The sequence below is a fragment of the Sorex fumeus genome, unplaced genomic scaffold, assembly GCF_029834395.1.
Source record: "Sorex fumeus unplaced genomic scaffold, SorFum_2.1 ptg000047l, whole genome shotgun sequence".
NCBI classification, from domain to species: domain Eukaryota; kingdom Metazoa; phylum Chordata; class Mammalia; order Eulipotyphla; family Soricidae; genus Sorex; species Sorex fumeus.
Genome location: NW_026606104.1, coordinates 9,865,649 through 10,009,827, shown reverse-complemented (window position 1 = coordinate 10,009,827; position 144,179 = coordinate 9,865,649). Strand labels below are relative to the sequence as shown.

Below are 144,179 nucleotides of genomic sequence, written 5' to 3'. Positions count from 1 at the left end.
TGGGAGTGTCCAGTCATTCCCCACCCCTGGGAAATAATGGTTATAAAACAGCTTCAGCTCCATATTCAACTCTCATACTATCCCACTATTTGGAAGTCATGATAATATCTATATATTCTGGCAAGGCTCAAATCTGACCATGCATTTCAGAATCTGGAAAAAAAGGTTGTGTCTTTGGCTATGAGAGTAACTTTGATTAAAATTTCTGGTTATGATTTCTTTACTATCCTGCAACATCCCCTAAAGATCCCGATTAGACTGTTCCAGGATGCCTCAGTTGTCAATACATCCCCTGCCCAAGGAGAACCACCATTTCACTGCATCAAATAGTTTGGTGGTAATATCGTTAAGTGGAATGAGAGGAGCTTGAACATCAGCCCCATGTAAAAGCCCCTTAACAACTGGCTTCTCCCATGCTGGAGGCTTACAACTCTAGATATCAATGTTTTTCTTTGAGAACTGAGCTGGAAGTCTGACTAGAAAAGCCAAAGAAAACCTATTTGAGAATTCAGAATGTCTTGTCATTCATGACTTATTTTATCCTTTTTCCCCCTATGCCTGTGAATGAAAAAGTGAGGTTATTTAGGCAAGTAATCAGAAAGTCCTCTCTGTATCTTATTCTTCACTGGGAAGACTGTAATCTTGGTGGGGTTTAAAGTTTGCTTTCTTAGGCTGGAGAGACAGTACAGCAAGTAGGTTGCTTGCCATGTACAAAGTCAACCGAGTTTCCATCATTGGCACCACATATGTTCCCCAGAGCTCTGCCATGAACATTTCTGAACGCAGAGTCAGGAGTAATACCCAAACACCACCTATATGGTCTAAGACCAAAAATTAAGTTTGCTTTCCTCCTCTGGCTTCTTCCTTCTCCATATCAGCTGCTCTTGTCAACTTGTGATGATGTCATGTAAGACACACACACACACAACCATGAAGGATATAATTCAATAATCCATAGTAATGCCTACTGTGACTCGCAGCAAATAAGGAAACTGAGTCACATTACAACTTTCAATGTGTGGTACAAGAAAATGGTATAATAACCTATAGATGTATTCATTAATCAAGATTGTTATTATTTACATGAAATAACTAGTCAAGACTGAAAACCAACTCCAACCAGCCAATCAAATCCAAAACAAAAACATTTTATTAGTTATAAAGACATAAATTCTCTCCCAGGGATAAAACTGACAAAAAAAATTATCTATTTTATGTAGGTGTATTTCTATGACTTAGGTTTTAATATTAATGGATTGTTCTTATGCACCTTGGTAAAACTCAATCACATTTCACCTCAAAAAGCACCTAACACCTACTTACAGAGTGGAGGCTGAGACTGGTCATTGAGATTTTGTTTTGCCAGGGTCATTCAGCAGTGTGTGATTGGTAAGCGCAATATGAATGGCACTGTAGCAGTACAGAGAATTACTTCCTAAGTATCCATTTGCTAAGGTTAAGCTTTAAGCCAGTTGCAAATAGCTGCCTTTTCAAGATATAGAACAGGAATTCTAAGTAAATTTGAAAGCAACTAGGGTATCCAGCCATCACTCAAGATGTATTTTATGGGTAGAACCCATGCCATTTGGGTGGATTCTGGCAGTAAGGTAGTAAATGCCATTTTTTTTTAAATCATCTTTTACAGAGAGTAAAGATAGATTTTGATGAAAATACATGTCCCTAGGTTATAAAGATATGAAAATAAAAGATATCTGGAAATTTGGAAATAAATGTGGGGCATGCATAGTATATTTGTGAAATAGTGCTCTGCTCACAAAAACAAGCAAAGGGAGACAACCTGGAACTGCACCAATAGTGTTTCTCACGAGTGATTAGGCTTCTCAATGTGCACACACTAAAATCCAGTACAGGCTGTCTTTGCAGGGGCAACTCTCAAGGGAGCGGATGAGTTTCCCTCCTGGCTCATAGCAGCTGAAGACCTCCAGAATTCAAACACTGCCATGCTCAGGGCTGCTCTCCACAGGCTCGGATGAGACTCACCCATGAGTGCATCTGCAGAAAAACCCAGGTATGAGGGATTCATGACCGAAATCTCCCAGCTCACTCCGAGCGGAAATGGGCCCTTCTCCTCCAAAATTCTCCTAGCACCATATGATCTCAACAATGTATAGTAATTCTAAATTTTAGAATTTTCCGGAGCGTGCAGCTGAACCTCTCATACGCTATACCACGGAGTAGCACAAACAAGGGCTTAAAGGCTCCAGGATGAAATAATCTTTACACACTTTCCTCTAAGGAAATTTTATTAGACCACTTTTAGCGGATTATTCACAACAAACAACACAACATTATTTTGGTTCTGCTTTGGGGGGCATGGTTTGGGATTTGGGGTGGAAACATTCAGAATATGATGGTGGGAAGGTGTAATGGTGGTGGGATTGGTGACTGAATATTAAATGTAATGAATTATTATGACAAACTTTGTTATAATAATAATGAATTATTTTGACAAAATTTTATGAGGTAAAATTTTAAAATAATCCAAGATAAAAACATGCCTCCAAATTTTGTTCCTATTGCACACATTTTGTGTCAACCCTTAACTTCTCTTTATAGGCATCAGAGCATATAAGGGACCATAAAACTACCACAAAGAGTGTACCGGGGGATGTGTTCTACTAAAGAACACATCTTCAGGGGGCTGGAGCGATAGCATAGCCCCCTGATAGCACAGAGGGTTGGGCGTTTGCCTTGCATGTGGGCAAACCAGGTTTGATTCCCAGCATCCCATACGGTCCCCCAAGCACTGCCAGGAGAATTCCTGAGTGCATGAGCCAGGAGTAACCCCTGTGCAATGCCAGGTGTGACCCAAAAAAACAAACGAACAAAAAAACCACATCTTCAGGACTTAAAAGTAACAATTCTCAGAGAAGTCAAGCATCCAAACATCTAGAACATCTGTGACAAAGTGTGGAAAGTTACATTTGATAAGAACAATGTTGGTTGCTACTGAGTGGCAGCACTATTTGGACATATGACAGGGGACGCTGGGTGTGCCAGAGCATCAGGGAGAGGACTATGTATACCCATTTTACATTCTGCACCTGCAGTAATATCACTCCAGTGCTTGCACTCTGTTTTGACAAGGGCATTTACATTCTAGAAATTGGCAAATACTTTAGTCAGGTCCCTGGGCATACCTCTTGATATGCCTGGGATACCAGTTAGGGAATCTGCCGCAGCACAACACTGTGCAGTAGGTCAAAACTTCCTGAATATGTCATTCTGACTTAAGATGAATTTGTGATTCCACAAGTACAAGAGGATACTGGTTATAATATGCTGTCTGAAGTCAAAGCAGCTACTAATATTTTCCATAATACCTAAGAACATAAATGGTTCAATCTCAGCCTCCTTTACACCCTTAATTCTCCAGGATCCAAGCTCTAAGAAAACTTGGTGCTGGTCTAATGCCTCAGGGTTCTCAGACTCAGACAGTTTAAATCTTTTGGAAGTCAAGGGCTGTATTATGACAAAAGAGTTTTTTGATTAAAATATTCCACTGATGCCAAATGTTTGTTTGAAAAGTCTCCAAAGGCTGCTACAAACACTATGCAGATCACAGATGCCAAAGAAAATTAGACTCAATTCAAAACTGTGTCAACTGACAAAGCTAAAAATGAAGACTTCTCTTCTACCCTCCAGTTATCATCTTCAGAATTTAATTAGCTAAATGCTATGATTATATTGATCTGTACATGATTCTCATTTTTAATGAATGTTTTCATCTTCTACCTTAAGGTACTTGCTATTGGCCCCAATGTTCTCCAGTAGAGACTTTGCAATTTGTTTTATTCATCACATTTCAACAGTGCTCCTCGTATCACAGACAGTAAACATTTTGGGTAATAACAATGACTTGTTTGTGTTGTTGGGGGTCAAACTCTGGGTCCCACATGTGTTGTACTCAAGAACAACTGTTCCAGTCCAGCACTGCTTTGTTCTGTTTTGTTTTGAGTCATACCCAGTAGCGCTCAGGGACTGTTCTTGCTGGGATTCAGGGGACCCAAGATGTTGCTGGGGAATCAATCCTAGATTAACAATATAAAGGCTAGCACCATCCTACTCACTGTATTATCTATCTCTCTGGCCCAGCAATGAATTTTTAAGACTTTCAGAGTAACTCAGTAACTCACTTCAGTTAAAAAAGAAAAAAAAAAAACCTTCTTCCTTCATTCTTTGCCCAAATCCTTCACAGTGAAACAGGGAGCTAGAGAACAGCTGGTTACCATCTTCTATGGCCCTGAATCTTATCTGGCTTACATTTGAGACAGAAGCTAAGAACCAAGAGTTCAGTTGGCCAATTAGGTCTTATTCCTTTAAAATGTTACAACAGCCATTACCCAGTCTACTGCCTTAAAGATTTTAAATTAGTCAAGGGATTAAGTTCTGACACTGTTGTTGCAGTGTCAGGAGCACTGCCAGTTTGTACTCAGGGGAACGCTGTGGGGGGGTCCATTCCAGGGGCAACCCATGTGTAGCCAACATCGCTAAGCTAGGATTGTTTTTCTCTTCTGTCCCTTGGATTCATTTCAGTGGTTTACCAGGCTTAGAAGTCCAAGTGATTAGTCATTTGAAAATGTCCACATCACCAGGCTCTTCAGCTTACCATCTTCCACAATGAGACAGACTCCACCATCATCTGGCTGCCTGAGAAGCTGGACTGATTCTTGACCCAGAGAAGTTTTTTTTTAAGGTACTTTTTTCCCAATCAAGTCCAGCAGAACCTTTCGATTTCTTACCCATTGTCCCACACTCCATCTAGTCTCTAACAGTGTGCATAAAACCAGCATTGATGCTTATTCTTTCCTCACTTAGAACCTCATTTTCATTTGTATGTAGACAACTTCGCTTGTCTGTTTTGTTCTAAAGGATACAGCTAAACGCAGCTCAGCTGTTGAAAAAGGCTTCCTCTAATTTAAATCCAACCAGAAGGTCACGACTTTGTGAAGAAAAAAATGTTGCCTTGTGTGCATGTGTGTGTGCACGTGCTTGTGTGTGCATCTGTGCGTGGGCATGAGTGCATGCCTATAGGCAACTCAAGGGGACTTCATATATACAAAGCAAATGGACAACTACTGAACTATATTCCTGGACTATTTTTAATTTTTGACCCCAATTTCTATACCTTTTAAAGAAAATCTACCTAGCATTTATCTTTTGTCAAAAAAGACATCACTGGCCAAAGTCTTGGGAGTTAACTAAAGATCTGTATAATTTGGGGTGCTTTTTAAACAATAAGAGAGTTATAATAAAGTCCTCATCCCTCCCAACAACCAATTAAAAATCCGTAGCTGTCTGAGGAATGCCACAGGTCGAACATATTTCAGTTAGGTAAATCATATTGTTCCTTCTATGAAATAGTCCCAAAGCACTGTTTAGAATACTAGAAGCCCAGTAGACTATCTCAGAAACTGAAAATACTGGATATAACACTTTATTCTGGGCTATGCCTGAAACCCTAACTTAAATCTTAGAGTAACTTGTCATGAATAGTGCTCTTTTGCTACACTATCCAAGAATTTTTAACAGGAAACTAATTTTTGGATCTATTCAAACTGGCCCCAGTAACTTGTGTTTAGAGCATTGCATCTCAAAGCAGATGATATAAGGAGGCAGAAGTGTGCTTTCTGGTTGGGTGCAAAGTGATGACTTTTTGATTCTAAAAATGGGGGTGAAAGACCAAATAAGTTTGGGAACTAAGTTGTCAATTGTTCGTCATATTACCTAGTCACAAATGGTTTAGCTCCTTTTAACTTTTTTTTCATTATACAAAGAATGCTTTTTAAAAAGCATTTCTAATTGTTATGTCTCACTTTACATTATAATTTGTACCATGACCAATTTTTTAATATTTCAATTTATAATACTTATTTGAAATTGTGGTGTAGACAAAGAAGGTAAGATCAGTCAACATTTATCACTCTACCTGGAAGACTGCTGTTTAAATAGTTCGCACAACACAGTTCTGAGAATATAAAATCAGGCTTCTTTAATGCCTTTGTTAGGAGAATAGGGTGTGCTCATGTTTAAGCAAATTTGGGGCATCCCACTGGGTTATGTATCATTCAGGGAAATATGCTCCCTGAAGTCAGTGGCCAGATGGTGGACGCAGAGGCCTTTTGCTAGAATACATCTCTATAGAAGATGACGTGGCGCTGGACTTGGTGACCAGGCTCACACTGAATGCAACTTAGTCACGGTCTTTAAATCACATTAAGATTCTCTTTTATTTATGGCTGTACTTGTGATTTGGGCTGGCTTTATGTTTAATTGTCAGCCTCCATGTGGCGAGATGATGTGCTAGTCTGCCTTTTATTTTTGCCAAAATGAATTCTGCAACCCTGAGGTATGTAGAGGTACTGGGGGGCCAAGGGGGAGGGAACTGTTACTTTGATTATAATCATAACTTAATTAAAAGGATAATCTACTCTAAGTGCTATTGTTTAGTATGCTTGATAGTATTTAGTCATTTTATTAGTGGTGACAGTTTTAATTACAGAATTTTAGAGGTTGTAGAACAGGAGAAAATAGTTATAGGGAAAGTAAAAACAGTATGAATCTGGGTTTTGTGTTTAGCTAAAATAAAGAATAACCTGGATCTAAAACATCAGGTAATTAAAAGGTATCTTTGCATTATTTTATTTATGGGCCACATTTTTTGGCCCAATTTTTGGGTGCTGGGGCCACATCTAGCTCTGCTCAGGGACCAAACGGAGGTTGGTAGAGTGCAAGGCAAAGGTCCTTAACCCCTGCACTATCTCTATGGCCCCAGTAGCTTAGTTCTCTCCACTATTTCCAACTTCGTCCTTCCAATGACCACCTTTAGGCCTCAAAAGTGTCTTCATTGACATTGTCATCATTGTCAATATCATTTCACCATCAACCAATTAAGTTATTTATTTTCTTTAGACCAAAAGCATATTTCAGGCATTCCACAGTGTCACTGGAGTTTGCTTTCAACATTAGATTGTTTTAGAAAAAAATCTCTCAGTGATCTCATCAACAACCTGATTTGCCCAGTAAAAAAATAAGTCAGTAACAGATCCTTCCTGCAAAATCTGCCAATGAGAATAAGGTTCATGGTTAAAAAACATGATATTTTATGCTATAAAAATTTTAACTGATCCTGCGGATTTACTAATTTGAAATGTCTAAACTTTGTACTTTTTCTTACAGGCTCTACTGTTTTGTTTTTTAAATCTATATCCACAGATTCCAAAGTATTAAGTATAGAAAGGGCAATTCTATCTCACATAATGATCTATCTCACGGTGATTCAATAAAACAGTTTAAAAAAAGGCAATTCTGAAATAAATTTCTTCCTAATTTGATTCACTACAAAAATTAAAACAACAACAAAGTAATCAGGGAAAAGTCTTTCCTATAGCTCCTTCCTGTTTGATGTTCCCCAGTTCCTGTTTGGCCTACCAGGAGCATCGAAAAAAACAGGATGGGGGGAGAGGGGGTCATCTACTAAACACTGCACCAGCTGTTTGTGAGTACTGCAATGAGCGTTGCTACAAGGGTGCAGGGTGCAGAGTTGAACATCTCAACAAAGGGAATGGAGTAGGGGAAAGAAGAATGGCAAGAGCCCCTTACTAATAAGAATAGCCTCTGGTATCAGAGATCTAGATCTGAATTTTAGTTTCACTATTTACTACCTACAAGTTGGGAAATTGTTTTTTTTGTTCATTTTCCTGGGGGGAGGGGGGACACAATGACACATTCTACTTCACTAGATTGCTAAGAGAATGAAAATAATATTTATCACCCAGACTTCACATCACGCTGGAACTAGGGGCTTGTTAATGAACAAAATTTCTCTAAAAAGCCAAAACAAACCAAGCATACTAAAACCTTCTCTCCCCTCTCTACAGATCAAGGGACTTCTTCCTGACTGAATATAAACATTATTCCAGTGGCTTCCCTGGGCAGGGCTAAGATAGTGGAAAAGAAGCAGTTCTATGAGCTCTTCTGTGACATCAGCAGGAAGAATGCCTACAAGTGAACAAGGCACCTCACAGGGGTCTTGATAAGAAAATTCACTGTTGGGCCCCAAGTGCCAATGGGTGTAAGGTCCCCCAGAAACAAGAGTAAAAGAAAAGGCAGACTGGTATTCTACACACCTTGAGATGAATGGAACTGAGCCAAAGGACAGCCTCCCAGGATCCTTGACTCTGTTTATTATTTACCTTTTAGAACAAAAGGTAAAAACATGCTAGAAAAGATAGGGCTGAGGAGATGGCTTAAAGGACTGCAGTGCATGCTTTGCACATGGGAACCCTGGTTTGATCCTTGTGTAGTCCCAGAAGTAGGAGCGATGCCTGACCAACACAGGGTGGGTCTTAAGATCAAAATACAACAAAAAAAACTTGAACGGAGACAGCCAGATGAGATAAAAGAAATGCAGACACCAATCAATCACGTATAACTAAGTACACGTATAAAAAGGATGATGGTGACCTCTCAAGATAACTGGAAATAGGGATTTAAAAAGCTAATCTAAAGCCAAGAAGTGAGAGCTGGATGATGGCTTAGTAGCTTAAGTGTGTGGCTGTGAATTTAAACTCTGGCATTGCCACAGGCACTGAGCCTGATTCTGGCAGCTCTGTTGCAATCCTGGCACCACGGTAAAGTCACTGGTCACATTTCAAGAAGGTGTTTGTCAGGACCACAGCTAAAAGGACCACGATCAAGAGTGCAAAAACATTGCATCTAAAGGGGTGCAAACATGATATGCAGTATCTCCTCTCCTCCCCCTCATCCCAGTTACCTTATCTACAGAGAGAAGGGAAGGGGAAATTATAACCATTTTTTTTTTCTAAAAAAGAGAAGGTAGTAAAATTGTTCTAAATATCTCACTGCAGTCAGGAGTTGTCCTACCACCTCTTCTGCTCCCAAGGCTCAGCAGTCTTTGTGCTGTAGGCCAATGACAAAGGCCTATCATCATTTTATACTATTTCCTCTTTTCGTTTTTCTACATACCACAGATAAGTAAGAACTGAATTATTTCACTCTACATGATGCACTCCAGTTCCATTCAAGAAGCAATGAACACTATAAGGTCTTCTTTTCTCACAGCTGCATAATATGTTACCTCATTTTACTCTCATTACGTGTGTATAATGAGAGTAAACATACACACACTTTACCTATTCATCTCTGCTGTTTGAATAAAAGTGAAAGTGTTAAGCAACACATCATGGTCAGGGAGAAGTTTAAGAAATAGTCACACTTAAAAGCTGCTTTGCTTTAAAAAGGTCTATTTTAATATTAATGTTAATAAAACTCATAAGACAAACTCAACAGAGAATAAAAAATTAATTCCTAAAACTGATAGCAACAAACTTTCCCATTCCCTTTGCTTTTTAAAGGGAAGGCCACCCTTCAAGGGGCAAGGAGGTGAGATCTGCTGGCAGGGCAGCAGTCCAGTGGTTGGGCCCAGTGAAGCAGCACACTACTCGAGCCAATGTTGCTGAAGGTCACTATCCCTAAAGGCTGGGAGCCACCATGGCCATACTTGGCAGTATGGGGAAAGGGGGAGCATAAAGTGCTAGTACCTAACTTCCAGCCTTTCATCCCTTCTTGAAGTTATTGCTGAGCAGTCTTAACCAAGTCTTTTAAGCTGATGATGTCAAAAACAAAAAATAAGCACTTCCAGCACTGTTCTACTTAATGGGGACCAGACGAGACAATTCAAAAGGCTAGAGCACATGCACTGCATGTGAGTGCCCTTGGTTCACTTCCATGAGCAGCACCAGCCTCCACCAGTACCACACAGAGAGCAACCTTGCTGGCTGAAGTCCCAAAGATGAAACCAATCAACCAAAACAAATAGAAAAATCCCAAAATTATATTATCAGGAATAAGAAAAAACTTATTCTAGCTACCATCTCTGATACTCCATAAGGTACTAAGTATTTTTGATAATGTAAACTAACACAAGTAAAAGCACAGAGAAAAACATGGTAAATTAAAGGTGCCTATCATACTATGGAGAGAATTGACAAAAAAAATTTGGGGGGGTCACACCCGGTTCTGCCCTCAGGAACTACTCCTGGTGGTACTTGGGGAACCATATGGGATGCTAGGGATTGAACCAGGTTGGCTGCATGCAAGGCAAATGCCCTACCCGCTGTGCTATAGCTCCAGCCTGACTGAAAAATTTTGGGGAATTCTATTGCCAACATAAAACACCCACAAAAGCAAAAACAAAATTTCAGTCAATTATACTTTTTCAGAATGTAAAAAAGTATAATTCTTTATACAAAAACTGCAACATTATCTTTAAGACAAAAGATGAAGATAAATTAAAAACAGACCTTTAAAGATATTTCCCAAAGACTCATTTTCTCTCTTTAAAAATTCAGCACCTTTCTAAGCAAAATCTCGTAATGTTCAAATGAGATCTGGTAAACCAGATTCAAAAAATATAAATGGAAAACAAAAATTTTCAAGAAGAGTCAAAATCTATTTTAAAAAGGATTACATTTGACAGTGGTCCAACAGAGATTCCAGGACCACATACAGTACACCCTGAGCACCACCAGGAATGATCACTGAGCAGAAAGTCAGAAGTAAGCCCTGAGCACAGCCAGATGTGGCACAAACCCACCTAATTCCTTTTTCTTTTTAAAAGGAGAATAAGAAATTTAAATTAGCTTCAAAAGACTATTAATCATTCAGTGTATATAAATACCATATACCAGCATTCTTCACCAAAAAGAAAAGAACAAAACACAAAATTTGGGCTATGAGAAATGTATTGTGGAACTTTTATTTTGATACAATAAACTAGATAATCTGGAAAAATTCTTACTGGGATCAATTTACAAAGCTGACTTAATAAAAACAGCTAATTTATGGAGTCAACTTGTAGGATGATACAACAAAAGGGGATCACCTAAAAATGAACTTTTTACTGAGGCCGTATCCGAGGAAAGAAGAGCTAAGAAACCAAATTGCACTTTCAATGGCCTCTTATCAACAGGAAAAAAAAAACTATATTCAGAGAGTAAAGGGGAGTCAGTGTAAAATTAATCTTCCTATGGCCTGACTCTTTTTTTTAATGCTTTTTGGGTCACACCTGGAAATGCACAGCAGTTACTCCTGGCTCTGCACTCAGGAATTACTCCTGGCGGTGCTCAAGGGACCAAATGGGATGCTGGGACTCGAACCCGGGTTGGCTGTGTGCAAGGCAAACACCCTACCCACTGTGCTATGGCTCCAGCCCCCTAATGGCCTTACTCTTAAAGTCTGAGTTCAAGTCACCTAGCGTTGGTCAAGAAAATGCAAATCATGAACCTGGATAAAGGTACTCTAAACTATAGAAACCTAGCAGAAGAAAATGAAAATCCCAAAGGAGAAAATAAAATCCTAGCACTCAAAACATAATTCTAAAATAGTTTTCCTTCCCCCTACTTTTTTGGGGAGGGCAGGGGGCAGGAAGTTGCTATTGGGCCACATCCAGCAATGCTCAGGGCTGACTCCTGGTTCTGTACTCAGGGATCACTTCTGGTGATGTCAGGGGACCATGTGGGATATCAGGAATTGACCCAAGGTCAAGTACATGCAAGGCAATCACCCTACCTGATATACCATCACTCTGTCCCACTAAAAAAGTTTCTAACCATAATAGTGTTCAGGATATCAGTAAACGCAGGCACACAAGAAACAAGACACCATGAGCAAAAAACCAAAGATAATTATTTGGGGTTGGAGAGAGCACAGTGAGTAGGGCGCCATGCCTGGATGTCCTAGCTGCAGTTGAGAACAGATACCCTAGAAATGAGCCCCACCCATCAGGCCTGGCTGGGAAAAGCCATGTTGGAGTTGGTATTGGCAAATGTAATCCCTTAGTAATTATGAAGATCGGCTTACTGAACAGCTGTTATTGGGTACACATGTGATGATCAACTCTCGCCAGTCACTGCCCAGTCTGTAATTCCAGATCTGCTGCCAGACACCAGCAGCTATGGACCCTGGGCCAGAACCCACACCAGCCAGACCTTTGTGCAGTAACAGCTACAGGGTGCTAGCAACCACAAATCCCCAGCTGTCATACAGGCTGACAGATCTCAGAGCCACAGGCACCATCTCCATCTTACAAACAAGAGCCAGGGACCACTGCTTACATTAGCTCATACTCAGATCACTGCTCTGAATACTCACGGAACTCCAGATGCAATAAAAATCAAACAAACAAACTTTGCTGCTTCCATTGAGAAAGAACAGTTCAGGTAGTTCTTCTAACATACCAGAAGGAAGACAACAAGCAACAATACTCTAAATGTGCACTGAATTGATCAAAAACGAGTAGAAGAAACAATTAATAGGCATAAAGATTGACTGATGGAAAAACTCACCCAAACAGAAATTAAAGTGCTGAAGAGTATAGGAGCTGAGCTGCCATAGAAAATTTAGCAGCAAGACATAACAACAAAGTGGAAGAAGCCAAAACCCAAACCAGTATACTCAAGCACAAGGTACATGACACCATCAATAAAGAATAGGTAAAAGAGGGACTGGAACGATAGCACAGCGGGTAGGGTGTGCACGTGGTGTTGCCTTGCACGTGGCCGACACAGGTTCGATTCCCAGCAACCCATATGGTTCCCTGAGCACCACCAGGGGTGATTCCTGAGTTGAGAGCCAGGAATAACCCCTGAGCATCGCTGGGTGTGACCCCCAAAAAAGTCAAAAAAAAAAAAAAGAATAGGTAAAAGAAATGAGTTATTAAAAAATTAAATGTTAAAAAGAGAACTTAAGGGACGACATCAAGAGGAACAATTTTCATGTCATAGAAATCCCTGGGAGGAAAAGCTAATTTGGGGTAAGAAATGGAAGAGAGAATGATAGTGTGTGTACATATATAAAATATAAATATATGTACACACACATATATACATATCTATGGATATATATGGTCTTTCATTCACAAAAACCTAAATACACATTCTTCTCCAATGCATATGGGAATATTCCACAAAACAAACCACATGCTGAGATACAAAACATACCTCCATAAAGTCAAGAGCATAGAAATCATATAAACTATCTACTCTACTAAGATCATTATTCACAGAAAACAGAAATTAATCACAAACAGAAAATGAGAAAAAATGCAAAAACCTGAAAGTTAAATAGCTTGTTACTGAAGAGGAAGTCAAAGAGAAAAGATTCATGGAAACAAATGAGAATGAGGCCACTACCTACCAGAACTTGTGGGATACAGCAAAAGCAGTGTTAAGAGGAAAAGTCCATTGCTATGCAAGCATTAATCAGCAAGAAAGAAAAGGCCCATATGAGAAGGGGGGCGTTTCGCTCCGCCCTTCACGCCCTACCGAGGCCACCAGTTGCCCCCCACGAGCGGCTCTCCAGCACGGCCACGACTCCAGAACACAGAAACCAATTTCTTAACTATCTGACTTTCAGTAGAAATACTTCCAGGGTCAATAAGTAAAATAGCAGAAATCCAAAACCAACATTTAATTCTTGAACCCAGCTGGAGAAAGCAAATCACTTCACAATGCTTTTTCAGCATGTCTGATTTGGGGGGGGGGGGGGTAAACTCTAAATAATAGTGGTGAATCTTTTATTGAAACAATCTAATCAAAGCGGATAGAGTGTTAACTAGAATTCATCTGCCTCACAGGGACGGGGAGGGGTGGGGGGTGGGGTTTTATTGGGGTTCTTCATGGGAAAAAATAAGTATTGGTAAAGGGAAATGTGTTTGATATTTGCATGACTGAGACATAAACCTGAAAGCTTTGTAACCTTTCCCACAGTGATTCAATAAATAAATAAAAAAAAAACATGAAAAAAAAAAAAAAGGCCCATATGAGTTACTTAACTGCACAACTTAAGAAACTGGAAAATGGCCTAAAAAAAAAAAAAAAAAAAAACAGCCCAAAGCAGGTAGGAGGAAGGAAATAAAAATTTCAAGAGATCAATGAAACCAAGAGTTGGTACTTTAAAAAAAAAATCAACAAGATCAATAAACGAGAGAGAGAGAGAGAGAGAAAGAGAGAGAGAGAGAGAATCCTGACATCCTGATGCATCAGAAATGAAAGAGAGGACATCACAACAGACAGCACAGAAATTTCAAGATCATCAGAAATATCAGAGATTACTTTGAAATCTTTATGCCACGAAACAAGAGAACCTAGAAGAAATGAATAAATTCCTGGACTGCTATAACCTTCCAAGGCTGAATAACCTTCCAAGGCTGAACCAAAAGATTGAATACCTGAACAGACCTGTCACTATTGAAGAAATTGAAACGATAATTAAAAGTCTTACCAAAATCAAAAGCTCAGTTCCAGTGGAAGCAAAGATTAACTGGTAAATTCTTTCAAACCTTTAAAGAGAACCTACTGCCAATCCTCTTCAGGCTCTTCCAGGACAGTTTCTATGAAGCAAATATCACCCTGATACCAAAAGCAGACAGAGACCACACACACACAGAATTATAGGCCAATATCCTTGAATACTGATACTAAAGATCCTCAACAAAATACTAGCAAGTAGAACCCAACAATTCATCAAAAAGATAACACACCATGGCCAAATAGAATTCATCCCAGGAATACAAGAATCAACATAATACACTCGATCAACAAAAGGAAAAATAAACACTATATGATCATATCAATAGACATAAGAAAGCATTTGATAAGATCCAGGATCAATTCACAATTTAAAAAAAAAGGAACAACTTTTCCATTCTCAATAGAATAGGAACTGAAGGAAGTTTCCTCAATGTAATCAAAGCAATTTATCACAAGCTCACAGAAAACATAATGCCCAAGGGTAGGGAAAATAAAAGCCTTCCCTTTAAGATCGGGCACAAGACAAAAAGTTGACTACTCTTGACACTACTTCTGTTGTGACAACTTGTGTTCAATATAGTACTGGAAGTACTTGCCAGAGCAAAAGGTCTCACTATTTACAGGCCAGGATCCAAAGATTATCACAACAAGCTCCCGGGAGAGCACAAGGCAGAGTCTCCTACCCTGTGTCTGACTATCCTCGCCAGGGCCCAACAGCTGAAGACTTCCAGGCCCCAACCAAGGCCTTACTGGAGCCACTCTCCACACACTTGGATAAGCCTCAGACATAACCGAACTGACAGAGGAACCCAGGTGTGTGGGACCCGGAACTGAGATCTCTAAGCCTGCACGGTTTGGGACTGGACCTGTCAGTAGCTAAACAGTTACACCCTCCAACTGCCGTGTAACCCCAACAAAGGCCAGGATCCAAAGATTATCACAACAAGCTCCCGGGAGCGTGCGGCCGCATTTGCGGCCGCGCGACTATTTATTTAATAATTTTCAGGATACCTTAAATATCCTTAAATATCCAACCCACACGGCAGAGCCTGGCAAGCTATCCGTGATCTATGCCAAATAGACCAAATTGATATGCCAAATCCAGTAATAAATGGATCTCATTTCCCTAACCCTGATTATGCAGAGTCGAGAAGGATATGGAAGGAGAAGCTGATAAAACACCAAGGCAGACATGGGCTGCCAAAACGCAGAAAAACAAAAATGATTGTCTGTACTTTTAATGCTCGTACGCTGGCATCTGCTGCATCCATTGAAGACCTTATGGTACAAGCACGAAAGATCAAGTACGACATCATTGGTCTGACCGAAACGAGAAGACATCAATCCCATCATGCTGTTTTCGACACTGGAGAAGAACTGTTCCTTGGAACATGTGATAAAAGAGGCGTCGGTGGTGTCGGTATCCTTGTCAACACAAACTTAGTCACGAGCATTGATTCATTTGAATGCCTAACAACCCGAATCGGACGATTACACTTGAATAAATGTGGCTCACTACCGGCAGTTTCTATCTTTGTTGTCTACGCACCAACATCCAGTTATGGTGAAAAAGAAACTGAGAAATTCTACATGGAGCTGGAGAAATTCTATAAAGAAGATCACACCTTCTACAAGATCATTGTCGGTGATTTTAATGCCAAGATAGGACCAAGAAGATCAGTCGATGAACTCCACATCGGAACCCATGGCCTGGAATGGAACGAACAAGGTGACAGACTGTCTGAGTTCATCATGTCAACCAAAATCTTCCATGGTAATTCACAATTCCAAAAGGCTGAATCTAACCGTTGGACATGGGAGTCTCCCGATGGACGGTTCCACAATGAAATAGACCACATCATATTCAATCGGCGGTTTTGCCTAACCGATGTTGCTGTTGTCCCAAAATTCCAAACGGGATCAGACCACCGTCTTCTTCGTGCAAAATTCTACCTCACAGAACGAGGAGAAAAGAATGCAAGGTTTAAGAAGAAGACTCCCAGAACAACCACCAACTGGGAACTCTTTGGCTCTGTTGCAGCAACATGGGAAGATGCCGTCATTGACAACATTGATGAGGAATACGATCGAATGATTCAGCACCTCCATGATTGTGCAAGGAATGCCAAGAGAGAGATAACCACAAAAAACCGTCTTTCTTCGAACACTCTTGAACTTATTCGCCAACGTGGCGTGGCACGTGCCTCAGGCAACCACAAGCAAACGTCCAAACTGGCAAAACAGTGCAGAAAAGCCATCAAGGATGACCTCAAAAACAGGAGAGCAGCAGTACTGGTAGATGCAGCAGAAGCTGGGAAAAACATTCGTAATGCCCGCCTGTCCTTCACCAACTACAAAACCAAGATGACTGCCCTCCGACATCATGATGGATCTATCACATCTTCCAGAAGGGCAATGGAGAAGATTATTCATGAATTCTACTCAGATCTCTTTAATAGCCACATCCACTTGCCCACATACCACATACCACATGATGGATATGTCGTTCCCAATGTTCTTCCTTCCGAAATCCAACATGCCATCTCATCGGTAAAGAAACAAAAAGCACCTGGCCCAGACAAGATCAGACCTGAACACCTGAAGAACTTACCATCAGTACTCATCAATACATTAGCTCGACTCTTCACACGCTACCTGTCTGAATGCAAGGTTCCATCCCAATGGAAAACCAGCAAGACTGTACTACTATACAAGAAAGGAGACATCCACGACATTGGCAACTATCGCCCAATCTGCCTATTGTCTGTCATCTACAAACTATTCACTCGAGTCATCCTGAATAGGATTAGCAGAACACTAGATGAAGGACAACCATGTGAACAAGCTGGATTCCGAAAAGGATTCAGTACCATCGACCATATCCACACAATAACCAAGCTCATTGAGGTATCTCGGGAGTTCAAGATGCCGCTCTGTCTAACGTTCATTGATTTAAAGAAGGCCTTTGATTCTGTTGAGACGGAAGCGGTCATGGAAGCCCTAGCCAATCAGGGCGTACAAACTCAATACATCAGGATCCTTCGTGAGCTCTATTGCGGATTCACTACCAAGATCTCACCATTCTACAAAGAAGTAATCATCCATATCAAGAGAGGGGTTCGGCAGGGTGATACATTTCACCAAAACTCTTCAGTGCCACCCTCGAGAACATCATGCGACGACTAGAATGGGAAAACATGGGAGTGAAGATAGATGGTCGGCAACTACACCACCTCCGCTTTGCTGATGACATCGTTCTAATAACACCAAACATCAGCCAAGCGGCACAAATGTTTGCGGACTTTGACCGTGAGTGTGGAAAGGTCGGACTACAGCTGAATCTTACGAAGACAATGTTTATGAGAAACAGCCTTGTTCCTGACGCTCCATTCGCTCTCAACGGAACCACCATCTCCGAATGCAACAGTTATATATACTTAGGTCGAGAAATCAACATGATGAATGACCTGGCACCTGAGTTACGCAGGAGGAAGAGAGCGGCTTGGAATGCCTTCAAGAGCATTGAAGAAATAACTAAAAGGACAAAGAACCTCCAACTACGAGCACATCTCTTTGATTCCACTATTCTTCCTGCATTAACATATGCCTCAGAGACCTGGACCCTACGAAAACAGGATGAGAACACTATTCGGGTCTCTCAAAGAGGAATCGAAAGAACTATGCTTGGAATATCACGATTCACTCAAATGAGAGATAGAATCCGGAGTTCTGATCTTCGTCAACGCTCAAGAATCAGAGACGTTGTCTCATTTGCCAAGACATCAAAAATCAGATGGGCTGGACATGTAATGAGGTTTACAGACAACCGCTGGACTAGAGCCATTACTGATTGGATTCCACGAGACATCAAAAGATCACGTGGACGCCCACCTATAAGATGGTCAGACTTCTTCGTCAAGACCCTAAATGATCGGTTTGAGGCTCTACATGTTCCTAAAACGAACAGATACCATTGGGCTACGCTAGCACGCAACCGGGATGAATGGAGACGTTACTGGCACCCGCTCGAATAAATCGATGAATAACGGGGATTAAGTGATTAAGTGAGTGATGTTACTATATTTAGAAAATCCCCCAAAATATGAAAGCTCCTAGAAACAGATGTCAAGTGTCAGGCTGCAAAATTAATATACAAAATTCCATGGCTTTCCTATATACAAATAATAAAAGAACAGAGATAAGTAAAAAAGCAACTCCATTCACAGTTTTGCCTCAGAAAAATCAAGAACCTTGGAATCGGCGTAACTGAAGGCTGAAAGAAAGATATATACAAAGAAAGTCACACAATATTACTTCAAGAAATAAAAGAGGACACAAAGAAATGGAAACATTTCTAGTCCCCTATCATGGACTAGGAGGATTAATATCATCAAAATGGTTAATACTACCCAAAGTACACTGTACAAATTCAATGCAGCCCCTATCAGAATACCCATTTTTTTAAAGACACACTCCTGAAATTCATCTGGAACAATAACTCAACTGCCTACCCCCAAATAGCTAAAGCAATCCTTGGGAAAAAGAAGATGGGAGTTATCACTTTCCCTACTTCAAACTGTACTACAAAGCAGTGGTAATTAAAATAGTATGGTATTAGAATAAAGACAGACCCTCAGGTCAATGAAATAGACTTGAATATCCTAACACAAATCCATAGGTATAGGATCAGCTGATCTTCAAAAAAAGGAGCAAAAAAAATGAAGTGGAGCAAGAAAAGCCTCTTCGACAAGTGATGCTGGGAAAACTGGCCAACTCCATGCAAAAAATTATCTCAGACCTCTAACGCCATGCACAAAAATTAAAGTGGATTAAAGACCTTGATATCAGAACCTAATACAAGGTACAAAGAGATTGTAAATGTAGGCAGAACTCTCCATGGCACTGAAGCTAAAGGTATCTTCAAGGATGAAACACCACTGACCAAGCAAGTGGAAGCACAGATAAACAAATGGCACTGCATTAAACCCAAGCTTCTGTACTTCAAAGGAAAGATGACCAAAATACAAAGAATCCACAGAAAAAAAATTACTTACCCAATACTCATCTGATAATGGGTTTGTAGTCAAGATATATAAGGTCACTGTCACTGTCACTGTCCTCCCGTTGTTCATCGATTTGCTCAAGCAGGCCCAGTAACATCTCTATTGGAGACTTTGTTGTTACTGTGTTCGGCGTATTGAATACGGCACGGTTAACTTGCCAGGCTTTGCCATGCAGGCGAGATACTCTCAGTAGCTTGCCGGGCTCTCTGAGAGGGGTGGAGGAATTGAACCCAGCTCTGCTGGGCTGACTGTGCGCAAGGCAAACACCCTACAGCTGTGCTATCGTTCCAGCCTTGTAAAATAAATCAGGGACAAAAAAGTAAATGAGTTTGAAATTCCAAATAAGATAACAAGAAAGGTCTTGATAAAGTAAGTAAAGTAAAGTAAGTAAAGGCCCTCCCGTTGATCATCGATTTGCTCGAGCGGGCCCAGTAATGTCTCCATTGGAGACTTTGTTGTTACTGTGTTTGGCATATCGAATATGTCACAGGGAGCTTGCCAGGCTCTGCCGTGCGGGCGAGATACTCTCGGTAGCTTGCCGGGCTCTCTGAGAGGGGTGGAGGAATCGAACTCGGGTCGGCCATGTTGGCTGCGTGCAAGGCAAACACCCTACTGCTATGCTATCGCTCCAGCCCTCAAGATATATAAGGTACTGATGGAACTTACAAGAAAAAAAAAATACAACCCTATCACAAAATGGGGAGAAGAGATGAACAGAAACTTCCTCAAAGAGGAAATGCAATGTTCAAAAGGCACATGAAAGATGCTCCACATCATTAATTATCAGGGAGATGCAAATCATAACAATAATGAGATATCATCTCATGCCACAGAGAGTGGCATGCACCCAAAAGAAAAACCAGGTGGTGTGAATTCAGGGGATTTTCACTCACTGCTGTTGAAAATGCTGACTGGTCCAGCCTTTCTGGAAAACAATATGGACATTCCTCAAAAAACTAGAAATTGAAGGACTCTCACTCACTGCTGTTGAGAATGCTGACTGGTCCAATCTTTCTGGAAAACAATATGGACATTCCTCAAAAAACTAGAAATTGAGCTTCCATATGATGATAATGCTTTTGGGAACATATCTTAGTGGACCAAATACACAACACAGAAAAGCCATCTGCACTCCTATGTTCACGGTGGCACTATTCACAATAGCCAGAATCTGAAAGCAACCCAAGTGCCCTAGAACAGAAGAGTGGATAAAGAAACTCTGGTTCATCTACACAATGGAATACTAAGCAGCTATTAGCAAAAATGAAGTCATGAAATATGCTTAAACAGGGATGGACATGGAGATTATTATGCTGAGTAAAATCAGATGGAGAGGAAGACAATGATTGCATTAATTTGTGGGATTTAAAAAAAATAATGACATAATATGTGAATAATACCCAAAGACCTAGAAACAAGGACCAGGAAGACTGGTCCATGGTAGGATGCTTGCTATAAGAGGGAGAGACAGTGCAGTTTGGACAGAGAAGGAACCGTTATAACAACGACAGGTGGGTATGATCATTCTGGATAAAACCTGAGTGCTGAAAGGAGATAAAGCAATATGTATTAATACCCTTCCAGTAATAATATTACAACCAAAGTCCCTAAAAGGGAAATAAGAGAAAGAGAAGAAAAGTATCTGCCATAGAGTAGGGGGGTAGGGTGAGGGGACAACTGCAGACACTGGTGACAGGAAATATGCACTGGTGAAGGGATGGGTGTTGGAACATTGGATGACTGAAAATCATCAACAAATTTTGTAACTGTGAATCTCGCAGTGATTCAATAAAGAAAAAAGAGAGAAAAGAAAACGATATCAGTGAAATCATGAAATCAGGAGGTGATTTTTTTAAATAATAAATAAAACTCATAAACCCTTATCCAAACTTATAAGAAAAAAAAACTTATAAACTGAAACAGAGATAAAGGAAAACAATTACAACAAATAGCTAAAAAAAAATACCGAGGACCATAAGAAGTTATTATAAACAACTTTTGTACGAAACTGGAGAACCTAGAAGAAATACGTCAATTTTCAGCATCTATCTGAAACTAAATCAGGAGGAAGCAGAAAATTTGAACAGAACTCCAAGAAGGAAATTTAAAAAGCAATGAAAAATCTACCCAAAACAAAGTCCAGGTTCAGACAAGTTTACTAGTGAATTCTGCTAAACCTTCAAAGGTTTATTATCTACCAAGATATAAAAGTAACAGGAAATATCCTTCCTAAGATTTCTATGAGACCAAAATTACCCTAGTACCAAAAGAGTACAAAAAAGGAAAACGACAGACCAATATCCCAGATAAACATAAATGTAAAGATTTTCAACAAAACAGTAGAAAAATGAATTCAACCATATTATCAAAAGGATTATACACAATAGTCAAGTGGGACTTATTCTAGGGATACAAGGATATGCAATATATGTAAATCAATTAATTTGATAGCAAAATGTTACTTTTCACTATCACTGTATCACTGTCATGCCACTGATCATTGATTTACTCAAGCGGATGCCAGTAACGTCTCTATTCGTCCCAGCCTGAGATTTTAGCAGCCTCTCCTTACTCATCTTTAACAACAACTGGAAGCTCTTTGAGGGTCAGGGGAATGAGGCCTATTATAGTTAATGGTTTTTGATACCAAAATGTCACTTTTCACTATCACTGTATCACTGTCATCCCGTTGTTCATTGATTTACTCCAGCGGATGCCAGTAACATCTCTATTCATCCCAGTCTGAGATTTTAGCAGCCTTTCCTTACTCATCTTTAACAACAACTGGAGGCTCTTTCAGGGTCAGGGGAATGAGACCTGTTATAGTTAATGGTTTTGGCATATCGAATACGCCACAGGGAGCTTGCCAGGCTCTGCCCGTGCAGGCGGGATACTCTCAGTAGCTTGCCGGGCTCTCCGAGGGGTGGGGTGTGTGTGTGTGTGTGTGTGTGTGTGTGTGTGAATGTATTATAAATTTCTCTCTATGATTTGTTTGTCCATCAAACATGGTGTGGTAATTATGGAAAATGGGTAGAAAATGTCTTATGATGTGTCCAGAAAATGGCCTGGAGCGTGGCGGTGGTTGGGTAGTGGAAGTCGGCTGCCGAAGTTGGGTCTCTTGGGGTGGAAAGAGCTCTCACCCGCCCCACTCTGGGGCACCCCGAGTGAAAACAGCCTGGCACGGAGTCCTTTTCAGTAGTTTTTTAAAATCTTGTTTTAATAAATTAACACTTTCATTGAGTTTAAGAAAAAAAAAATCTATGTAAGTTTAAAAAAAAAAGCTCTAATCTCTTTAGCAAGGAGAATTGAAAACTCACACAATAATAGTAAATCTGGTCATATTTTTAAATGAAAAGATGCTGTATAAAAAAAATTCTGAGTTTTTCTAGTGATGCCAAAAATTTATCATTAAGTTTCTTAATTGACAAAAACTTCTTAAAGAATTTCTGAATTTTTAAACTCAAAATATATTAAGAAAAATGTTCTTTAATTCCCTTGAGGAATCCTTTTAGTTTACTCTCATTTCAATCATTATATTTAAATGATTTAATTTTTAACATCAAGAATAATTGGTTTAAATATACTTTAACAAAAAATTTAATCCAAGTTTGCTTATTAAGCTTATAGTCAAACCACCTATTATATTCTTCATTGCTGCCTTAGTAATAAAATTATGGAATTATGAAAGAGCTAAAAAAGGCTCTAACGATTGCAAGATTTCCATAGACAATCTTAAATAAAACTCAGACCTTTATACTCTTAGTATTTCTTCACAATAATGTATTTGTATTATGCATAAATGACATTTGTTTAGTAAACAACAACTAGTATACAAAAATATGTTTTAGTATCATTATAACAGATTCAATCAGCCCCTTTAAGAAATGAAAATAACTTAAAAATACTTTTCCCTTATCCAAAAGTACCCGAGGAATCAGGAGACCACGGACTGGGATGGAGTGTGTGTGTGTATACACATATATGTATACTTAAGAAGTTGAGTTTATATACATATATATATACATATGTACACACATATTACATATCTAAATATGCTTACATATATGTAAATGTACATGTAAAAATTACACTTAAGTTCACATCTAAGACTGATGTGGATTTGCAAGTCTGATTAATCATAAAAGAGAAACTGTCTTTCTCACAAAAATTAATGTTGTTTCTGAAAAAAAAAAAAAACTACATCTTGTGAGTAAAGTATAGACAATTTAGATTAAATTAAAATACAACCTCAAGTGCTATTTGTACTGGTGATAAAAACAAGAAATATTTCACAATATAGTCATTAAGTTTTTCTTTGTCTTTTTTTATTTAGAGATTTTTCTGGTAAGGAGATATACCATAGGAAAGCGATTTCACTGGCAGTGAGGTATGTATATACTCTACCAAAATACTCCTTATTTTAACCGTTTTTAACTTTATTTACATAAGAAGAAAAGTATCAATGCATATCCTTGTTTCAACTATAGTATTAGTCATATACTACATGAAATAAAACAAAATGGTGCTTGCATACAAAAACCGTTATTTGTAAAGGTATCTGATTTCAGATTAAAACAACTAATTTGCTTCTGGAAAGAGTTTAAAAGAAGAACCACAATTTATCATGACCAAGACATTTGCACCATATTTTCCATTCCTCACAGCACATTTATTTCAGTAATTCCATTATGTCGGTTCTTAGCATGAGCATAGTGTTACACGATTTTCGTACATATAATCACATCCAAAACAAGTTCTAAAATTTAAATTGTAAACATTCTCATCATATGTAGAAATATTTCAATTGGTGTATTAAGTTTTGCTAACAGATCAATTTGGAAGAGAATATAAATGAGAAAGTCTATTCTAAATTGTGTAGTGAGCATTGTTTATTAATTACATTTCTACAATGTTAAATAAAGAGTAAACCTGTCCTGTAAGCATGTCAATTTTTAAGTAAAACATTAAAAAGAAACAAATCTGTTAACAAAAGGATGTTTTGCAATAAAGAACATTAGATTTTTAAAATCTATTATGATACAAAAATGTAAAGGGTAAATAGCATCTTTGTTGACAAAGTAGGAGGTAGCATGGATGCACCACTTTATTGTCTGAGAAATGCAACTGGAGTAAAGAATATTTCCTTACCACAAATAATTTCCAGGACTATGTACATATTTCTTTTAGAAATACTTGTTTAAGCAAATCTTCCTCCATGTTTTAGTATAAAAAAAAAATTCCATGTGATTAAAAAAAAAAAACACTTACACATCTAGATAGAATTGTACTCTGCCCTATTTGAGTGAACAGTCTCAAACTATGAAGTACATGATATTTAATGCCCTAAGTTGAGTAAATTTAGTTAGCGGTTCCTGGTATTATACAAAACACTAAATACATACAAACAAAATATAATATCTTTCAATACAAGTCTTGTGGGGAACAAACAGAACCTTGATTCTGGTAACACTGCAGAAAACATAATTTTCCAGTAAGTCTGTCTTTAAATATTCATGTCCAACAGTTTATTGATGACTGCTTACATGGCTTACATGTACTGTTCTTTTACTGAATGAATAGTCAACTGATAAACCTAGTAAATCTTAAAAACACATCTTTTATCCTATAGAAAATATAGACTACTTACTGTTTGAAGTGTTCAATTTGCTCTGATGTCATTCTAATTCACTTTTCCCCATTTTCCTGCTTTACTATTTATAAATGGATAATTTAATGTGGCATAAAAAAAAAACAAAGAATTTCAAATTTACATCCAATTCAAATTTGTTATTTAAAAGGTATCTTTGTTCTATGAAGCCGCTTCTGCCATAAGTAGAGAAAATGAAGTTTCTGTAATGGAGGCAGGCTTTTTAAGTAGTGACGTAACTTCCACCATGCCAGCTCCTGTCCGTGGAAGATTAGCGTTTACAATGTGTCGTTGTAAGTGCTTAATCCAGTCTTCCTGAACAGACAATGGTCCACGAAAGACTAGGCCACAAAACCTACAGAAGAAGTTGATAATAGTTCTCTTAACATAAGCAATTCCCTTTATTTAAAAATAATTCACGTAAAATCCATAAGTATAAAGAACTTCACCACGTATTGGAGATACTACAGTCAAGTTTCTAAATGAAGGTAAAATGATTTAACACAATAGCAATAGTTGTATTTATAGAGGTAAAAACATTATTTAAAAGATGATTAATACCTACATGTCTTAATACCATTTAATGTATGATTCTTAAAGAGCTCTGATTCAGAATTCTTTCAAACTCTCAAGAGAGTACAGAATGAAGTACAGTATGAAAGAGCTTATTTAGTTTAGAATTATAGGTAAAAAAATTGTTCCCAATAATCAGAAACTCAAGATAAAATAAATTAAACCAAAGAAACCAAATTAATAGAACACAACAATATAAATTACAAATCACATTATCAGAGAGGCTCTTAACTAAGGCAGAAACTTGGATTCATTAGTCACTGAATTACAAGTTTGGCTTATCTCCCCAAAGGTTCATTTAAAACATAATTGCTGAGAATTCATTTTCTGCCACAAATAAAAAATGCCCCCCAAAATATCAAATGTCTTAAGACAAAATCAGAAGCTAAGTTATGGCAATACTGACATATACCTGCATCTGAGAATGTAGACCTCGTCAGCACCATGAGGTAATGTCAACATTTTCTTCTTACTTCCAGATCTGGACCTTGACTTCTTTTGCTTACAATCTAAGGCTTAAAAAGAAGGAAAAGACTTGACATTTCTTATATATTCTAAAACATACATGCATACATGTTTCTATGGAGATCAGAGGTCTTCTAATTCAAGCTAGAAAATGTCTGCATTTGTATTTCCTGAAACATGCATTAACTTGCAGTAGTTTCCTCTAGTTGCAGTTATATTATATGCACATATTTTTCCTATATTGCTTCTAATGAATTAGATCTGAAATAATATACCCAATTTGAAATTAATAAACTGGCTAATTATTTTTTCTTATGGTCTAAATTTTTAATAAGGTTGTCATTCTTCAAAAAAACTATAATGTTTTAAGATCAATCAGTATACATTTGATTAAGTATACATTTCATTAAGGTCTTAAATGCTTTAAAAACTTTGCTAGAGTATGAATAGCATCACGGTTGTAATAAGATCAATGAACAATCAATTTTATAGCAAATCACTCTGAATTCTCAAATAATAAATTGCCCTTAAAATGATCACTGGTCTTATGTTTGAAAAGGCAAAAAGACAACTTTCATTTTTGATAAATCTATATTACATAAAAAATTATGTTTTATTTTACTAAAAGTAAATGTTAATTCAGACTATCTCATATAAGTTTACAAATGGACCAAAATTTAATGCAAATTATTTTTTAGGTTTACATTTTCTTCTACGGCAATTTTACAAATGTTATTTAAGGGGGGGGAATATTTAATATTAAAATGAATTGAAAGTTTACTGTTAATTGTTCTTAATAATTATTACCTGGCTTCTCCTTTAGTCACTTATTTCAAAAAATCCGATTAGGAAAATAATTTTTATAAGCAGGAATAAATAGGACATAACTTTTTCATGGTCCTTATTAAATATAACTATACCATTCCTTTGAATGAAGAAATGACAGTATTTAGGATGCTGCTGGTGAGTTAGCAGAAAGAGAACGTAAGAGTTTATCTGTAGTGATCTAAGGGAGGGGGGATTCAAATATCAAAACAAGAGTCAAAACAAGAGTCACCCAAATGGCTTTTCTTCTGTTAACAACCTGCCATGTGGAATCATCTGGGAAAATTCTAGGAAAGAGAGAATAGGAACTGGCTGCTCAATGACTCTCTGAATTGAGTTGTTCAAAGTCGAGATTCCAAAAGAAAAGATGCTACTTTTACAAAACCAAATATAGCTCCTTACGATTAGTCAAATGACAATGCTAATAGAAATGTCATACCAAAAATTAAAAATCATGAGAAGCCTAAATTTCATTCAAGCTATGATTTCACCTTCCTGGCACCTGCCTCTCCATGAGTCAAGCCCACAATCTTTCTCTTCTTAGCCTCAGAAGAAGAATAAGTAAAGAACCACTAGAAATCAAGTTGTAAATTAAAGAATGGCAAATTCCAGGCTAAGCAACCTAAATCTGGCAAAGTCTTAACAGTTTATCAGTCAAGAGTCTGTCATATACTAGGAAAATAATAAATGTGTCTAAAGTAAAAATTAAATGGAAAACTCAGTTATTAAACCTTAAACATTTATACAACATATGCATTTGTTTTTTAATTGTAATATTGTAGAACACCTCTGTACCACCTGTTTAAATGAGATTTGTTACTAGCAGTCACACTTAAATTCTTAACTATCCTATGTATGTCACTGACTTAGCTTAAGCGCAGAATTCGATTCTTCAAAAATATTAGGAAGAGCAAGGACTGTCATGCACCTAGTTTTTCCTCATTGCTTATGACACTTAAATTTAAGTTTTAAAGTCATTCATATACTAGAAGTAAAGAATTTGAGAACAAAGAATGAAATGCTACACCTCACTCTCCATCTTTAGGGTAAAAAGGACATAACACTCCCTGTCTTCATTCAGAACAAGCATTTGTATACGTGATTACAGGCAGATTATTTTTGTTTTGGGGCCACATACAGTTGTGCTGTGGGGTGTGGGTGCCCTGGGTGTTATTCCTGGCAAGCTCAGGGGATGTGCAGTGCCAGGATTAGATCCAGAACTCCCCAGTTCCCTCAATGACCCCTGCCCTCTAGATAGCATGCACTCTTGTCCTTTGAGCTATCCATCTCCCGGGATCCTCAAGTCAAGACTTAGAAGTGGCGGTTGGGGCGGTGCTTGGTGGTGCTAGGGATGAAGGACAGTACCAGGTAGACTTTTATTTGATAAGACTGTTTGCGTCAAGATTGTTTGCTCTCAAAACTGCCACACTCTACTGATATATCCTTTAATATACAAATACTACAGAATACACGTAAAATACACAATCCTTTGAAACTTAACTCCCAGAATGTCAACGTTATAGAAAGCAAATTGGGAAAGAGCTGCACCCAAAGATGGGGAAATATGCGAAAAGATCAGTTTAAGCACTTCAGTTACATTTAAGATGCTGTAATGCTTAAAAAAAAACAAAACATTTTTACTTTAAGACAAAGGACATTGATTTTTAACAGAGAAAAAAGAATGACTTTTGACATTAAATTCTATAAACTAAAACTCAGGCAGTTTTGTAAATAAGATCATTACAATTTAAGAGAAAATGCCACACCTTTTGTAGTTACATAAAGGAATTATAATCCTAGAAAGTAGGCTATCCCTAACAGCACATGACTAAGAACTCATAGTACAAAGTATTTTCAGTACGTTTAGAGAATCACATCACAGGAATTTTTTAGAAACTTGTCTATAAGGAAAGACTATTAGAAATCTAATATGTCAGATCACTGTATCCAAATATCTCAGTACTATTGCTCCATCATCATTTATAGAAGTAAAACATGAATAATTGTACACAAATAGTTTTTTTTAATTACCAGCATCCAACCTTCATTTTCACCTTATTCATTAGAAATGTATCTTTTAAAAGTAACACAACATGTATGCCAAGAGGACATCTACACTAAAAAAGATGACTTACAGTATTTCACTACATGAAAAGATAAAGTGTAAAACATATCTATTATATAAATGATCCTATTTTATAGTTCGTTTAATCGAGAGGGAAAAGTAGCTTTATTACTACCATGCTATTCCAGTAGGAATTAAGAAAAATATCCAAAACAAACATCACTTACACATTCAGTTTCAGTATTATGGGGCTCATGAATATTTGAGAAACCAATAATCAAAGGTGTCCAAGGCTGCCACCCAGTTACAAATTTAACTCCAGCTGTATTACTCAGTTAAAAATTCTGGACATCCAGGGGCGCACATCAAACTACAACACAGATAAGTCAGTAGTAGCATACTAGATTGGATGAGATGTAACACAGAAGGCAACCAAAATCAATTAACAAAACATAAACACAGAAGGCTTAACTTTAACAGTATCATAGTAAGCTCTTGCTCAGGAACTTAATGACTCCATGGTTAGATACAACGATTTTCACTAACTTTCTTCTCAGGAAACATTCTGTTAGCAAATTTGTGATAACAAGCAATATAAAATAAATTATTCAGGGTCTGCTATATGGGGATAGGTTTAAGGGGTGGTTAGACCACCTGGAGAACATGATGGAGGGAAGGTATAATGGTAGTGGTATTGGTGCTGGAATACTGAATGCTGGTAACAAGTCATCATGAACAACTTTGTAAACCCTAGTGTTTTATAAAGTGTAAGGGGAAAACTTACCTACTGCATGTAAACTCCAAAATATACTGACACAGAATTGCTTTAAAAGCATTAATGACAGGTGAGACATGATTACCACAATGAGATCCATATAAAATTTAATGTAGTAAGACTTTAAACTTCAGAATTGAATATCCATATACATAAATGAGAATAGGCATTTTATTATATTAAACTGTTTTCAATTTTCTTATTTATATAGGTCAAAAATCATATAGTAATCACTAATTGACTCCCACAAATTTGTTTTCTAATCATTCTATTTGCCAGTTCTTAAAGTTTTGTTGGAATAAGCAATATAAAATAAATTTGTTATGTGCTGAAGGAGGCGGTTGGAATTGGGAGGGAAACAGGATATTGGTGGAGGGAAAGTAAGACTTGGTGGTGTTGGAATACTAAATGCGTAAAACAACTGTATAATCAACAAATTTGTAAGTCAAGGTGTTTTTAATAAAAAATTAACTGAAAAATAATAAAAGGTGTAATAGTTTTTCAAAGGCATAAGCTGCTAAACTGGAATTTTAAGCAGTCTTTACGGTAGTGCATCTGCCTTGCGCATGACCAACCCAGGTTCAATTTCCAGTATCCCATATGGTTCCCAGAACCACCAGGAGTAATTCCTGAGTGCAGTCAGAAGTAAACCTTTTTTTTTTCTTCTTGGGGTCATACCCAGCGATACACAGGGGTATCAAATATTTTTAAATTTTTCATATTTTGGATTTGGGTTACCACAGATGGTGCTTAGGCTTACACCTGGCTCTGGCTCAAGGGATCACTCCTGGCAGGTCGGCCATATGCAAGACAATGGCCCTACTCACTGTACTCTCTCTAGTCCCATCACCAAAATGTTTTCATTTAACAATAAAATATCCTCTTCTCCAAGTATTTTAAAGCTCAATAATTTCAGGGGCTGGAGCGATAGCACAGTGGGTAGGGCATTTGCCTTGCATGCAGTCAACATGGGCAACCCGAGTTCGATTCCTCTGCCCCTCTTGGAGAGCCGGCAAGCTACTGAGAGTATCTCGCCCAAACGGCAAAGCCTGGCAAGCTACCCGTGACGTATTCAATATGCCAAACTCAGTAACAAGTGTCACAATGGAGACGTTACTGGTGCCCGCTCGAGCAAATCGATGAACAACGGGAGGACAGTGACAGTGACAATTTCATCTGCTTCAATACTTAACTGGCTGTTGATATAATTTCTTGAATAAAGTAAAACTCAACTGCCAGGTTACATATCCAAAATAAGAGCCTTGGTATACAGATCTACTAAAGAAATGGAAAAAAACATCCTGTCTAGTTGATCTGTATGAGCTGGGCATAAAAGTGGCCATAATCTCATCATTCAAGTTAGAAAAAAAATAACAAGTAAGCAGCAACTCCAATACTTAAAAGCTGGTGGTGCAGGTAGTCATGGTGATGAGACAGAAGAGAATGTTCATGATCCAAGGAGTATCCAAATATTAGATGGATTTTAAAAACTAATCCTGGTTCTAGAGAGAGAATACTGTGGGTAAGTCACTTGCCTTTCCATGCAGCTGTCTCGGGTTAGATCCCTGGCATCCCACACAGTCTCCTAAGCACCACCAGGGGTGAACCCTAAGCACATAGTTGGAATAATCCCCGGATATCACTGGATGTAAACCCAAACCAAAAACACAAGTAAGTAAAAAGAATAAAAGACTTAATCCTAGAAGTCAGAGAGTACAGGGTGGAAGTCTGTATTTTGCATACATCCAATTCCAGTTTGATCCCTGGCACCATTACCGGGAGTAGCACTGGAAGCCTCCTGAATACTCTCATCTCTGGCAGCAGCACCGCACACTCAGGTCCTCAAGAGAAGCACACAGCTTATGGATCTGAATTGCCAGGGGTGGTGCTGGAGCAATAGTACAGCGGGTAGGGCATTTGCCTTGCACGTGGTGGACCTGGGTTCGAGTCCCAGCATCCCATATGGTCCCCTGAGCACTGCCAGGAGTAATTCCTGAGTGAAGAGCCAGAAGTAACCCATGTGCGTCACCAGATGTGACCCCCCCAAAAAAAACTGGAAAAAAAAAATTGCCAGGGATTTGGATGCCCTGAGCACCACTTGGTAAGGCACCATCCTACCCCCATCCCGCCAACCCCACCTCAATTTTCACTGCTGCCATTAATCCTTAAAAGGTTCAGAAGGCTGATGCATGTAGGACAACATATTAGCATTTTCTTCTTAGGCGCAACTGAAAAAAACAGGGCTTTTTTTCCCTGGAGGGCTGTGAGGAAATGGGATGGTGAGCATTGGAACATGTTAACTTGTATGAAATAAGGATGGGGGGGGATAGGAGGAACTATTTGTTTAAAAAAGTGTACTCTTCTACGCACAAAGCACCTACAAAACAGACTTCCTAAATGTGCAGTTATATAAGGTACCATCACTGTATCATTGTCATCCTGTTATTCATAGATTTACTTGAGTAGGCACCAGCAACGTCTCCATTCATCCCAGCCCTGAGATTTTAGCAGCTACTCCTTACTCGTCTTTCCCAATGATGCCGTACTAGAAGCTCTTTCAGGGTCAAGGGAAAGAGACCCATTATTGTTACTGTTTTTGGCATATTGAATATGTCACAGGTAGCTTGCCAGGCTCCGCCAGACTCTGCCTATGTACTAAAGTACCATACTTAGTTTAATGCTCTGCAAATTTGGAAGTTATTAATATATTTTTAACACAAAGCACTACGTTTTCATTTTACACTCATCTTTGCAAATTGTTCTGGGTCCTGGCACTTTACAACTGTGAGAAAGGCTTCCTTCAATTCTATCTCTTAATCTCTTGGCCCATTACACAATCCAAGACACAAACCAATTATTAAGATAGGTAAGAAGTATTATCCCCCACACCCAATTCAGAGAAATTAGAAAGGATAGTCACCACATCGAACACCAATTCTTCGCTCCTAGCTATATTGCTACAATATGTGCATTTTTGTTTCTTTATTTTGGGGCAAAGGTGGTGCTTAGGGCTGACTCCTGGCTCTAATGCTCAGGGATCATTCCTGCTGGTACTTGGGAGACCAGACAGGATACTGGGAACAAAATCTGGGTCAGCTTCATGCAAGGAAAGTACCAAACTCACTGTGCTATCTTGGAAGCCTCCCAATATATACATTTAAAGGAGTTTGTGTGCTTTATTGTTAATGTGCTCCCCTTCAAATCATTCTTTTGAAAGATACACTCATTAGCAACCTCAGAAGAAGTTTATTTTCACCATGATTTTCTCTTAATATTTTTACCCTGGGTTGGAGCGATAGCACAGGGGTAGGGCATTCACCTTGCGCGCAGCCAGCCCTACTGAGCCAGGTGCAATTCCTCCACCCCTCTTGGAGAGCCCAGCAAGATACTGGAGATATCTCGCCCACACAGCAAAGCCTGGGAAGCTACCCGTGACATATTCAATATGCCAAACACAGTAACAAGTCTAACAATGGAAACGTTACTGGTGCCCATTCGAGCAAATCGATGAACAGGAGGACTGTGTGTGTGTGTGTGTGTGTGTGTGTGTGTGTGTGTTATTTTCACTCTAGTATTAGTAATTTTTTCAGGTTTAGCTTCCATTCTCAATGACTAGAACACAAACACAAAATAATAAAGAAATCATGGCAAAGTTAGATTCTGCATAATTTAAAGTTTTACTAGAAAAAGGATGAAACGGAAAATATTCGCAAAGCAAATTTCCTTTGCCAAAGAATCAGTTTACACCTTAACAAATATTAGCATAGAATAACAAAGCCTAAATTTCCCCTACAAAATAGGAAGTTAGGGACTGGAGTGATAGCATGGCGGGTAGGGCATTTGCCTTGCACGCGGCCAACCCGGGTTCAATTTCCAGCATCCCATATGGTCCCCTGAGCACCGCCAGGAGTAATTCCTGAGTGCATGAGCCAGGAGTAACCCCTGTGCATCTCCGGTGTGACCCAAAAAGCAAATATATATATATATATATATACATATATATATAGCATGGCTACAAACAGCCTTATATGCTTAATTGTTAAGACAAAGAATTTAAGCAAACAAAAGTATTCTTTTCACTTGGGTATACTTTGGAAAGAAAAATTATATTTGTAGAAACCTCTGGTATATTTTAAAGTAAGGATGATGAGTATAAAATGTTATTTTGGGGGGCTGGAGCGATAGCACAGCAGGTAGGGCATTTGCCTTGCACACAGACGACCCAGGTTCAATTCCCAGCATCCCATATGGTGCCCTGAGCACCGCCATGGGTGATTTCTGAGTACAGAGCCAGGAGTAACCCTTGTGCATCGCCGGGTGTGCCCCAAAAAGCCAAAATAAAATAAAATAAAATAAAACGTTATTTTGAGGGGCTGGAGTGCTAGCACAGTGGATAGGGCGTTTCCCTTGCACGCGGCCAACCCGGGTTTGATTCTCAGCATCCCATATGGTACCCTGAGTATTACAAGGAGTAATTCCTGAGTGCAGAGCCAGGATGAACCCCTGTGCATCACCAGATGTGACCCAAAAAGGGAAAAGAAGTTCTTTTGAGCAAACACTTTCAAGATATGAAAGAAAAAGCTAAAGATAATACTTTATCACATTCTTGTAACTATAGAAAGGGAAGTTTTTCCAACTTACTGAAAGATAAAATCTATTGACAGACTACCTATAAGTTGTTTACTGGCCATTAACTTAACAAGATATCAAATCTATTATTTCTCTATGCTATGAAAAATAATTTCATTTTAAGATAAATTTAATTTACATGATAGCACAGCGGAAGGTGCGCATTAATACTATCGCTCAAACTCCAAGATACTCAAGAAAAACTATGAACCCTACCTTTTGTCACTTTTTAGGTAAGTGAAGGACAACAATCTCCAACCAGATAGCCTTCTGCCTTTATTCCCAAAAGGCATGCAAAAAATAATATGTATATTTTATTATTTCTATAAAAAAACATAGCAGATGATCTATAGTTTAGCTTTGCTGTGAACCAGCTTTGTTTTTCTAAGGGTTAACTGTGTTAATCTAGATTATAAAGAACAGCACAGCAAACAATACAACTGAGGCTATAGAAAGATATAAGACCAAAAAAAAGATATGAAATATTTTTAAAAAAATCCTTAGAAAAATCTGGATTACGTTCATTGTTTAAAAAAAATCTAGAGACAAAATTCAATGTTAGTAACAGAACTAACAGAAATGGGACACTATTTACGAGTTTTATGAAAAAAAGTACCATGATAGAAAAAAATTTCAAACAGAATTCCTAAATTTTATAGCCAATAGCCAGAAAAAGCAGGGATCATAAAATACAAATGTTTTATGCTACCAAGGCATAAAACTCTTGGTTCCACTTTTGTAGATTTAAAGGGGAAAAAAGTAGTCCAATAGCCACACTCTGGAAACAACCCAAGTGCCCAACTACATGTGAGTGATAAAGAAATTGTGGTAGATATACACAATGGCATACTAGTTCAGCTAAAAGAAAGAGGAAATCATGCATCTTACTACCACTTGCATGGAACTAGTGGGCATCATGATAAGCAAAATGAGTCAGGAGGGCAAATACAGAGTGATCTCACTCATGTAGAGCATACAGAATCACAGAAAGGAAACTAACGACAGACTGTAGTTTGTTAAGTGAGACTGTCAGCAGAACAGGGCTGCCAAGGGGATGGAGAGACCAGGGACAGTGGTGGAGGAATACCTAGCACTATGGTGGTGGGTGTGGTGCAAACCTAAAATATTGGTATGAGTGTTACTGTAAACCAAAATTCTACAGTAAAAACTATGACTGGAGAAGAAAAAACTGTGGTGATTCAGTAGAATCGCTTTTGCTCTGTTACAGTAGACAGCTAAGTGGTAAGACTGCCATACCAAAGGGTCTTCTAGAAAAGCAACGAAGCCTTCACTCTGCTTACCAGATTATTATAGTAGTAGATACATTCACTGGACTAGTATAAGCACCTTACCTTTTTCCAGTAATAGAATTTAAATCATTGAAGCATCTGACCCTGTTCCCTTACTCTTTAATTTTTAAGTAGACAACTTTGGCGGGGAGGAAGAGAAGGAGATTTGGGGCAATAACCAGCAGTGCTCAGAGTTTATTTCTAGCACTGTCTGTATTAAAGGATCAATCCTAGGTGCATGGGAGACAATAGGCAGAGCTGGGATAGATATGGAATCAGCCATGAGCAAGAAAAGCACCCTACCCACAATATTCTCCAGCCCCATTCACAGCATTTTTGGTATAATTATTCTGCTTCCCTTTGATTCTGTCATTGTTCTAAGTATGGACTATCAAAATGATCACATCTACAATTTCCCAGTTATCACATCATTTCTTTCACTTAAAAGCAGCTTTACTTACTTTTATATTTAAAAACAAAATAAGACCAAAAAACTAGCAACTTTTAAAACTGAGATTCAGTTATTATGGGGGGGAGGGGGATCACACCAGGTGATGCTTAGGGTTTACTCCTGGCTCTGCACAAAGGAATAACTTGGTGCTACTCCAGGGACCATATGAGATGCCGCGGATAGAATCCAGGTTAGCCATGTGCAAGGCAAATACCCTACCCACAGTCCTATCACTCTGGCTCAAGATTCAGTGATTTTCAATACTGTTAATGATGGTTTCCCAAACACATAATTTCAACACCACATCCTATCCAGGTATATCCATCTCTCTCACCCACTGTTCCTCCTTTACAATTCTCCAACTCACCCTCACCATTTGTGTGAATCAAATGGTTTTGCTGCTTAAAAAACAGTTTTTTCTGGGGTGATCTCAGGAAGGGTTGGGCCAAGTTCCCGCCCTACCAAGGCCCAGGTCGCAGCAGCACTCATTCCAACAGCTGATGCCATGCCTCCAGTAGGACTGCCCAGTTAAATACTCTGCATTTTTCTGGAGCATGTGGCCACATTCAAAACATCTCAAAACTTTACAATGTTAGTGTCTGAGTAGACTGTAACTAGAGGTATTCAGGTCTCACCTTGTCTGGGCCAGGTGCTCTTTGTTTCTTTACCGACGACATGGCATGTCTGATTTTGAAAGGGAGAACGTTGGGAACGACATATCCATTCTGCGGAACTTAGTATGTGGGCAAGTGGATGTGGCTACTAAAGAGATCTGAGTAGAAGTCATGAATAATCTCCATTACCCTTCTGGAAGATGTGATAGATCCATCAGGATGTTAGAGGGCAGTAATCTTGGACTTCTAGTTGGTGAAAAACAGGCGGGCGTTATGAATGCTTTTCACAGCTTCTGCTGCTCTTCTCTCTTTGAGGTCTTCTTTGATCACTTCTCTCTGCACTGCTTTGTGAGCTCATTTGCGGTTACGTGAGGCGTGTGCCAAGCCACGTTGGCGAATAAGTTCAAGAGTTTTCGAAGACAGGCATTTCTTTTTGGTTATCTCTCTCTTGGCGTTCCTCACAGTCATGGAGGTTCTGAACCAGTCGATCGTATTCCTCGTCAATGTTGTCAATGATGGCATCTTCCCATGCTGCTGCAACAAGCCAAACAGCTCCCAGTTGGTGGTCATTCTGGGAGTTCTCTTCTTAAACTCTGTATTCATTTCTCCCCGCTCTGTGAAGTAGAATTTTCCATGAAGGAGACGGTGAGACGATCCCGTTTGGTATTGTGGGATAACAGCAACATCAGTCAGGCAAAACCATTGATTGAATATGATGTGGTCTATTTCGTTGTGGAACAGTCCACCAGGAGACTCCCATGTCCAACGTTTAGATTCAGCCTTCTGGAGCTGTGAGTTATCATGGATAGTCTTGGTCGACATGATGAACTCAGAGGAGTCTGTCACCCTTTTCATTCCATTCTAGGCCATGGGTCCCAATGTGGAGTTCTTCGGCTGATCTTCTCGGTCCTACCTTGGCACTAAAATCACCGACAATCATCTTGTAGAAGGTGGGGTCTTCTTTATAGAACTTCTCCAGCTCCATGTAGAACTTCTCAATTTCTGCGTCACCATAATTAGATGTTGGTGCATAGACAATGAAGATAGAAACTGCCAGGAGTGAGCCATATCTATTCAAGTGTAATCGTCTGATTTGGGTTGTTAGGTATTCGAATGAATCAATGCTCATGGCCAAGTTCGTGTTGACAAGGACACTGACACCACCAACACCCCTTTGGTTGCATGTTCCAAGGAACAGTTCTTCTCCAGTGTCGAAAATGGCGTGATGTGATTGATGCCTTCTTGTCTCGGTCAGACCAATGATGTCGTACTTGATCTTTTGCACTTGTACCATCAGGTCCTCGATAGATGCATCAGATGCCAGCTTAGGTGCATTGAAAGTACAGTCAGTCATTTTTGTCCTTCTTTGTTTTGGCAGCCTAGTTCGAACTTGAGATTTTATCAGCCTCTCCTTCCACATCCTTCTCAATGCTGCTGTATTCAGGGGAATAAGACCCATTGTATTTACTGAATTTGGCATATTGAATACACCACAAATAGCTGGCCAGGCTCTGCCGTGTGGGTGTGATATTGTCGGTTGCCTGAAAACACAAATAAACTTTACAGGTGTTCCTATTCCAGCATATGTGCTGGTATGATACTCTCAGTTGCCTGCCTGGTTCTCTGAGAGCGAGAACTAGAGAATAAGATGTCTGGGAGCTTGGTGTTACAGTCTCTGGATCCTGCTCGCTTTGGCAGCACATATACTACCTGGTGCTCAGCATCCGGATCCGGAACTGACCTGGCGCAGGTGTGCAGCAGTGCCCACAGCCTGGGGGAGACGTGCCCCCGCAGACAGCCGGACAGGGCCACAGCCACTCTGTTGAGCCCAACACAGGCATGGGTGTGAATATCCCCCCCAAAAAGAAAGCATAGTACTGCCAAAACAAATTACCGCTGTCACTGTCACTGTCCTCCCATTGTTCATCAATTCGCTCAAGTGAGTCCAGTAACATTGTGAGACTTGTTACTGTCTATGGCATATCGAATATGTCACAGGTAGATTGCCAGACTTTGGCGTGTGGATCAGATACTCTCAGTAGCTTGCCAGGCTCTCTGATAGGGGTGGAGGAATTGAACCTGGGCAAGGCAAATGCCCTACCCACTGTGCTATCGCTCCAAGTTACAGTCCAAAAAAAAAAAAAAAGCAGAAAGCCATCTTACACTATATTGGGCATAGCCTTTAAAAAAGCATTGACTATTTCTAGTAATAGTACGTTTTCAAATACCTGTAAATGAATCTCAGCCCCATTTGAACTCAAGTTCATCCTTTTTGTTCTTTTTAAGAAAAAGGCCCTATTTCTCTTTTAAAGGCAATCAACCTTCAAATTCAGAATCTAGTTAAAACTTATATTTGTCATATTATCATACTTGTACTTAACTCACTAGATTACGATTATGTTTACACAACTGGAGTGCAGGGTCTTATAACCTCAAAGACAGCACACTCTTTATTTTTATTTATTTTTTAATTTATTGAATCACCGTGAGAGTTATAAGCTTTCATGTTTGGGTTATAAACACCCATCCCTCCACCAGTGCACATTCCCCACCACCAATGTCCCCGGTATACCCCCCCTTTCCAAACATCACCCTGCCTCCATGGCAGACAATATTCCCCATACTCTCTCTCTACTTTTGGGCATTATGGTTTGCAATACAGACCCTGAGAGGTTATCATGTTTGATCCTTTATCTACTTTCTGCAGACATCTCCCATCCTGACCGATTCCTCCAGCCATCTTTTTCTTAGTGATCCCTTTTCTATTCCAGTTGCCTTCTCCCCTTTGCTCATGAGGCAGGCTTCCAGCTATGGAGCAATCTATCTGTCCTGTGTAACTACTATCCTTAGGTGTCAGCCTCATGTTATGTTGTTTTATACTCCACAAATAAGGACAGCACAGTCTTTAGTAGAGTACCTAAAACTCTGTTGAAGCAATGACAAATCTGACTTAACTAGTTTGTTTCGTGTCATTTTAAAACATGGTGACAAACTATTTTACATTTTTCTTTCTTTTTGAAGAACTAATATTCGTACAAAAAAGGCAGCAGGAAAAGAGGGTCCAATTGAATTCAAGCTTGAACTCCTCCAACTTCTACAGTCAATATACCATTTACTGGGATACTTACTATTTTGATAGTCCTCTAATTTTAATAGTTTTACATACACACATTGCCTATAATGCAAAGAAAGCATTTGTCCTTTGATGAAAAGGACAGGTTTCATTCTTTTTTTTTTTTTAATGAATCACCATCAGATAGACCATTAGAAAGCTATTCATGATTGTGCTTCAGTCACACAACATTCCAACAACTATCCCTCCCCATCAGTGTACATTTCCCACCACCAATGTCCCCAGTTTCCAAAACTTTCATCCTATGCCCTCCACACCTCCCTCTATGGCAAGGAACTTTCTTCCTTTTCGCTCTCCTTTAGTGCATTATGGTTTGTAAATATATCGTATTTGTTCAGGGCATTCAGTACTTTTATCAGGAAGGCAGAGCTGGAGTAGCTCTTTTAAAATTTTTAACTAGGTGGAAGCTTTGGGGTGTGGATGTGACTGCCAGTGATTCCAAAGGTACAGGGTGGTGGGAGAAGGTAGTCCATCCTGAGCCTGAGAAAGCCTGGAGATAAGCCTGGAGATTTCAGTCACAAAACCCGCATACCCAAATTTTCAGCAGATTCATATCTCAGTGAGATTTGTCCCAAGGTTCCTGGCTGGAGGCATGGCAGTGATTCTGGATTGTGGGAGCAAGCAGCTGCCAGGGCTCTCTTTGGGCAGGAACCAGGAAAACCTGCTCCTCTTCCATCAACCTCACTGTTCAGCCTTGCTCAGGTCTGAGATAAACTGAGGTCGCATCTCATTCTTATATATCTAATAGGCTAGTCAAGAGGAATTAACAAGGCATTCCCTTTAACTAGAATCTAGCTTGCTACTTTTGTGTTTAATCAAAAGATGATTAGAATTTTCTACTTGTACTCTTCAAACTGAATGAATCACTATAAAATTATTTTGAAGATGCAGTATATTACAATATTTTAAAAGACACCACAGAGGCACTCATGAAAGGACAAGTAATTTAATACACTATGGGAAGCTTTCATAATACTAGTTTCCCCCTTTCCATCACAGCAGAAAGTGTTTCAATGGCATTTCCCACAATATACGGATTACTTTTCTAGTGGCTCATATACCACTTAGCACTTTGCACTGTGTTGTATCTTTATTAGCAGTTGTTACTTCCAGCCTCTGTGATCAATTACAACATTAAAGATAGTAATGGGCAAAAGATCCTATTAAGCAATAAGCAAGCTCATATTCCTATCAGAAACAAATGGTACAAAAAATATTTCACCAAAAAAAAATGTAGAGATACTGTATTAGTGGAACTGATAAAAAGATTTACTACTAGTTTTTATAGCTATTTTCTTCTCACTGTGAACATCATTATTTAATAAAGGTGAATCTATTACAGAACAGCAACCATCACACTTTCCTTCCAAAGTATACAAGTATTCTGAAATAATGAAATAAAAGTCCTTTCCCTATCATATTTGTATACATAATAAATTTTCTTTCATTAATTTAAAATTGGGTTGGAGTGCTATTACTATTATTATATTATATTATATTATAATTATATTATAATAGCACAGCGGGTAGGGCGTTTGCCTTGCACGCAGCCAACCCGGGTTCGATTCCCAGCATCCCATATGGTCCTGTGAGCACCGCCAGGAGTAACTCCTGGGTGCAGAGCCAGGTGAAACCCTTGTGCATTGCCGAGTGTGACCTAAAAAGAAAACATATGTGTGTGTGTGTGTGTGTCTGTGTGTGTGTCTGTGTGTGTGTCTCTGTGTGTGTGTATATATATATATATTTAAGAAATATCTATTTTTTTGTTTCCTTGTACTTTTTAACTAGACTCTTGTTTTCTGAGTCGTTATCATAATGTTCTTCGCTTTATACTTTGGGGGGCTGGAGAGATAGCACAGTGGGTAGGGCGTTTGCCTTGCATGCGGCCAACCTGGGTTCGATTCCCAGCATCCCATATGGTCCCCTGAGGATGGCCAGGAGTAACTCCTGAGTGCAGAGCCAGGAGTAACCCCTGTGCATCGCCAGGTGTGACCTAAAAAGCAACAACAACAAAAAAAAACCTTCATCTTACCATTTTCAGTAACTTTCATTTGTATGGGGCTGGAGCGATAGCACAGCGGGTAGGGCATTCACCTTACAAGCGGCCAACATGGCCGACCCGAGTTCGATTCCTCCGCCCCTCTCGGAGAGCCCGGCAAGCTACCGAGAGTATTCGATATGCCAGACACAGTAACAACAAAGTCTCCAATGGAGACGTTACTGGGCCCGCTCGAGCAAATCGACGATCAACGGGAGGGCCTTTACCTTTACCTTTTACCTTCATTTGTATGTGGTAAATAACGTGATTTAAAAAAAAAAAAAGTCTTGATTTTATTTTCAATTCTGCTATAAATGGTGTGAGCTAAAAAAAAAAATTCTTACTGTTGGCAACAGGGGGAGGAGGAACCTTGAGATGCACTTAGTAGTCCTTAGAGATCATACGCAGTGTGTGCTGCCAGGGGTTCCAACTGGGTCACAAGCATCCAAGGCAAGTACCTCGCCCCTTGTATTATCTCTAGCTGCAACTTAAATAAGTTCTTTAAGCCCTTAGTACCTATAAAATACAGAGAATTACAATGTGTAAAACTCATATGGTGGTTGTGAATATTATGTACTATAAATGTTAAGTTATATGGAATAGTTCCTGATATACAGCAAATGTTCAGCAGTGGCTATGATAACAATAAAGATTACTTGCTGTTTCTGTAGTTTCTTGTGTTTGTTTCTAATGTTTGCAATGATCTTTAGAAGTCTGGTGAAAATGGGATTAATATAAAAAGAACTAAAACTTAACACAAGACTAATCAAGTCAAGTCAAATTCATTTTATTCCCCTCTTAATATAAATGGTCAACAGTCATACCTACTTATTTGTGTATTAAGTTAAAGAAAAAAGGAAGGGAGCAGGAGCAGAAGGAAAACACTAGTATGAATACAAGTATTTCTTTTGTGGTGAGAAAAAACTAGATGTAAGTCATAGGAAGACATGAGGAAGAACAAAAATGTTGGGAAAACAACAGCTAGAACAAAGCAGGAGGCAGTGAGCTAATAGAAAAAAAGAGAAATAAAAGACTGGAAAGAGAACTTGAGGCAAAAGAATGCATGTAGTTCCATTCAGGAAAGAGGAAATTTTAAGATATGAGAGAAATGGGATTTGCTAAAGCAGAATAGCTTGAAAGGTTACAAAGGAAAAGAATAGGCATCTTTGTAGGGTATAAGAAGCAATATTACATATAAGTAAGCCAATATAGCAATATGAAGAGGTATCTGCAAGGTTGGGCTAACCAGCCTAAAATAACACAGAAATGTGCATGGTAACATTATTGTGCATAGCTATATTTATAAATCCAAAATATAGATTAGGGACATAAAAAGAAAAATCTATTCAGCTGTTAACAAGGACCATTATTAGATTGAAGGTTTTATCCACATACTAATGAAAACTCACTAATTTGCTTAGTTTTCAAATCAAGCTACATTTTCACTGTTATTTTCCCAGGCAAAGTCTAACAATTTTTCACCTCTTTTTTCTTTCTCTTTATTTTTAAAAGAAAGTGAGGTGACTTACTGGATTCTAGTAACAAATATAAATTAAAAAATCAAAAATACTATTTAAAAATCAATGGGAATAATGAGGACTCAAAAGTTCCATGTTTCTTTTGGGTTATTTTCCCTCAAAATCAAGTCACTAAGAGTCAAATGAAAAACAGTAACTTGCTTGAAACTGTACCTAGTCAGTTTACAAGTTGCTGGAATTTACTGTGTATTCAGATTCAAATGTTGCTTACCAAAGCTATAAATATGATCTGAATTAGCACCAGTCTGGTGAGGAAAAAAAATAAAAAGCGAATCAATCAGACTTGCTGTGTTATCTGTTCAAACATACCTGTACCAGTCAAAAGTCCAGCACTCTTCTTTCGTGCATAAGCGCGTAAGTGGTTGGACAGGCTAACAGCACTTGTAAACGTCGTATTGCAATGCACACATGTTCTAAGCTTCACAGGCATACCTATCGTTCAAAAGAAAACTATAATCCAGTTCTCACTTCAAAAAGTGAAATTTTCTTAGCTAAAAGCGTGAAGAAAAGTACCACAATAAGATGGTTTTAAAAACGTTCAATAAAATAGCGTAACTTAAAGTAGGAAGGAGGGATTAGGTTAACTATTATTAGTTTGTAGTTAGTAATGAGTCAACCCATGCTCATGGAAAGGTGGAAGAGAAGTGTCTTGAACCTCTGAGCTCCACTGGGTTTAACACCTATTATCACTTTCTTGCAGATTTCTGTGTTACGCAGATTGTTTTCTAGACCTAAAATATAATCCTGTGATTTGAATAGCACAGTTCTGTTGAGAAGATTCAAAGCTTACAACATTACCAATAAAAAGAATTAAAAAGTCTAGTTGACAAAGTGGTAATTAAAGTGTTTTACCCACAAAACCGTAAAAAGCTTAATACTAAATTAGGCTTTCTGATGAAGGCTGGGAGAAAAGGTGGTAAAACACACCACTGAACAGCTGTTAGACACAACATTTTATTCAGGGCATTTTATGTTCATTACTCTGAATGCGCAATCAATAATGAAGTTAATGATTTGAAGTTTTTTTGCTAAAATCTTTGTGCTAAATAAATGATCAACAAGCTAACATCTTAGTCATCACAGGAAAGAAAACATGTTGAAACAATTAAGAAACTCCTAACTTCTCAAACTCCCCCAGACATTTCATGTGGTTTCTTCAACATTATTGTGATAGCCAAAGATGCTTTCATCTCGTAAGTGTACTGTACTTAGTAAACATAGTTGACATAGCTTCCTTAAATTTTATCCTTCTGAAAAACTGACTTTAATAAATTCTTTGTACAAAAGAAAGTCCATAAAGAATAAACTTCTACAGACCACTTCAATACAAGATAACCCTTAAATCAAAACTGCATTACAAATGTTTGGAATATTCCAAAGTCGGCCCAAAGTAATCAAAACAACATGAAGGTATTTTTACTATCAACCCAGTGACCAATTATTATTATCTCAGACACATTCAATTCAGGCAAAATTATGATTCAATTCAGGCAAAATTATGACATCAACTAAATTTACCTTCAATATCCCTCACCTCCAAAAAAACTGATCAAGATACTATTAAAACACACACACACACACACACACACATTTTTCTATAGTTATAAACCAGACCATGCAATACCAAGTAAAGTTTTGCTACTTCAGCGGCAGCATCATTTGCCAATACACACAAAATATTCCTTAGAGAACGAAACAACACCAGTGCACAATCACTAAGCTAAAACCTTTCTGGTTCCACTTTGTAACAAAAAGTCTAAAAGTTCAATTATGTTACACTCACAACAGTTCTCCAAAACCACACAATGCCACACTAAAATGAGAAATTGGAAATAGAAGATTTTCTTCAGATTGATCACAACACACAACAGATACCAAATCCATTCTGTTTGAAGAGTCTGCTTTGTTTTATCAAAACAGTAGGGAACTGAACTGAATCTTGAAAACATATCACTTAGGAGGACTAACAGGAACTATGACAGGTTTTTTCTTTTCAGCAATGCTCTCCTTGTCAATAATACCTCCCCATCCACGAACTACACGCCGACTACAGCAAATGGTATTTTAACATATTAGTTGTATGTTTGTTTTCAATTTTTTTCTCACCTTACATCAGACCAAGATATGAGGCAAACAATTCACTGCTGTTGAGCACCAATTGATGATTTACATAGAAATGATAGTATGACCAATCTCTGTTCTGTAAAAAAAGCAGCTAAAAGACTCAGTATTTTCTATAAATACTCCATTAAAGAACTATTATATTGTGTTTAAATGATGGATGATGGTCATAAATGTCCTCTTACCTGAGTGCATAGTCAAGTCCATTTTCTGTGGCTGATACAGCAATGGATTATCTTCATTTAATGGAAGAACACACTTCTGAACAAATCTCTTTCTTGCAGTTTGATTATGGATCTTTTGAGGAGAAATAGCAGAATTCCTTTCTTCTCCCATCCTTTTATTTTTAAGCAGTTCTATCAGTGTAAGAGACTGATTCTTTTTTCCACTAGGAAGTTCTGGTTTTGTTTCATCATATTCATTTAAGAAAGTCAGTCCTTCTTCCTCTGATGCAGACACTGATAAAGCTTCAGTCTTTAGGCCATTATGGTACGCTTCAAGAGGTATAACATTTTGAGATAGAAAGTCATCACTTGATGCAAATTTTTGAGCTACAAATGGTCTGGGAATAATACGACGACTGTTCAATGCCTTTAAGATTTTTTCATATTTTTCTTCATTTTGCATCATCTCATTCAGAACACATATTGGAGATTTGTGGGCATCCCATTTGGTTTTTCCAAGTCTTTTCAGGTGGCCTCTAACATGATTTGATAATCCAATTTTAGTATCAAACCAACCACCACAGAGCTGACAAGTATGTTCAGAAGTAGTTTCAGACTTCTCTATAGCTAAAAAAAATTTTAAAGTAATATCAGAATCTTTTATACTGATCACCTTAAAACTAATTCTGAAATATTAAAGTATGTGATTCTAATGAATACAAAATTCAAACAAATTCTCTGATTTTGAATTAAGATAATTAGCCCAGTTAGTTACATGAAACTTACCTTTTCTAACTCGCTTAACAGGTGTTCCTGTGCCAGTTCTTTTGAAATGTTGCATTTTGTCACTTGTGGCTATTTGTTCTGGTGATACAACATGACGAGCTTCATAGCTTAATCCCGCTCTGTGAAGATGACCCCGAACATGATTTGACAACCCAACACCTGTTTCAAATGTTGCTGGGCAATAAGGACATGATTTCTTCTCAAGAGACAAATCAGTCCAATGAAAAACAGAACCATGCTTTGACAATGAAGTTTCTGCATTTTCTAAATGCTGAGAATCATGTATCTCATGCAAAAAGTTGTTAGCTCCAGCATCTTCATAATATTCAAAATAAAAGCCATCATTTTGATCATAACTAAGGGCTGTATTTTCTCCAGGTTCTTGATCTTCTACTTTGCTTTTAAACAGAGGGAATAAGTTCACATGTTCTTGATTTATATCATTATATGGTTCATCTTCTATGGCCTGTGTAGTGTAGTCACCCAACTCAACATTATCCCAGGAACTTTCATCTTCTGTTTCATAACTATCTTTCTTTTCAGCAGAATTAAGTTTTTGCAAAACAACAACTGTCATTTTATGCAAGAAATCTGGATAGCTATCCAATTCTTCCCCACCAACAGAACTTTCTTCCTTAGATTCTTTAACAACTCTCTTTACAGCTACTCGTCTGTGGTCTTTAAAGTTTTCTGGCCTTTTGACGTCAGAGTTATGAGGGTCTGAAATAAAACTATTATTGGGAGAATTACTAGATGATGAAAACAGATGTAATGAATTTATTGAACTAGCCTCCTCTTTCTTGAAATGCAGAGGATATGATTCACCTGATTTTTTAATCATCCTATAGTTCTCATATTTGTGTCTATAAAAATAGTTGCTATTTGCCTTGGCATTTGATTTTTCTTTTGCTGCTTGATGGAAATACTTTGGTTTTTGGTCAATGCTGCTTTTAGTTGTAACAGTCTTGTGAGAATTGTTTTGATTGCACACATTTACACCTGACTGGGCAATGCTTTTCCGAGCTTTCTGTATTCTGTGTGGTCGCCTATGGAATTTTGAAAAATTGGTTGATTGTGAGGATGATCCAAACGTTCGCTTTACATCTTGTTTTACAGCAGAGTTCTTTGGAAATGTGGATGACTGCTTAATTAACGGTTTAGTGCTATCAACATCTACAGGTTCTACAATGTCAGTTTTTCTTTGATCAAGTCCAAGAGGGCTATCAAATGAGTCAATGCATGATGACGAATGCAAATACTCAATGTGTTTTTTTAAAATACTTCTGGCTGAAGTAGTAAAAGGACACATTTTACATAAGTAGCTACCTGACTTCTTTGATGATCCTATAACAGAGTCTTTCATAAAATTCTTCTTTTGCGTTTTTCTCTGGACTATATCAGAACTGACAATCGGGCATTTTACCACTGCTCCATGGGCAACACCTCGGTGACATTCCAATTCATTTTCTGTTACTGCCATGAAGTTACACTCTTCACAACAGTAGTACCTTTTATCTTTTTCATGGGTTTTAGCATGCTGCACAAATGTTTTAGGGCAGTTGGTTCCAAAAACACACTGAGGGCACTGCAAACGTGCACTTCTTCCTTCGTCCTGAAGCTCTTTCAATTCACGAATTTCCTCCATCAACTTCTGTCTTCTTTCTTGATGAATAATCATATGCTTTAAAAGAGAATTACGATCTCGAAATGTCCGTCCACATTCTCTACAAGCATATGGCCTTGGAACATTAAGATGGCGAAAGTGACTATTCCCATCCAAATGATACATCATATGCCTGTGGAGGTGCTTTTTCTCCCTAAAATTCACATTGCACTTCGTACAGGGGTAGAATGATGGCTCTTCGGTGCTCAAAGTAGCAGGTGACTCAGAATCACTTTCTTCACATTTCTTTTTTAAGGTTTTTGAAAGAAAAGTGCTTGTGTGAACAGGTGAACTGTCTTCCCCACACTTATCTGAGTTATAAATTACTTGTTGAAAAGAATCCACAGATTCTATGTCTTCATCAGTTGCTTCAGGCTTCACTTTTGATAATGCGTATTTCTGTGAGTCCATTGCTTGCACTTCTTCATTCTGTTCCAGAAAGTCAATTTCTAGCATTTTTGATTTATTTGGTATACAATTAGAATCACTAAAACAGTCCTCAGTATAACGAGTTATCTTGCTTACATCCATTTTTCGTTTTCTCTTTTTTTCTAGACCAACTTTAGAGTGAACAGGAGTTTTATCTACAGTGTCTTCATTAGTCATTAAAAACTGAATAAATTCTTTCTGGGGATCCCAGTTTGTATCACTTTCTGGCCTAAATTCTGTACCTGAGGAAATTCCTTTTATTTTACTGACACAATCATCTTTTATCAACAAATCTTCACTATCTTCACGCACCTCTACTTGATTTATTAAAGTGCTATCTGACTTTACACTACTCCCTTCTGAATTTTGAGTATCACAACCAACTGAAGCAGAGGTAGGTAGTTTTTTAATGGAATGAGTTGGATTCTTAGCATGTGCTACATCTGATAACAAAAATACAACTTGATGTTGACTTGCTTGTTGTGGTGTAGACGGCTGAAGATCACCTGCCACTTTCAAGGTTGAACAAGACTCTGTTGTTGGCTGATCCACAGGCTGTACAGTGGTTAATGAAACACTGCCTTTACTCATAGTGGAAGTCTTGGTCAAGGAGTGTGAAACTGGTCCGTTAACAGCAGCTCCTTTAGGCAAAACAAAGTTTTCACTAGAAACAGTAGGAGCACCAGCATGTATAAATAGAGATGACTGGCCTCCACTTAAGGCTTTTTCAGATTTCTCCTTCGATAGTTCCTCAGGCAAAGTGAATGTGTTGATTTTCTGAAATGATGTTTGACAATCTTTTGTTTTATGAACTCCACTTTCTTTGTCTGAGTTAAAATTACTGTCATCCAGGAGTTCTTCTTTAGCACCAGTAATATCGGTGTTTGTCTTCAAATCATCCATATTGTTGGCAAGCCCATTTAACACATGTAGTCTAGAAAATGGAAAAAAAGATTTAGATTTGCATGAAAAAATACTATCAGAAAGTATGGAGAGTTTAAAATTTATACTTTTGTTAGCTTAATTCTATTCTTTATAATAAAATCCCAGTAATTTTCTAAGAATAATAAAATACTTTAAAAACTGGAAAAAAAATGTATCCAAAGTCAACTTTTTCTAGGTGCTAGGCAATACCACAACATTATATACAAAACTGCTAACAGAAGTAATGTAAACACATATATAGAAAGACATTGTAAAAATAAATAGGATACTGACCAAGAAAACAAATTTTTTAAATTTTGAACTGCTACTAAAAAAATAATGACTTAACAAGTTTTATGAAACATAGTCAACATAAAATTGTCAAAAATTTGCAGAAGTAAACTTCTGACAATTGAAAAAACAGTAAACCCAGCAAAAGGAACAAAATCCAGTAAAGTCTTTTTTGAATAAACTTATCTGCTAAAAGCATCAGCCTCCAATTTAATACACTACTACTCTTGTATTAATAAAACGTAGGTCATTATTATTTTTTTATATACCTAGATTTTTAAAAAGATTTTTATTATTATTATTATTATTATTTTGTTCTTTTGGGTCACACCTAACGATGCTCAGGGGTTACTCCTGCCTCATGCACTCAGGAATTACTCCTGGCAGTGCTCGGGGGACCATATGGGATGCTGGGAATCAAATCCAGGTAAGCCGCATGCAAGGCAAACGCCCTACCCGCTGTGCTATTGCTCCAGAACCCATCATTACTTTTTAATTTTAAGATTGCTTTGTGTCAATATGTTTCACATTCTATCAAATTTGTACAATTAAAAAAAAGCTTTACTGGATTTCTTTCATTTCTTAAATTACAAGTAGTTCTAAATATATTCTAAGTGAATGAACTTTTAAGTCACTTAATAACTGGAGTCTCCAAAGTCCTTGGCATTTCCTAAAGGTTATTATCCCATTTGGATTTGAGTCAAGTGTAATGATTTGCTCTAAAACAATCATATTTAACTTTTGGTTTACAGAATTTAAAATCTAAGAAAAAAAATTTTTTAGTGAAGATAGTTTTTACTGAACAAAATGTGTTTGAGAGAAATAAGCAAACAAAGAAACAGAAAAGTGAGACATGTGCTCAAGAGAGAACATAAGTTTGAAGAGCAAGCATTAAGGTTTTTTTTCAAAAAGTGAAATTCTAGAACACAGACTCTGCATGCTGAGAATCAGGTTCAATCCCCAGCACTGCATATTCTGTCCAAGCACTGCCAAGAGCAACTCAAAAGAACTAAGTAGGGAATAGTCCCCAGCACTAAGGGGTATGGTCCAAAATTCAAATTTTAAAAAATTTCCCATACTCATTTTCATAATTCTATTTTTTTGTGAGAAGCAGATTTTAGAAGTAAACATCTAAAAGTCTGTCAGACTATAAGAACTGCCTCTGCTACGATAGTTAATTTTCTTAACATTTTTTTTCCTATCTTGGTTTTAGAGGTGGCTTTATTGTATGTGAATTGTCCATCTCCTTGGAAAAATAGATGGTCCTCGAAAGCTGGGACTGTGACCTAGAGACCTTCATATCTTCAGAACTAGCACGGTGCTTGGCATAGGCACTCAGGCTGTAATTGTTGAATTAAAAACTAAAATGAAAAACGATTAAAATCTCAAGTGCAATAGCAAAAATTTTGAAGGTCAAAGAAAAAAGTATTCTCCCTTTGACATTTGACCATCTGATTCAAGTAATGTAAACTGCATGGAAATGGAGTTTCTTGATTTACTAACAGTAACTTCAATACATTATTGATATACAATTTAAAGAACCTATCTGGTAATCCCAATGCTACCTGTACGGGCATAAAAGTCTACATTTCTTTCCTTTCGTACACAACAACCAAGTACAGTTTATTCTCTTCTAGATTTTACTCTAGTCCTTACTATGTACTAGGCAGTTCTCTAGCATCATGAATATAGTAGTAAACAACACAACTAGATTCCTGCTTTTAGACAAAAATTAATTCTTTTTCTTCAAAATAATTATTTGAATACTAGTACTGTATTTGCTACAACAGTAAATTATAACCCAATATTCATTCATTTAAAAACCAATGATAGCATTAAAATGCTATCTTTTAATGGTACCAATTTTGTACTTTATAATACAACTTACCAATATTTTCTAATTACTTTCTCATTCTACAACTTAGACCAAACGCTTATATAGAAAAGCACTTTCATAACACATGTTCTTTAAAACACTATTACAAATATGATCTTAACTTATACCAATAATCATTTCCGTCCCTCATAGGTCTTAGAATTGCTTTGAAGTTGGCAAACAACCACAGTAATAAAAATAGACTTCCAATAAGATCATATTCAATGATAGCACCCCAAAATGGTGATAATGCAGCACCCAGCAGGAATCTCTCCATCACATACACAGAAGTTAAAAATGGGTAGCAAATAAATATGTGTTAGGAAAGAGTGTGCAAATGTCAATGAAAAGCAAACCTTAATGCTCTATTACCCAATCCTAGTATCTCTCATAAAACTGGGTGAAAAAAGTAAAATGTCCAAATAGGAACAATCTTATAAATCTGACATGGATGAAAAAATTAAAAAGCGTTTTCAGACACTTTCAAGTTCTACTTATTACAATCACAAAGCTAGACAAATATATGCTCAGTCAATCTGAAAGCCTATATTAGCTTTTCTCAACAGGAAGCAACGTTGCTAACGAAGTGGTAAATTCAGTGTTAATGAGTGGCTTCACTGTTACCACCTCAGAGGTAAAACCTTCCATGTTCCTTGTTCCTTCCATCTGTTCTGGTGTTAGAGGTTCAGAGATGGAACAGACGCTTCCCATTTAAAGCAACTTCATTGGTACCCCCTGAACAGCAGGGTGACAAACTATGAGAATATCACGTCGGCTTGGAGACTGCACCCTCATTACCAGAATGACTTTATAAGTGCCTTCCATAAGTTCACATTGTGAAGAAACCAAACTGCTTTACCAAAAACAGAAAAAATATGTATATAACAGATTTATTTATAAAACACATTCAGCAAAAGAGAAACAAGAGATCACATTAAATATTGTTGAAATATAAAATGAGGTATTTAAGAAACAACAATCCTTAACACCTACATAATAAAATATGGTTTACCTGCCCCCAAATGATAATCTCTGCTCAAAAACACATTTTTCTTCAGCACATTAGTATTAAAAATCTGCATATATAAGATATATTTTAAAAAAATCAACTCAGTAACCTTACATGTTAGCAACAATGAAACATTTTTTTAATTTTCAGAACATTTTAATTGAAAAATATTCAAATAGAATTTTTAAAAAATAGTACTTAAAAGACTCACTGGCATTATGCTGAAATATACACTGCAGAACAATGGATATCAAAATCTAACTTAAGTTAAATTTTGACACAAAAAAATTAATTTCCCACATCTGCAAATGATTACATAGTACCCACACCATAAAAAGTAAATTGGTCAGTAAGTAACCATATACTCTCTCAAGATAGTCTTTAGTCAAATACATAGATCTCTATATATGTACAGATATAAAAACATCATCAATACCAGTCTGTATTCATATAACAAAGCAGGGAACATTAAGCTTTAAAAAAGGGAAAACTAATAAACAAACTTTATGTTGTTTGAATCCCCTAAGGTTCAATGAATTGTTACATCAATTTGTATCTTTTAATAAAATGTTTAGACACTATTACTAAGTCCTCCTCCACAAATCATATAACCTTATATTTTCCTTTTAAATGAATTTTAAAATGTTCTTTAAAAATTCACACACTTTATAAAAAGCTGCAAATGGAATTTTAAATCTACATAAAACATTTCAGTTTATGGAAAAATTCTAATGAGTTCTACAGTTATAACTGCCTGTAGTTATATATACTGTGAACATTAAAAAAGAAAAGTACAAAGGTCAGATCTGTCGTCAAGATGACAGATCATCACTTATATGCCTCAAGCTAGACTTATTGTCTCAGAAATTTCAAACATCAGTATTTTTGCAAACTATCAGCACTTGCTATAACACCCTCACTACACTACATCTTGAGGTTACTACAGAAGAAATGAGGTGATAATTGCATATTAACATAATTATTCTGTAATTCCTCTGAGCAAGCTTCCGAGGTCACTCAGTAATTCAGACGAGATACAACCTTCCTGTCATCAAATCTATGCTGTCCACTTTCTGTTCATGAATAAATAATCCTTTCTGATAGTAAATGAGCTTAATTCCATTCTTTTATGTACATTATTAATTGTATTTATTGCAAATAGGTTAATATTTTGTAGGTACTTATTACATGATGCCAACCTTTATCATGTAGTGTAATTTCACATCAGATACATCGTACTCTCATTCCACACAGCTTAAACTATATTCAGCAGTTACAAACTATAATGTTACCACACTGAGCTACAGATAACATTGGCCTGATTTTCACAAAACCATTAATTTAAATTATTCTTGAGAAACATGACAACGTCAGTCATATGAGACTGAGACAAGACAATAAAGTCATTCACAACTGTCACTCTAACTGCAAAACATTTCTTAACTGAAATATTACTCCTAAAATTACAGCAGTATTTAAGTCTAACTACACTATAGATGATGTACAGACATCTCTACCTAAAGGTCATCTACTGTAAAAGGCAATATACTGGTAGTATTCTACTCTGGGTATTACAATATTCTACTCTGGGTATTACAGTGAGAAAAAAAGAAATTACAAAAAATACAGAAGTTATCCACAAATTATCCATGAAACAGCACGCCACAAAATAAAAGAAAGAAAGAGAGAGAGAGAAAGAGAGAAAGAAAGAAAGAAAGAAAGAAAGAAAGAAAGAAAGAAAGAAAGAAAGAAAGAAAGGAAAGAAAGAAAGACAGCAAGCAAGCAAGCAAGCAAGCAAGCAAGCAAGCAGCATGCACAAGAAAAGAACAAGAAAACCTGGGAAACTTTATAACTAAGTTACTTGCTGCATGGAAGATAAAAATTTCATCTTAAGATAAACAAAAAATAGAAATAGGAACGATGAAACATTGCAAAAAGCATTTTACTTAACAGTGAATTAGAGTGGCTGAGCATCTGTGGTAATAAAAACACTGTAGAAGAGAATATGATGCTACTAGAATGATTTCTAAGGGTCTTTCTCATATACACTATAAATTTTTAGATAACATTTCACATTATTTGAAATGAGCTAAAATACAAGAAAAAAATTAACTACTGAACCTTAAAACCGTTCTCTAAATTCAAAATTATCTTCAATTCGTCTTTCGTTAACTTACATTATGCTGATAAACTGATTCCTGAACAATGAAAATATAAGCACTAAATGATCAACACACCAAGTTTAGAGTTATCTGTATCATGGCAACTCTACTATAGTCAAAATTATCTTTCCCTTTAGCTATATAAAAAATAATGGTCCGAGTTTGAACATCTAAAAAACATAAACATATAGAGAAAAAATGTTTTAATAAGATACAATGGACACAGGTTTTTTTCCTAGCATGCAGCAATTCCAGAGCAAATCAATGATCAACATGTGATTTTACCACTTACCACCAAAAGTCATATGAAACTTGAATAGTTGTTGCTGGCATCGGATTACATATGATGCCAGCAACAAAAAAAAAACTACTCAACAAGTTCAATATAACTTGTATTCAACAAGCTCAATATAACAATATATATAATCCTCACGTTACAAATAGATAAGGTACTACTACTACATCATAATCAGCTAGGAACAGAAAGAGGTTTTTTACTGCCACATATACTTAAAACAGAATATAGTAAGGCATATCTCAAGGAACTGCTAAGTAGGTAAATTGAAGTAGGAAATTTCAAAGAGGATGGAAGACAATGAGTTAAGTGTTTCAAGAGCATAACTTTAATAATCTTTCAAGATAATGACAGGCAATAATAACAGAAAAGAATGGATACGATAGAAAGATTATGTCCTAGTAAAGATTTTTATATTAAAAAAAAGGCAAGGCAATAAACTACAGTTATAACCAAAGACAGTTACTGTCATATTCATTATGGAATGACCTGAATGACCCTTGAATTGTGTATGCTTTCCAACATTTACAATAAAAAAATCTGTCTCACATGGTAAATGGCAAATATAGGCATAAAACAAAGATTTATTTTCTATCATAAATATTTTATAAAACATAAACTAATATCATTTACTCAACCTACCTTATTTTTCTAAATTCAGCCCCAAAAAAACTCTACAATCACCTTCCTTTAGTATGGTAAATTTTATTTATTTTCTTGATGGTTTTTGGGCCATACCCAGCAGTATCCAGAGGTTACTCCTGGCTCTGTACTTTGGCATAAGATAAGGAAGATATTCCACACTTATTCTGGAGGTGCACAAAGGACCCATTTGCTGAGGATCAAACCTAGGTCAGCTGCATGCAAGGCACAAGACCTTCCTGCTGTAATACCTTTCCAGCTCTGAGTATGGTAAATTTTAAATATAAGAACTTTTCATTCCTTTAAACCAAATAAGCACTTGTTTATCTCTGATATACTGTCCTTTAAAAACTGAATATAGAATATAGATTTGTGATGACAAATGACAGACTTGTAACGACTTTTCTGATACAGCATTTGAGCTGCCAATGAGGTTTTTACTTATTCAATTTGGGAGCATTCATTATAAATTAAGACATTTATTGTTAATTTAAATAATTACACAGCATTAACAAAATGTTACAGAAAGTCCAGTTTAGAAAATGAATGTATTTATTAATGATCAAATGTATGGTTCTAATCAAAACAATTATGGTTTAAAAGAATTGTTGAGTAAAAGGTATTTATTCTTCTGAAGAATGGCACCATGCTAAAGGTGCAGCAAGAAATGTTAAGATTTAGAGAATTTGCAATTTCTCATTTACCCATTCCATAAAATCAAAATGTTATGAAGACTACATTGCTGTTTTTCATACGTGACAAAAGCTGTGACATTATTTTATACTTCTAATCAAATGGTATCACTGGTCATTATTTTTACAGTACTGCTAGTTAAGGAAAAAGACTACGTAGGACCCATGCATATATAAATTACACAAAAGGCCATACAATGTCTGTGAGGAGAAATATAGATTGTACAGTTCATAGTTTAGAAGAGGCAGAAGTCTTATACAAACACCAAGTCTCACAAAAGAAGATTTTTAGTTAAATTTTACAAGGCACTGCACCAAGAGAATCACTTTAGATTCAGAGGCGCCTTTAAAAAAAAAAACGGTTTCACAATTTTCAGTATGGAACAAGGTTACCCACTTACCTTAAACTTTACTGTTATCAGTAAGGATGAAATCTACTTAAAGGATTGTATAGATTAAATTAGGGCTGTAGCGATAGCACAGTGGTAGGTCATTTGCTTTGCACACAGCCAGCCCGGCCGAGCCGGGTTCAATTCCTCTGCCCCTCTCAGAGAGCCCGGCAAGCTACGAAGAGTATCTTGCCTGCACGGCAAAGCCTGGCAAGCTACTCGTGATGTATTCAATATGCCAAACACAGTAACAAGTTTCAAAATGGAGATGTTATTGGGCTCGCTCAAGCAAACTGATGAACGGGAAGCCAGTGACAGTGACAGATCAAATTACACAGTATACACATATAAAGCATAGACTCCAATATTTTGTAATTACCCAGTATGTCTTAATTCTTTAGAATCCTTGCCATTAAATTGTTTCATCTACAAAATGACTACTCTGAATTTGTGCACAGCCAGTATTTGATAAAGAAAGCCCTTACCAGTAGAAATTTATTCTAGGAGGAGATATTTCAGAACTTACAGTACCCTAGAGTATAATAAACAGGGTAAGCAGGAAGAAGGTAAAGAGTCAGAGGAAAAGGCACAGTGTAAGAATTACCAATAACACTCTTATGGGGATAAAGCAGGGATTCAGTGAAATAATACTCAATAAGCAATAAAGGAAAACATATGCTTAACCCAATGGTCTAAAAAAAAGGGGCCTGAAGTGGCCACTCATGATTTAAGAGTATCAAGAATTATTTTTTTTCCTTTTTTCATGACAATGAAATAGAAGCAAGTGGACTAGAGAGACATTGCAATGCAGATGAAACCACAAATCAGAAAAGTCATGGGGTGTAGGATAACACTCTTTTGTCCTTCCTCAGGTAGCTTAGGTTTGTCAGGTCACACCCATCTAAGAACACTGAACTTGTATTGTAAGCACTGTCCTTTCTGTGTGGACACAGGAAGACAGTTAATATTATGCTTTGTAACTTGGGAGTTGATTGACTCCGAATAATATTTACTCCTGGGCATCTGATTTCTTGACTCAGTTGCCCTTAGTTCCTAGCACCCCAAAAGCAGGGTTCCGACGAGGGACTGAATGGACCCAGGGCAAGCAGTGAGCTACCCTGGCATCGAAATGGGCCAGGCCAAAGAGCCACGATACTCAACTATAAGTTGAGGGCATGATCATGGACAAATGCTGTCATGATCCAAAAGTAAGTAACGACGAGACTAGGACCCTGCTGGAGCTAGGAAGATTAACCTGGCCTGAGGACTGCGAAATGTATAGTGAGATGTTCTCAGGAAGAACCAAACTAAATGTATATCTCTTATTGTGCTCATACAGAATGACATTGCTAGAAATATTAGAAGTAGATTTATTACAACTATTTAAGTAGATTACTAACTGAAGGAAGAACACACCCTTGTTGGGATCCCACCCTTGGGTGGGTGGATCTCCTAGTAATCTGAAGTAATCTCTGTAGATGAGATTTTATCCTTGAGTTAATCTCCTGGAGGAGTGGTCTTACCTCTCTTTGTTGATTCGTCAGTATTCAACCCACCTTTATGTCACCGCCTTATGTGACTGCTATATAAACTAAGACGTAAGCTCGGAAAAGGGGTGAGAAGTGAGAGAGCTCGGGCTCCAGAGATCCAGAGTCAGAGCCAGAAGGAGAGAGGTTCCAAGATTGGGGCCCAGGAGAGAAGGAGGTAGAGAAAGACAGGAGTGAAGAGGATTAGAATAAACTACTATTGATATAGACCGGCCTGGCCCCCGTTTTTTCTTCCGTCTGCCCTTGGCCAACAGCCGTTCCGATCCAGGCCACACACAGTGGCTCAAGAGCACCGAACGCAGGCGGTGAAACAGTGCCGTCCAGTGAGCCCGTGAACATACAACCTTCGGCGTGATAAGATTTGACAATGGGGAAATGTGCTAAAAGAGTAAACCTAATAATATCAAATAATCAAAATCACTAAAATAGGAAGTTTTGTTTGGGTTTATTCTAGGTTTTTGTTGTTGCTTTTGGTTCTTGGTACCTAGCCAGCCTTGTTCAGGGCTTACTCCTGACTCAGCTCAGGGATCTCTCTGCTGGGGCTTGGGGAACATTTCTGGTGCTGAGACTTTAATCCAAATTGGCCAAGAGCAATATACGGTGTATCATTTTGGTCCAAAGTAGGCTTTTTAATTTTAAAAGAAAAAAATACAAACATGTAAATAAAAACATGTAAATCAGAACAGCTTCAAACTTTTCACTGTCAAGACTAAGTCCACGGAGCAATAATCTCAAAGTCTGGAGTTAAAATTATTTCAACTATGCATATCTATACAAAGACAAATATTCAGGGATGAGGGCACAAAGACTATAAGTTTAACATTCATCTGACATCTCAGAAAAAAATATTTTTGAGGGAGTTATATGTGAGGGAATCTGAAAATGGCTAACTTTAATGTGCATAGTAAAATTTTATGATACAACTAAAGGGACCATACAGGGTGTCACAATTGAACCCTGTATGGTCCCTTACAAACTGATAAAATATAAATTTAAATGTTGAGATTATAAAGTCATTAGAATAAAAAGTAAAATATTATTTACATACTCACTGTCTTTACAGCTAGTTTTTAAAATCTTAGGAAAGTTAACAGATGCCATTAAAATTAAAAATTATTAAAAAACTAAAACCCCTAACATATCCTCAGTAAGTGGGCTGGAAGAACTGGGTGGATACAAAGGTTATATGATGAAAGAGTTAACGTTAATGTTTCCAGTATGAAAAAGTTAAAAAGAAGGGGAGATGGAGTTGGTGTTTTGTTTTGTTTTTTAAAGTTGAGGGGGCTGGAGAGACAGTACAGAAGGTAGGGTGCCTGCTTTGCACACTATCGATCCCGGTTCAATTGTGACACCCTGTATGGTCCCTTGAGCACAGCCAAGAGTAATTTCTGAGTGCAGAGCCAGGAGTAGCCCAAGAATTGCTAGGTGTTCCCCTCCCAAAAAACAAGTTGAGACACAAATTCCAGATTCAAGAATTATACCAAAAAGGAATCAAATATAGAAGAACCAGGGGAATACAAGAGATAAAATTGAAAAATATTTCAGAGCTCAAGAACATAATAAGCTTCAAGATGAAGAACTGATGTGGCACTGAAAACTCATAAGAAATTTCAACACTAAGATTAAAGAATTCTGCTCAATTCCAGAAAAATCAACTATAAGACCAAGATGACTGCCCTCCGACGTCCTGATGGATCCATCACATCCTCCAGAACGGCAATGGAGAAGATTATCCATGACTTCTACTCAAATCTCTTCGATAGCCATGTCCACTTGCCGACATACCAAATTCCACAGGATGGGTATGTCGTTCCTAACGTTCTCCCTTCCGAAATCCGACACGCCATTTCGTTGGTAAAGAAGCAAACAGCACCCGGCCCAGACAAGGTCAGACCTGAACACCTGAAGAACCTGCCGTCAGTACTCATCAATACACTGGCTCGGCTCTTCACTCGCTACCTGTCTGAATGCAAGGTTCCGTCCCAATGGAAAACCAGCAGGACCGTACTACTGTTCAAGAAGGGAGACATCCATGACATTGGCAACTATCGCCCGATCTGCCTATTGTCTGTCATCTACAAGCTGTTCACTCGAGTCATCCTGAATAGGATTGGCAGAACACTAGATGAAGGACAACCATGCGAGCAAGCAGGGTTCCGCAAAGGATTCAGCACCATCGACCATATCCACACGGTAACCAAGCTCATTGAGGTTTCTCGGGAGTTCAAGATGCCGCTCTGCTTAACGTTCATTGATTTAAAGAAGGCCTTTGATTCTGTTGAGACGGAAGCGGTCATTGAAGCCCTAGCCAATCAGGACATTCAAGCCCAATACATCAGGATCCTCCGTGAGCTGTATTGCGGATTCACTACCAGGATCTCACCATTCTACAAAGAAGTGATCGTTGATGTCAAGAGAGGGGTGCGGCAGGGTGATACCATTTCACCGAAACTCTTCAGTGCCACCCTCGAGAACATCATGCAACGACTGGAATGGGAAGGAATGGGAGTGAAGATAGATGGTCGGCAACTACACCACCTCCGCTTTGCTGATGACATTGTTTTAATAACACCAAACATCAGCCAAGCGGCACAAATGCTGGCCGACTTTGACCGTGAGTGTGGAAAGGTAGGACTACAGCTGAATCTTACGAAGACAATGTTTATGAGAAACAGCCTTGTTCCTGACGCCCCATTCGCTCTCAATGGAACGACCCTCTCCGAATGCAACAGCTATGTGTACCTAGGTCGAGAGGTCAACATGAGAAATGACCTGGCACCCGAGCTGCGCAGGAGGAAGAGAGCGGCTTGGAACGCCTTCAAGAACGTCGAAGAAATAGCTAAGAGGACGAAGAACCTCCGGCTCCGGGCACATCTCTTTGATTCCACTGTTCTTCCTGCATTAACATATGCCTCAGAGACCTGGGCCCTACGCAAACAAGATGAGAACGCCATTCAGGTCTCCCAAAGAAGAATAGAAAGAGCTATGCTTGGAATAACACGTTTCACTCAAATGAGAGAACGAATCCGGAGTTCTGACATCCGTCGACGATCAAGGATCAGGGACGCTGTCTCATATGCCAAGGTGTCGAAAATCAGATGGGCTGGTCACGTAATGAGATTTAAAGACGACCGTTGGACTAGAGCTGTTACTGATTGGATTCCACGGGATGTCAAGAGACCGCGTGGCCGCCCACCTACCAGATGGTCAGACTTCTTTGTCAAGATCATGAACGATCGGTTTGAGGCCCTCCATGTTCCCGGAGCGAAGAGATGCCATTGGGGTACACTAGCACGCGACAGGGACAAATGGAGACGTTACTGGCGCCCGCTCGAGCAAATCGACGACTAACGGGAAGTTAAGTGATTAAGTGATAAGTGAAGTTAGGAGCCAGAGTAATAGTATAGCAGGTAGAGTGTTTGCCTTGCACAAAGCTGGGTTTGATCCCTGGCACCACATATGGTCCCCTGTACACTACCAGCAATAAGCCCTGAGCACTGGCAGGTATGGCCCCCAAGCCAAAACCAAACAAACAAAAAGCCCAATGCAAATTTTGTATAAAGGAACATAAAACAACTCAATCATTAGTAGCATCATCAAGGTTTTAAGAGAAAATGAGGTTTGTTTGTTTTTTAAGAAAAATAATTTTTAATTACAAAGGCAGAACACATTGGTTAGAATCTCCTTAACCTTTTCCACTCTCTCTCACTTCAGTGACCAATGTAATACACTCTGGTGTACATTCAATCCTCCTTTTACTCACACAAACTATGTGCTTATCTTGTATCTTTCTTTGAAACGTGAGATGTTACACACAATGCTGCAATAAATGTGCTCAGACACAAAAATGTTTCAATAATTTATACTCTTTAAAGTATGTTAGATTAGTATACATTTTATGTTAGATTAGTATACATTTCCATATATACTGCAAAATTGAACAATATGCATTCCCTCCTCCAATGAGTAAGAACAACTGTTTCTTACATCCTTACATTTTTTGCCAGTATGATGATAAAATGTAAAAATACTTTTCAACCCAGAATTCTATACCCAACTAAATTAGCATAGAAGCTTACAAAATACAGGCAATTTATGAGTAAGTAAGAATTTCCAGATTTTATCATCCACAGATTAGTATTGTGGCATAAAGAAATTTCAGGCACAAGGAATACATATGAAAAAAGAAAACATTAAGAATCAATACACATGAATGAGCAATTAAAATACAAACATACAAATAAATCTAATCACTTAGTAACTGTTCTAAAATAATCCCTATAAAATGAAAAATAGTATTTAATAATATAAAAACAAATTGCAAAGATAATTTTTATATGGAAAATTGTAATTGTGGACAAAATTTTTTGTAGACCTTTAAAAAATGTTAGAGCTGAAAGTAACGAGTGAAATATTAATTCCAAATCAATAAAATTTAAAAATGGAAGAAGGGTCCAGGGATAGAGTTCAATGGTAAAGTGCATGCGTTGCATGTTTCAGAACTGGTTTAGTTATAACAGCAACCCCTCCCCACCAAAGAAGATAAGTTAATTGATAAAAAATTAATGCAACAATGGAAACATAGCAAGAAGGAAAAAAAATGAAATCCACACCAGTATTCACAGTAAATGTAAGCTCATCTATTAATTAAATAGCACCTGTACTACTTGTGAGTACACTTTTTAAAATATGCCATATCTTGTTTACAAAGGAATAGTTAGTATAGTGAGTAGGGCATTTGCTTTCCCCTGAGCCCCAGTAGGAGTAATTCCCTGCAGAGCCAGGAATAAGCCCTAAGCATGACTGGATGTGGCCCAGTCCATATTTACTCACACATCATCAGAAAGATCGCAAGGAAAGATTCCTCATCATGGAACGTGGTCAAAATTCAAACAAAAACTCCCAATGACATATTTTTTTTGTATTTTTAACTCTACATTTTTAAAAAAATTTTTAAGGTAGTTCACAATCTATGATTACATTTAATATTGAAACACTAATCCCACCACCATTACACCTTCCCATCACCATATTTGGGATGTTGCCATCCCAAGCCCCAAACTCTGACCCAAAGAAGTGAAATAATATATTTTGTATTGTTTGTTATGAAAAACCACCGGAAATGCTATAAAAAAAAGTATCCATAGAGGAAAGAGTATGAAGATTGTTCTACTTTGGCAGGGGCCATTAAGATCTTCTTTAAGATATCACTAACATGTTGTTAAACGTTTAGCATTGTGAACTTTATATATGTATACATCAAAGTTCACAATGCTAAACCTTTAACAACATACACCAGTTCACAATGCTAAACCTTTAACAACGTATAGCAATCGGTGCTCACAGGTGTGACATCTGGGTTGCCAGAGACAGGGGGAAACAAGCAGAGGATCTGTGCTCCCACTCCCCATGGCAGGGCATTCCCTTTTGTTCTCTCTCTCCTATTGGGTGTGGTGGTTTGCAAAAGAGGCAATGGTTTTTTTATAATTCTTTTCATATGAAAATTGAAACCAGGTAAATCCACAAAGGCAAAAAGTAAAGGATACCGGAAGTTAGTGGAAATAGGTAACAGGAAATGATCACTTAACATACACATGATGCAGAAACAGTTCTGAGAGAGCTGCTAGCTACATAATATTGCAAATACGCTGCTGAATACCACTGACTTAAAAACTTTTAAGACTGTATGTTACATGAATTTCACATAAATTTTTTAAATGGCAATCAGAAATGCTTCCAAGTTCTAAAATATTCAATTTAAATTTAAAATATTCAATTCAGGGACTGGAGCAATAGCACAGCGGGTAGGGCGTTTGCCTTGCACGCAGCCGAACGGGGTTCGATTCCCTGCATCCCATAAGGTCCCCCGAGCACCGCCAGAAGTGATTTCTGAGTGCAAAGCCAGGAGTAACCCCTAAGCATTGCCGGGTGTGACCCAAAAAGAAAAAAAATATATTCAATTCAATATTTCCTTTTCCTTTTCCCTATTAGTAGGAATGTCACAGGAACAGGGAAAAAATATATTGTTTGATTTTAGAGGTTCTGCTGGTGTTTTGAATGATCCAGCTATATTAAGTTGCATATAAAAGTTAACAAGAAGTTTAGACAATGCTACTGGTCTTCCTAAATTTTATTTGATGCTACAGCAGCGTATTTGCAATATTATGTAACCAGCAGCTCTCTCAGAACTGTTTCAGCACCATGTATATGTTAAGTGATCATTTCCTGTTACCTTTTTCCGCTAACTTCAGGTACCCTTTACTATTTGTTTTTGTGGATTTACCTGGTACCAATTTGCATATGAAAAGAATCATAAAAAAAGGGGAATCATATAATATGTAAAAGTACCAGTATCCCTCCCATAATTTCCCCCCAAATTATTGTTATTTATGTTAATATCTAAGAGGGTATTATTGTTCATCAAAACAAAACTATTTGTTCCATGTCAAACGCATCAGGGTTGTGATGTCAACTCTTTCTCAAAATAACAGATTTAATTACTGCAATACTGACAAGATGACTGCGAAAATTTATATGAATGTGCAAAATTTCAAGAAAAACAATAAGGGAGATATGCCTTATTGCATAAAAAGGCTGTAATGCTACGTAATTAAAACTGGTGTGCAAGAGTAAAGTAAGAAGATCTATTTGTGTGTGTTGGAGGCAAGGGGTTTGGATTCAGAAACAGACTGCTTTATATATGGTCTTGACTTAGATCAAAGGTGATTCATATGATACTGTAAAGCAGTAGGATGGAGAGACAATCTTTTCAAGAAGTGATGCTACATAATTTTGTTTGTCCAAATAGAATAAAAAGAAAAGGTGACCTCTATTTTTCATAATATACAGAACCACTTCTAGAAAGTAATTAGATCTAAATAATAATGAACAATTTATAAAATTATACATAGAACAACTGTACTCATGGTGTTTCACTAATAAAAATTTAAAAATAAATGATACAAAGAAATTAATACTAGGTAGAAATAAAAGTAACAAAGCCTTTAGGACAGTGTCTGTCAATCTTAGTATCTCTTGCAGCTAAGCAACTGTTTTATGCATTTAAAAAATACTTATTCAGTCAACTAATCGGTGGCTGAATGAATAGCAAGCAGTGCTCTTACATTAAAAAAAAACAGTAAATTTATGATCTAATTTTGGAAGAATGGAATTCTTCTAAATTTAGTAGTTCTAAGGCATATAGAAGATATGTGCTCATCTTTTCTGCATGTAGCTTTAACATCTCGTTAGTAATCTCTCTTCAGATCAGTCAGAGATTTTTGGAAAGTGAGGAGCTGGTATAACCCTAGGCCCCATTATACACAACTGAATTCTAACTTCTGAGGAACTCTGGGGGGACCCTGTTGTACTTGTTAGTTCCCACTTGGTGATTTTAACGTATAACCAGAAATGAGTTTATTGCTAGTTGTTTTATTATTTGCTTTTAGTGGCGCTATTTTAAGTGGCTCTTCCTTCCATTATATCTCTATCTGTTCAGTATTACACAACAGATTCTTTAATATTCTGTTTAGATGCTGATGAGGGGGAAAAAATCCCAACTAACATTAGGAGAAATGTCATTGAAAGTCCTGCTTTCAATCTATGTCCTTTCACTTAAAATAAGAGTCTTTTTTTTGGGGGGGGGGGGAGTGTTGTTTGTTCGTATGTTTTTGCTTTGGTTTTTGTTTTTTGAACTGCAACCGGCTATGCTCAGTGACTCTTGGAAATGCTCACGGGGGGACCATATGGGATGCCGAGGATGGAACCAGGGTTGACTGTCTGTAAGACAAGTGCACTACTCACTGTACTATCTCTCCAGCCCCTAACAGCACAGTTTTAAATGATTACTTACTGTGTATAAAAAAGAAATCTGTTTCTGTATATTTATTTTGTACAAATATTGGATATGCCAGACACAGTAATGTTATATTTTGTACAAATATTTCATATCCATAGTTTTCAATTAGTCATGTTTTTCAGATACAGGTTTTATGCACAAATAATAATTTTACCTAACTTCTTTTTACAAATTCTTTTTGAACTTTGTTTTGTAAGCCAATTTATTTCCTATTTTGTTTATTCTTCTTTGAATTTGTATGAGATTTCTTTGTATTATGTAAAAATTTATGAAAAATAAAGTTCACCACAGGAGATTATGAAGTAAAAAAAATTTTAAAAAATACTTATACACTCTATGCTTTCTATGAACTGTAAATAAGTAGCAGCACAGCATAAAAAGTATTTCTGTATTACTAAAACCTCTAAAACCAGAAACTGCAAAAGAATAAAGGCCATAAAATACACCTACAGAAGCTGGCATCATATGGTAATACAGCAGACAGGGTGCTTGCCTTGCACAGAGCTGACCTGGATTCAATCCACAAGTGCAAGCAAGGGATTAAGTTCTGAACAATGCCAAGTGCCCTCACCCCAATCCTACAACATATAATCTACAACATATAATTAATCTACAACATAGAATTCAACTTCACACTATCTATAAACTGACTCATCAGTGAGACAGAAAAGAAAGGCCAACAGAAATAGTTTAATACTCTAAATTTATTTTTTGCGAGGGCCTCATAAAACTTAGGCCCTGAAAATCTGGGGCTCATCCCTAGATTATGGAATCTGGGGCTCATAATCTGCGTAGCAATATTCAGCCAATTGTGCCTAACATTTCAGGTTTGAAGTTAGCATACAGCAATGCTAAAGGCTACCAAGGGGCATACTAAGAGCTTCTAAAGCTGGTGGTGCTAGACAATCCATGCAGTGTCAGGGACAAAATGTGGGGCCTTGCACATACTCCTGAACTATTTTCCCAGCCTTTTTATCTTCAATATTTTTAAAGAAGAAAACAAGCAAGCTTCAATTCGCTTTTTCTGTAGTGCTATGGACTGATTCTAAGGTTTCACACATGAAGGCATGTACTTTGCCACTAAGCCACATAAGTGGCCCCAGTAGCAATACAAATTTTTAAAGAAAAGGGAAAAAAATGTTTAGCAAAAAGATGAGACTTCACACTAGAGTACAAACACCCAATAAATTTATGACAAAGTACTTAGTCCCGTATGGAATTTGGGAAACGTGTCATCCAACAGGGTTAAATTAAAGAGGCTAATAAACCAAGTGTCGAAGGGACCACAGAGTAATAAAAATCCTCATGTACAAGTGATGGATTATATATAGCCACTTTGAAGGACAGTTCTTGCATTATCCTCTAATCTGTACAAAACCTAATCTAATGACTCTGTTAATCTCTATGCCTGGTCAACACCCATACAAATAAGAGGCACACAAGTAAATTCATGGCAGCATCACTGAATCCAAACGTCCAACAGTGAAAATTCAGTAATAATGAATGAGCTAAAACTGCACCTGAAGCCATCCATTAGTATCCCAGCCTTAAGTTTAAGCAAACTAAGTAGAGACAAAGTCATAATTTTATAAAATTCTATTTATACAGAAGTAAAAAAGATTTTATTAAAAAAAACTATTCTTTCAAGCTAGGTTAGTGGTTAATTCACATAAGAGAAAGAGAAGAAAGATTGGGGATTGAAACAGATTACTGGCAATATTTCATTTCTTATCAATGGTGGTCACTTGGTATTACTTTGTCATATAAACTAAGCTGCACAGAGCTTCCCGCACTTGTCTGTATTTTATTTCAATTTCAAAAAACATCTGGAACTCTTCTATATGCCGTCTATAACCTAAAATATAGTAATTATCCAAGTACTTCAGTCATTATGGCACTGAGTGTCAATTAGAAGTAAAATTTATGTCTAGAAATGAAAAACAGGTTTTACACTTCAGGATTGTCTAAATAAACTGTTTTTAAAATAGAATGGGGGAGGGGGTGCCACCAGCAGGTCAACCTGTACCCACGCAGCAGCAAATACATTACCAGTTTGATGTACCTCCAGGCTTCCTGATACCCCTAAATTACCACTGTGCCACTGACTAGACCCCAACAACTCAGAAGAAAGTTTTCCAAGAAAAGGTATGTTGGAACCACACCCACAAACCACCTCCAGCTCAGCAAAACAAGCTCACTTATTGGCCTTGCTTCAGAGACCCATAAATCACTGTGAGATCAAAAGCCACAGTTTGCCAGGCTGAACAGTCCAGGGTAAATCAGAGGGGGATGGTTCAGCCCACCACTGCCAGCCCAAACAGAGTGCCTGGTAGCCACTTTCTTCCACAATTCGAATGTATCACCATGCCCCTGGCCAGACTCTGTAACTCAGGACAGCCCAGGACACACCTTACCAAGATATAATCTGCTAAAAATTTAGGTATGCAGGTTTTGTGACTGAAATCTCCAGGCTTTCTTGGCATCAGGATGGGCTACCTCCTGCCACCTCCCTATATTTCTGGAAACCTTAGTAGTCATGTCACACCCCAAAGCTGACATCCAGTTAAAAAAGCTAGTCCAGCCTTAGCTGACTGATAAAAATACTGAACGCTCTGAACAAACCTTTTAGTGCCTTTGCAAACCTTAACACACAAAAGGAAAAAGAGAAAGGAAAGTGCCTGCCATAGACGGAGGCTGAAGCAAGGATGGGGTAGCTGGGGGATTTGGGGAAGGAAATGGGGAAGTTACTGATGGTGGGAAATATATACACAAGTGGAGGGATTTGTGTTGGATCATTGTATGACTGAAACCCAACCATGAACTGCTTTGTAATGGTCTATCTCACGGATATTCAATGAAAAATAAAATAAGATAGAATAGCCAATTTTTTAATACACTACAGTTAAGACAAAATTAGATATTCACACTATGTTTTAGGGCCATATATGACAGTACTCAAGGGCTACTTCTGGCTCAATACTTGGGGAACCAAGAAATGCCAGGGACTGAACCCAGGCCTCATACATGAAATGCATGTGTTTAGTCCATTCAGCTATTTCTCTAGCTTCAAAATTAAATACTTAAAATTCTTTTGTTTTCCTACATGATTCATTCACCTTGATAACCTAAAATTTAAAAATTCAACTTCTTGGCTTTATGTAATAAAATTCAATTTGGAAAATAATCGTAATAAAAGATTGACGATGATACTGTTTGTAGTATAAAATTAATTTTTATGGACAGAGAAAGAGAATGCGCAAAGGCTGAGGACTGGGTTTGATCACTGTCACTGTATCTAGTCCCTGCAGCCTGGTAAAGTGCGACCCCTAAGCAGAATTGTCCCTGAGCACTTAGAGACATGATTCAAAAATAAACCCCCCAAAAAAGTGCATTTTTGTGTGACTTTTAGAAACAAGGGAATTGAGACAAAACCATAAATAATAGGTCAAGAAAAAGTTTTTTTAAAGTATGTTTTCCTCCCTATGAAACTAAACCTTGGTTTGTATTTTTCTATTCCATCTTATTAAAACTCAATTGCTTTATTTATAAAGCAAGAACCAAATATGTATAATACTAAGTTACTTAGTATCAAATAGATCCCCTCTGAATTTAATCACTTATGCAGAACAGCTTACAGTTAATTGTAGACCATCATTCATTTTTAAGCCAAGCAGTGCCACCAAGTGGTAGCAAACTCTTTTTAAGAAATACAACTCTGATGCAACAAAAATGTTATAGAGGAATAATAATACAGGAGTAAGGGAGAAAAAAAAATCAATCTTAGGCCAGATGATAGCTCAACGGGTTATAAGCTTTTGCTTTGTATGCAGGAGGCCTGGATTCAATCCCAGTACTGTGCAAAAGTCCCTTAGAGATGCCAGGAGACCCTGGAGCACAGAGGTCAGACACAGTCCCCAAAGAAAAATCAAACGATTTATATAGTATTATGAAATGCCTTGGTACAAATGTTTTTAAAAAGCAGTGAGATAATACAGGAGTTGAAGTGCTTGTTTTGCAATGCAGCCAATACTGGATCTATCCCCACACAGCATTCTGATCCCCAAAGCACTGCCAAGGGGTCACGCCTTAGCACAAAGCCAGGAATAGACCCTGAGCACTGGTGGGTATGGCTCCCAAGCCCATCCCATTCCCTTAAAAGATTAATCTTTGTTTGTGGGTGGAAGGAGGTATAATTATACTATGATGAAATTATAGGAAAAAAGTTATAGGAAAAAAGGCTTCAAAGGAAAAAAGTTTCTAAAAAAGCAGAAATCTTAAGTACAGAGCTGTTCTGCTGCATGCAAAACCATAATTCTGGATAGAAATTACTACTTCACCTCCCAGGAGGTAAGGGGGCTGGAAGAAGGGTTACTTTGATGGCTAATAATTTTTATCAATTATACCTATGTAATAAAGCCTCAAAAAAACCTTAAACAGCTAGGATTCAAAAGGACTCCAGGTTGGTAACCAGGTTTTGCACCCTTCCACCCTACCTTGCTTTATATATAAAGCGGGTATTTTTCTCCACACAGTAGGGTGTATTTTTGTTTCAGTCATTTCCTTAGCAGTGCAGAAACTTTTTAGGACAGTAAGTTCCATTTGAATGAATGAAAAAATTTTTTCTGTTGAGACTGAAGCCCTAGACAAACAGGACGTTCAAAGTCCTGTTCAAAGTTCATCACGATCCTCCTTGAGCTGTATCACAGATTCACCACCAGGATCTCACCATTCTTTTTTTTTTTTTTTTTTTGGCCTTTTGGGTTACACCTGGCAATGCACAGGGGTTATTCCTGGCTCTACACTCAGGAATTATCCCTGGCGGTGCTCAGGGGACCATATGGGATTCTGGGAATCGAACCCAGGTTGGCCGCATGCAAGGCAAATGCTGTGCTATTGCTCCAGCCCTGAGGATCTCACCATTCTACAAGGAAGTGATCATCGATGTAAAGAACGGGTTTGGGAAGGCGATCCCACTTCACCAAAACTTTTCAGTACCACCCTCGAAAACGCCATGCTATGACTGGAATGGGAAAGAATGGGAGTGAAGATACACAGTCAGCAACTCCACTACCTCCACTTCACTGATGACATCGTTCTAATAGTACCAAACATCGGTCAAGCTGCACAGATGCTGGCCAACTTCGACTGTGAATGTGGAAAGATCAAACTGCAGCTGAATCTCAAGAAGACAATGTTCATGAGAAATGGAACTACTTCCTGACATTCCATTTGATCTCAACAAATAAACATCTCCGAATGCAGCACTTATGTGTACGTAGGTCGAGAACTCAACATGATGACCTGGCAGCTGAGCTGCGCAGGAGGAAGAAGGAAGCATGGACCATCTTCAAGAGAAGTTGTTAAGAGGACAAAGAACCTCCAGCTCCAGGCACATCTTTTAGACACCACTGTTCTTCCTGCACTAACATATGCCTCAGAGACCCTGACCCTATGAAAACAGGATAAGAACGCTATTTGGATCTCCCAAAGAGGAATCAAAAGAGCTATGCTTGGAATATGATGTTTCATTCATGTGAGAGAAGGAATCTGGAGTTCCTACCTCCATCTACGGTCAAGAATCAGGGACACTGTCTCGTTTGCCAAGATGTCGAAAATCAGATGGGCTGAACACGCAATGCGATTTGGAGACGACCACTGGACTAGAGCTGTTACCGACAAATCCACGAGACGTCAAAAAGACGCCTGACCTCCCACCTACAAGACTGCCAGACTTCTTCATCAAAACCCTGAATGAACAGTTTGAGGCTCCTCATGTTCCTGGAGCGAGCAGATGCCATTGGGGTACACTAGCACGCAACAGGGACTAATGGAGACATTACTTGAGACCGCTCAAGCAAATCAATGAGCAACGGGATGACAAGTGATACAAGTTCCATTTTTTTTTCTTAATTAAAAACATCAAAGCACTGAAAATTATTCTAAAGTCAGTATCATCGAGGGTTCTATTTCAAGTTAACATCAGAATTCTGTCTCACACATTGCTATCATGTAGAGTTCATGAGAGAAATTTTTTCCCCTAAGGATATTTTGTGAAGTGAGGTCTAATACTGATCTACACAATGGTCATTGATGAATTTTGATTTAACTTCTGTTTAAGTGTGAGGCATAAGTCCAGGTTTTCTCTGCATTCTTGCCTTCCTTGATCCATTTGCTGTACTTGCTTATACACCTAGCTGTTTTGCCATAAATTAACTGTCCATACATTTGAGGATTTGTATCTTGGCTCTCAAATTCAATTCCACTAGTCTTTTAGTCAGTCATTTTATTCCAGTACAACCACGTGGTTCTGATTACAATGATCCTGTATTATAATTTAAAGTGAAGAAACACAAAGCTTTTTACCCTACTTCTCAGGATTGCTTTGGGCATTCAGAGTCTTATTGTACCATATTTGGGAACAAATATTACATAATGTATTCCTAAAGAAATCCAAGTCCCTAAATTTTGTCACCACACACATTTTGATGAGGAGTGCACTAAATCTGCAGAGAATTGTGTGTAGTATAGTCATTTTAATAATGTAAATTTTCAATTTAATGAAAATGGAATGTTTACATTTTCTGTCTTCTTATTTTTTAAATTATTAAGAATTTCACCTCCCCGGGGCTGGAGCAATAGCACAGCGGATAGGGCATTTGCCTTGCAAGCGGCTGACCTAGGTTGGATTCCCAGCATCCCATATGGTCCCCTGAGCACTGCCAGGAGTGATTCCTGAGTGCAAAGCCAGGAATAACCCCTGAGCATCGCTGGGTGTGACCCAAAAAGCAAAAAAAAAAAAAAAAAAAAACCCGAATTTCGAATTTCACCTGGGCTGGAGCAATAGCACATCAGGTAGGGCATTTGCCTTGCATGCAGCCAACCCAGGTTCTATTCCCAGCATTCCATATGGTCCCCTGAGCACCGCCAGGAGTAATTCCTGAGTGCAGGGCCAGGACCTGTGCATCACCGGGTCTGACCCAAAATGAAAAAAAAAAAAATCAGCTCTGTTGGTTCACAAGTACTCAATAGTAGTAAAATGGAAAGACACAAGAACAAATGGGACTGTTTCAATATTCTCCTCAATCTCACTATCTGTATATTAAAATGTTACAAACTTCTCCTTATTTAATAGCCTGCCACTTAACTGTACAGTTGCACTGTTTACAAAGTTTGCGGCGTGGAGGTCTTTAAGGGTTTTTATTTATGATACCACTTCATCTGTGAGTAGAAATAGTTTGGCTTCTTCTTTTCCACTCCGAACCCTTTTAATTTCTCTCTTGCCTAACTGCTATGCCAGGGACTTTCAATACTATGTTTAATAATAGTAATTAATGAACATTCTTGTCCTGTGCCTGTTCTTAGCAAAAGGCTTTTCAATTTTTTCTCCATTAAGAATGACATTAGTTGTTGGTCTGAGATTGATAAACTACATCAAGTGTTTTCTCCATTTTAAAAAAATCATAAATGGGTGTTGAATTTTGTTGAATACCTTCTCTATATCTATTTATTAAATGTGGTGTATCACAATGACTTGCACGTATTCAATTATCTTGCATCTCTGTGATAAATCCCACTTCATGATGGTATATGCATCTTTTTATAGAATGTTGAATTCAGTTTGCTGTACGATTTTAAGAATTTTGAATCTGTGTTCATCATAAATATTGGCTTGTAATTTTCCTTTTTAATGGCTTGCTTCTGTTATCAGGGTAATATTAACATCAAAGAAATTTTCCAGGGGCTGGAGCGATAGCACAGCGGGTAGGGCATTTGCCTTGCATGCAGCCAACCCGGGTTCGATTTCCAGCATCTCATATGCTCCCCTGCGCACTGCCAGGAGTGATTCCTGAGTGAATGAACCAGGGAGTAACCCCTGTGCATCTCTAGGTGTGACCCAAAAAGCAACAAAAAAAGAAAAGAAATTGTCCTGTAAAAATCCTGTTTCTGGGGCTGGAGAGATAGCACAGCAGGTAGGACATTTGCCTGCACGTGACCGTCCCGGGTGTGATTCCCAGCATACCATATGGTTCCCTGAGTACCACCAAGAGTAATTCCTGAGTGCAGAGCCAGGAGTAACTCCTGAGCATCATCGAGTTTTTTCCCAAAAAGGGAAAAAAAAAATCTTACGTCTTCAACTTCTGGCAGTCTTTGAGAATAATAATTTGGAAGGTCTTTAGAGAATGTTTGAAAGAACTCATTAGGGAACTTGTCTGAATGTGAAATTTTGTTGTAGAATATACTTTTGAGTACCATCTGAATTTCCATTAGTAATTGATCTGTGCAGGAATCCTGCCTTCCTCAGTCTGGGAAGATTTTACGCACTTTTCCTATGTCCTCCAATTTCACAGAATAGTAGTTGTATCTGATATGACTTCTCTTCCACATCCAATTCAACTTATTAAGTATTCTTTTATTCTTCACAAGTCTACCTATAGGTTTGTCAATCTTGTTTGTTCTTTTCAAAAATACAGCTTAGTTTTACTCTTTTATACTGTTAGTTTCTATATCATTTCTTTCTGCTCCAATTTTTATTACTTCAGTTTACTTTTTTTTTAAATTTTGTAAGATGTAAATTCTAGCCATTTCTTGTTTCCTGCTCAATACTTACACTGCAATGAACCCCTCCCCACAAGAATTGCTTTCACAGTGTCACTTATGTTCTGGTAATCTGTGTCCTCATTCTCATCCATGTGTTGTGATTACCTGAGCTTCCTGTCTGGTTTATTTTACTTTCAAAGCACTACAGTCAAGAGATACTTAAAATGTCTAGTGGAGAAGAACGTGCACTTCGCTTTGGGGGAATGAATAGTCCAACACATTCCTTTTAAGCCCAGATCCTCATTTCTTTGAAGAACAGTATTTCTTACTGATTTTTTTTATTTTCTATTCAGCAGTGAAAAGGCAATTTAAAATCTACTACTGTTATGTAATTTTGGATATCTTTTTCCCCTACTTCTGCTGGTAGCTGATTTATAGATTTTGGCAGTCCATTTGGTACATAAATGTTAACAAATATTTAAAAAATTAATTCTATTTTGTATAGTAATAAGTAGCCCTCCTGGCATGTTTTCTGTTGTTGCTTTTTCTTTTTTAAAGATTATAATTATGGGCAGTTGCTTTTTATTTTTTGAAGATTATAATTACCAGTGCCGTATTTGATATGCCAAAAACAGTAACAACAAGTCTCACAATGGAGACATTACTGGTGCCCACTCGAGCAAATCAATATACAATGGGAGGACAATATTACAATGCAGTGCTAATGAATGGGCATGACTTTTTTCCAGCCTTTTACTTTGAACCTGTGCTTAGCTTGAACATTCAGGTACATCTTTTTATAAGTAAAAGACGATTGGGTTCAGTTCTAAAATCCATCCAGACATTCTATGCCTTTTGATCAGTGACTTCAAGCCATTATTAGGAAATAAAGATTTTCAGTGCAATTTTTATATTAAAATTTTACCTTAAATTTTGTATTATCATAATTTCTGGGTATTTATAAAGTTCATCTTTGTTTCTTTTGCCTTTGTTTTCTTTCCCAATACCGTGAAACTTGCCTTTTACAGAGTGATCACAGGTTAAAAATCACCACTTCTTGGTGTTGTCCTCTATGTTTGCCGTAGTTTACCTCTGCAGTTCTAAATCTGTAACTCTTACTTAAATTCAACAGTGAATTTGAGTACATTTAACAACAGTCCATTGTTCCTCCTCTCTATATAGATCCATTTTATTTTTTGGTTCTTGACACCTGCAAGTAGGATTTCTTTGCCTTTTGAGGGTAACAAATAATATTCTTGTAAAATTTGATTAATGAGCATGAACTTCTTTCACTATAGTTTGTATAGCTCTGTATCATTCATCTGTGTCTGAATTAACTGAGTACAGTATTCCTACTGGTATATTTCATCCAACTTGTCTGCTACAACCAGCCATTCTTTACCTACAGAGTTTCATTTTATAGATCTGCTGTTGAGTTTAATGAAGGTTCCTTTAGATGCAAGTTGCTTCTTCGATCTTTCTGCTCTAAGGATTCTCTTTGGCTTTTAACATTTTAATTATATATTTTTTGTGTTTTATCTTTATATTGTTGCAACTGTGAGTTTCTTGGGGTTGGGTAGGTGATTCCAGCTACAGGTTGGGAAAGCTCTAGGCTATCACCTATGATTCTTTTCCAGTCTTTCCTTAAGCACTTGTTTGGATTATTTTTTATTTTAGTTTGGTTTTGAGCCACAGTCAGGGGGCCTTAAGGTGCTGAGAGTTGAATCAGGGTCAGTCACCTGCAACTTAGCCCCTGAACTATTTCTCTGACACAAATCTGAATACCTTTTACCTTGAAAACTGTCCCATAATTCTGATATTTTCTCATTTTCTAATGCTTTTTCCCTTTGCTCTTTATTGACAATTTTGTGTAGCTTACCTACATGACTTAATTTGCTCCTCAGCTTCTGAAAGAACAATATTACTGAAACCATCCAGTCTTTATTTCACCTACCTTGCTCAGTGACTTCTTGTAGTTTTCTCTTATTTTCATACTTTCTCTTTGTTAGAGGTCTCTTTAACTGCTTCCCTTAATTTGTTAAACACTCTTACTATTCTAACGTTGAAGTCTGTATCTAAGGAGTTAGATGGCTTGTGGATACGTGGGTGGATTTTTCCACTTCTTTATTGTCTTTTATGCTGTGAGGGCTATCCGTGAAGTCTAATTATGTGCAGCCTCCAATTAGTGCTACCTCTGAGCTCTGCTGAGGCTTTTCAAGACAGAACTGCACTGCCTGTCATTTGTCCCCACACACACTCCAACCTTGCCCCACATACATATATTCCATTGCCTCATCCTGGCTCCATTTCCAGAATTCAATGTTTGGGCAACTGAGCATTAACAGAACCAATATTCCATATTCTTTGAAACACTGTCTCTTCCCTAACGCTGTGTTAATTCCTCTCACTCAAATATAGCATGAGGGAAAAGGTAGACTTTGTCTTTTTCCAGAGGCTGTAGATGTGAACTAGCTTCAAATGTTGGCCTGAGACTCTTCCAGACCCACATCCTGTGTCACACACAGGTTTTGTGGGGTTAAGGATTCTTAAGACTGTGGGTCAAGTTTTCAGCCACCATCTGTACCTGTGCTCCCGCCACCCGATTTCCTTGGACTGCGCTGTTGGAACTCCTATCTGTTCTCAAGTTCCTTGCAGAAATTCTCCAAGCCTTGGACTTTCTCTGGAGCTACACATTGGATTCTGTCGTCACATTTGTGTTTTGTTGTAGTCTGGACCTTCTTTAATCACAAAAATCATTCTTCTCCATCTTGGCCCTACTTCTCTCAGGCAATTAACTGTACAACCCTTATCTCTTCTTTTTGGCATTGATTTTCCATAAACACTTTCCCCAAGTAGTACCCAAAAGCGACCATGTGGTGCCAGGGATCACACATTGAGCTATCTTCCAAGCCCTTCAAAATGATTTTAAAAATAAATGCATACCAGAAGTAATATAAAATAATATAAAATATAATTCCACCTAGATTTTATATTTTCAAAAAGTACTTTAACTTACCTTTCAAATGACATACATACATATCTAGTTATTTCAACAAACTAGAAGTTACACATAGAACATGACACTGTGCTATCACATTTTTAGAGTATGGTTAAATGTTACCAAAGCATCAAAGCATCATTTTGGCAATTTGTTTAATAAGCAGCAACCAGAATACAAAATAATTTAACATATTACATTTATTTATAACACGTTGAACTGATAAGCTAAATTGTGTCTTCCCTCCCTTATCAAAATTCCTAAAGTCCTAAACCCCAGTAGCTAAGAGTGTGGCAATATATGGAAATAGGGATTTTAAAGAGGTAACCAAATTGAGGCATACGATGTACCCTAATTCAAACTAACTGATATTCTCTAAGGAGATATTAGGACATCATCTCTCAGGTTAGAAGAGACACTAAATATGCATGCACGCAGAGAAAAGACCTTGTAATGACATGGATAGAAAGCGTCGATCTGCAAACCAAGGAGAGAGGCCTCTGAAGAAACCAAACTGCTGACTTGCTGACTGTGGATACCCAGCCTTCCGAACTGTGAGAAAATAAATGTCTGTTACTTAAGCCAAGCCAGTCCACAGTATTTACTTAAAACAGCCCTCACCAACTAATAAACTCCTATTGGCAGAACCGATGTTTTAAAGTATACTGAACATGAAAGTTCAAGTCCCAGCTAGAAGGTTAAGGCAGAAAAAAAAAATCTTTGCTCACAGAAAACAAGACCATATATAGAAGACCTGAAAAGATACAACAAAAACAAAACTAAGAACTAATAAACTCAGCAATGTTGTAGGATACAAATCAGTTGTGGTTCTATATACTAACAATGAATAACCTAGAATAATCAAAGCAATAATAACATCAAAAACACTTGGAAATAAATAGGAGATAAAAGATATATACTAAAAATGCCTAAACACTGCTGAAGAAATAATGAAAACAAAAATGAGTCAAAGATATCCAGTGTTGGGATGGGCTAAAACCTTAAGATATTCCATACTATCCAACAATCAACAGATTTATTCCCCGCTGCATCCCCCCCAAAGCCCCTGTGAAGTAAATGAAGTCATTGTGAAAAAGATAAAACCCCCAGGAAACACAACAACATAATTTTGATAAAGAAAAAATATTAACAGAGGACCAAGGAGACAACTCAAAGAGCAAGAGTACATGCTTTCCATGTTGGGGTCCCAGAATACATGGTTCCCTGAGCATGGCAGGGAGTAATCTCTCTCCACCAGCACTGCTGAGTGTGACCCAAAGAGTGACCAAAAAAAAATAATATATAGCAAAGTTCCTTAACCTGATAAAGGGCATCTTCTGAAAACTGAAAGTCTTCTAAGATCAAGAACAAGGCAACATTATTATCAGCAGCTGTAGTCAGAATAAGCACTGTAGCACTGTCCTCCCATTGTTCATGGATTTGCTCAAGCGGACACCAGTAATGTCTCCACTGTGAGACTTGTTATTGTTTTTAGCATATTGAATACGCCATGGGGGGCTTGCCAAGTTCTGCCGTGGGGGCGGGATACTATCGGTAGCTTGCCAGGCTCTCCGAGAAGGATGGAGGAATCGAACCTGGGTCAGCAGCGTGCAAGGCAAACGCCCTACCAGCTGTTCTGTAGCTCCAGCCCAGTCAGAATAAACAAGAAAAAAATAAAGCAGATACAGAGAGGAAAGAAAAATTATCTTCTTTGCAGCTGACATGTTACATGTTATCACACAGAAAAAAATTGTTACTATAACTTTTAAATTCTAAATAATAAAACTATTATATAACAATAACAAGCTTGGAAATATAAAACAGAAAAATCAGTTTCAATAAAAAATATAAAATAAAATTTAAAAAGCAACTCAGCTTTTTAAAAACAAACAGTCCGGTACTCATGGTCTAAAACTGGGCTTCTTAAAATTTTTTTCAGTCATGATCCCTTTTTGCCCCCAAAATTTAATATATACAAGCACTGTCAGAAACACGTTGAGTTTATCACACATTAGATTTTGAATTTTTAGTTGCTGAACTTTCAGAAACCTTTTACTGTTGCCAAATTTTTCAGGAGCCCGCATTCAGTTGCAAAACCCATCTAATAGAGTCTAAAGTATCTTGTCATGTATTAAAATGGCAACACTTTACTAAATTATCAACAATGAACTGTGAATATCCTGTCAATATTTCAAGTTTTCTGCACAAGCAGAATTGCTGATCCTGTAGGAACAGTGGTGGAGGGATGCCCATACTTTTGGTGGTGAGTGTGATGTAGCAGCACTGTATTTCTGAATTATGTAACAATTACATCAACAGCATTGTAAATTGTGAGGCCAAAATAAAAAAAAAAGTCAAATAATGGGGGCTGGAGCGATAGCACAGCAGGTAGGGCGTTTGCCTTGCATGCAGCCAACATGGCCAACACAGGTTCGATTCCCAGCACCCCATATGGTCCCCTGAGCACCGCCAGGAGCATTTCTGAGTGCATGAAGCAGGAGTAACCCCTGAGCATCGCAGGGTGTGACACAAAAAAAGTCAAATACTTATGTGAGTGAAAGATCCTAAAGTTCACATAAAACTGTAAAGGGATCCAAACATCCAATGCAATATTACAAACAAGCTGGAGGGGAGACGGAGTGATAGTACAGTGGGTAGGACATTTGCCTTACATACAGTCAATCTGGATTCAATCCCTGACATCCCACATAGTCCCTAGAGCACTGCTGGGGTAATTCCTGAGTGCAGAACCAGGACTAATACTTGAGCATTGTCAGGTGTGACCCAAAAAACAAACAAACACCCCACCAAGTTAGAGGATTCACACAATCCAAATCAAAATTTATAACAAAGCTCTAGAAATTAAAATGTTGTGATGGTATAATACACAATCGTACTAAAACATGAGTATGAAATAAATCCATTGATCAATGGTAAATTGTATTTCAATATGAATGCTGAAACCAATAAATGGGAACAGAATTCTTATTTCAACAAATCTTACTTCAATAGATAACAAGACATACAATTCAGGTTTATTTCTGTCTCGCCTCAGAAAAATTAATCCAGCTAGATCAGGCCCTAAGTGTCAGAAACAAAATTTTAAAAAACATAAAAAGTGTTTTAAAAAAATATTGATACAATATACATCATGACCTTGAATTGACAATGGTTTCTTTTTTAGATCTGATAACAAAAGCAGCAAAAGGAAAAAATAACAAACTTGACATCTTCAAAATTTTAACTTTTATGCACAGGAAAGTATTAATAAAATGAAAAGGCAAATTACAGAATAAAAGTACTCACAAGTCATTTATCTAACACTCTAGGCTCCAGAATATAAGTACTCTACTAAGAAGATAAACAATCCTATTTTTAAATAAACAAAGTACTTGAATAAACAATTCTTCAAAACGTAAGAAAAAAAAGAAAAGATAATCACTAACACAGATTAACAAAATGCAAATCAAAGCCATAAAATACTATCTCATATTACTCAGGACGGCTATAATTTTTTAAAGAAAAGTACTATGAACAAACATAATAGAAATTACTGCACATTCCTGGTGGAAATATAAAATGGGGAAGTTGCTGTTATAAGTTCGTAAGTTTCTCAAAAAGTTAAAGATTTATTATGTGACCATAATTTTACTCTGGGATATCCCAAAGAACTAAAAACAGGTTTTAAAAACTGGTTTTCAAACAAAGGTACAAAGAACAAAGAATGTCCAAAGATATATGGCGCATCCTTACTCACACTAGCCTAATGGTGCAAATAACCCAAAGGTCCAAGCACAGAAGATTGATTAAAGAACTAGAACAATCATAAAGTACTATATTTTAGTCAAACATTCATAAGAAATGAAATGAAATATACACATTATAAAATGATCCTCAAAAACATGATAGAACATGAAAAAAGCTAGATGTTAAAGTCTACATGCTATTATGATCACATTTGTATATAATAATCAAAATGTGCAAATTCATAAAGATAAAAGTAGATTGGCTGCCAACGGCTGGAAAGACAAAGAAATGATTGACTTCTTGGAGTACAAACTCTCCACCTTGGGAATGATAAAATACTTTGGATAGCACAGTGAGTAGGTATAGTGTGGATCATACCTCACACACAACTGACCCTGAGTTCAATCCCCAGCATCCCATATGGTCCCCCTGAGCACCACAGTGCAGAGTCAGGAGTAACCCCAGAGCATCACTGAGTGTGGTCCAAAAACAACAACTACAACAGAAACAACCTTGGGGGTTGGGGGAAGAGGAAAACACAGAAGATGATGATTATCCAACATTGTGAATCTACTAAGGGCATAAAAATTTACATTTTAATTTGTAGGTGAATTTGTCCTCAAAGAAAAATCAATTGCATAATTTTTACTAGTAATGACAATACAGAATTCAGATTAGTCACACTTTTAAACATCCCAAAAGAAACAAAATATTTTGCTATAAGGTATCTTATGCGGAAATTATAAATAGATCAAATATATAATGAAGAGATAAACAGATTGAACAATCTGATAAGATTTCTTTCCAAACGCAAGTATAGGATTTAACATAAATCCTATCAATTCCCAGGAAAGACTGTGGTAAAAACAAAAGCAAGCTTATTTTAAACTAGGTCTTCAGATATCTAAAACAATCTACCGTAATTACAGCACAATATATAAATACAGTAGCCAACACAGCACACATAATATTAGACATACAAACAGAGAAATAAAGAATCCAGAAAAAGATTCACACAGATACCCAACTGATTTTTGACAAGGATCCAAAAATTGTTCAATAAAGGAGTCTTACAATAAAATGGTTCTAAAACAATGTAGGAGGGTGAAATCTTAAGTCTTGAAACTTATTTAACAAGTTTGAGGGGGCCGGAGCAATAGTACAGTGGGTAGGGAGTTTGCTTTGCACACGGCAGACCTGGGTTCAATCCCCGGCATCGCATATGGTCCCCCAAACACCGCCAGGAGTAATTCCTGAGTGCAAAGCCAGGAGTAACCCTGAGCGTAGCTGGGTGTGACCCCAAAAAACAAAAACTTAAAAAAAAAAGTAGAACACATTACAAAATTCAAATCAAAAAGGAAAAAATGATAAAGCAGACCATCAAATTTAACCTCTGATCTGCAAGTTTTTGATAATAAAATGAAAAAAAAAATAAGCCATTAACTGGGACAAAGTATTTAAAACTTAACCCTTCTGGCAAAGCCAAAATATAGCTAGAATAAGGTAAAGGTAAAAAGTAAAGGCCCTCCCGTTGAACGTTGATTTGCTCGAGCGGGCCCAGTAACATCTCCATTGGAGACTTTGTTGTTACTGTGTTTGGCATATCAAATACTCTCGGTAGCTTGCCGGGCTCTGCGAGAGGGGCGGAGGACTCGAACTCGGGTGGGCCATGTTGGCCGCTTGTAAGGCAAACGCCCTACCGCTGTGCTATCGCTCCTAGCTAGAATAAAACTTAAAAAAAAAAAATTGTTGTTTTTGTTTCTGTGCCACAGCTGGCAATTCTCAGGGCTTACTCCTGACTGCACTCAGGAATCACTCCTGGTGAGCTCAGGGGACCTTATGGGATGCCAGGAATCAAACCCAGACTGGCTACATGCAAGGCAAATGCCTACCCACTGTACTGTACTCTGATCCTGATCTAGTTTTTAGATTGTAAAATTTAGAACTAAAGTTTTACTTCCTTACAATTTAATTCCATGATCACCAAAAGTACATCTGAAACCTTTCTGTTCACCCTTTTCTGTATTTTTAAAATTTAAGTTTTACTTTCTCACAACCCTTTTCTAAATGTATATTTACCAGAGAGAAAATTTTAACTCAAACATATTACAACAAAATACCCAAATAGGGCCCAGAGAGATAATGTATACAGCAGACCATGGTGTGTGCCTTGTATGTGGCCTGCCAAGGTTCAATCCCCATGAACCCCGAGTGTATAGAGCCAAAAGTAAGTCCTAAGCACCATCAACTGTGGGCCCAAGCCAATCAAACAAAAACATCCAAATAGTTCAGTATAGAGCAGAAAACATAGAAACAAATATGTCATCTAACACAAAATATGTCAAGACTTAATACTAAAATTAAATATCACTTCACACATTTCAGAAGGGATAAAGAAGCAAAGACGTGGAGAAACCAAACCACTTACCAAACTGCTGGAAAATCATTTGACCATTTGGGGAGGAATGGGGTGTGGGGTGGGTTGTTTGTAGTCTGTTTCTTTTTCTTTTTGAGTAACACCCGATGATATTCAGTGGTTACTCCTGGCTGTGTTCAGGAGACCTTATGTGATGCCAGAGACCAAACCCAGGTTGGCAGTGAGCAAGGCAATACACACACACACACACACACACACACACACATATACACACAATTATTCGGACTACATTACAAAATTCAAATCAAAAGGAAAAAGTGATAAAGTAGACCATCAAATTATTAACCTCTGATCTGCAAGTTTTTGATGATCCCCTGGTTTGATTATTTTGTCAAATAATGCAACCAATGCAACCATGCAACCAAGAAACATTCCAGCAGGACACCCTTCTGGCATATATTCTAGAGATATGAAAAACAGGATTCTATAAAAACTCCTATGATGATAATCTTTATTTCCAAGAGCTCCAAATTGAGAGCTAGTCTGGTAAACTGTGAAGATTTGTGTAATGGATGCAGATATCACATGCAGCTATTCCACACCCATTCCCCTTATTTTTCTATTACTTCCATCTAGCTGTGATTTGCATTTTTGGTAATAAACGCACATGCATGTACAAACACACTTGTAATGCTTGAAATGAGCAATATGGTATTAATTCAGATTTAACTGACTTAATCCTAGTAGTACTCACTTAACTTTCAATTTACATTCACAGTTTGTAATGAATGGTAAAAAAAAAAAATCATATAAAAATATTTATCCTGGGGCTGGAGTGATAGCACAGTGGGTAGGGCATTTGCCTTGCACGCGGCCGACCCAGGTTTGATTCCCAGCGCCCCATATGGTCCCCCGGGCACTGCCAGGGGTAATTCCTGAGTGCATGAGCCAGGAGTAACCCCTGTGCATTGCCGGGTGTGACCCAAAAAAGCAAAAAAAAAAAAAAAATTTATCCTGAATAAAATGTAAAATATGCCAAACACAGTAACAACAAGTCTTAAAATGGAGAGGTTACTGGGCCTGCTAGAGCAAATCGATGAACAACGGAGAACAGTGTGACAAAATGTAAAAAGAAAAAAAGGAGGTAAAAACTCTGGTTATGTAATAATAAATACTAAAACAACAACACCTAAAACACAATAGTAGGGCACTGCATGGTATCTACACACAGCAGCACATCCTGATGGGTGTTCAAGGACAGTGCAACAGAAATCCACTGTCTTGCATCGGTGGTTTCTTGGCTTCGTGCTTCTAAACCTGGCATAGGTTTGGGTTTGGCACAGCATTGATGAAAAGGGAGTAATTGTGTTTTATTTCCAGGGTACCTAACATGAAGATGCACCTCGGTCCATGTGACCCTGGGAAATGGGGCTGAAGTGACCATGGTCCCTGGGCCCTGGCCTCCTTCCCTGTGTCTTGCTGGTAGCTGGAACCTTGGGGCCCAAGGCTGGGAAACCATGGCCTTGTGAAGACCAGATCAGTGGAACCTCAATCTCTTGGAGTGACAATATAGGGATTGAACAAACTGGCCATTGGTACATAGGGCCATGCTGGAAGTGAAGAAATTGAGCTGCTACAGCAAAGGAACTACAACAGAATGGCATAAATAAATAGTTTATCAGTAAGTAAAAAAAAATAAAAATAAAACAATAGTAGTTTCACTAACTGAAAAAAAAATTTTAATTATATTTTTCACAATGGGCCAGAGCGATAGCACAGCAGGTAGGGTGTTTGCCTTGCACGGGGCCAACCCGGGTTCAATTCCTCCATCCTTCTTGGGAGAGCCCGGAAAGCTACCAAAAGTATCTATCCCGCCCGCACAGCAGAGCCTGGCAAGCTCCCCGTGGCATATTCAATATGCCAAAAACAGTAACAAGTCTCACAATGGAGACAATTCTGGTGCCTGCTCGAGCAAATCGATGAACAATGGGAGGACAGTGCTATAGTGCTATTTTTCCCAGTGAAATTACAATAAAGGTGTTAATAAAAAATATAAACACTCATAACCAGAATGAAAATATAAACAAATAAGTATCATTCAATAAGAATAATTCAATAAGAAATGTAATACAGGAGGTATATAGCTGCAGTGGCCACAACTTTGTTTCAAAAATCCTCGGCTCTACATATGCTCCCCTGAGCCAAGCAGGAATAGTCCCTAAGAACTGTTAGACATGGCCCAACTCTTTGCCTCCCACCTAAAACACATTCTGCATCTAGGATTATGGAATAGTTCAAATGGAAGAGCACAGGTCTGGTACGTGTGATGCCAGACACGTGTTCTACCACTTGAGACCATTCACTATATCCCCCCAATCCCTGACTGCCACTGAGTATGTCCTTGTGCTCGTCCACTCCTGCCCAACTAAGCCATCAACCAGGAGGGCCTTGGCTCCCCATCCTACCCCACACAAGTGTGGGCATGAGTCATATAATAAAAAGGGGGCCAGAATGAATAGTACATTTGCCTTTACACATGGCCAACCCAGGTTTAACCACTGGCATCCCATTTTGTCCCAGAATCTGCACTCAAATTTCTGAGTGCAGAGCCAGAAGCCCTGAGCACAGCTTGGGTGTGACCCCAACACAAGAAAAAAATAAGCAGAAAAAAAAGATTCTGTGTCTAAGAAAATCCTTGTAGGAGATAGAACAAACAGCATGAGATGGGGTCAATGTCCAACTCTGAATTCAACCTTTATAGCAGAAGCTAAAGAAAAGCAACAAATTGGTCCCTGTGTTAAAAAACCTTTCCTTGTTTTAGACTTGCTACAAGCAATCAAACTTCAGGCATAAAAATCCCCCATGAAACTGTAACAGTAAACCATACAAATTTCAAACACAGATGAAAACCAGCACAAAATGTATTAAAACATTTTAAAAGTTTTAAGTGTGTGTGTGTGTGTGTGTGCGCTATATATGTTTAAAAAAAAAAAAACTAACCATTTTTTCAGCAAACAGCAATCTTCCGAAAAGCTATAAAAATCATCCAGACTATGACAATTTCTTATTCCACTTCCAGATTTTACCCTCAGGAAGCTGAGGAAAATTTTTTTCCATTTCTTGAAGATGTAATCAATCTTCTTAATCTTCCATTTGTATTAGTGATAATACATCTTTTAGGAAAACTAAAGTTTATAGCTAACACTCAGATATTCTTAACATAGATTAATAACTTAATTTAAAAACATAGTCAAGCGGCCAACATGGCCGACCCGAGTTCGATTCCTCCGCCCCTCTCGGAGAGCCCGGCAAGCTACTGAGAGTATTCGATATGCCAGACACAGTAACAACAAAGTCTCCAATGGAGATGTTACTGGGCCCGCTCGAGCAAATCGATGATCAACGGGAGGGCCTTTACTTACTTTACTTACTTACTTAGTCAAAATCAATAGTGACAGTCGTCCTTAAGGTTGGAACTAAGAACACTACTGTTAAAACGTCTGAAAAAAATACCTGGGGTATTTTATTGCTTTGCCAAAAACATCTATAATGCTGCCTTGGGATGGCACCCCTATGGCTAGTTAAAAATAAATAAGGGGGTATGGTACCGCCAGCAGGTCAATCTGTACCTGTGAGGCGAGTGCATCAGCAGCCTGATGGCACCATCAGACTTTCAGATACCCCAAAATTGCTGCTGAACCTTTGGCCAGACCCCAAAAAGTTGGGGCAAAGTTTACCAAGAAAGTAAACATCCAAAAGTTAGATATGTGGGAGACACACCCACAAACCACCTCCGGCTCAGCTAAATCATTGGAGGCATGGCCTCTCTGGCTCCTGATCAAACTACTTAACAGCCATGATCCCAGAGACTCAGAAATGAATCTCGGAACCCAAAGGCTTTTGGCACAAACGCATCCTGTTCCTGCAATAGGTTACTGGCGCTGGGCCACTCCAGGTGGGAATAGGTTTTGTGCCTTGGCCTGTTCCCCTTGGCGGCCCTGTGACCACCATCCTCCAGAGGCCCCTGGACAGTCAGGTTTGGGCCTGCAGTAACGAGACACGTGGGGCCTCACCAGATGGGGGTGGAACCGGCCCTTTCCTCCCCATCCCAGCGAGACCCAAGTCACCGCCTACAAACGGCCTCTCTGGCTCCTGATCAAGCTGATTAATGGCCATGATCTCAGAGACTCAGAAACAAATCTCAAAACCCAGTGGCTTTTGGCAGAAATGAATCTGGAACGCATACAAGGTGGCCGCCGCCTCAGAGCTTATTGAAAAGCCAGGTATGAGCCGGCAGTGATGGGGCAACTGCAGTCTCATGGGAAGGGGGGAGCGGTACCGGCTCGTCCTTCACGCCCTACCAAGGTCTCGAGTTGCCCCCCACAAGCGGCTCTCCGGCACGGCCATGGCTCCAGAGGCAAAAGTACTTAATCCAGAGCCCGGCAGCTTGTGGCAGAAAAGTGAATGAACCATGCATTATACTATGGCGCCGTGTCTTCCCAGAATGGAAAGGGTATTGCTCCCTTCCAACTTTTTCTCCCCTGGTAGCAAGGTGGCCGCCGCTCAGAGCTTACTGGAAAGCCAGGAATGAGCAGGCAGTGACGGGGTAACTGCAGTCTCATGGGAAGGGGGGCGGTACCGGCTCATCCTTCACACCCTGCTGAGGTCACGAGTTGCCCCCCACGAGCGGCTCTCCAGCACAGCCATAACACCAGACACACAGAAACCAATCTCATAATTATCTGGCTCTTTGCAGAAATCCAAAATTGCGAGGCCGCTATTGTTGCCACGCGAGATTATATGATTCTCATGACCAGTATAGAAAACAAAGTATTTCACAATGCCTTTTCAGCAATTCTGATTGTTGGGGGAGGGGGAAATTCTAAACAATAATGGTGCATCTTTTGTCGAAATAATGAATGTAATCAATGTAGAGAAGAGTTAAGTGGAAATCATCTGCCTCACAGGCACTGGGAGGGATGGGAGGCGGGTATATTGGGTTTCTTGGTGGTAAAAAATGAGTACTGGTGAAGGGAGAGGTGTTTGATCATTGGATGACCAAGACTTAAACCTGAAAGCTTAGTAACTTTTCCCACAGTGATTCAATAAATAAATATAAGAAAAATAAATAAATATAATTATAAAAAGAGTAAGGTGGAGTTTATACCCAATTCAATCAGCTAATCAGTGGCTGAATAAATAGCAGTACTCCTACATAAAAAAAAAAGACAATACAGAGTGGTCAGGTCTGTCTCAAAGGACAAGATGATGCTTGGATGCTTGAGATACAATATTTTGGAAAGTGAAATAGGATACAGAAGGATACAGACAACTGAAGAAAGGTAAGAGAAGCGTATTTATACATATTTATAAGGCTAAAATATAATACATATATTTATAAGGCTAAAATGGTTAATATAGAGCATCAAACTTAAGTTTATTCATATTATTTTGAGCATTTCTGGAAAAGTAATGGTGCCACATTCTATACCATGACTTAGAGCTTACATTTCACTATGAAGTGATGGAGCAGGGTGGGGAGCAGCAATGAAGGGCACAATTAGAGGAAGGCAAGCACTGTAGAAAGTTGGCAAATGCAGTCAGATTTGGGATACTACTGGGTGTGTGTGTGTGTGTGTGTGTGTGTAAAGAATACATAAAATATTAAGAGTTATATAGATGAGAACAGATGCCCATCAAACATGGCAGAAAAGACTGCAATAAAGGGAGAAAAAAAAATCTTAAAATACAACCAGAAACCAACCAAAAAGTCATGCAACTTTCATCAGCTCACCATCAGAATACATCTGATCAATCCAAGTACTTGCTATTTTAAGGTATGTGGCCAAAAGGCCATGGTGTTGGTGAGTGAGGAGGACAGAGCAGAACAGGAAGTCATACAGCATGAATTATAGACAAAGCCTGGGGAAGGACAGAACTTTGAGGGCAAAGCCAGTCTCCAGGACTCCAGGGTTCCTTCACTAAACAGAAAAAGACCAACATGGCTACCTTAAAACAGTTGCTACTATTCTGAAGTCCAGCAATTTAGGTAGTCACAACCTGATAGACAATCTCCTCTCCATATCCTTGCTGATTCAGGGAGGTCTGCCTGAAGAGATAAAACCTGCAGGGAAAGCAGAAAATTGACTCCAGCTAGAGCAGAGAAAATTCTGAGTGAATGGATCACAACCAAAGCAGAAAAAAAGGTCAGGACTTTTTACTTCAGAGGACACCAAAGTCTCCTGGGCTCCAGAAAGCTCTTTCTTAGAGGAAAGCAGCTGTCTTACAGCCATCTGAGATTGAGCATTATGATGCAGGCAGAAAAAAGTTCCAACAGTTTTAGCAGACAGGACAAGGAAAACGAAGCCCTTGTCCTGACACTTTCAGAGAGGACAATGCAAAGACTTTATATATAGATTTTTCAAGGCTAGAGAGCTCCTTTAGAATAAAGGGACATCAAATGGCTGGTGTAGTCCAGAGCAGTGTAGATTAGACATTGAATCCTTACCCCTGCAGAGTGTCCCCTTCCCTCCTTGAAAATCTGGAAGTCTAATCTCCAGGAAAAAAAAGTCAACAATTGTAGATTTAAGTGACTAACTAGAGAGAAATCTGGGATAACAAATGTTGGATTCAAGTGGAGAAGAGGGCTTGAAAACCAGGCTGGTTCTCCCTACACAGAGCAGTAACTAAAGGAAATATCCAACATATGGAGTCCTTTCTCCCTTTGGATCTGAAAATCATAATCAAAATTAGAGCCATAGCACCCCTACTGGAAAACAAAGACACCCTGAAAGGTTAAATCCTGTGGGAGAATGGATGAAAAAGGAAAGCCCAAGTAAGTCCTAGCAATAAAAAATGGGGAGCCAAACAATGAAATTAAATATTCTGAAGAAAATCAACGAGGAGCTGGAGAGATACTACAGTAGATAGGATGCTTGCCCTGCATGCAACTGACCCAAGGTTCAATTCCTGGCACCCCAAATGGTCCTCAGGGCACCGCCAGGAAATGATCCATAAGTAGAGCTAGTAGTAAGCCCAAGCCCTAAGCACTGCCAAATGTGACCCCCCCAAAAAAAAACCCAGTCAATGAAATATATCAAATGCACATTAACACAGAATGAAATTTGAATGAAATACAGAATACAGTAATAGAAGGCATTCCTGACCAAAAGAAAGGACTGAAGCTGTAAAAAAAAAAAAAAACAGAAAACCTTCAAGTGGGACCAGAGAGGTAGTAGATTGTAGAATAACACTGCCACAAGGAGCTCAGGTTTATCAGGTTACACCCATCGCAGTGCTCTAGAATCACTCTCATTCCTCTGTTTATCTGTAAACTCTTCTCTGTGCTCTCCTCCCCAGCCAGTTAATCACCTTTTCTCCCTAATCAGATTCTGTTAGCTTGTAAGATCAGATCCTTCTAAGGACACTGAACTTGTATCTAAGTTATGTCTTTTGCATAGTTTACCTTAAAGCAATGCCCTTTCTGTATGGACACAGAAGACAGTTAACTCCTGGGCATCTGCTTTCTTGACTCAGTTGTCCTTAGTTCCTAGCACCCCCAAAGCAGGGACCCGATGAGGGACTGAATGGACCCAGGGCGAACTGTGAGCTAACCTGGCATCGAAATGGGCCAGGCCAAAGCGTCATGATACTCAACTGTAAGTAAGTTGAGGGCATGATCATGGACAAATGCTGTCATGATCCAAAAGTAAGTAACGACGAGACTAGAACCCTGCTGGGCTAGGAAGAGTAATCTGGCCTGAGGACTGTAATAAATGAATATATATAGCAGAATATATAGTGAGATGTCCTCAGGAAGAACCAAACTGTAAGTTTATCTCTTACTGTGCTCATACAGAATGACATTGCTAGAAATGTAGAAAGTAGACTTACTACAACTATTTAAGTGAATTACTAGCTGAGGAAAGAATAAACCCTTGTTGGGATCCCACGCTTGAGCAGATCTCCTAGTAATCTGGAATAAATCTCTTTAGATGAGATTTAATCCTTGAGTTAATCTCCTCGAGGAGTGCTCTTACCTCTTTGTTAATGTTCAACCCACCTTTGTGTCACCACCCTATGTGATTGCTATATAATCTAAGACTGTAAGCTCAAAGGGGGCTTGGGCTCGAGAGAGCAGAGACTGAGGCTCAGACTGAGGCACAGGCTCGGGCTTGGGAGCTTGGGCTCCAGAGGGCAGAATCAGAAGCGAGAGTGAAGATGGGAATAAACTACAATTGATACCAACCAGCCTGGCCCTCGTTCGTTTTTTCGCCTACCCATTACCATCAACCTCCCTGGGGTGGGGGAAAAAGCTCGAGACTACTGAACTCGGGTGGTGGGAGAAATAGAGCTAGAGCGCCGCCAGACCCTTCTGAAAACACACAGTAGATTAAAGTAGTAGATTAAAGTAGCTGTATCCACTATATCCAAATAGATTTGCTGGGTAAAAATAAAAATACAAATAATGAAATATACACTTTCACTGAAAGCATAAAAACTAGGTTTACTTTCAGAGAGAAAAGAAAGAGTAAAATGATTGAAATGGAAAAGAGTAGTAATTCTTAGTAAAAGTGAACATTTTGAGAACAAACTCCATTTGAAGAGAAAACATACGAATGATGGCTATCAGGGCCAGAGCAGGTAGGGCACTTGCCTTGCACATGGCTGACCTGGGTTTGATCCCCAGTATCCCATTTGGTCCCCCAGGATGATGAGGAGTGATTAAGTGTAGAGCCAGGAGTAAGCCTGGAGCACTGACAGATGCGGCTCAAAAGCAGGCAAACAAATATAGATTGGGCATCTCAGGTGGTTAGAAGGGAACAGAGGATAAGAGAAAGAACACATGGAGAGTGCGGGATCCCGGAGGGAAAAAAAAAAGAAAAAACAGGTTCCAAAAAGAGCCAAGTTCACCCGCAAGTTCCAGATGGAGTAGGCGCCGCATCTCGCCTCCCCCAGATGGAACCCCGGTGACCAGAAGCCTCTACAAACACAGCTCGAGTATGCGGGAACGAGGACTTTTTCTCAAATCTGCCGAACTACACCTCCCAGGTAACCTCTGATTCCGGAAGTCATGCCCACAGCCCGCCCCCCAGCGCCATCTTTGAAGCCTTAAGCATAAGAGAAAGAACACATGGAGAGTGCGGGATCCCGGAGGAAAAAAAAAAGAAAAAACAGGTTCCAAAAAGAGCCAAGTTCACCCGCAAGTTCCAGATGGAGTAGGCGCCGCATCTCGCCTCCCCCAGATGGAACCCCGGTGACCAGAAGCCTCTACAAACACAGCTCGAGTATGCGGGAACGAGGACTTTTTCTCAAAACCGCGCGGCCGCGCGACATCTCTCTATATACAAAGTGATCAATGAGAAGTAAACCACCCAATCTTTCTCCCTGAAAGTCAGAGTTAAGTTTGGAGCACGGCCACAGCCCCAGAAACACAAGGACTTAATGCAGAACCCAGCAGCTTGGAGCAGAAAAGTGAAAGGACTATGCGTTAATCCAGGCAATCATTTCTGCCCAGAGGGGAAAGGGTGTTGCTCCCTTCCGCCCTCCTCCCTCTGGAAAGAAAGATGGCGGCCACATGGGAGCCTTGTGGACAGCAGGTATGAGCCGGGGGTGTGGGGGCGACTAAAACCTCATGGGAAGGGGGGCGTTCCGGTCCGTCCTTCACGCCCTACCGAGGTCACCAGTCACCCCCCACGAGCGGCTCTCCAGCACGGCCACGGCCCCAGAAGCACAAGGACTTAATGCAGAACCCAGCAGCTTGGAGCAGAAAAGTGAACGGACTATGCATTGACCCAGGCCATCAAGTCTGCCGGAGGGGAAAGGGTGTTGCCCCATTCGCCCTCTCCTCTCTGGAAAGAAAGATGGCGGCCACATGGGAGCCTTGTGGACAGCAGGTATGAGCCGGGGGTGTGGGGGCGACTAAAACCTCATGGGAAGGGGGGCGTTCCGGTCCGTCCTTCACGCCCTACCGAGGTCACCAGTTGCCCCCCACGAGCGGCTCTCCAGCACGGCCACAGCCCCAGAAGCACAAGGGCTTAATGCAGAACCCAGCAGCTTGGAGCAGAAAAGTGAAAGGACTATGCGTTAATCCAGGCAATCATTTCTGCCCAGAGGGGAAAGGGTGTTGCTCCCTTCTGCCCTCCTCCCTCTGGAAAGAAAGATGGCGGCCACATGGGAGCCTTGTGGACAGCAGGTATGAGCCGGGGGTGTGGGGGCGACTAAAACTTCATGGGAAGGGGGGCGTTCCGGTCCGTCCTTCACGCCCTACCGAGGTCACCAGTTGCCCCCCACGAGCGGCTCTCCAGCACGGCCACAGCCCCAGAAGCACAAGGGCTTAATGCAGAACCCAGCAGCTTGGAGCAGAAAAGTGAAAGGACTATGCGTTAATCCAGGCAATCATTTCTGCCCAGAGGGGAAAGGGTGTTGCTCCCTTCCGCCCTCCTCCCTCTGGAAAGAAAGATGGCGGCCACATGGGAGCCTTGTGGACAGCAGGTATGAGCCGGGAGTGTGGGGGCGACTAAAACCTCATGGGAAGGGGGGCGTTTCGCTCCGCCCTTCACGCCCTACCGAGGCCACCAGTTGCCCCCCACGAGCGGCTCTCCAGCACGGCCACGACTCCAGAACACAGAAACCAATTTCTTAACTATCTGACTTTCAGTAGAAATACTTCCAGGGTCAATAAGTAAAATAGCAGAAATCCAAAACCAACATTTAATTCTTGAACCCAGCTGGAGAAAGCAAATCACTTCACAATGCTTTTTCAGCATGTCTGATTTGGGGGGGGGGGTAAACTCTAAATAATAGTGGTGAATCTTTTATTGAAACAATCTAATCAAAGCGGATAGAGTGTTAACTAGAATTCATCTGCCTCACAGGGACGGGGAGGGGTGGGGGGTGGGGTTTTATTGGGGTTCTTCATGGGAAAAAATAAGTATTGGTAAAGGGAAATGTGTTTGATATTTGCATGACTGAGACATAAACCTGAAAGCTTTGTAACCTTTCCCACAGTGATTCAATAAATAAAAAAAAAAAAAAAAAAAAAAAAAGAAGGGAACAGAGACTCTACTCAAAGAAGTAACAATGAAAAACTTCTCAAACCAAAAAAAATAAATAAATAAACCCTGCTCTGTAGCACTGTCCTCCCGTTTTTTTTTTTATCAATTTTAAGTAGGCACCAGTAACGTCACCATTGTGAGACTTCTTGTTACTGTTTCTGGCATAACGAATACACCATCGGTAGCTTCCCAGGCTTTGCTGTGTGGGCTGGATACCCGCGGCACCTTACTGGGCTCTCTGAGAGGGACAGAGGAATTGAACCCGGGTCAGCTGCATGGAATGCAAACACCCTACCCACAGTTCAGGAAACTAATAAATACCCCAAATGCAACATCCAATAACACATCCCCCAGGATACATTCTGATGAAGTATCGAAAATGAGAAAAATATACAAAGACATCCTGATCAGACTAACATCCCATATCTCCACAGAAACACTCCAGACTAGGAGTAGTATAACAAATTTACAATCCAAACACATAAAATCTTATAGCTGAGAGTTCTCATCCTGCAAAATTATTCAAATGGTATGGAGAAACAAAGATTTTCCCAGATAAACTAGAGCTAATGTTGTTTATCACCATCAGACCTGCACTAAAAGAATGTTCAAAGTTCTTTTTTAGACAAACAGAAAGTACCTGGACAAAGCAGTGATGGATAACAAAGAATCAGAAATATAAACAGAAGCATTCCAAAACCATGCTGCTATGTTTTCAACACAGAACTAGGAGACAAACCGAAGGCATAAACAGAAGGCTCACTATTATTATCTAAAGTTCAAACCTCCTCTTTAACCACTCCAGCTCCACCCCCGTTCTCTGTGAACTGAGCAGCCTAGTGCAACTCTGAATAATCACAATTTCCCCATCAGTGAACTCAGTACCTCCCCAGCCTCAAGTAGAGATGCAAGGGAATGAACCCAGGGCTTCATACATGCAAATCAAACATCATATACATTTTCTGACCAGTATGGCATAAAGTTTTAACATTCAACCATAGTAGAGAAAACTGGGAAAAAAAAATTTGACTGTGAACATTAAACACACCTCTGAACAATATTAATGAAGACATCAAAGAGGAAATCAAAAATGATCTGCAGAGCAATAAAAATGAGACAAGCTACCAAATTCTGTAGGGAGCAGTAAAAATCACACCAAGACAGGCTACAGAAGTAGTAGAGCAGTTAGGGACTTGTCTAGCATGACAGTCCTAATATTGAATGGTGTAACTAGTATTAGTCAATACTAGTAACTAGTATTAGTCAAATATCACTGGGAGAGGTCCTAAATCCCAGACCCCCTGAGCACTGCTTGGGAGACTTAAAATAAAGTAAAGCTTTGTACAACAAAATAACTATCACAAAAACAAAGGCAACTGATAATACAAGATGTTAGGTATTATACATCTGAGATGGGGTTGATATCTAAAATAACTTTTAAGGGGCTGGAGAGATAGCACAGTGGGTAAGGTTTAGTAAAGTTTTGTACAACAAAATGAACTACCACAAAAACAAAGGCAACTAATAATACAAGATGTTAGATATTATACATCCGAGATAGGGTTGATATCTAAAATAACTTTTTAGGGGCTGGAAAGATAGCACAGCGGGTAGGGCTTTTGCCTTGCATGCGGCCAACCCGAGTTCTATTTCCATCATCCCATACGGTCCCCTGAGCACCGCCAGAAGTAACTCCTGTGCATCGCCAGGTGTGACCCAAAAAGCAAAAAAAATAAAATAATTTTTTAAAACACAATAAAAAAGTAGCACTGTAGCACTGTCCTCCCATTGTTCATCGATTTGCTCAAGTGGGCACCATAACGTCTCACAATAAATTGTGAGACTTGTTACTGTTTTGGGCATATCAAATACGTCACGGGTAGCTTACCAGGCTTTGCCGTACAGGCGAGATACCCTCGGTAACTTGCCATGTAAACCACCCAATACAAAATTAGGCAAGAGATCTGAATAAACACATTTTCAAAAGAGACATAAAGACTGCTGGCACAGAGAATTACTTAACATCACCAGTCATTAGGGAAACGAAAATCAAAACCACAATGAGATATTACTTCACACCTGTGAGGCTGGAAGACCGGAACACTAGTTGGTGGGGACGTGGAGGAAAGGAATTCATGTAGATTATTGATAGAATATAAATTGGCGCAAACTCTATGGAAAATGGAATGGAAATTCCTTAAAAAGAAAACACTATGGAATCCAGCAATACCACTCCATGGCATTTATCAAAAGGATAGGAGAATATTAATTCAAAAGTATACTTGCAGGGGTAGCAGAATACAGAGGTTAAGGCACATGTCTTACACGTGGCTGACCCAGTTCAATTCTTATACCACTGTTCCCTAAGCAAGACCATAATCCTCAGCCCTCAGGCCTCCTCAGCACCACTTAGAGACACCCACTCCCCTCAAAACAAATCAAAGATTTTAAAATCTGGTTCCTCACTTTTTAAACATAAGGTTATGTAACTGATCTGAGGTTCACACTAAGTTGAGGGTAGGTAGTATCTTGAAACCCTACATTCATAGAAACATAGGATTTCAAATAGTAGCATTATTTACAAGAGCCAGTGCGGATTCGACCTAAATGTATGTGAACAGATGACCATAAATAAAGAAGGTGGGGTAAAGACACTCAATAGATAACTGTGTCACTATTTGAAAAGATGAAACTGTGCCCTCTGTAACATGGATTGAACTGAGGTGCATATGCTAAGGTAAATTACATAGTAAAAGGCTATGGATGATTTAGTTCATTTGCATGCTGAATAAAAACCATCAAAGCAAATGAACTGAAAAACAATGAAAATAACTCTTTGTCTCTAAAAAACATGGTGGAAACTGAGAAATTAGTAGCTAGGGTCATCTTAATGGTGTGATTGCAATGGAATTTTGGTGGTGGGTACAAATGAGTCAAATACATTTTAAGACATATGAAGCTGTATTCCCCAAATTTTCTTATTATAAGCCAATGGTAAAACCAACAGTTTAATAAGATATGGACTAATAATACAATACTGAGGAAACTCAAAACAATGAATTAAAATTTCTAAAGCGTACATATTATACAACTATGTACTTTAAAGTTCAAGAACAGAAAAAATTGAACTATGCTTATACAATTAAGAAGGCTGCTTACCTCAAAGGTAAAGGGTATTAGATTGAAAAAGAGCAAAAGGAACTTCTAGGACAAAGAAAATATTCTAAATCTTGATCTGAATGATGGTTTCACATATGGAAATATACACACACTCATTCTAGGTCTGAATTTTAGGCTATATATTTTATATATTTTAGCATATGCAAATAATAATAAAATAATCACTATCACTGTCCTCCCATTATTCATCAATTTGCTGGAGCAGACCCAGTAACGTCTCCATTTTAAGACTTGTTGTTACTGTGTTTAATATGCCAAACACAGTAACAAGTCTCAAAATAAAATAATAATAAAAATAATTTTAAAATATTAAAAATTTAAAAGTTTTTTTAAATTAAAAATAATAAAAAGTATACCTTAATAATGAAAGAAAAATATTGTGCAACAAAATCAGAATATATTAACCCAGTGCGTTTCACTAAGCAATATTTAACCATTTAAATCAGAATAAAGGTTCTAATGGATATTATTCAACCTGTAAACAAAATTAAGATCTTAAGTATAAAACTCTAGCTTCTCCCCATCAGGAAGATGTATGGGAAGATGAATGTGTTACAATAAATACTATAAAATATAGGAAAAGACCATATATATATGGTACTTTTCATAGAAAAATACCATTCTATTAACTCCCCCCTCAAAAAAAAAAAAAGTGAAACAAAATCTTTCTACAGGGTAGGACCCATTTTCTCATAGGAAGTACTTGTAAAAACTAATTAAGCACAAGAAACAAAGATACAGAGGACAAGAAGTTCTCTCCAAATTACCACTATATTACATTATTGTGATAAAAGTAAAACTCCTTCAAATTAATCCTAAACTACTTATTTAGAATTTTATGATTTAATTACACATTATTTATAATGCTTGGCTTTAAAAAAATTAAGATTAGTAAATTTTTTTAATCTGAAACATCCAGTCCAATAGAAAAGTGTACATCTACAGCAATTTTAATCGAAGCATACATTTTTAACCATTTATGTGCTACTACCATCTTCTCTTTTCAATAAACATGTCTTTTTTAACATTTCAACAATTTCAAATAGAAAGCTTTCTTTCACACTTTAGACTGAAAGTAAATGACCACAATTCAATTTTCTGAGAGTCCAAAGACTTAAACTATAAAGTGAGCCAGAATAGACAATTCACTGAGTAGAAACATATAAGAAAAATATTAAAACTATAATTTACAACTCTAAACATTACATTCAAAAACAAGTCAAAATCTGGAAAATGTAAACAATTTGTGAAAGTTCTTCATAGAAAAGGTAAAATTAACAATAGTCATCAACACACAAGCATCCTCAGAGAATACTGAAGCAATTTCCCAAGCTTCCTACTGATTTCATTTTAAGTTTAAGTCACTAGAAGGTGCTAAATTTTAGCTCAACATCAAAGTAAAATTGAATATCCACAATTTTACAGATGAATTTTTATTCCTGAGTCAACTGAACAAAGTATATAAAAAAATCCAAATCTTCGTATATCAAAAGTTTATTTAAAAAGCTGTTGATCCCCCCAAAGACACACAAATGAATCTCAGACCCGAGCGGCTCTTGGCAGAAATGCCTCCGGACTTTGCATTAGACCACCTTCGCAGCCTGGGGCCACCCTAGATGGCAGCAGTTGCTGTCCCTCCTCCTGGGGACTCTAGCAGCCACCATCTTCCAGAATTCATTGGAAAATCCAAGTAGGGGCCAGCAGTAAACACCAGGCTTCACGGGATAGGGGATGAACAGTCCTTCTCCTCCCCCGCCCCAACAGGACCCTGAGATGCTGCCCACAAAAGGTGACCAGCTACTTCTTAAGGTCCTTAAAGGCCATGATGCCAGAGACACACAAATGAATCTCAGAAAAGAGCGGCTCTTACAGAAATCTCTCCAGACCTAATTATTAAAATTTTAGGATTTCAAGATCACAAGGTCGACATCGTATGCTATTCATAACCAGCAACAGAAAACAATTTGTCAAATGTTGTCTTTTCGGCAGGTCTGAGTGTTGGGGGAAAATTCCAAATAACAATGGTGGGACTGGGGTCGAAATATTGAATGTGTTCTAAGTAGAGAGAGAGTGTAATGTGGACATTATCTGCCATACAGGTAGGGGTAGAGGTGGGATGGGGGGTATACTGGGGGTTTTGGTGGTGGAAAATATGCACTAGTGAAGGGATGGGTGTTTGATACTCAATCACGAAAACTTTGTAACTGTTCTCATGTAAATAATTCAGTAAATAATATTTTTTTTAAATTGTTGACCCTGGGGGATGAAGCAATAACACAGCGGGTAAGGCATTTGCCTTGCACACGGCCTACCCAGGTTCGATTCCCAACATTCCCTATGGTCCCACAGCACCGCCAGAAGTAATTCCTGAGTGCAGAGCCAGGAGTAACACCTGTGCATCGCTGGGTGTGACCCAAAAGGCAAAATAAATAAATAAATATTGTTGATCCTATGACTCAGTGGTGGAAAATGCCTTTTGTATATCAAGCTCTGGGCTCAATCAATATACCTGGCATCAAGAAGACAACAACTTCACTAATTCTGTACTTGAAGATATACTCGAACTTGTCTCCCTCTCTATTTTTCCTACTATAATGTGACATTTAAAAAAGTAGTTTTCTACTTACCTAGATTTTGTCTTATTAACATCTCGCCGCAAGAAAAATCTCATTCGAAATTAAATCAAACCTGAAAAAATACAGTAAGAACCATCATTTAGTTTTTGACTCAGGTATGAAAGTGTCTAATAAAACATGATCATCTTAGCTTTCAGTAAATAACTGCTAGTATTTATCTTGGGGAAAACAATCTATTCCAATGAGAAACTGAGGTTTCTCTTATAAAAGACTGATATGTTTCAATTTCAATTAAAATTGGTGACAGCAATAAAGTGTAAATTAGTATTTTTTAAATAAAAATATTTTTAATCAATGTTTACCTAAAACGTTACTATGTGCAGAAGAGATAGTACAGGGGATAGGGTGCTTGCCTTGCATGTAGCTGACCAGGGTTTGATCCCTTGTACCCCATATAGTCCCCTGAGCACTACCAAGAGTGATCCCTGAGTGCAGACCCATGAGTAGACCTTGACCACCACCAGGTATAGCCTCAAAACAAAATTTTACTATGTACAAACCAAAAAACATGAAGTCCAGTAATTACAGTATGACAAAAAAGGTTTAATAGTAGTCATAAAACTAACTAAAAAAATGGTATTAAAAGCCAGGGATTCTTCTTTACTCTAGTGTAACTTATTTAAAAAACACTCCATTAAAATTCTATCAAAGTTGTACCCCCAACTTTTATCAGATTTCACAAATCCTGAAAGCATACTATGTTTTTTAACACCGTACTTTACCAATCTACTTCTCCTTCACCCGGAACAGCAACCAAGTTACTATTCTTCTAAATCTTTGTTCTCATAAAGTGGTACCACTATAGTTACTACCATTCTCAGCTACATTAATAAAACTGTTCCATTTCAGGACTACTATGTCTGATTTATCCTTACCCAAAATGTTATTTTATAATAGCATGAAGATGTTACATTTATTGAAGTTTCAAGTCTTACAATATTACTCATCAATTAATGTCAGCTTTCTCTATATATCGCCAGCCTTTAGTCTTTCATTCTTTCAACTATACTTAACCTTTTCTACTTTAAGAAGAGGCCCCAATCTCAGCTAACATGCCTTTTTACATGTTGAACTCATACTGTTTTGCAGTATCCGGTGACCTGGATACACAGAGTTGATTCTGATGCAGTCTGATGGTCGATAGATGGGACTACAGCTGATGGCACTGTAGACAATTTTTCTCAGGGTGAACAGAGATTATATAGGGGCAAAAGGAATGCAAAACGTGCGGGACAAGGGTAGGGGTAAGAGGGAGATAAAACATTCGATTACAAGTTACATGGCAAATTGGGGCGGGAGCAATAGCAGAGCGGGTAGTGAATTTGCCTTGCATGCAGTCAACCTGGGTTCGATTCCCAGCTTCCCATATGGTCCCTTGAGCACTGCCAGGAGCTACTCCTGTGCATCGCTGGGTGTGACCCAAAAAGCAAAGACAAAAAAAAAAAGTTACATGGCAAAGATTGGTACAGGGTTTCTATGGTCTATAAGGAGAAACAAAGCTATCTGTCTAGATTCCATAGGTGTCAACATCTCACGTTTCAAACCTGGCCACCAGTAACTGCCAATCATTAATCTATACTAATCTCCGGGAAATGTCAGTCCCCCTGGTTTCACTTTGTCACCCTCTATCCAGGTCCTGGGAGTGTCCTGACAGTTCAGTCCATGCAGTTGGTTTTGGTGCTTTGCTAGAGGAACTCCAACAGTGAACTATACTTATCTCCTATCTCTAACTAGCTAACACTTTTACAAAAAGGGGTGAGTGGTTTCCTACTATTTAGCTCAGCCACCCTGGATCCTTTCATTTTTTTTCCAGTTATGAAAAGTTGTGTTTCTCAAGTGCTATGACAAGAAATGAAAATGCTGCATCGTGGGACTGGAGCAGTAGCAAAGCAGATAGGACATTTGCCTTGCACACGGACAACCCAGGTTTGATTTCCAGCAACCCATATGTTCCCCTGAGCACTGTCAGGAGTGATTCCTGAGTGCAGAGTCAGAAGTAACCCCTGAGCATTACCGGGTGTGATTTCCTCCCCCCAAAAAAAGAAAAAGGAAAATGTTGCATCAATTATATATACATATTTTCTGAACTACCATGTTGACACAGCAAGAATCCATTTGTCCCTTCAGCATTTACACTGGATGACATACAATACATGCATAACAATGCAGACTAAACCAACTAAGAAAAATTTGTATTGTCTTAAAATATACAAAGAAAGACCAAAGATCAGTAAAATTCAGGCCAAAGAGTTAAACTGCCATTTCAATAACCAGAGAGAGAAAAAAAAATTCTCACACTTCTAGATCTACTAATTTTACTTTGGAAAATAAAGACACCTAATTAAAAACACAGATGAGGCCAGAGAGCTATTATTGACTGGGGTTAAGGATCCTACAGCTCATCCCAGCTCAATCCCTTCCACCATGTACAGTTCCCCTAACCACTACCAGGAGTCCTGAGCAAAGTCAGGAGTAAACCCTAAACATTTTCAAATATAATTCAAAAAAGAAATAAAAACAACACCAAATGACAGAAATCAGCCCAGTGTAATGTTTTAATGAATAAATAAATTTCACTGATTGATAATCAGTTTGGCATATTGAATGCATCACGGGTAGCTTGCCAGGCTTTGCCGGCGGGCTCGCTTGAGCAAACTGATGAACAATGGGAGGACAGTGATAAAGTGATAATCAGTACCAAAAAATTGGTACTAAACACAGGTATCCCTTTAAAAATGCAAAAAAAAAAAAAAACCAGAGTAAAATAAGTATCTATAGAATAGGTAAACACTTTTACAAATCAGTTTTCTGCTAATGGTTCATATTGCAAATATACAAGGAAAATTACAACTCCAACAGATTAACTAAAGCCCAATTAAAAACTGGGCAAATTATAGGATAAGTATCAAAAGATTTTTGGAAAGAGAAAACGAGCACATAAAGATGCCCAACACCTAAGAGAAATGTAAATAAAATATAAATTAAAACTATAATTTAATGTTCATGTACTGACAAGGATTCAAGGATGCACTGCTGGAAGAAAAGTACAATGCTGAAGCAATTACAGAATATCATATGGTGTCTGACAATAAATAATATATTGAATTACCATTATTACCCAAGCAATCTCAGTCCTGCATACATATCCAAAAGAATATCCAAAAGAATTAACTCAAAGAGATCTTAGAGATAATTACATACCCCACACACACTGCAGTCTTGTTCACATAGTGAAGAGGTAGAAACAACCTAAATATTCAACTGATTTATGAATAGAGGTTATGTGGTACACTCACGAAATTAAAAAAATTGTGCAGTACTGGGCTGGAGAGATAGTACAGTAAATAGGGCACTTACCTTGCACATAGCAAATACAAGTTCGATCCCGAGCACCCCATATGGTACCCTAAACCAACCAAAAGTGACCCCTGAGCACAGAGCCAGGAATAGCTCTGTGTACCACAGAGTGTGATCACAAAAGCCAAAATAAGCTCCAGGGCTGGCAGAGCTGCTCTCGGCACTCTGAACAGCAGGACGGGGTGCTATGGTCACAGAGTATCTGCAGGAATGAATATGTGTCATTTAAATATTCTCTCTCAAAAAGAGTGCTTTTTGAGTCCAACCTGGTGTCCCCGCAGAGCAGCAGCCATGGACTTGCAGAGGTGCCCCTAGCTCCTGTCATGAGAGGGATTCATACCCATGAACCACCCCTGATGTCATCATGCAAGCTCACCATGCAAGCCTTGCTCAGAAACTCAGAAATAAATCTTGAAAGAGAACAAGACACAGAAAATTTCTTTTGAATTTCTTTCGGACACCTGCACATGGGCTGAATCATCTGGGACAACCAGGAGTGGGGGGAGAGGGGTTGGATTAGCCCAGTGTCCACCCAGCAGCTATTTGCTCCCTCAATCCCAAATCACTGCCGTGCTGCCAACCAGACTCCATCATTTCTGGACAGACCTCACTGAGAATTAACCTGCTGAAAATTCAGCTATGCAGGATTTGTGACTGAAATCTCCACTTTCTCAGGGTCAGGATGGGCTACTTCCCCCCATTTCCGGAAGCCCCAACAGTCACATCCATATCCCAAAGCTGCGACCCAATTAAAAGATCAACGCCAACTGTTACTTCCTGACTAAAATACTGAACTTGGGGCGGAGCAATAGTACAGTGCTTAGGGCATTTGCCTTTGACGCAACCAACCTGGGTTAAATCCCCAGCATCCCATAGTTCCCTGTATATCACCAGGAGTAATTCCTGAGTACAGAGTCAGGAGTAACCCCTGAGCACCACCAGGTGTAACCCAAAAAGCCAAAAAATAAAATAAAATAAAGTACTGAACTTCCTGACACCTCAAACACTGAAAAATCAGTAGTAGCACACCAAACTATAGAAGGCAACAAATCTCAATTAATACAACATAAACACAGAAGGCTTAACCTGTAACATCTTAATAATCTCCGTACAAGGATTTAATGTCTTCATGATGAGGTACAACAATTTACTGGTCCATGGTTAGAAGCCTGACACAACTGCTGAGGGAGATGGAACCACCAGGACAATAATAGTTAAAAATGCTCACTCTGGATAAGAACCGTATGCTGAAATTAGATAAAGGAACAAGCATGATAACCTCTCAGTACTTGTATTGCAAACAACACACCCAATGGGAGAAAGAAGAAAAGTGCCTATGATAGAGGCATTCTTGGGGAAGGGGGTGTGGGGTGTTGGAGAAGGATGGCGGGAGGGATACTCGGGACATTGGTGGTAGGAAAAGTACACTGGTGGAGAGATGGGTATTGGAACACTCTATGACTAAATCCCAATCATGAAGCGCTTTGTAATGGTGTAGCTCATGGTAGTACAGTAAAAGGAATTTTTTTTAAGTGGTACTGAGAGTAAGTTTAATGTTATGCAATATTTACCATTTTAAGTAAATATCAAGTAAACAATAAAAGGCCAAAAGATTTGGTCTGACCTATGACCAAGAAGCAAAAAAAAGAAAAGTGAAATGACAGTTCTTAAATGTTAGACAGAACACCACTGACCCTAAAAGGAGGGAAATAAATGAGGTGATCCTCCCAAGGAGCAATCCACTAAAGCCTGGTGATCTCCCTCGGTTAAAAAGACCAAGCTAGGGGCTGGAGAAATAGCACAGCGGGTGGTAGGGCGTTTGCCTTGCACACAGCCAACCCAGGTTCGATTCCCAGCATCCCATGTGGTCCCCTGAGCACCACCAGGGGATTCCTAAGTGCATAGCCAAGAGTAACCTCTGTGCATTGCCGGGTGTGATGCCCCCCCAAAAAAGACCAAGCCAGAAGTCTGAAGAAGCCAAAGCAACTACAAACTGCAGGACAAAGTACAAAAAAGACAACTATGCAGAGGAAGAACACCAGTAATTATCTTACTGTGTAATGACCAGAACAAGTTAGTGTGAAAACTACATTAAGACCAAGAAAAGATTCACTGGAAACCATGGGAGGCATTATCGTCCTAATCTCATGCAAAGCCAGAACTAATGTCTGTTCTCCTGAGTGAAACGTTTGTTTATTTTGTGGCCACACCAACTCTGTGCTCAGGGGTCTCTCCTGATGGGCTTGGTGGACCATATGGGTTTGCCAGAGATCAAACCCAGTTCAGCAATATGCTGGGTAAACATCCTACCTTCTGTGCTATCCCCAAGGGTGTGGCTCCAAACGTGAAAAACACTTAATTCAGGCAGCAATGGCTAGCGTACATAAATAAGTACCTTGCCTCAATACTAAGCTAAAGCAATCCTAGACAAAAAGCTGTTTGAAAGAATAAACAAAGGAGGCATGGAATTCAAGAGGAAGAATTACACAGTGGCATGGGAATCTTTTAGGGTGACAAATATATTAATTTGTATGACAATGGCTTCCTGAGAAACTGACATCTCCAAATATATCATAAACTACAAATGTTTGCACTTCACTACTTATCAGTCCGATCTCACTCTATTTTTAAATTTTCAAGTACAATAAAACCCAAAACAAAATGGGCAGACTTGAAGCAATGCTTCACTTTAATGGCAGGTAAGTACATGAAAATGCATTATCACTTCTGATTAGGGAAATACAAGTTGAAAACCCGAATAAAATTTATCTCTACACAACTACAATTGCCTAAACTAGCAAGACCAACCATACCAACTTTTGGTGATTGTAAAATCTTATCACACCGAAGGTTGTGTGTTCACGGGCTCACTGGATGGCACTGTCTCACCGCCTGCGTTCGGTGCTCTTGAGCCGCTGTGTGTGGCCTGGATCGGAACGGCTGTTGGCCAAGGGCAGACGGAAGAAGAAACTGAGGGCCAGGCCGGTCTATATCAATAGTAGTTTATTCCAATCCTCTTCACTCCTGTCTTTCTCCGCCACCTTCTCTCCTGGGCCCCAATCTTGGAACCTCTCTCCTTCTGGCTCTGACTCTGGATCTCTGGAGCCCGAGCTCTCTCACTTCTCACCCCTTTTCCGAGCTTACTTCTTAGTTTATATAGCAGTCACATAAGGCGGTGACATAAAGGTGGGTTGAATACTGAGGAATCAACAAAGAAAGGGAACCACTCCTCCAAGAGATTAACTCAAGGATAAAATCTCATCTACAGAGATTACTTCAGATTACTAGGAGATCTGCTCAAGGGTGGGATCCCAACAAGGGTGTGTTCTTCCCTCAGTTAGTAATCTACTTAAATAGTTGTAATAAATTTATTTCTAATATTTCTAGCAATGTCATTCTGTATGAGCACAATAAGAGATATAAATTTAGTTTGGTTCTTCCTGAGAACATCTCACTATACATTTCGCAGTCCTCAGGCCAGGTTAATCTTCCTAGCTCCAGCAGGGTCCTAGTCTCGTCGTTACTTACTTTTGGATCATGACAGCATTTGTCCATGATCATGCCCTCAACTTATAGTTGAGTATCGTGGCTCTTTGGCCTGGCCCATTTCGATGCCAGGGTAGCTCGCCACTTGCCCTGGGTCCATTCAGTCCCTCATCGGGACCCTGCTTTTGGGGTGCTAGGAACTAAGGGCAACTGAGTCAAGAAATCAGATGCCCAGGAGTAAATATTATTCGGAGTCAATCAACTCCCAAGTTACAAAGCATAATATTAACTGTCTTCCTGTGTCCACACAGAAAGGACATTGCTTACAAATTCAGTGTCCTTAGATGGGTGTGGCCTAACAAACCTAAACTACCTAAGGAAGGACAAAAGAGTGTTATCCTACAGGTGATATTTCAAAATACATGATCAAGTCATTCTGCTCCAAAGTATTTACTTGAAAGAGATGAGAACATGTAGCACTGTAGCACTGTCCTCCCGCTGTTCATCGATTTGCTCGAGCAGGCCCAGTAACGTCTCCATTGTGAGACTTGTTACAGTGTTTGGCATATCGAATACATCACAGGTAGCTTACCAGGCTTTGCCGTGCGGGCGAGATACTCTGGGTAGCTTGCCGGGCTCTCTGAGGGGGGGAAGAATAGAACACAGGTCAGCCCAGGTTGGCTACGTGCAAGGCTAGTGCCCTACCCGCGGTGCTACAAAAAACTTACAAATGCCATCTTTATTTGTAATACCGAGAGAAGCAGGGAAAAGTGATCCACATGTGAGTCTTAGGTCATGAGAATAGCTCAATGGTTGAGTACCTGTGTTACAGGAACAGGGATGAAATTCTGATTTTCAGCACAGTGCCTCCCATACCCACCCCATGCCATGAAATTCTGGTGGTATCAACATCAACCACAACAAAGCATGCAATTCCTGGTACAGCACATGTAAGTGTGTGCAAGCATCACAGCTGAATAAAAACCCTGGTCAGCACTACAAAGTGGTACTCCTAGTAAGCATCACAAAAGAGATGCTTACAACAAAAGTACATCATCACAGAAGAACCATCAACCACCAAAAGGAAATGAGGTAAATTTTTTTTTTCTTTTCGAGTCACACCCAGCGATGCACAGGGTTTACTCCAGGTTCTATACTCAGGAATCACTCCTGGCGGTGCTCAGTGGACCATATGGGATGCTGGGAATCAAACCTGGGTCAACCACGTGCAAGGCAATTGCCCTACCCGCTGTGCTATCGCTCTAGCCCCCGAAATTTTTTAAAATATGAACTCAAAATCAAAGAGATAATAAAGAGGTCAAGAAGCTTGCCCTGTTCAATCCCCAGCATCACATATGATCCTCTGAGCCTTTGCAGAAGTGAATTCTGAGCACAGCCAGGTATGGGTCCCTCCCTTCCCTGCAAAAGAGTGAATCATCCTATCTTTATAGAGTTAAAAGTAGGTCTGACATAATAGATGCAACATGAATGAATCTAAGATTATGCTAAGTAGATAAATGCAGAAAAATATTATAAGATTACATTTATAAAAATTTCTAAAAAATATTATAAATGATAGAATTCAAATCAGTCAATACCTAGACATAAAGAGGAGAATCAGGAGCTGGAGCAAAAATACAGCAGGTACTTTTGTCTTGCAGGCAGTAGACCCAGGCTCAATCGCCAGAAACCCCTGAGGTTTGATGATGACACCCCGGAGGCTGCCTCCACCATAAGAATCAACAAAGACAATGCAAAAATAGATGTTTTCCAAACTCTAGAAATCAGCTGTAGCAGTCTGGGATGAAATCATTTATAAAAGATGGCTCATCTCTTTAATAAATTGTGTTGGCATCACTGGACGGCTACATGCAAAAAAATAGGCTCAGAACTCTGCCTAACACCATGTACAAAAGTAAGATCAAAATGGATTAAAGACCTCAACATCAGACCAGAAACCATAAGGTACATTGAAGATAAAGTTGGCAAAACCCTCCATGACATTGAAGCTAATGGTATCTTCAAAGATGCCACGCCACTGGCCGAGCAAGTGAAAACAGAGATAGATAAATGGGACTATCTTAAACTAAGAAGCTTCTGCACCTCCAAAGAAACACTGACCAAAATACAAAGACAGTCTACAGAATGGGAAAGGATATTCACCGAATACACATCTGACAAGGGGTTGATATCCAGGATATACAAAATACTGGTTAAACTCCACAAGAAGAAAACATCCAACCCCATCCAAAAATGGGGCAATGAAATGAACAGAAACTTTCTCAAAGAAGAAATCCGAATGGCAAAAAAGCACATGAGAAAATGCTCTACATCATTAATCATCAGGGAGATGGAGATCAAAACCACAATGAGATACCATCTCACACCTCAGAGACTGGCCCACATTCAAAAGAACAAAAGCAACCGATGCTGGCGTGGATGTGGCGAGAAAGGGACACTCCTTCACTGTTGGTGGGAATGTCCACTGGTTCAGCCCTTCTGGAAAACAGTATGGACGATTCTCAAAAAATTAGAAATTGAGCTCCCATTTGACCCAGCAATACCACTCCTGGGAATATATCCCAGAGAGGCAAAAATGTATAGTCGAAGTGACATCTGCACTTGTTTGTTCATTGCAGCACTCTTTACAATAGCCAGAAACTGGAAGAAACCTGAATGCCCAAGAACAGATGACTGGTTAAAGAAACTTTGGTACATCTACACAATGGAGTACTATGTAGCTGTTAGAAAAGATGAAGTCATGAAATTTACATACAAGTGGTACAATATGGAAAGTATCCTGCTAAGCGAAATGAGTCAGAAAGAGAGGCATAGACATAGAAAGATTGCATTCATCTGGGCGATATAAAGTAACAAAGTATGAGATTAATACCCAAGAATAGCTGAGATCAGCACCAGGAGGATTACTCCATAACTTAGAGGCCAGCCGGGTATCCTAGAGGAAAGGGCAGTTCAGATAGAGAAGGGAGCACCAAATAAAGGATGTTTGGAGGATCCTCCCAGGAGGGGAGATGCATGTCGAAAGTAGACTATGGACTGAACATGTTTGCCACTCAATGCCTCTTTTGCAGACCACAACACCCAAAAGGAGAGAGAGAACACAGGGGATTGCCCTGCCACAGAGACAGGGGGGATGGAGGGATGGGGGTGGGAGGGATATTATCCATGGTGGTGGAAAATGGGCACTGGTGGAGGGATGGGTATCTGATCATTGTATAATTGAAACCAAAGCACAAAAAATTGTAAATTTACAACTGTAAAAAAAAATAAAATAAAGGGAAAAAAAAAAGATGGCTCATTCTTGGGGCCCCAGTTATAGTACAGTGGGAGGGGCACTTGCCTTGCACAACCAAGGCCAACTTGGTTTAAATCCCTGGTGATCCATAAGCACAGAGCCAGAATAAAGCCCTAAGCACAGCTGGGTGTGCCCCCCCCCCAAAAAGGAGAGCTGATTTTTGAGCAAACATCTGAAATAATATAAATAACATGGATGAATTTAAGAATAATTATGTTAATCAGGCCCAAGCAGTTGTCATCCAAAATGTTTTCCTGAGCACCACCAGGAGTAATTCCTGAGTGACAAAGCCAGGAGTAGCCCCTGAGCATTGCCAGGTGTGACCCAAAAAGCAAAAAAAAAAAAAAAAAAGCTAAGTAGCAATAGCACGGTGGGTAGGGCATTTTGCCTTGCACGGTTGGCCGACCCAGGTTCAATTCCTCTGCCCCTCTAGGAGAGTCCGGCAAGCTACCGAGAGTATCTCACCCGCACGACAGGACGTGGCAAGCTACCCGTGACATATTCGATATGCCAAACACAGTAACAACAATGGAGACATTACTGGGCCTGCTCAAGAAAACCGATGAACAACAGGAGGACCGTGCTACAGTGCTACAGATGCTAAGTAGATAAATGCAGAAAATTATATGGTTTCATTTATTTAAAAAAAACTAGAAAACATTATAAATGATAGAACTCCAAATAGTTTCTGGGCATAAATAGAAGCAATAAATGGGGAAAGATTACAATAGGGCATCAGGCACTGTATGTTGCCCTACTGCCAGCTTCCCACTGTACCCTGTAGTAGCTTTCAAAGTCAAAACCCCACAACCCCAATTAAATACTGCAACATAAAAGTGACCCCAGTGAGACAGAAGCACCTCACTGTCCCATTCACATAAGACTACTATTATTTGGTATGCCTGGTAATTTTCAGAAGGATCCCACTCCAAAATCTATTATAATTTGGCCTCACTTCACCCAGTGTAAAAGCCCTTTTCCCTAAGCAATTCTTTAAAAACATGTTTAATTTTTTATACAAAGATAATTGTTCCAAATATGAACTCACTGAGGCAATGGGTAACAAATGAGGCTAATAAAAACGCTTAAAAAAAAGTTGGAAGGCTTAAAAATCTATCTTTAGGAGCTGGAGCGTTAGTACAGCAGGTAGGGTGTTTGCCTTGCACATGGCCGACCCAAATTCAACCCCCAACATCCTGTATGATCTCCCAAGCACCACTAGGAGTAATTCCTGAATGCAGAGCCAGGTGTAACCAAAAAAAGAAGAAAAAGAAAAGAGAAAAGGAAGGAAGGAAGGAAGGAAGGAAGGAAGGAAGGAAGGAAGGAAGGAAGGAGAGGGAAGGAGGGAGGGAGGGAGGGAGGGAGGGAGGGAGGACAGGCAGGCTATTCGATTCTAGATGATGTATGTATGTGCAAGTTTGTATAAGAGCTCAGCTGTGCAAATACTCAAGACCAGAAAAGGCACTAAATGCTCACTTCTGGCTAACCTGAAAGCACTATACAAACAGAAAATGAAGGATGTATTTGTGGAGTATAAAACAACATAACATGAGGCTGACGCCTAAGGATAGTAGATACACAGGGACAGGAAGATTGCTCCATAGCTGGAAGCCTGCCTCATGAGCAAAGGGGAGAAGGCAGATGAAATAGAGATGGGATCACTTAGAAAATGATGGCTTGAGGAACCAGTCGGGATGGGAGATGTATGCTGAAAGTAGATAAAGGACTAAACATGATAACCTCTCAGTGTCTGTATTGCGAAACATAATGTCCAAAAGTAGAGAGTGAGTATGGGGAATATTGTCTGCCATGAAGACAGGGGGAGGGTGGGAAAGACGGGTATATCAGGGTGGTGGGGAAATGTGCACTGGTGGAGGGATGAGTGTTTGATCGTTGTGTGATTGTAACTATCTCACGGTGATTCAATAAAATTAAAAAGAAAAAAGCAATCAATAAAACTGTCGCTAAAAGAATTCAATCATTGGACTTCACAACATTTAAAATTCAACTGAATACAGAAATAGTATATTTTCATTTCAAACGTTATAGGATACGTTAGAAATGAAAATAAAACTACAAACGCCAAAACTATGGGAAAGGAAATTTGTAACTATATATACCTCAAATCAATGTCTTAAAATATTTCAAATCAATAACCTAACTTTTCACCTTCAGAAATCAGAACAAACTAAAACTCAAAGCAGAGATTACAGCATAAATGAAACAGAAAATAGAGAAAAATCAATGAAACAAAGTTGGTTCTTTGAAAATAGCAACAAAATTGACAAAGCTTCAGCTAAATTAGAGGGAAAAGGAAAGACAAATTACTATAATCCAGAATGAAAATGGGGTTAATTAATTACTACCAACCTTCTTATAGGATATTAATCAACAAGTATATGACAACATACTAGATGAACAAATTCTTAGAAACTACAGATATCAATTCAAAATAACATAGTCACAAGTAAATATATTACAACTGTATAGACCTGCAACAAGTAAAAAAAAAAAAGAGCAACAATAAGAAATTCTCACAAGATACCCAAGAGATGGCCTGTATATGGCACCCATGACAAAACCCAGGACCTCACATATAAAGCACTATGTTCAACCACTGAGTCACATCCAAGTCCACTAGTTAAACCAAATTTTTAAAAGTCACTAACACCAATTCACTTACTCTTGAGACAAGGGGAGAAGATATCCTAATCAATTTTATGGCCAATTTAAAAAGAAAAACAAAAACATGGGAAAGAGAACAACAAATAAATATCTCTTACAAATATCTTTTTTCCTAAAGATATCCTGTAGTTCCCTTAGTCCTGATAAGTCTAATCTGAACTGCTTAAAGCCTTCTTTCTCGGACACTAAGCATCATCCTAGGTATTCTCTTCATTTCTCTCCAGTACTGGATCCTGCTGCCTGAATTCCTCCCCTTTTTAATTTATCCCAGCACTCCCCTTTTTAATTTATCCCAGCACCCAGTACATGACCTCTAGTAATGTCCTCTGATATACTGCATTTGAAATAAATATTCTAGTAACCTTATACATGCTTTATATATTTTAGGCCACTCCCACACGTAACAGCTTAGAATAGTATAGAATTATACTGGAATACCTTTCCTTCAGGAGTTTGATGGTGTGAGTCCATTACCAATTATTCTAAACTTTTTACATGCTTAATCTTGAATCCCCCAAAGCTTTTAGGATCTTCCCTTTATTTCTGGTATCTAAAATCTCACTGTAACACAATGATGGGTTCTTCATATTGTGTCACTTGTTTCATTACACTGAGCATTCTGTAAACCTTTTAATGTGGAAACTCAAGGTTTTTGTACCTTTTGAATTTTTTTTATCAGGGCCTCAAATATGCAAGGCCTCAAAAAAAAAAATTTTTTTTTTGGGTCAGGGTCTCAAACATGCAAGGCAGGCATGCTACCAATGAGCTATAGTACCAACCCTGACCAGTTACTATTGTTGTGTTGTAGGGGTGGGGGCAGGGAGGGGAACAGGAGGGGAGAGGGACAACACACCTGGTTTCTATGCTCAAGGATCAGTCTTGGCAGGGTTCAGAAAACCGTATGTGGTGCCAAGAATCAAACACAAGTGGACTGCCATGCCAGGCAAGTGCCTTCTTTCCCCACTGTTCTTTAGTGTTTGTGTGTTTCTCTCTCCTCTCCCTCTCCGCCCCCCTCTCCTTTCTTGTATAAAAGATACAATGATGTCTTTCCCAAATAGATCAGTAACTTTTAGAAATGTTTTCCTCTTGAATTGTTCCTTTCTCCTTGCTCTGCTTATCCAGTATTTCTTTTTTTTTTTGCTTTTTTTGGTGGGGGGAGTCACACCCGGAGATGCACAGATTTAACTCCTGGCTCTGTGCTCAGGAATTACCCCTGGCGGTGCTCAGGGGATCATACGGGATGCTGGGAATCGAACTCGGGTCGGCCATGTGCAAGGCAAATGCCCTACTCACTGTGCTATTGCTCCAGCCCCTCCAGTATTGTATTTAATGATCCTTCATTTCATATTTTTAAATCAAAACACCTCAAGATTAAAAAAAAAATCAAACACCTACACAATAAAAAAAATCTGTGTTAATAGACAGGTGTCACTTTAAGATGAAAATATCTGGAAAATATCTTTGGTGGATCCCCATCTTGTTAATTTTGGTCTTTTTTTTTTCCTTCATCATCCATTTACTGTACAAAGATTTTTTCCAATCCCACACCTAGAGGAATGAGTTTAAATTTAGTAATCTCAAAATTAGGGAAGAGACTAGGGGTGATTCCCAGATCAACAAGCAGATTTTCTAGCAAACTGATTTGTAGACACCCATAACCAGTGCTGTGTCTAATGTTCCGAAGCACAAAGACCTGTCCTCTGAACACCAAGACCTGAATGACAGTAAGAAACCATTTCCTAGGAAGCTACTGGATGCTACTTACTTGCTATAGGACTTGTAGAAAATTATTTTAAGGTACTGGCAGTCATCGACTCAAAGTATTCCAGGGTTCTACAGGCCAATTCTAGGTACTCCTCACTAATAATAGAAAGTCTGTTTTCTCAGATCTGGGGAGTTAATCACTTGTTTCTTTTCAGCTTCCCAAGTTTTACTTGTATGATCAATTCCCGTTATCTTTGTTCTTGATCTGTCACTGTCACTGTCCTCCCATTGTTCATCGATTTGCTCGAGCGGGTCCAGTAACGTCTCCATTGGAGACTTTGTTGTTACTGTGTTTGGCATATCGAATACATCACAGGTAGCTTGCCAGGCTCTGCCGTGCAGGCGAGATACTCTCGGTAGCTTGCCAGGCTCTCCGAGAGGGGCAGAGGAATCGAACTCGGGTCAGCCATGTTGGCTGCGTGCAAGGCAAACGTCCTACCACTGTGCTATCACTCCAGCCCTGTTCTTCATAATCTATGTATTTAGTTTTAAAAACTTACTTAGTAATCTTAAATACTACTATCACAGACTTGATGGTAAAGTTATTTAATCCACAGGGGCTGGAGCAATAGCACGGCAGGTAGGGTGTTTGCCTTGCACACAGCCAACCTGGGTTCGATTCCCAGCATCCCATATGGTCCCCAGAGCACCGCCAGGAGTGATTCCTGAATGCAAAGCCAGGAGTAACCCCTGAGCATCGCCAGGTGTGACCCAAAAAGCAAAAAAAAAAAAAGTTATTTAATTTAATCCACAATGCTTAAATATTCAGCATCAGCCTGTCATGTGTCATGGCTTTGCTGTATGAAATTGAGACTCACATTCCAACAGAACTGGATCTTACCTAAGTAGTTATAGTAATTTTGGCTTTTAACATGAAGTTTTTACTACATTTTAGTAAATATTTTGGCTTATATAATTTCTCTTATTTACAGTTTCAAATGCAGGGGCCCAGAGGATAGATAGCTCAGTTTTGCATATGTGAGACCACCATTTCACTCCCTAAACCTGCCCATAGGTCCCAGCAGTTCTGCTGTTTGAGATCTGTGTTGCTATGACAGTATCTTGCAGCTAGGTATGGATGACCCCCAGTAAGCACCTATGTAAGCACTGTGGTGACTGCCAGAAAGCACTAAAATCAAAACACAATTTAAGAAGTATGCATCCTGGGAAACAGGTGTACACACCCACACAAGTAAGATATGACCCACAGCAAACACCAAGGCTTAAGTACGCAAGCACCACAACCAGCTATGCAAACTCCAGCAAACACCATGACCAAGTGCACGTGACCCCACCATTATAACAACAAAAGGGGAGGGAAGAAGGGAAAAGGAGGGAGAAAAAGAAAAGGGAATTTTTTTTCTTTTTAAATTTTAGAGGCCAGGAAGAAGGAGCACTTTTGTTCAATCCCCTGCAGCTCATGCTCCGCCCCTAGTCCCCAGTACTGCCAGTGGTCCCAACAAGAAATATTTTTAAAAAGAATATTGCTATTAAAATTTATGTATTAAATTTTTGATCTGACTTAATTAACTGAATATGAATTAAAACAGTCATACTATTAGAAGACAAAAACTGCCAGCCAAGAATGGAGAAAAGGACAGTAATTTGCTACTGTCGTATCTGACAAAACAAACTTTCAATCAAAAAAGGTAACAAGAGACAAATATGAATATTATGTATCAACAGGTCAATACAATAATAATCTAATAGTCATCAATGCACATGCATACAACAAGCAGACATCCAAACACACAACAGCCCTCAAAGGAATCACAGACATCAATGCAATCTTAACATACCACTTACAGAATTAAGATAATCTAGACAATTGTTTCCCAAAGTAGGTGATACCACAGATGATAGGGAGGGGATGCAAATGGATAAGTCCAAAAGCAATACTAGCCATGGGGGCAACAGGGAGAAGAGGGGACAGAGCACTTTGCTTGCTTAAATATAGATTGATTTAAAGTGTGTGGGGGGGGGGGCGGGGAGGGGAAGGAAAAGGCCACATTAATTTTTTTTTTTTTTGCTTTTGCTTTTTGGGTCATACCTGGCAATGCACAGAGATTACTCCTGGCTCTGAACTCTGGAATTACTCCTGGCAGTATTCAATGGACCATATGGGATGCGGGGAATCGAACACTTGTTGGCCACTTGCAAGGCAAATGCCCTACCCTCTGTGCTATCGCTTCAGTCCCTAATTTTTTCCCAAAAAGGATCTGGAAGGTCAATTAGGTCTGGGGCTCTCTGATGTAGACTAAAAAAATTAACAGGAAAATCATGTGACTGAAACACGAGCTTCATAAAAATTTCTAAACGAAAAGGATTATATATTCTTCTAACACATTGGACATTTTCTAGAATCTGCTCAAACACTAAATATGTGAAAATCAAAATTTTATCAAGCATCTTTTCCAATCACACTATTATCAGACTAGAAACAAAAAAGAAAATATGGAAAATTTCAATTATCCATAGACTAAACAAAATGCTTCTGCTAACACTTGGGTCAACAAAAAAATCAAAACATAAATAAATTACCTAGGGGCTGGAGAAATAGTACAGCAGGTAGGGCACTTGCCTTGCACGCAGACAACCCAGGTTCAATCCCTGGTGCCCTATATGTTTCCTGGAGTCCTACCAGAAATAATCCCTAGAGCCAAAGTCAGGAGTAAACCCCAAGCACAAATGGGTGTGGCCCAAAAATCAGAAGAAAAAAAAGTCATCTGGAGAACAAAGACAATGAGATGAGCTATTAGATCATATAGGATGAAGCAAATGAATTATTAAGAGGTAAATTCACCAAAGGGGCAGTATCAATAAGCAAGAAAAGTTCAAACTAACCCAACACATAAACCAGAAAAGGAGAACAGGAGCCAGAGCAAGAGTACAGTCTTGCAAGTGGCCAACCTGGATTCTATTCCTGGCATCCCATACAGTACCCAGAGAACTGCAGGGTTAATTCCTGAGTGCAGAACCAGGACTAATGCATCACTGGGTGTGATACCCACCCAAAAAAAATTTTTTTAAGGAGGAACAAAGAAAACCAAATTTATACAACACCCGCAAGGATAGAAGAGAAGCCCAAGCATCAACCCTGTTTCCTTAGAAAGGATAACAAAAATTCATAAGATCAAAACTAAGACAAATATGGAGTCAGAGACCACACTAGGGTTAAGACACTTGTCTTGCATGTGGCCAACTTTAATTTCATCCTCAGCACAAAAGATAGTCCCCTGAGAACCACCAAGGGTGATCCCTGAGCACAGAGCCAGGAGAAACTGGAAGGACTGGAGCGTATACAGCCCTTTCTGTACCCTCTTTCTGGTACTCTCCACCTCCCACACACACACAACCTCCAAAAAAAAAAACAAAAAATATCCGTGCGTCCAACATCTGTGGTGACAGATCAAAATAGCGGTTTCCTCTGGGAAGGACAAGAACAGGAACTGACAGTGCAACAAAGCATCTTTCCTCAGTGAGGGGGGAAAAAAACGTATTTTCATCTGTGTAGAAGACTGATATATATATATATATATATACACATGTATATACTCACACACACCCAAAATTTCATTAAGATGTACTCATAAGATGTGCACTTGATTGCTTGAAAGTTTTATCTAGGGCCTGGAGAGATAGCACAGCGAGTAGGGAGTTTGCCTTGCACCCGGCCGACTCAGGTTCGATTCCCAGCTTCCCATATGGTCCCCTGAGCACTGCCAGGAATAACCCCTGTGCATCGCCGGGTGTGACCCAAAAAGAAAAAAAAAAGTTTTATCTATACAAAAGATTTAAAGACAAATCATTCAAAATGGTCAAATCCAAAGACCTTTTCTCAATTCTTACCCTTTTTAATCATTCTCCATGCAGCAACTCATCAGAGAAAAAAAAACATTCCCTCTCAGCAACCATTTACCCTTGTAAGATTAAAAGTTTTGTTTGTTAGTACATTTTTTCTAGCACTTTCTTACTAATTCATTTAATACATTTAATATCAATTGAATATTCAACTGGCTGTTCTCGCCAGGGCCCCTTGGAGGGGAGCGGGTTGAGTTTTCCTCCCAGCCCCGACCAGGGCTCCGGCAGCCGAAGACCTCCAGAACCAGCCACCACCATGCTGAGACCACTCTCCACACGCATGAAGGTACTGACAGAGGAACAAAGGCATGCGAGTCCCGGGACTGAGATCTCCAAGCCTGCTCGGATCGGGGCTGAGCATCCTCCACCCAGATCCTCCAAATTCCAGTAGGCAGGGGTCACATCCACCAACTGGCCCCCTGGCGCTGTGTAATCCCATCAACGGCCAAGACCCAGAGACTATAAAACCCGGTTCCCGGAAGCACGCGGCCACATTCACGGCTGCCCGGCATCTTATTATCTCATTCTTACTTTGGACAACCTGGCAGGCTACCGAATGTAATCTGCCCACATGGCAGAGTCTGGCAAACTCCCCGTGGTGTACCCAATATGCCAAATACCAGTAACAATGATGGGTCTCATTCTCCTAATCCTTGAAGAGCTTTTAATATGGCACTTTTAAAAAAATCTCAGGGCTAGGACAAAGGAGACGTTACTGGGGCCTGCTCGAGGCAATCGACGAACAATAGGATGGTCGTGATCGTGAATATTCATCATATGCTCATGACCAAGCCAAGGATCACACATACTTAAATGACAAAAATATAAAAATGAAATTAACTAAACTGGATTTAAGTCACTCTTATTATCTGATTTCAAGTATGTTTTATCTCCTAACCCTCACAACTTCTTTAGATGAATGTTCTCAGATGTACTATTTTCTCAACCATCTCATTTAAATTTCTACTTTATTCTTTACTCCATTATTTATACAGAGTGTGTATATATATATATGAAACATCCTTTAAGTCTGGTTAATCTGAACTGAGATGTTCTAAACTGAGATATGCTTAAGGTATAATATACATTGAATTTTGAATACTTAGTATGGAAAAATATATACTGCAAAATGTCTAAATTATATTTATATAAAATTTTTTGGACATACTGGGTTGAATTTTTTTTTTGCTTTTGGGGTCACAACCCAGCAGTGCTCAGGGCTAGTTACTCTTGGCTCTACATTCAGGAATCACTTCTGATGGTGCTTATGGGATGCCAGGGTTTGAACCTGGGTCAGCCGCATACAAGACAAGCACCTCTACCCGCTGCACTCTCTCTAGCCCCGTAATTCAACGTATTTCTATTGGGCAATGCTGACTTCTACAACACACAAATGTCTTACAAGTGGCCTTCTTATATCTGTCATCCGATTAAGCACTTTTTCTCTTTTATAAAAAGTATTAAGTGCCTGATTTTAATATCACTTTAAAAAATTAAAAGTAAGTTCATACTTTTTTAGGGGGGGGGCTTTTTGGGTGACACCCAGCGATGCAGGGTGTTAATCCTGGCTTTGCACTCAGGAATTACTCCTAGTGGTGCTCAGGGGACCATATGGAATGCTGGGAATAGAACCCGGGTCAGCCACGTGCAAGGCAAACGCCCTACCCGCTGTACTATCGCTCCAGCCCCAATAAGTTTATACTTTTCAAAGCACAAATATAAAAGGGTTGAGGAGAAAGTTCAAATGGAATAGTGTGCATATTTTGCATACAAGGGGAACCCCAGGTTCAATTCCACATTGAACAGACACCACATGGTCCCTTTATCATCACTGCGAGTAACCTCTGAGCAATATCAGGTATAACATAAAAAAATGAAAGAAGTTAAATGTAAATTAAAATGGTAAATTACATTCTCAGATGTTATAAATAGAACATGTCACCTACATTTTACATATATCTCCATTTAAGATAAATGCCCCACTGGAAAACTATAATATTTTTAAACCTGTAGCATTTAGAATGGCAGAGAATATTCTGATTAAGCTCAAACTTTTTTTCATGTCAACCACTCAGTAAATAAAAAGACAGCTTCCATTCTGTTCAATATCACTGTACCAATATCTAGCAGCCAAGACAAAGAGTCTTTATATGGCAGCATGAATAAACAATGTAGGCAATACGAAACCACTTGAAATAGGGTAGGCAGAAAATGCTTTTATAATGCTGTTTTAGAAGAGATAAAACTTACAAATTGTGTAACTAGGCAAAAGGATAGAAACCAAACAACAACAACAAAGAGAACAAGAAGGAAAAAATTGGAAAGGTCTTATCTGTAAATTTTAAGATACAACTTGGCTCAAATGTGAAGGAGTAGTAGAGAAAAAATTAATGAGGGAAATAAGTTTAAGACTGTACCAGCAACAGACATAAACAAAACAAAGAAAAATGTAAGAACGGAAAATGGTGAAAGGAAATGCTATTTGAGGAAATTCTCATGACTCCAAGCAATGAGAAGATAAAATTCCTTTCCTCAGTCTAGCTACTACTAAAAGACACTCCTCACTACTCTCACCTAAGGTTCTTATGTACATTACAAATGCTCTCAGTTACTCCTCTTCTCTCTTTACTAATGATTTCCATGGTTAGAAACTTTCTAAGTGGGAAAATTTAAGGATGGTATAACAAAGGCAAATCAACACAATTCATTTAGGGAATAACTTCACTAAAATATACTCCTTTCCACATGTATTTTCTCATCAGCTGACAGTCAAAAAGGGAATGTGTTCCTAAGATGCAAAACCTAAAATGGTGATAGTTTTTGCTGCAAGAACTAGAGAAGGCAAATATGCAGATATGAACTATCAACAAAAGTATAGAACTACAAAATACTCACAGGTGAAAATTCCACATTATTGTAAATAAAAGGTAATTTTAAAATGATAGTAACTACTATTCTAAAAGCTGCTTTATGCTGTCACTCATTGCATACCAGACTTTAAATGAATTATGTAAAATAAGCCTTATGTCCTAAAACCTCTATGAATATTGCATAGTATAGTTAAATCTAAATACCTACAGAGAACATAGCTAGATTTTAACCCCAATTTTACTTCAAAACTTACGTATTTAAACTTTATTCCCTCCTGCTTCTTTATACATAATTCCAAATGCAACTATTATTTTCTGTGTGGGGGTGTACGTATATACATATCTGTGTTTTTTACTGAGATTCAGTAAATCCCAGTAATGCAACAGGCAATTATTCCCATCTCTGGAATGATTTTTGTTAACTCCACACACCATTCAATAATAGGAACTCATATATTTACCATTTCCCTTAGGTAATTGATTTGCATCTGAGTTCCTTCCCTAATGAACACATAAATTAAAAAATAAATTAAAAGGCATGCATTAATCTTCTGTGTAAAAAAAGTAAACACCCATATCAAGACAAAATTGCTGACCTCTTAAAACTGGGAAACTGATATAACATCGGCCAAATACTGTATACTGTGAAATATTTCAATTCTAACACACTGTTAGATGTGTTGTTTTTAATCATTTCTATGGTTCATCCCATATTTAACTTTCTGAAAGGTGTACCAACTAACTTTCTGAAAGGTGTACCAGACTTTTAACATGGTATTTTTAATTTCCATGAGCGATACACATACTAAAAGAGGCCTAAATGCTACTTATCACTCTCACCAACTTCATCTACAGCACAACCTAGACTAAAAATTCAAAGAACGAACCACTGATCTATACTTTAACAAAGATACTTACAAGATCAGTTCCAAGAATCCCAAATGAAATGGGCAGGCTACAGCTTGCAGACAGAAGAGGTAGGGCAAAGATTAGTAGAGGGGGAGTACAAAGGAGACAGATTTTAGACTAATCTTAATCCAGTCTCTGCCCCATCCGGAGAAATATGCAATTCTGCTGCAGCCCTGATATGCTCCTCTCCTCCTCCTTCTCGTCCTCCAAGCCTCTGCTTTGCACCAAATGGAAAGCTATCTCATGGGACTTTGTTTTCTTGCTAACATTTTTCAACTGTAAAAGAACCGCTTATCTTAAATTTGAAAGAACAAAAACAGAATAACTACCCCAAATCACGTAAGATTTCTTAGTAAAAAATTACTGTTAATTTCAGAGTTCTACTTGGGCAGATTTAAAAAAAAATAGTAAAGAAGCTGAGCTTCTGGAAATGCCTTTTCAACAAAAATTCCAGTTTCCTGAAGAAACAATCTAATATGGTGCTCTACCACTTAGTCTCCAGTGACCTATCAGTATTTTTGCGGGTTTTGTTTTGTTTTTGTTTTTAAGAGGGGAAAGAGAAATACTTTAGCCAACCAGCAGGGTGAGCTAGTGTTAGAATCAGTTGTACTAAGCACAATTCTCTCAAAATTCAAGTGGTTTTGCATTTTAAAAGCAGCCATTTCCCTCTAATAAAGGACACTACTCCTAATATTTCAATCAGTGAGTGCTTTATCTCATAACTTTATTCATTTACAGATTCCCTTACAAAATATACTCTCAGCACTAGAGGAATTAATGGTAATACAAAAAACAATCTGCATTCATTTGATTATCTGCAAAACAGTAATGGTTTTCTGTGCAGTTTGTTCTTCCCGCCCCCCCAAAATTGGGGGTCAAATTCTGGTCCTTACTCATGCAAGGCAAGCACTGTACCACTGAGCTAAATAAAAATCTCAATTCCAGTATCAACTGCTTATTATGTTTTATTTTATAGGATCGGCAGTAAAAAAAAAAAAAATTGGAACATTTATTTGGTTTTTTGGCCACACCTAGCTATGCTCAAGGCTTACTCCTGGCTCTGCATGCATGCAGGGACCACTCCAGGCAAAGCTCAGGGGATCAAATGGGGTGAGAGAGATCAGACAGAATCCCAGGTTGGCTGTGTGGAAGACAAGCACCCTACCCACTTTACCATCTCTCCAGCCCCAAAAATATCTTTCTTAAAAAGCTTTTAAACCCATAAAACAAAACTAGGTAGTTTAACTTTTTTTTTTTGGTCTCTTTTTAAAATTTGGGTCCAGAGCCAACAGGTGTCTTTATATCTGCCCAACAGGCGGATATATGAGAAGAGAATAAAATGCCCTCTTTACTTTTGAAAACAAATTTTCTGAAAAGAATTTCAATAAGCAAACCTTAACACTGAGATGAGATCTTTTCCACTATTTTTCCTAATCTTTCCTGACAATTCTTTCCTCTAAACGGCAGACATCCCCCAAAACTTTCAATGACTGTTCTTTTCTCCTTCTATAACCATGGTTTCAATTTAACCACATCCAAATCTCTCCTATATGCACAAATTAAAACTTCAAAACATTAAAGGTTTGCAGATAAGAGCCTTTATATCTGGGTATAATTCTAATCATCATAAAACCAGTGTGTAATTAAATCCACTCTCACATTTTTAAGTGAAAATTAAACAGCTTATTAACTTTTGTAGAATATCAGTATCTTAACCTTTTTAATGGTCCATAAAAAGCTTTAAATTCAACACAATTTGATTCTATTTTGTTAAATGCGATATCCAAAGAAATTAAAGATGACTGTACCATCTCACCATTTTACTTTTGAATTTCTTAACTATTCTTACAAATCAGTGATGGTAACACAACTTTTACCAGAGGTGATCTAAGTTGCATGAACCCAACTAAGACTCTATAACAAAATGAACAGTACAGGCATCATCTCATTTCTTACCTAATGAACGGTAGCAATGAAAGTTATTTTACTCTTTCCCGTAAGTATATCAAGCTCTTTGTTCTTAATTCCTGGGTCAAGACTGCTTTTTTGAAAATCTCAAGATTCAAAAGCAACAAAGCTCTGAAATTACCTAAAATGCCTATATTCTGTACCTGAATCTGTGTCACTGGAAGTCAATTCAAAAACTAAGTAACTGTTAACACTTTAAGTAAAAACTTTCAACTTACGGTCACAAGTTCTCATTAATGGTTATCTAACAAATATTCTAACACACCCTTGTTTCAGTTTTTAAAATTAGCTGCAGAGAGTCACTTTCTCACCTCAGCAATGTACCAATGGAAAGAGCAACTGGGCTTAAGTGACAACTTTCTACTGTTTTATTGACTTGATCACTATCTTTGGTCCTCAATGTATTTGTAAATGAAGGGTAGGAGTAACTGGTCTGAGATTCCTTCCATTCTAAAACTGTATGACTCAGTAACATCTTTTGCTGACGTTAAAATATCTTGTATTTATAAATAGAAGAAGACTATTCTGTGTTAAGAGAAAAGCAGAAAGGGGGCAAATACATGGGGGGGGGAAGTTTAAGGATGAGAAATTCAAAATCAACTTGAATAGCGTTCTAAAGTTAAGTGTTCTAAATGCAAGCGAGGTTAAACATCTCTCAGATAAGTAAATTAATCTCTTAATGTGGCCTGGCCAAAACAACCCATGAGTTGTTTCTCAATTTTCTTTTACCACTATTCAAAGCATGAGGTAGCCATAAGTTCTGCACGGCTTGAAAGAGCCTCACTCTGACACTGCCGGCATCTTAGCAATACTATACTTATCACAGCTACACTAAGAATCCTAGCCAAGTCTTCGTGCTACCACCGGCTCCTAAAATGCCGAAACTAAATTATAACTTCTTTATCCCAACTTTTTTCTTACCAAACCTACCAAGGCAGCACAGCTACGGCTGCTGAATACTTACACATGGCACTGAAGGCAAACAGGAGGGTTTCCTTCGAGTAACGTGAGTTGTCTAGTTTTTTTGAAGTGCTTTCCTTCTTGTGGTACTAAAAACATAGCACTAAACTACTGCAGAGAGGCAAACACATCAGGCAAACACTAGCATCCAGCTGCCACCAGGCCTGGCATTAATCACGGGGCAAGCCACAGCTGATGATGCTGTTTTGGGGTAAGAGGTGCAGAAAGGAGTTTTCAGCGGCCATACAGGCCAGGGCATCATCCAGGTCCCTCCCCGTCACCCGCCCCCAAAATAAGATTCAGCCTCTGCTCCAGTCTTTCCTCTCTCGAGGGAGAAGGAAACACCTGGCCAAGGGTGGAGCCAACACGGCAAAGGTTTCCGACCCCTACAGGCAGGGCAATGTTAATCGGGGCGTCCAGGCCAAGTTCTCTACTACGGCTGCTTAAACCTGGGCTGCATCCCGGCCCGCGAGTCGTCTGCGGCCGTCTCGGAACGAGAAACCTTTAGCTCCACCACCCAAGTGTCCAAGCACTGGCATGGGTCGGGGGCAACTCATCTTCGGGTCCACGGGAGCAGTGGCGCACACCTGCTTTTCCTCTGGCAGAGATTAAAGCTCCCGGGGCCACAAAGGCCAGGGAGTCGGACCTGGAGAAGCAAAAAGCTTTAGCTGGACACCCACCGAGCCCCGGGGCCCTCCCGACAACTCCCAGCTGAGCGCTGTGACCTCGGGCTAGAGCTTCCCTGGCACCTAGCGGCACCCGAGCCCAGCAGTGCCCGGGCGGTGCGGGTCGGGGCCCCCGGTTTCGGGGAGGCGAGCGGGGCCGGGGGGCGGGGGGGGAGCGGGGCGCAGACCCGACGCTTCGGGGCCCGGCAGAACCGCCCCGGGAGGGAGAGGGGTGTGTGTCAAGGGGGGCGGGGGGCTCCTGCTCTCGCGCCGCCCCGTTACTCGGGGCTCCGCAATGGCGACGGCCGGGCTCTCCCCCGGGCCGCCCGATCCCGGCCCCTTCCCCCTCCTGCTCACTGGCTGCTCGGCTGCATGTGACTAAACAAAACCCCCCAAGTCGAGTGCCCAGCTCAGCCCCTTTGTGTCAGCTCTCCCAGAGCCGCCGCCGACGCCGCGGTGCCAAGGCCCCCCCCTCCCCCACGCCGCCGCCGAGTCCCGCCCCGCGGCGGCCACCGCCGCTCACCTCAGGCTCCGCCGCCCCCCGCGGCCGCCGCGGCCGCCGCCTCCCCGAACCCGGGGCCCGGGCTCCTTGTGTAGCACCAACTCCGCCTCCTCGGCCGCCGCCGCCATCTTAGCCTGTGCGGCAAAACGCGTCCTTGTGGATGGTCGGGACCCAGCCTCGGGCGGAACTCCCCGCGCCCGAGCGCCGAAGGCCGCGGCGCCCAACTTCGGCCGCCACCCTCAGTCCCGCCGCCGCCACAGCCCCCACCCCCGGCCCGGAACCCGCGGGGGCCCGGCGAATGCCAACCCGATCGTCCCCGAAACTCACAGTTTGGTGCCGTGTGCGTCAAACCGGGGCGACGTTGGGAGCGCGCGGCGTCCCCGCGTCACACGCCGCTCTGTACGCTCCGCGGCTCCCGCGGCCCCCCTCCGCTCCCCGCTCGCTTCTCGCCTCCGGCCCGGGTTCCCACGGCGCAGGCGCGCTGCTTTCCCGCCTCGGCCGGGCTGGCGAGGCCGCGGGGGCGGCCCGGCGCCGAGCCGGGGGTGGGGAGCTGCTCGGCGCGGCCCGAGCGCCCGGGCCAATGAGACCGACGGGGGCCGCAGGAACAGTGCACCAGTTGTTCTCGGGTGCCAGAAAACAAACAAGGTCACCTCCCCCAGCGCTGACCTAATCGCTCCCCGGGAGGTTCCCGCCCCAAAGTAGGCACGCTCCAAATATGGTGGTGCCCGAACTCCGCAAGACCCAGACACTTGGGGCAAGCCTAGGCCCTTTAAGGTGGAGCAGGCCCGGCGTGCACAGCTCCTTTTGTTTGGCTGCGCTGGGGGGAAACCCCGCGACAGCAGAAGAACCCCGCGAGGTTGCCAGCCACACCGGGGGAGGGACGGCAGGGGAAGGGCTTGGGATTAGGTGGGGGTTGGCGAGGAGGGGGTGGGAACCAGTTGGGAGATGCTTGGATGGTCAAGCGAAGCATCCAATGGGACTTCTCCCAATTAGCAGAACCTCCTACCTAGACGTGCCCGGGGTCCGGGGCTGTTGCATTCCACGACAAAGATGCTTCCTCCCCTGAGAGAACTGGGTAACTGCTGAGTCTGGACCGTCCGGAGAAAGTTCTGGAAAACTTCCTCACTCGCCAACATGCACAGCCGGAGTCAGGGCACTTTCTGGAACCTCATGGAGAAACCCTGACCATTCCTTCGCGGTTGAACTAAGCAAACAAGAGTTTGCTCAAGGTTTGACACGAACCCAAAGATCTTGAAGAATCTGCTACACCTGCTTGATACAAAGATGTTTAACTCCTTAGAAAGTTTCTTGATGTGCGAGTGTTTTTTTATTCATTTTCTTTTAAATAAGGCTTTAATTAGGTTAACAACTATTATGAACTGAGCTCCTCCAACACTCAGAATGTTACTGGTTTTCTGAGAAATGCCCTATGTTTGCACTTAATTAACGGGAAAGTGATGGTGATCATTTTCAGCAAATATGGATTCCCAAAGACCGGGTATTTACACCTGCAGCGTTAGATAACAATAGCTAACTCTTTTCAGTGTTTTACCATGCATCAGTGAGGGTCCTCAAGCCCTTAATTCCATGCCAATTTAATGAGGCAAAAGAGACAGTAATTTTTTTCAAAGTCATATAGCTCTCAGGACTCTTTCAAATGTAACTTTTCTTCATTTTCACAAATGCATGAACAATAAAAATATTTGTACGCTATAGTTTTTAATCCAATTGCAAGGGTTGCCCTTTGGGACGTTTAATCTGCAGTGATATTTTATTATTGGTTTATTATTGAATTCAAAATACATTAAAATATTATGTGCTATGGAAAAATCCATAGCAGTGTTGCACTGTCCCCCCGTTGTTCATTGATTTGCTCGAGCGGACCCAGTAACGTCTCCATCGTGAGACTTCTTGTTACTGTGTTTGGCATATCAAATACATCAGGGGTAGCTTGCCAGGCTTTGCTGTGCAGGTGAGATACTCTCCGTAGCTTGCCAGGCTCTCTGAGGTGGGTGGAGGAATCAAACCCGGCCCAGCTGGGCCAGCTGTGCACAAGGCAAACGCCTTTCTACAAAAAAAAGTTAACACCACTGTATGCACAGTCATAAGCTATGAATATATACTGCTGACAGATATACACACTGTTATACTACAAGCAAAGATAAGCCATCCATGAGTGGAATTTACCTAGCTGATGAAGCTGTCTATATTAAAATTTAGAAATTAAAATGTAATACAAAAAATAGTAATACTAATTAATAAGAGAACTGGTCTGGAGTAATACTACAGTGGGTTGGACACTTGCCTTGTACATAGATTCCATCCCTCGCACCACATATGGTCCCTGAATTGGCCAGCAGTGATTCCTGAATACAAAGCCAGGAATTTCTAAGCACTGCCTGTTGCAGCCCATAAAAAACAGAAACAAATTTTTAAAAAGTGGGGGAGAATCTGACAACTATAAACAAAATAGATGTCAAAAAAACTTTCTATGAGAGGAAGAAAACTGAACAGGACGTCTGATTAAAACTAATGCAAAGAAAAAGTGAAAAACTATACACGGCTGGAAACAATCCAAGGGCCCATTATGTGGCTCAATACAAAAATATTTAAAACACTAAATGATAATTGCAGTAGAGAATGAAAATCAAGATTGGAAAAGTTTGACCGTGGGATAAAGTTTATGAAGCCTACCTACTCACTGAAAATTAGTGCTCTGATGAATACATGTGGTGAAGAATTTTGCTTGTTTATTCCAGGGTGGACTTAGGTTAACCCCGTGCAAGACAAATACCCTACCCTCTGTACTATCATTCTAGCCCCTGGTGAAGAATTTTTAAAAGCAGAAAAGAATGGAAAAGAAAAGAAAGGAAAAGAAGGCCTGATAATCTGACAATATTGACATAATATACAAATCAGTTATTCCAGCAAATGAAATTTCTAATAAAAGCTACAAAAATAATATGTGATCTCAGATGACTTATTCCAAGAGAAAACACAATTTAATGTTGGATGAAGATAATTCCCCACTTCCAATACTTCTGAATTACAGGCAAAAAAAAATAAAATGGAATATTGGCTAATCTAATATTTTAGTAATGAAGTTTTTGGATTTATCTAATAATCAAATTCATTCTTTTGAGTACTGAAACTAAGAGGCAGTCTTGACTGTGGAACTACAAATAGTTCAATATATTTATCAGTGGGGATAGAAGAATGTTTCCATAAAGATGAATTGAGGTTCTTATTTATTTTTGTCTCATAGTAACACCAGCACAGAACCGTCTATCTAGCAAATAAGCAATAAGTAATTTTATTTAACTCAATCCATTTTCATCAGTTGCTTAGCCTATGCAAAATCAGCAAAAAAGATGACATAGATTAAGCAAATCCATTAATTATGGCATATATTACGTTTAGTACATATGTGTTTACTAAAACATACCTAACATTTGGGGACACATTTATTACTCTACACATAAGTGGACAAAGGAAATTTAGATTGAAAATACTTAAGGTATGAGTAGAGAAACACAAGAAAATAAGAAAAGAAGGGACAAAGAGATAAAAGGTGCTTCAGACAAGAGCACTGCATCAGAGAAACTGAGGAAGTACAGATAGAAGCTTACTACAGTAATCCCAAATCTCAGTGACTTTACAGTAAAGTTTTATTCCTTATTCACTAACATTATACTCTAGTCAGTGGAAAGTAGTGAGAAGGCCGTGAAACAGTTTCTTGAAACTCAGTCCTCCCAACTCATGGCTTTGCCATTCCCTCAGAAGTCTCAGAAACTTCTAGAGAAAGGAGAGATGGGGAGAGAGAGACAGAGAGACAGAAAGAGAGACAGAGAGACAGAGAGAGAGAAAGAGAGAGAGCGCGCGCAAATATAACTACGCAAATGTAAGTAAGTTTGAATGGCAGAACCCAGAAATGGCACACATAGCTGTCTGGAAAGGCTGAGAAATATAGTTGAGTTGATGCCCTGAAGAAAGAGACAGTGGTACAATTAAGCACAAAGCAGAGTCAATGCATATTGAAAGTAAATGCAGCACAGAGATTATAAAGGAAAGAAGGATTCATTGGATATACAGGATCATTGATGAATTCTGTAAGAGTAAGGCAGGGGCAAGGTTCAGCTCACTAAAGTGGATTAAGAGGAAATGGAAAGGAAAGAAGGAGAGTTGCAGTTGAGGCTAATTAACTTTGAAAACCTCACAAGACCAAGTGACTAGACTCACAAAACCTAGAGAATAACCTGAGGCCAGAGGTAAATGACACTGCTCAGGATTCTTGGAAACTAATCAGCAAAACTTCCTGGTAAGAAACCACCATCCTAGGCCTTCATCAGACTTCTGTAACCAGGGCTGAAATGACAGCACAGCAGGCAAGGCCACCGCAGAGTTGATCCCTGTCCCCTGAGCCGAAACGAGTTATCTCTGAATGCAGAAACAGGGTTATTCCCAGAGCATAGTTGGGCATGGCTCAGCAATTAAAACAAAACAAAAAATACCCAAAACTTCCATAACTGTCAAACTTGAGAAAAGCCTCTATTACTTTGTATTTCCCAAAGTGAAAGATTCCAGATGTTCTAAAATACTTGGTGCAGATCCACCTGAAGAATGAGGGCATCTGTACTTTCAGCCATTCCATGTGCTTTACTAAAGAAAAGGAATATAAAATAGAAAGACAAAATACTGCATCATGATTGATTAGCTTGTAATCAGATATTGAGAAATTACAACATGACTGTGTTCCCATAACTGTGTCAATCACTAGAATTCAGACTTTAATATCTTTAGTTAAATAATAAATGAAATTAAGCATATTCAAAATGATCCTTAAATTCTCTACCATAGTTAAGTTTTCAAAATATGGTACAAGAAGGTAACGAGCAGTAAAAACAAAATAGATTTAGGAAATATTCAGTCTTAAATAGAAGTACAGAACTAAAAGTAGCACTGTAGTACTGTCCCGTTGTTCATCCATTTGCTCGAGCAAGCACCAGTAATGTCTCCATTGTGAGACTTGTTGTTACTGCTTTTGGCATATCGAATACATCATGGGGAGCTTGCCAGGCTCTGCCATGCGGGCGGGATACTCTCAGTAGCTTACCGGGCTCTCCGAGAGAGACAGAGGATTCGAACCCGGGTCAGCTGCATGCAAGGCAAACACCCTACCCGCTGTGCTAAAAGTATAAGGTGATAATGTCATGACTGTTCTTTTCCATTTCTTTTATTTTTATTTTATTTTCCATTTCTTTTATGCAAATAGTAATTTAACATATACTTAAGTTACTATTTCCATTTTAAAGTTGACAAAGTTTGTTGTTCAAGTAGAGCTTCACATGGCAATGTGGTCATTTTTTTGCAGGACTTAGATTTTCTCAGGTCTAATTTTATTGGTTTTTTTTTTTTGTGGTACCAATGACAAAGCCAGGGACATATACATGCAAAACAAGAGTTGTACCACTGACCTTCACTCCCATCTTTGGGTTTCAAATCACAACAGAATTTATCAGGCTCAGAAACCAGAGAGATGGTACAGCGGATAAAGTGCCTTGTCTTGCAAATGGCTGACTGTTTCTAGCATCACATATGGTTCCTCAGCCCATGCCAGGAGTTATCCCTGAGTTTAGAGCCAGGAGTAAGCTCTAAGCACTGCCAGGTGTGACCTAATCTCCCAACTCCAAAAGAATTTACCAAGCTCAGATGCTTGAAATATATAAGAAACTAATCTGTAAATCACATGTTGATGTATTGATTTATACTAAAAGTTTTGGCTGCCAAGCATAATAGAAATTCTCAGGCAGATTGATCAACACTTACCCTCCCCTGTAAGCAAAGGGTGCCAGAGACATAGAATTACTTACTGAGCATAGAATTATATGAAAAAAATTTTAACAATATCATAACATTTTGATAACAAACCACACTCCACCATGAAGTACCTGTCAATGAGATTTGAATCCTCAGTTTGCTCTTCAACAGAATAACCTATTAATTTTCTTAAAGATAACCACAATATCTTAAAACCACAAAAAAGATGAAGTATTTTATCTTCATAAAAATGTTCATGATTTTAAATAAAAGTAAAATAAGGGTGTGTTTAACAGATTATAGTTTGTAATTAGTATTTTATTCTTTCTTAAGGAATTCATAGAATAATAGCAAATATATCAATCAGTGATATTTTAAAATAACTGCCTGATATTTTGATAAACTGACTTTAATAAACTTAGTGATTGCTCTTGTATATAATTACTTGGGGGGGCTGCACCTAGTGGTTCTCTGAGCTTACTTCTGATTCAGTGCTCAGAGAAGCACATGCAATGCCAAGGATCAAATCATGGTTGGCTGCATGCAAGGCAAACACCTTATCCCCTGTACGAACTATCTCTCTGTTCTTCCCCTGATACATCATTATTATCTAAGTATAATAAATATTTAAAGCATTAATTTCCTCAATTTGTGATTTCTTCAAAGCACTAATTTTCTCAATTTGATCAGGCTGTTCAAATTAAGTTCCCAAGGGATACAGAACTTTGCTGAATAGGTTATACACAAATATGTTCTTTACTCTTAAAGTAAATCACCACTTTTTACTCTAAGACCTTTAAAACCTCTTAACAATTTTCTTGAGTGATATATATGTACTCAGGAATAGGTCCTAGCAAGTAATTTATTATTTCTTTATGCGACAGTTCTCTTCAGTGACTACTTGTGAGCCTTGTATTAGAAAGGACTGCCTCCCACATGGTACCACAATTTTTGCCAGGTACATTATGAGTAGCTGACAACCTTAAATATATATGGTACTAAGATAGCACTTAGGTTCTTAATCTAAAATTTTGTTTTTTAGAACAGTATATGTTAATACTCTTGTATCAGCCCTTTTCTAGTCACTGCAAAGGCTGTAATAAAATATCCATAAGGTGACAAACAATCTACAGTTGTAAACTCTAATTGTTCATTAGAAAAGATATTTACACACGTGTATTCATTGGAGCCGTTAATACAATAGCCAACATATGGAACAATCTAGGAGTCCAACAATATATAAATGAATAATGAAGTTAGTCATGAGTGTGATTCCCAGGTGCCTTACATACACACCAAGCAAAGTCCTGATAACTCTGCTGCTGAGATCTCCAGCAACAGAATGTGCAATCTCCAGAGAATAGACAGAAGTGTACCAAGGTCACACAACTAGTGAGTATGACCAGAGAACACCACAATTAAAGACAAGGAAGCACAGGGTCAGGATTATAATCTCCAGCAAATATGTGTGTGAGCACTTCAGTTAAAAGAGTGCAAGGGTTGCAGCTGGAGTGATAGTACAGTGGGTAGGCATTTGCTTTGCATGCAACTGACCCTGATTTGATTTCCCGTGTCTCATATGGTACCACAAGCACCACCAGGAATAATTCCTGAGTGCAGAGGCAGCACTAACCCCTAAACATCGCTGGATCTGGCCTAAAAACAGAAATCAAAAAACAAATAAAAATGATCAAAATGAGGACTAGAGTAATAGTGCAGCAAGTAGAGTACTTGCCAGGCATATGGCTAACCTGATTTCAACCCCCAATACTCCATATGGTCTCCTGAGTCCCATCAGGAGTGATCCCTGAGCACAGAGCAAGGAGGAAGACCTGAGCACAGTTAGATGAGACCAAACAACAAGAAATTAAGAATGGGCACCATAATAAAGAGATCAATGAAAGGGAATAGAAAATCCACATAGAGACCTAGAAATATATGGTCAATTAATTTTTAGCAAATGTGAAAATGCACTTCAGTGCAGGAAGAATAATCTTTTCAACATGTGATATTGGGAAAAGTGAATATCCATATGCAAAATATTGAACTTTGACCATATATGAAAATAACTCACAATGAATCATAGACTTAGACTTAAAACTGAAACCAAAACCCAAACCTGAAAATCTACTAGGAGAAAATCTTTGTGACCTCATGTTAGACAGACTTCTGAAATGGAACACCAAAAGCACAGTTCATAAAAGAAAAAATGATAAAATATAAAGACTTTCAAAACAAAACTGTTTAGCTCTTCTAAAGACTGAGAAAATGAAAAGATAGCACACACAGGAAGAAGTTATTTTCAAATCACATAAGGAATTTTTCATGCTAAGGGTCTTTTTTACCCACAATACATAAGAAATTCTCAAATCTCCATAACTAAGCAAAACAATTTTTAAAAATGAACATAAGAGTTGCTTCACCAAAGAAGATATACTGATGACAAATAAGCATGGGTAAAATGTTCATGAGTCATTAGGGGAAAACAAATACTATAAACTATTGCTATACAGCTATGAGCAAGGCTAAAATTAAGACTGGACAATACCAACTATTAGGATATACAGCAAATAGAATGTTACTACACTGCTTGTTGGAAATGAAATATGGTAAAACGGCCTTGGTAAAAGCATTGGCCTTTACTTTTTAAACATTCACATATGATTCACTTTCATTCCTGGATGTTTACTTAAGATAAAAAGTATATGGGGCTGGGGAGATAATTCAAAGGGCTGAGTATGTTGGAGCTCTGGGTTTAATCCCTGGCACTGCTTGTGAGAGTGAGCAGAAGGAAGGAAGAAAGGAAGGAAGGAAGGAAGGAAAGAAGGAAGGAAGGAAGGAAGGAAGGGAGGGAGGGAGGGAGGGAGGGAGGGAGGGAAGGAGGGAGGGAGGGAGGGAGGGAGGGGGAGGGGACTGGGGAAGGGAGGATGGTGAGGAAGGAAAGTTGATTCATACAGAGATTAATGTAAGAATGTGATAGCCTCAAACTGAAAACAATCCAAAAGTTTGTCAGTAGCTCAATGTATGAAAATAATACTTACTGTGTGATTCTCTTTTGTAAAATTCTAGAAGATGCAAATTACCCACCAGGACTGAGAGCAGATCCATGACTGCTTATTGTCCAGAAGGCAGAAACAAATGTGATGAAGGGGTTACAGAAGGACATGAGTAAATATCTTGGAGTGATTAATATACTTGTTATATTGATTGTAATGATAGAATCATAGGCATATATATGCGAAAACTTATAAAATTTTATAATTTAAGTATGTGTCCATTACTTCAATAGAAGAGTTTCAATATTGAACTTTAATAAAATTCTTTTAAAAATTTAGAGAGAAAATAGAAGGAGAGAGTTCTCTGAAGTAGTGGAATAAAAGGTACTTTGTTTGACATGAACATGAAGAGGTAACACTTCCATTTGACACATTTCTATGTGAGGTGTTGACCAGATAAGAGTATTTCCTTTGCTTAAGTGTTCATTTTCTCTATAAAGTAGCAGCAAGTCTTTTTGTGTGAAAAAGGTGAGAAGGTTTGAGGGTAGTGCAATAGGTTTATCTAACTACTATGATAAATGGGTGAACCAAGACACTTAGCATTTGGGTGTTGTCATTAATTTTATTGATACATAAAACCAAGAATACTTAGGGACACCACCACTTCAGTATCATATAATGTTCTTTAACACAGGTTAACAGCAAGAGTGAAAAAAATAGTCCTCTCAACAGACAGATTTCTATGGAAGTTGCTCCTCCACTTCCAGACATGCCAAGACTTTTCATCTCATTCACTCATCCCTTTACTCACTAAATATCTATTGATCCCCCTTTGGCCCAGGGATGAGGTATCTAAGGACACTGAATATACGACACTAAGTATGCATGCATGATTAGTGCCTTAAGGTTTCCATGCCTAAAGAAGCAACTTGCTCTCAGACCTCCCTTGATTCCAAGATGACCTCAGTGTATCAGATACTTCCCAATACATGTCACTCCTAAGAGTCACAGAATCTCTGAGATCAGTTGGTCATCCATAATCATAGTGGCTCTGCAGCATATCTCCATTTTCTAACTCAACCCATGCCATGTTCTTCTTTTTTTAAAAAAAAAAAACAGGTAATGTGCAGGGGTCTACATCTTCCTCTGTAATGCTTGACCAGATGGTGCTCAGAAACCATTAGACAAACTTTTAGTGGTGCTAAGGTGTGAGTAGATACAACCATCAAATTCAATTTTGCCCAAGGTAGGTATGATCTCCACTTTGGCCATTTTCCCTGGTCCTTAATGTCTTCTTTTCTTGTATGGGTATTATGAGTTGGAAGAAGTAAGTAGTTTGCACTCAATTCCTAAGTCTATAACTAAAACCCAGAGGGCAAAAAGAAGTACACACAATCATCTACTATACTGTCAGTAGAACATTAGGTAGTTTCTTACTTTGAAATTTAATAAATCTTCACAGTAACCTTTCATTTAAAGATGAAGGCTAGCTTCTTGACATTTATCCCCCCAAAACAAACAAACAAACAAACAAAACAATTCAAAAGGATATATACATGCACTACATTATCTCAGTACAACAGCAAAGATATAAAAACAACCCAAATGTCCAACAAGGAATGAAAAGATCAAAAATTGTGGTATATACTGGTGGAGGGATAGGTACTCGATCATTGTATAACTGAAATCCAAGCACAAAAATTTGTAAGTCTACAACTGTACCTCATGGTGTTTCACTAATACAAATTTAAAAAATTGTGGTATATATACATAATGGAATACCATGCAGCTCTAGGGAAAAAAACACCTCAAAATTATGCAATTTGCTGTCATATGTGTGGAACTAGAGGATATCATGCTGAGTGAAGTCCTTCATAAGGAAAGAGACAGATACTGAATGATCTCTCTCATATGTGTGACTAAAAGTTATACAACAAACTAGCAATTAAAGGCCAAAGGCAACACAAGAGGAGAACTGAGCCACACAACTGAATTCGAGGGAGTGACAGAAAAAAAGGGGCATTGGAGTTCTTGGGAGAGAGAGGTAGATATACTGGTACTGGTCATGATGTTGGGATTATGTACACAAGAAATACAACAGTATTGTAGCACTGTAGCACTGTCCTGTTGTCCATCCATTTGCTCGAGCAGGCATCTGTAACATCTCCATTGTGAGACTTGTTGTTACTGTTTTTGGCATATCGAATACGTCATGGGTAGCTTGCCAAGCTTTGCCGTGTGAGATACTCTTGGTAGCTTGCTGGGCTCTCTGAGAGGGGCGAAGGAATTTAACCCAGGTTGGCTGCATGCAAGGCAAAAGCCCTACCTGCTGTGCACTTGAAGACTATAATTAAAATTAGGATTAAGTGGCCGGAGTGATAGTACAGCAGGTAGGGAGTTTGTGCCTTGCATGCATCCTACCTAGGTTCAATCTGCGGCATCCCATATGGTCCCTGAGCACTGCCAGGAATAATTCCTGAGTGCAGAGCCAGGACTTAACCCCTGAGCATTGCTTGGTGTGACCCAAAAAACAAGAAGAAAAAAATAAGTCTAAACTGCTATCTCACCTAGTTTGGAAAATATATTATTAAAAATTCTTTATACATTAAACAATACGACACAATTGCATCAAATGCAAGTGACACACTTAGTTCTTTATCCTCTGAAGAGATATGAGATGTATAATACTCAATATAAATAAGTGTAATTTATATATATGGAATATTAAACTAGGAATCCCATTGTATTTACTTTGAGGGAAAGTAGAAAAGGAAGAGTTTCTACTTTTGTAAATCTGTTTTGAATAGAGTAAGAAATCCCATATGAGACTCTTAACCAGTGTACAATGATCATTTAGTTAAATTCTATCTACTACCAAATGAGCAAGTGAAACAACAATAATTTTAAAAGGTATATGGGGCCGGGGCAATAGTACAGCAGGTAGTGAGTTTGCCTTGCACATGGCTGACCTGGATTCAATCCCCAGCATTCCATGTGGTCCCTGGAGCAATGCCAGGAGTAATTCCTGAGAGCAGAGACAGGAGTAAGCCCTGAGCATCTCCGAGTGTGACCCAAAAGGCCAAAAATAAATGTAAAAAAATATATCTAGGATCATTGAGATCACAGGGCTTATGGTGCTTTCCTTGAATGCTTCCACTACACTCTGATTCCTGGTACCACATCTGGTTCTCTCATCACCAAAAGAAGTGATCCTCCTTGACCACAGAGCCAGGAGTAGCTCTTGGGCACCACTGGGTATGCTCCAAACCTTAAAAAAATGATAAATAATGGAGTTCATGCCCAATTCAATCAACCTAATCAATGGCTGAATAAATAGCAATACTCCTACATTTAAAAAATTAATTTAATTAAATTTTTAAAAGAAGTATCCATACTTTTTCTTTTGCTGCTGTTATGATAAAAATTAAAATAAGTATATTTACAAAGGATATTTCTTTGGAAAAAGGGAAAATAATGAATCCCCAAGGGTTGGAAATAGGAACTGATGAGTTTGGCAGTAGGTTTTGGAAAAGTACAATGATAGCCAACTTGAGTAATAAAAAAAAAATGTTGCAATGAAGTATGAAGACCCAAAAAAGCAACATTTTAAAAAATTGTACCAAAAATACAAAATGATCTTGGACTAGTTCTGGAGGGAAATTTTTTGTGTGCATATGACAATGAAATTTTCCAAGAAACAAAATGGAAAAGGGGGACTCTATCTGTTATATCCTCAAATAAACTATTAATCTCTCTATCACTACAGATAAGAATACCATTTTTCATGTATAAAGTAGGGGCTAGAGAGATAGTACAGCAGATGTGGTGTTTTCCATGTGTGTGACTGATCTGGGTTTGATCCCCAGCACCGTATATGATCTCCTGAGCACAGTGCCAAAAGTAAGCACTGAATACTGCTGAGTGTGGCCCCCAAACAAACAAACAAACAAATTAAAAGTAGTTCTATGCCAAGTATTTTTTTTTTTTTTTGCTTTTTTGGGTCACACCCACACCCAGTGATGCGCAGGGCTTGCTCCTGGTTCTGCACTCAGGAACTACCCCAGTCAGTGCTCGGGGCACCATATAGGATGCTGGGAATCGAACCCAGTCTGCTGCATGCAAGGCAAAAGACCCAAACCCTGTGCTACCGCTACAGCCCCAATGCCAGGTATTTTTCTAAAGTGGATCAATGCACAGATTTTCACATGAAGCCATCTCTGAGAAGGAAAGCTGGCCCAAAATTCCAGGAAAATCACCACCCATAAAGTTTACTTCTAGCCAACCTTCAGATATCTCCTATAGGTATGCTCACAAAATAAATTGCTCAAGTGGAGAGCCAGAGAGATAGTACAGTGGGTGAAGTGTTTTCCTTGCATGCAACAACCTGAGTTTGAGTGCCAGCTCTGAGCACTAACAGAGATGATTCCTCACCACTGAGAAACCCCTGAACACAATCAGAACAAAGGGAGAAAGGGAAAAAGAGAGAAAGAGAGAAAGAGGGAGGCAGGGTGGTGGGGGGAAGATTGCTAAAATAATGAAAAACATAAGAAATGATTAGTGACTTTACTGTCACTTGAACTGCCCCCGATAAATGAAAAAGGTTGGTGCTGCAATTTATCATTTCTCCAGCTTTTTTGAAACTTAAATAATGAATAAGTGCTCTCATTATTTTTACTTAGATAATAAGATAATACTAATATAAGTAATTCTAGATCATGCCTACACTAGATTATTTTGTGAATCAAGTATGGTGATTTGGGAAGTGTTTCCCTTCCCCCCAAAGGCAACTTATTTGCCTCCCTTCATCACTTGTAAGTCTGTGTTGGTCTGTATTGCCTTTAAGCAAACGTTCATGCAAATAGTGTTTCTCAGTAGAGTTTTGATAGCAAGTACTAGACATTCATGACCTTATGATTTTATATTCTGTAAAGTGCCAGTACACAGTGTATTTACATTGTGGTAATAATAAACTATGTTTCTCAGTTGGGGACCCTTTGTTGGTGCACAGAATAGTCCAAGTGACAGAAAATCTGTGCTAACTAGGGGAACAGCACAAGACAAAAGCCTGGTTGGAATGGGTAAGGTGGGAAGGCTGACAGGAAGAAAACAAGGTTGGAAAGGGGCTGCCAATGGAAAAAGATTGAGGAACTCTGGTCTAGATCACATGATTACTCTGTGCTAGGAATCACCTGGTTCATAAATACTGGGTTTTATACTATTAACTAGATCAACAAGGTCCCTACTCTTAGAAAGTATGTAGCTGGCTACAACTCAGCACCAGGTTTTGATAAGAAGCCTTTTTTTTAAAATTTTTTATTTTTAATGAATCACCGTGAGGTACAATTACAGACTACAAACTTTTGTGATTACATTTCAATCATACTATGATCGAGTACCCATCTCTTCACCAGTGCCCGTTCTCCACCACCAATGTTCCCAGTATCCTTCCCACCCCCCCCCCATAACTTCCTCCCCACCCAACCCCCTCTGTGGCAGGCACATTCTCTTTTACTCTCTCTCTCCTTTTGGGTGTTATGGTTCGCAATACAGGTACCAAGTGGTTATCATGTTCGGTCCACAGTCTACTTTCAGCACATATCTCCCATCCCAAGCAAGCCCTCCAAGCATCATTTACTTGGTGGACCCTTCTCTATCTCAGCTGCCTGATAAGAAGCCTTCTTAATGCAGACATAAACATTATCTATAACACATTATCTATAACATAATATTTTCAAACAAAACTTTATTCCCTTTTTAGGATAAAGCACACTTTTATACTTTTATAGGCTTATTCAAATTTCTCTTAAAATTTATTAATTCTTCTCTGCTCATTATTACTAAGTTGTACACTTGTAGGATTTTATCTATTTCATGTAATTTTAAAATAAATCAGCATTAACTTATTCAATTTATTGTAATATATAAATGTAATATTACATTTTTTATTTATATACCTATAAAGAAAGAAATATATACAGTTTGGGTGTTTTTTTAATTTTGATTTTTGGGTCATACCTAGTGATGCTCAGCACTCAGGAGTTACTCCTGGTGGTGCTTGGGGAACCGTATAGCATGCTGGGGATTGAACCCGGGTTGGTCGCGTGCAAGGCAAACACCCTACTTGCTTTCATATCTCTCCAGCCCTAATGCATACAGGTTTTTAAGCATTTTATCAACTTATTATTGATTTATAATTTCGTGGAATTTGAGGAGTTGAGCTTTACTCATATATATGTGTGCAGGTATCACAGTGGGATAGAAAGAAACACAGTAACAGAACAACAGTCAAAGTTGCCAGAACTGGAGATTTGTCTATAGATCTGATCTTATGTGGGGCCAGGGAGTGGCTCTGGGAAGGGTTCTGGTGGAGGAGAACAGGCTCTGTGGTGAGGGGTGTGTGTGTTGGTGTGGTGCTGGAATGATGTAGGCATGGAAAATATAGTTAAAAGTATTCCAAGTCCTGCTAACTCAAAATGGAAAAAAAATAATTTAAAAAAGAAAAAAAAGGAGTTATTAGCAACTCTGATCATGCAAAGCCCAGGATTCTAGGACGATCTTATGAACGTAGTAGAACAAAAAGCTATTTAGAAAGGGGAAAGGAAGCTAGCTGATTAGGAAGCCAAAGTTTGTGTAAGCTTAGGTGAAGAATGACTGGAAAACTGATTATTTGACAGGTAGGGAGAGCAACTGAGTGGCTTGGTTATACCCGGTGTAAGTATTCTTGGAGTAAGAGCAGATTGTTGCTTATGTGCTATGATTTGAGATGAATTGGGAAAGTTGCCAGCTCAAAAATTTCTCTTCACAGATGTCTGGAAAATATGACTGTTTACTTCTCTTGGGAGAGTTGGTTAAAACTATGGAATCAGAAAGACTTGTTTGTGAGTTATAGCTCTGCAACTTACTAATTACATTACTATGAAGAAATTACTTTTCTCTCTCGACCTTGGTTTCCTCATCTATAAGATGAGGATAATCATGTCCAATATAGAAGTTTATAAAAATGAATTTTTGGTTTCGGGGACAGACCCTGCCATGATCAGGGCTATATCTGGCTCTATGATCCCTCTTCCTCTCCCTCTCCCTCTCCCTCTGAGAGGAGTTCAGGGGACCATATGTGGTACTGGACATATATAAGGCAAGTACCTTATATGCTCTAGTATCTCTATAGCTCCAGTTTGGTTTTTGATGCCAGAAGTCATCATAAAGTTTTTATAACATTTAAAGGAGCTAGGGGCTGGAGCAATAGCACAGCAAGTAGTGTGTTTGCCTTGCATGCAGCCAACCCGGGTTTGATTCCCAGCTTCCCATATGGTCCCCCTGAGCACTGCCAGGAGTAATTCCTGAGTGCAGAACCAGGAGTAACCCCTGTGCATTGCTGGGTGTAACCCCAAAAGAAAAAACAAACCATTTAAATGAGCTATTAGGGGCTGGAGCAATAGCACAGCGGGTAGGGCTTTTGTCTTGCATTCACCCAACCTGGCTTTGATTCCCAGCATCCCATATGGTCCCCTGAGCACCGCCGGGGGTAATTCCTGAGTGCAGAGCCAGGAGTAACAGCTGTGCATCACTGGGTGTCACCCAAAAAGCAAAATAAATAAATAAATAAATAAATAAATAAATAATAAAGGAGCTTTTATAAGGGGCCAAGAAATAGCTCAATAGACTATTGCACATACTTTGCATACAGGTATGCACACCACTGAATGTGGCCTTAAAACCAACATAAATAAGAAAATAAAACAGAATATAAGTTCATGTACTGTAACCAGAAGATGGCTTAGTGACTTAAAGTCCTTGCCTGGCAAGTATAGGTCTATGAGTTTAAACTACCGGAAAGTATTAAAACACTTCTGATTAACTCTGAAGTTAGAAGTCCCCAGTGAGAAAGGGCCCACGTGATTCTGACCTGCCCACAGTAGGAGAATGCCCTGTGAGGGGAAACAAAGAATTATTATGAATCAAGAACTAACACATGTGGTGGGGGGGGAGGCAGAGAGGTAGTACAGTGAGTAGGGCACTTGCCTTGTGTGTGGCCAACTAGGTAGGGTTAGATTCACCACATTCCATATGACTTCCCAAGCCCAGTGAAGGAGTGATCCCTGAGCAGAGTGTGAGGAATAAGCCCTGAGAATAATAGGTGTGACCCCAAAACCGAAAACCAAAAAACTACCACATGTGCATCA

The 144,179-nt window shown here is 39.0% G+C and overlaps 1 protein-coding gene and 1 non-coding gene across 13 annotated transcripts; one reads left to right on the top strand and one right to left on the bottom strand.

Moving 5' to 3' along the window:
* Nucleotides 1–23,716: 23,716 nt before the first annotated feature.
* Nucleotides 23,717–127,644, bottom strand: ZNF644 (zinc finger protein 644). 12 transcript variants are annotated; one of them, XM_056122635.1, is made up of 10 exons: nucleotides 127,511–127,603; nucleotides 126,021–126,662; nucleotides 123,098–123,140; nucleotides 100,832–100,892; nucleotides 78,291–78,395; nucleotides 46,531–49,556; nucleotides 45,766–46,371; nucleotides 43,769–43,891; nucleotides 26,050–26,152; nucleotides 23,717–25,419 (listed from the first exon to the last, which is right to left on the bottom strand). In XM_056122635.1, exons 4-10 carry the CDS (start codon nucleotides 100,873–100,875, stop codon nucleotides 25,227–25,229), a joined length of 4,200 nt encoding a protein of 1,399 aa, XP_055978610.1. In that variant the 5' UTR covers nucleotides 100,876–100,892; nucleotides 123,098–123,140; nucleotides 126,021–126,662; nucleotides 127,511–127,603; the 3' UTR covers nucleotides 23,717–25,226. The 12 variants fall into 12 exon arrangements, with proteins under 12 accessions (XP_055978610.1, XP_055978609.1, XP_055978614.1 ...); XM_056122634.1 differs by lacking the exon at nucleotides 127,511–127,603 and adding an exon at nucleotides 127,205–127,504; XM_056122639.1 differs by lacking the exons at nucleotides 78,291–78,395; nucleotides 127,511–127,603 and adding an exon at nucleotides 127,205–127,504.
* Nucleotides 85,174–85,312, top strand: LOC130032231 (small nucleolar RNA SNORA8). The gene has a single exon (XR_008793781.1). It is a non-coding gene; the product is annotated as a small nucleolar RNA SNORA8 (small nucleolar RNA).
* Nucleotides 127,645–144,179: the final 16,535 nt, after the last annotated feature.

What these genes read in the sequence shown, in the direction of transcription:
- ZNF644 (XM_056122633.1), bottom strand. Translation starts at nt 100,875, where the DNA reads ATGAGATTTTTCTTGCGGCGAGATGTTAATAAGACAAAATCTAG. An exon ending in TCTATCCATGTCATTACAAG is followed by an intron (nt 49,557 to 78,290) that starts GTCTTTTCTCTG and finishes TCCATTTTCTAG; the next exon opens with ACTACATGTGTTAAATGGGC. An exon ending in TGGACTTTTGACTGGTACAG is followed by an intron (nt 26,153 to 43,768) that starts GTATGTTTGAAC and finishes CTTCTTTTTAAG; the next exon opens with CCTTAGATTGTAAGCAAAAG.